The sequence below is a fragment of the Mchenga conophoros genome, linkage group LG13 (genome assembly GCF_057382185.1).
Source record: "Mchenga conophoros isolate Kocher_MC1m ecotype Shallow Benthic linkage group LG13, M_conophoros_male_GT1.1, whole genome shotgun sequence".
NCBI lineage: Eukaryota > Metazoa > Chordata > Actinopteri > Cichliformes > Cichlidae > Mchenga > Mchenga conophoros.
This window is the reverse complement of record NC_140538.1, coordinates 5840979-5985157: the sequence shown is the minus strand read 5'-3', so window position 1 is coordinate 5985157 and position 144179 is coordinate 5840979. Positions and strand designations below refer to the sequence as shown.

General features: G+C 40.3%; 1 protein-coding gene and 1 long non-coding RNA gene across 2 annotated transcripts; one reads left to right on the top strand and one right to left on the bottom strand.

The window, feature by feature from the left end:
- Window positions 1–54638: 54638 nt before the first annotated feature.
- On the bottom strand, window positions 54639–141186 carry LOC146560744 (uncharacterized). Its single transcript, XM_085296172.1, has 5 exons — window positions 140067–141186; window positions 81238–81342; window positions 73914–74050; window positions 66640–66764; window positions 54639–64147 (listed from the first exon to the last, which is right to left on the bottom strand). Exons 1-5 carry the CDS (start codon window positions 140175–140177, stop codon window positions 59856–59858), a joined length of 4770 nt encoding a protein of 1589 aa, XP_085152298.1. The 5' UTR covers window positions 140178–141186; the 3' UTR covers window positions 54639–59855.
- On the top strand, window positions 68838–69767 carry LOC146560745 (uncharacterized). The gene is made up of 2 exons (XR_014888017.1): window positions 68838–69525; window positions 69613–69767. It is a non-coding gene; the product is annotated as an uncharacterized LOC146560745 (long non-coding RNA).
- Window positions 141187–144179: the final 2993 nt, after the last annotated feature.

The following is a 144179-nucleotide window of genomic DNA, read 5'->3' as shown; positions in this document are numbered from 1 at the left end:
AAAGAAGAAAAAAGTCTTGATTAAGTGCAGATCAGATGATAACCTTGAATTCTGGATAAATCTCCAACAGTGTAAGAGCAAAGCCCTGCACAAACCACCACAGCTCCCCATATCCTTTTAAATTTACTTTAAAGTTAACAAAGGTGACAAAAGTACAGATACTAGCATTAAAAAAATACTCCAGTGAAAGTTGAATTACCAATTTAACATATTTTCTCAAGTAAAAGTGGAAAACGTATAATGTATGCATTAATAGATGGGAATGTAGCAATGTAACCTGTTTGTCTTGCACTAAACTCCAAGTATTTTCATACAATCTTACATAACATAGTCTAACTTAACTTGTCTTGCGGCATGTTTCACATTATGAAAAAATATTATGTCACATGTAAAAGGCTCAATATCTGATTCAAAAACATGAGCACTCATGTAAGCTTTAAATTTGCAGTTTATCAAATACCGCTGAGCAGTCCTTACCTTTAAATATAACCTCTCTTCTTCCTCTCCTCTCCTGTCTTTCTTATCTTTTTTCATCTCTGAGTAAAGTTACCTCTCTTTCTTTCTTCTGCCTGTATAACACAGCAGCTGGACGTTTAGCTAGTCACACACTGTGCGACAAACTGTAAACACAGACAGTTTGTGTGTTTGCTGAAGTTTGTTGAGTTGGTAGAAACATTGCATTTGAAACTGCCTGCCACTTAAAAAAATATTACTCCCTTTATGCTCGCTCTGCTTTTGTAGGGTTAGCTGGCTGCTGAAGTTCCGCAACTTATGGACATTTGCAGTCATTCCTGTGTTGTGTTAAAAAAAAACCCAAAACATAAACCCCTGATTGTGGCACACGGTTTTGCATCTTTAATTTATTTTCATGTGATTAATACACAAATAGGATTGGCTTTCATATTCAATGTTTTATGATTCATGCAAACTGGGAAGATTTGTTGGTCCATTAGGAGCTAGGATAGCAGGAAGTAATCTAAAGCATGAGCAACCATGTTTTTGACATTGTTCCCTGGTGAAAGTAAACATCTACACGATGGTCTTCAAGGTTGCACATAGGCTCTACACTGGTCCAAGTCACAGCCATGGCAATCTCTGGATTCAAACATTTTCCTCCAGCAGTTTATATTGAGATGCTGCTGCTACTTGAACTCTACAAAGCACTGATGTGGATTCTAATCTGAGGTGCTATTAATTGTTACCTCCTGAGGCAGGTCCCTCTAATGAGCTTATTTTTGGCAACAAAGAAAACTCTTGGTCTTCCTTTGGGATCCTCACAAAGGTCAGTTTCATCTCAACGTTATGTGGTTTTTTTACCTCTGCGTATGAAGAAATCTTTCAGTGTTTTTATTAAACTTAATTTCTTCAAGTAATGGCAGATTTTTTTCTATATATCTGAATGATGCTTTGCTATTTAATCCACAAAACCGATGGTCTCAAACACCATCAAATGGTTACCTTGAAGATGGGGAAACAGGTTTCAGAGTTGGATGTCTCGAGACCGGTCGAGGTCTCAAGACCACTTTTACGTGGTCTTGGTCTTGTAAATGGTAAATGGCCTGCATTTGTATAGCGCTTTTCTAGTCCATAGGACCCCAAAGCGCTTTACACTACATTCAGTCATTCACCCATTCACACACACATTCACACACTGGCGATAGCAAGCTACATTGTAGCCACAGCTGCCCTGGGGCGCGCTGACAGAGGCGAGGCTGCCGGACACAGGCGCCACCGGGCCCTCTGACCACCACCAGTAGGCAAACACGGGGTTAGTATCTTGCCCAAGGATATTTGGCATGCAGCCAGGATGCAGCCTGGGATCGAACCACCGACCTTCTGATTAGTGGCTGACCTGCTCTGCCACCTGAGCTACAGCCACCCAGTCTTGGTCTTGTCTTGGTCTCGGATCTCTTGGTCTTGTCTTGGTCTTGCTGTCTCGGTCTTGCCATCTCAGATCGACATAGTCGTCGGGAGATTTGGAGACAACAGTATCCATGACACACAACGTAGCGTTCGATAATGTGTCATGTGCAAAAGCATCAGCTCTAAGAGCTGTGCTTACAGAGTGCTTTGTAGTGAATCAGAAGAGTCGACTCCCATTGAGCGGGAGCCGGCTCCTCACTTAATTTCCTTTCGCTGCTCAGCTCTCTCACAGTGCTTCAGCTATGCTCCAATCCTTCCATATTGTGGCCAATCACATGCAAGGATATAGGATAATATCATTATGTGAAAAACAGAGAGGGTGAGAGACGCGACAGTCAAGTGGAGCGTGCATCTCTCCTCTCAGTAAGTGAGTGAGACAGTAGACAGCGGTGAGGAGGGCTGTGCGAGTGCATCGCAAAAACACATAAATATGCCTGACACCCGTAAACGAAGCAGCATCTGGCTGCAGTTTAAAGACTTTTTTTGTCTCGGTCTCGGTCTTGGTCTTGACTCGGTCTGTCTTGGTCTTGGTCTTGTCTTGGTCTCGATACCCTCTGGTCTTGGTATTGTCTTGGTCTTGGTTTAGGCAGTCTTGACGACAAGTCTAACAGGTCTGCAACCTTGCATGCATCACAGCAATTTTGGTTCATCAAGCAAAAAATGTCACAGTCCTGGGTCGGTGATTCAGTGTTTTGTGTTATTAAGAATCTTTGATTTCATCATGGTTTATCACTACTACTCTTTTTGGTTAATGGTTCTGTATGTCTAGCTCTCTAGCTCTTCTTTGTTTTGTGATTTCTAGTTCTCGGGTTTTGTTCCTGTGCACCTCATATTTAGTGTAGGTTGAGTTCTGTCTTCATGTTTATTTTCCTGTTCCCTTGTCAGTCGCGTCTCATGTCGCAGATTGTCACTCCTGTCCCTGTGCTCCGTGTTTGCTCTGTTCAGTGTCAAGTCTGTGCCTGTCATGTGTTTCCTGATAGTTTCCTGATAGCAGACACACTGTCCTGTGTGCAGTTTGCTTCCTTGTTTCGTTAGGTGTGATTTGTCCCAGCTGTGTTACCACCTGTTCCCCATCCTCTCATTGTCCTGCTTGTATATTTTAGTCCTGTGTTTCTCTCCGTTAGTTGCATTGTACCCTCACGGTGATGTGTTTCTTCCCTCCGTGTTCCGAGTTAATTCCTAATTCTCAGTTCCTGGTTTAGTTTCTTGTGTTTTCTTGTTTCTAGTTTTGTTTTTGTATTTGTAGTAAGTTATTTTCAGAAAAACAAAGCTCTTGTATCTATGTATAGAAAAAAAATCACATTAAAGAGAAATTAACAGAACCTAATAAATTTGAAAATGAAGTGGTAGTACAGCTATTTAACTGCAAAATTAGATATTACGTCCATTTGCGACTACATGAGTTTATTTATTTATTTTATTTTGAGTTGTGCTGCAGTCAGTCAGAGTTGTTCCGCAAGAGTTTGGAGACAGGTTGTCTCCCACCCGGCCAAGCATAATGTGCCTGAAACATGCTACCCAGATGTTAACACTAGGAAGGCCCAGAGCCCAGCCATTTGGCTTTTCTACCTTTAAAACCCGGAGAGCAGCCAAATGGCTGGTAGGCTTTTAGCTAAGCTTTAGCTTCAGGCAAGTGGAAGCTAAATTGGCTAGTCATTCATATGTAAATTGGGTTGTTACCTGGGAATTCTGGAGGGAGGGGAGTGGGGGTGTGTGGATGAGGGGGTGGGGGAGCTGCTAAAAGCGGTGAGCTTCCTTTTGTTTCATCTTGATGCATTCTCAATCATCCAGGGAAACAAATCTCCAAAAGTCACCAACTTGGAGTGTTTCAGTTTGCCATCTTAGGGAGAAATCAACACACATGGGTGTGGGAGTTGCAGTGTTGTTAGTCTTATTCTGGGCTTCTTCCCACCCCAAATAAACCTTGATATCAACACACATGGGTGTATGTCCTTTGTTGCTGAGATTTATTGATAAAAACAGTACAAAAAATCAACCATTTGTACACATTTTTACAAATAATTATAAAAAGTGAGTGAGTACATTTCGACATTTTCAGCAATCACTCACAATCCTGGCACTGCCATGGTATCTGTAGTCTGCATTTACCACATGTGTATCTGTTGCAGTGAACACATCGCACAGTGGCATGATTGTTCTTGCAATTGTGTTTGACCTGACACATGGCTCTTTTTCCAGGGCTAGGTGTGGAGGGTTGTGTCAAAGGCAACTGTTCTTTTCTTGCCTTCTTCGCAGCTACATGAGAGTGAGCTAACTCCCTTGCAAGCTCCACCAGGAAGTCCACCCGTCTTTCCTTCGTCCCGGAGCATGCTTGATACAGCACATGTGCATTCAGTGCTGCCATGTCAATCATGTTATAAAACACGGCAACTGGCCAGCGCCGTGTTCCTCTGCGGACAGTGTACTCCCGAACCATCTGGTCCATCACATCCACGCCACACTTTGTTTTGTTGTAAAGGGTGACAGTGTTTGGCTTCCTTTTGGTAGTGTTATCAGTCTGAACCACGCCGTGCATGCTGCTAAGAATATAGACTGTCTTCTTCCGTTTGGCCGCATACGCCGTCAGCGTGGCAGCAGATGTTGAAAACACCTAAGAAATAAGATAAATTGTTATTTCCATAGCACTTTTACACACAATGAAACACATAAACATAGAACCAGAAAAGACCTGCAACATACCTGAGTGGTGAATTCATTGCGATCTGTCTGTCTAGTGGATTGAGGAATTTCCCTGCGAATCTTGTTGACTGTGCCGAGGATGGTGGTTTTCCGTCTAAGAAGTTTTTGCGCAAGTGAAAGCGATGTGAAAAAATTGTCCGTGGTAACATTTCTGCCCTTGTCTAGGAATGGTTCCATCAGCCTCATTACTACATTTTCAGAAAGTCTCTCCCCAGTGGGACGACTGGGGTCCTTGCCAAGATATGGGAAGACATTGCAAATGTACTTGGATTTTAGGTCGCAAGCCACCCAAAACTTGATCCCAAACTTGTCCGGCTTACTTGCAATATACTGCAGGAAACTGCACCGAGTCTTTGATGGGAAAAGCTGTTCATCAACGGTGATATGTAGACCAGGGTTGTAGCACGTGATGCAGTTGGTGACAAATGATCCCCACAAACTGGAAATTGCAGCGAACTTATCAGTCTTTGCTCGATCACTGCGGGTGGACTTGTCATCAAAGCGTAGGTGTTGCATGATTTCTTTGAAGCGGTTTCGTGCCATAGTTCCAATTATCTGTGGGTTTCCCAGGTTTGCTGACCAGCAGTCATTTAGAGATGGAACCCTGGTAACCCCCCGCAAGATGACAATTGCAATAAATGCCATTAGTTCAGGGAGGTCCATGAACCAATGAACATGCTCCGTTTGCTGTGCATGTTGAACAGTCCATTCTTGAATGCTACGAAGCATGTCAAGAGTGACAAAACACAGGAAGCTCTGAAGGCGACTCGTGATATTTCTCCTGGCCTTAGCCGTTGGCTCTCCATCTGCAGCGTACGCTTCTATTGGGGTGAAAGGGAGACAGGTCCCCACCTGTTCTTCACGCCACACTGTGCCATCTTTCGCTGTCTCAGTCCCCAAACAAGCTCTCTTTTTAGGTGCAGAAGCAGTCTCCTCATCTGCAGTGTGAACAAATTCAAATTGTGAGCAATGGGAAGGTCCAGTATCTCCTCCTCTGTATCAGAATAATGTCTGAAATATCTTACTTACAAACTACATCCACTTACTTATTTGAAATGAAATAGGAAATAACATGAAATGCAACTAACCGGAAGACTGATCAGACAGCTCTGAGTCCGAATCCGGCTGAACTTGTAGGTCTTCTCCATCCGAGTCACAAGGGTCGACTTCCCTCAGGATCATTTCCAAGGCCTGCTGAGTGGTGAGTCTTCTCTGCATTTTCTTTCCTTGGAGAGGAGGTCCGTACACCACAGAATTCTTCAGGGCAATGAAGGATTAGGCTAAGTGTAGTGAGATTGTATCATATATATAGGGCTTGGCTTCCTGATCAATGCTCCACTACCAAAAGGAAGCCAAGCCCTGCCACCCTTTACAACAAAACAAGGTGTGATCACATTGATGCCACAATGGACGACTGATCAATGCTCCACTACCAAAAGGAAGCCAAGCCCTGCCACCCTTTACAACAAAACAAGGTGTGATCACATTGATGCCACAATGGACGACTGATCAATGCTCCACTACCAAAAGGAAGCCAAGCCCTGCCACCCTTTACAACAAAACAAGGTGTGATCACAGGGCTTGGCTTCCTTTTGGTAGTGGAGCATTGATCAGTCGTCCATTGTGGCATCAATGTGATCACACCTTGTTTTGTTGTAAATGCCACAATGGACGACTGATCAATGCTCCACTACCAAAAGGAAGCCAAGCCCTGTGATCACACCTTGTTTTGTTGTAAAGGGTGGCAGGGCTTGGCTTCCTTTTGGTAGTGGAGCATTGATCAGTCGTCCATTGTGGCATCAATGTGATCACACCTTGTTTTGTTGTAAATGCCACAATGGACGACTGATCAATGCTCCACTACCTTTTTTTTTTTTTTTTTACTTTGATTTTTATTAGGTTATTTTATCATTGTGGACATACAGTAAAGAAAATAACAAACAGACATACATATAAACAAACAGAGTCTGGAGTTTACATATCTTTCTCCATTTATCACATTGCAGAAAAAAAAAGAAAACCTATTATGTTATTTCATTTGTGTCACTTCTGAATGTTTTCCACTTCCTCCATAGTCTGTCGTATTTACCTCCCATCAGTCTAATGTTGAGTGTTATTTTTTCCATCTCTGAGATATCCTCTACAATACTGATCCAATCCCGCTGGGTGGGAGGATCTGGATGTAACCACTTCTTTGTAATTGCTTTTTTTGTTGCGGCCAGAATTATTTTGACTAAATACACGTCCTCTTTTTGTATGTATTCTTTTATGTTTCCTAGATACATCACTTGGCAAGTATTTGGGAATGTATAACTCAAAATATTATCCATATTCATTTTTAAGTCTTCCCAATACTTTTTAATTTTAATGCATTTCCAGAATACATGAGAATGATCCGCTTCCATTTCTCCACACAATCTCCAACAATTTTGTAAACTTGAGGTCAGTTTGCTTTTTATTTTGGGTGTAATGAAAAAACGTGTCAAATTTTTCCAACAAAATTCCCTCCACAACGGCGAATTAGTTGTACTGTGTTGCAATTCACACATATTGAGCCATTCTTTCTCTGTTATTTTTATGGTCAGTTCAACTTCCCATTTCTTTTTAATATAGAGTGTTGAATCTTGTCTATTTTCTTCTAATGACCTATAGAAGGTGGAAATAGTTTTAAATTGTTTATGTTCATAGCAATCTTTTACTTTTCCGACAACCCCCAGTGGTTTCCCAAGCCAGTCAGATTTTATTTGTTTTGCGTAGTAGTCCCTAACTTGCAAATATCTAAAGAAATCTCTATTTTCCAATTTGTATTTGTTTTTTAGTTGTTGGAAACTCATTAGTCCTCCGTTTTTCATAAGGGTACAAACTGCTGTAATCCCTTTTAGTTCCCACTGTTTGAATGTTTGGTCCAATTGTCCTGCCTTGAAATTTTTATCATGTCTAAACCATCTGAGTATAAATAATTGTTCTTTTAACTGACATTTTTCTATTACTGTGTGCCATATGTCTAATGTAAATTTCACAATTTGATTCATTCCACTTTTATTCTTTGTCATTAAATGTTTGTCAGAGATAAAAATCTGAATGTTGTTTCCCTCGATTTCTTTCTCAATTTCCTTCCATCTTGCCTCATATTCTGGTCTACACCAACCAGCAAGTGGTCTGAGTTGGGCTGCATAGAAGTATTCCCTTAGGTTCGGCAAGGCCATCCCTCCCTTGCGCTTCGGGAGTTGCAGTGTTGTTAGTCTTATTCTGGGCTTCTTCCCACCCCAAATAAACCTTGATATCAACACACATGGGTGTATGTCCTTTGTTGCTGAGATTTATTGATAAAAACAGTACAAAAAATCAACCATTTGTACACATTTTTACAAATAATTATAAAAAGTGAGTGAGTACATTTCAACATTTTCAGCAATCACTCACAATCCTGGCACTGCCATGGTATCTGTAGTCTGCATTTACCTTGGCTTGGCTTCCTGATCAATTGTCCACTACCAAAAGGAAGCCAAGCCCTGTGATCACACCTTGTTTTGTTGTAAAGGGTGGCAGGGCTTGGCTTCCTTTTGGTAGTGGAGCATTGATCAGTCGTCCATTGTGGCATTTACAACAAAACAAGGTGTGATCACATTGATGCCACAATGGACGACTGATCAATGCTCCACTACCAAAAGGAAGCCAAGCCCTGTGATCACACCTTGTTTTGTTGTAAAGGGTGGCAGGGCTTGGCTTCCTTTTGGTAGTGGAGCATTGATCAGTCGTCCATTGTGGCATTTACAACAAAACAAGGTGTGATCACATTGATGCCACAATGGACGACTGATCAATGCTCCACTACCAAAAGGAAGCCAAGCCCTGTGATCACACCTTGTTTTGTTGTAAAGGGTGGCAGGGCTTGGCTTCCTTTTGGTAGTGGAGCATTGATCAGTCGTCCATTGTGGCATTTACAACAAAACAAGGTGTGATCACATTGATGCCACAATGGACGACTGATCAATGCTCCACTACCAAAAGGAAGCCAAGCCCTGTGATCACACCTTGTTTTGTTGTAAAGGGTGGCAGGGCTTGGCTTCCTTTTGGTAGTGGAGCATTGATCAGTCGTCCATTGTGGCATTTACAACAAAACAAGGTGTGATCACATTGATGCCACAATGGACGACTGATCAATGCTCCACTACCAAAAGGAAGCCAAGCCCTGTGATCACACCTTGTTTTGTTGTAAAGGGTGGCAGGGCTTGGCTTCCTTTTGGTAGTGGAGCATTGATCAGTCGTCCATTGTGGCATCAATGTGATCACACCTTGTTTTGTTGTAAATGCCACAATGGACGACTGATCAATGCTCCACTACCAAAAGGAAGCCAAGCCCTGCCACCCTTTACAACAAAACAAGGTGTGATCACAGGGCTTGGCTTCCTTTTGGTAGTGGAGCATTGATCAGTCGTCCATTGTGGCATCAATGTGATCACACCTTGTTTTGTTGTAAATGCCACAATGGACGACTGATCAATGCTCCACTACCAAAAGGAAGCCAAGCCCTGCCACCCTTTACAACAAAACAAGGTGTGATCACAGGGCTTGGCTTCCTTTTGGTAGTGGACAATTGATCAGGAAGCCAAGCCAAGGTAAATGCAGACTACAGATACCATGGCAGTGCCAGGATTGTGAGTGATTGCTGAAAATGTTGAAATGTACTCACTCACTTTTTATAATTATTTGTAAAAATGTGTACAAATGGTTGATTTTTTGTACTGTTTTTATCAATAAATCTCAGCAACAAAGGACATACACCCATGTGTGTTGATATCAAGGTTTATTTGGGGTGGGAAGAAGCCCAGAATAAGACTAACAACACTGCAACTCCCGAAGCGCAAGGGAGGGATGGCCTTGCCGAACCTAAGGGAATACTTCTATGCAGCCCAACTCAGACCACTTGCTGGTTGGTGTAGACCAGAATATGAGGCAAGATGGAAGGAAATTGAGAAAGAAATCGAGGGAAACAACATTCAGATTTTTATCTCTGACAAACATTTAATGACAAAGAATAAAAGTGGAATGAATCAAATTGTGAAATTTACATTAGACATATGGCACACAGTAATAGAAAAATGTCAGTTAAAAGAACAATTATTTATACTCAGATGGTTTAGACATGATAAAAATTTCAAGGCAGGACAATTGGACCAAACATTCAAACAGTGGGAACTAAAAGGGATTACAGCAGTTTGTACCCTTATGAAAAACGGAGGACTAATGAGTTTCCAACAACTAAAAAACAAATACAAATTGGAAAATAGAGATTTCTTTAGATATTTGCAAGTTAGGGACTACTACGCAAAACAAATAAAATCTGACTGGCTTGGGAAACCACTGGGGGTTGTCGGAAAAGTAAAAGATTGCTATGAACATAAACAATTTAAAACTATTTCCACCTTCTATAGGTCATTAGAAGAAAATAGACAAGATTCAACACTCTATATTAAAAAGAAATGGGAAGTTGAACTGACCATAAAAATAACAGAGAAAGAATGGCTCAATATGTGTGAATTGCAACACAGTACAACTAATTCGCCGTTGTGGAGGGAATTTTGTTGGAAAAATTTGACACGTTTTTTCATTACACCCAAAATAAAAAGCAAACTGACCTCAAGTTTACAAAATTGTTGGAGATTGTGTGGAGAAATGGAAGCGGATCATTCTCATGTATTCTGGAAATGCATTAAAATTAAAAAGTATTGGGAAGACTTAAAAATGAATATGGATAATATTTTGAGTTATACATTCCCAAATACTTGCCAAGTGATGTATCTAGGAAACATAAAAGAATACATACAAAAAGAGGACGTGTATTTAGTCAAAATAATTCTGGCCGCAACAAAAAAAGCAATTACAAAGAAGTGGTTACATCCAGATCCTCCCACCCAGCGGGATTGGATCAGTATTGTAGAGGATATCTCAGAGATGGAAAAAATAACACTCAACATTAGACTGATGGGAGGTAAATACGACAGACTATGGAGGAAGTGGAAAACATTCAGAAGTGACACAAATGAAATAACATAATAGGTTTTCTTTTTTTTTCTGCAATGTGATAAATGGAGAAAGATATGTAAACTCCAGACTCTGTTTGTTTATATGTATGTCTGTTTGTTATTTTCTTTACTGTATGTCCACAATGATAAAATAACCTAATAAAAATCAAAGTAAAAAAAAAAAAAAAAAGGTAGTGGAGCATTGATCAGTCGTCCATTGTGGCATTTACAACAAAACAAGGTGTGATCACATTGATGCCACAATGGACGACTGATCAATGCTCCACTACCAAAAGGAAGCCAAGCCCTGCCACCCTTTACAACAAAACAAGGTGTGATCACAGGGCTTGGCTTCCTTTTGGTAGTGGAGCATTGATCAGTCGTCCATTGTGGCATTTACAACAAAACAAGGTGTGATCACATTGATGCCACAATGGACGACTGATCAATGCTCCACTACCAAAAGGAAGCCAAGCCCTGTGATCACACCTTGTTTTGTTGTAAAGGGTGGCAGGGCTTGGCTTCCTTTTGGTAGTGGAGCATTGATCAGTCGTCCATTGTGGCATCAATGTGATCACACCTTGTTTTGTTGTAAAGGGTGGCAGGGCTTGGCTTCCTTTTGGTAGTGGAGCATTGATCAGTCGTCCATTGTGGCATCAATGTGATCACACCTTGTTTTGTTGTAAAGGGTGGCAGGGCTTGGCTTCCTTTTGGTAGTGGAGCATTGATCAGGAAGCCAAGCCCTATATATATGATACAATCTCACTACACTTAGCCTAATCCTTCATTGCCCTGAAGAATTCTGTGGTGTACGGACCTCCTCTCCAAGGAAAGAAAATGCAGAGAAGACTCACCACTCAGCAGGCCTTGGAAATGATCCTGAGGGAAGTCGACCCTTGTGACTCGGATGGAGAAGACCTACAAGTTCAGCCGGATTCGGACTCAGAGCTGTCTGATCAGTCTTCCGGTTAGTTGCATTTCATGTTATTTCCTATTTCATTTCAAATAAGTAAGTGGATGTAGTTTGTAAGTAAGATATTTCAGACATTATTCTGATACAGAGGAGGAGATACTGGACCTTCCCATTGCTCACAATTTGAATTTGTTCACACTGCAGATGAGGAGACTGCTTCTGCACCTAAAAAGAGAGCTTGTTTGGGGACTGAGACAGCGAAAGATGGCACAGTGTGGCGTGAAGAACAGGTGGGGACCTGTCTCCCTTTCACCCCAATAGAAGCGTACGCTGCAGATGGAGAGCCAACGGCTAAGGCCAGGAGAAATATCACGAGTCGCCTTCAGAGCTTCCTGTGTTTTGTCACTCTTGACATGCTTCGTAGCATTCAAGAATGGACTGTTCAACATGCACAGCAAACGGAGCATGTTCATTGGTTCATGGACCTCCCTGAACTAATGGCATTTATTGCAATTGTCATCTTGCGGGGGGTTACCAGGGTTCCATCTCTAAATGACTGCTGGTCAGCAAACCTGGGAAACCCACAGATAATTGGAACTATGGCACGAAACCGCTTCAAAGAAATCATGCAACACCTACGCTTTGATGACAAGTCCACCCGCAGTGATCGAGCAAAGACTGATAAGTTCGCTGCAATTTCCAGTTTGTGGGGATCATTTGTCACCAACTGCATCACGTGCTACAACCCTGGTCTACATATCACCGTTGATGAACAGCTTTTCCCATCAAAGACTCGGTGCAGTTTCCTGCAGTATATTGCAAGTAAGCCGGACAAGTTTGGGATCAAGTTTTGGGTGGCTTGCGACCTAAAATCCAAGTACATTTGCAATGTCTTCCCATATCTTGGCAAGGACCCCAGTCGTCCCACTGGGGAGAGACTTTCTGAAAATGTAGTAATGAGGCTGATGGAACCATTCCTAGACAAGGGCAGAAATGTTACCACGGACAATTTTTTCACATCGCTTTCACTTGCGCAAAAACTTCTTAGACGGAAAACCACCATCCTCGGCACAGTCAACAAGATTCGCAGGGAAATTCCTCAATCCACTAGACAGACAGATCGCAATGAATTCACCACTCAGGTATGTTGCAGGTCTTTTCTGGTTCTATGTTTATGTGTTTCATTGTGTGTAAAAGTGCTATGGAAATAACAATTTATCTTATTTCTTAGGTGTTTTCAACATCTGCTGCCACGCTGACGGCGTATGCGGCCAAACGGAAGAAGACAGTCTATATTCTTAGCAGCATGCACGGCGTGGTTCAGACTGATAACACTACCAAAAGGAAGCCAAACACTGTCACCCTTTACAACAAAACAAAGTGTGGCGTGGATGTGATGGACCAGATGGTTCGGGAGTACACTGTCCGCAGAGGAACACGGCGCTGGCCAGTTGCCGTGTTTTATAACATGATTGACATGGCAGCACTGAATGCACATGTGCTGTATCAAGCATGCTCCGGGACGAAGGAAAGACGGGTGGACTTCCTGGTGGAGCTTGCAAGGGAGTTAGCTCACTCTCATGTAGCTGCGAAGAAGGCAAGAAAAGAACAGTTGCCTTTGACACAACCCTCCACACCTAGCCCTGGAAAAAGAGCCATGTGTCAGGTCAAACACAATTGCAAGAACAATCATGCCACTGTGCGATGTGTTCACTGCAACAGATACACATGTGGTAAATGCAGACTACAGATACCATGGCAGTGCCAGGATTGTGAGTGATTGCTGAAAATGTCGAAATGTACTCACTCACTTTTTATAATTATTTGTAAAAATGTGTACAAATGGTTGATTTTTTGTACTGTTTTTATCAATAAATCTCAGCAACAAAGGACATACACCCATGTGTGTTGATTTCTCCCTAAGATGGCAAACTGAAACACTCCAAGTTGGTGACTTTTGGAGATTTGTTTCCCTGGATGATTGAGAATGCATCAAGATGAAACAAAAGGAAGCTCACCGCTTTTAGCAGCTCCCCCACCCCCTCATCCACACACCCCCACTCCCCTCCCTCCAGAATTCCCAGGTAACAACCCAATTTACATATGAATGACTAGCCAATTTAGCTTCCACTTGCCTGAAGCTAAAGCTTAGCTAAAAGCCTACCAGCCATTTGGCTGCTCTCCGGGTTTTAAAGGTAGAAAGGTAGAAGCCTGGGCCTTCCTAGTGTTAAGGGTCCTGCGTGCTCAGCCTCTGACTGAATATTTGGATTCTACAGATATATTTGCAAAAATAAAATCAATCGAATCCCTAATTTTTTTTTCCTTAACATGACGTTGTTATGCTTTTTTTTTTTTTTTTTTTTTTTTTTTTTACCCTTATGAAACTTAGCCATAAGATATTCGTTACAGAATAAGATTGACGAACTGTGCGCTCTGAACAACCACAGACTATACCGTGAGTGCAGCTTGTTTATCTTCATGGAGACGTGGCTAACCGAGCTAACGCCGCAGGCTAACGTAGACCTATGCGGTTTCACATCCGTGAGAGCCGATAGGGACACGCAGGCCAGCGGAAAAAGCAGAGGTGGGGGACTCATTGTCTACGTCAACAACAGATACTGTAACCCTGGACACGTCTCCGTTAAAGTTTCGGTATGCAGCTGCTAGCTGTTAGCTTGCGGCCATATTATCTACCTCGGGAGTTCAGTCATGTGATCTGTGTGTGTGTTTACATCCCTCCGAGGGCCGACGCAACAGCTGCCTGTGAGAAAATACACACAGTCACAGCAAGACTTCAGACACAAAACCCCGAGGCTTTCATTATTATATCTGGAGACTTTAATCATGCCACACTGGATTCTACTCTGGCTGCTTTTCACCAGTTTGTGAATTGTCCCACAAGGAGCAACAGGACAATTGACCTACTGTATGCTAATGTGAGAGATGCATACAGAGCCACCCCCCTCCCCCCACTAGGGAAGTCAGACCACAACCTGGTTTACCTACAGCCACAATACACACCCCTCGTCCAAAGGCAGCCTGTCACAACGCGCTCCATCCGGAGATGGACCCCAGAAAAGGAGGATGCTCTGAGAGACTGCTATGACACCACAGACTGGGATGTGCTCCTGAGCCCACATGGTGAGGACATAGAGGGGGCGACACACTGTCTTACAGACTACCTCAACTTTTGTGTGGACACAGTCGCCCCTGCTAAGACGGTACGGTGTTATCCTAATAACAAACCGTGGGTAACACAGGAAGTCAAAGCTGTCCTCAACATGAAGAAGAAGGCTTTCAGGAGCAAAGTGAAGGAGGAGATGAAAGCAGCACAGCGGGAGGTGAAACGCTGCCTGAGGGAAGCAAAGGACACCTACAGGAGGAAGGTGGAGCAGAAGTTGGAGAGGAACAATATGAGGGAGGTCTGGAATGGTGTGAAAACCATCACAGGCCACAACACCAAGAAAAGCACAGTGGGGGGGACTGTGGAGAAGGCAAACGAACTCAACAACTTCTTCAACAGGTTTGACCAGCCCACAACCCCCCCACCCTCACCCTCACCTTCACTACAGAGTCCTCCCCCCACTCTCCTGCCTCCCTCGCTTCCCCCCCTTCCTGACACCATGACACCCCCCTCCTCCAATCCCTCTCTCAGCAGCAAGACATCTCCCCCCCTCCCCTCCTCCCAAACATCTCCCAGTGTCACAGTGGATCAGGTCAGGAGGCAACTGAGGAAGCTTCGCCCCAGAAAGGCAGCAGGCCCAGACAAGGTGTGTCCTAGGATGCTAAAGGCGTGTGCTGCTGAACTTGGGGAGCCGCTACAACGAGTCTTCAACCTCAGTCTGCGACTGGGGAGAGTGCCCGCCCTATGGAAGACATCCTGCATCGTCCCGGTCCCCAAAAAGAACCGGCCCAATGAGCTGAATGACTTCCGACCGGTGGCACTGACGTCACATCTTATGAAGACTCTAGAGCGGCTCTTCCTCAACCTCCTCCGACCACAGGTACAACATGCCCAGGACCCACTACAGTTTGCATACAAGGCGGGTGTCGGAGTGGAGGATGCCATCCTGTACCTCCTACACAGAGCCCACTCACACCTGGATGGGGGAAAAGGCACAGTCAGGATACTGTTTCTTGACTTTTCCAGTGCCTTTAATACCATCCGGCCCTGTATGCTTCAGGAAAAACTGAACAGGATGGAGGTGGACCCCTGCCTGGTGGCTTGGATCTCCGACTACCTCACCGACAGACCACAGTACGTCAGGCTGAAGGACATCACGTCTGACACTGTGGTCAGCAGCACAGGAGCACCACAGGGAACTGTGCTGTCCCCTCTTCTCTTCACCCTGTACACCTCTGACTTCTGCTACAACTCTGAATTATGCCATATTCAGAAGTTTGCAGATGACACGGCCATCATGGGGTGTATCTGGGATGATCAGGAAGAGGAGTACAGAAGTCTGGTGAGGAACTTTGTCGCATGGAGTCACACAAACCACCTGCAACTCAACACCTCAAAGACTAAGGAACTGGTTGTGGACTTCGGGAGGTCCAGAGAAGGTCCACTGCCGGTTCAGATAGAGGGGGAGGAGGTGGAGGTGGTCAACAAGTAAAAGTACCTCGGGCTGTGGGTGGACAATAAACTGGACTGGTCATGCAACACAGAGCACCTGTATAAAAAAGCCCAAAGCCGACTGTACTTCCTCAGGAGGCTGAGGTCTTTTAACATCTGCAGGAAGCTCCTGAGGATGTTTTACCAGTCGGTGGTTGCTGGAGTACTTTTCTATGCTGTGGTGTGCTGGGGGAGCAGCACAGCAAAGAAGGACTCATCCAGGCTGGAGAAACTGATCAGGAGGGCTAGCTCTGTGGTCGGCATGAAGCTGGACACTCTGGTGACAGTGGCAGAGAAAAGGACATTAAAGAAACTGATGGACATTATGAACAATGCTGGGCATCCTCTGCACACGGCCATAAACAATCAGAAGAGTCTGTTCAGTGACAGGTTGCTTCTCCCCAAGACAAGAACTAACAGACTTAAAAACTCCTTTGTCCCACACGCCATCAGACTGTTTAACTCCTCTCTGGAGGGGAGAGGGAGGGGAAACAGGAGGACAAAGGAGGGGGGAACAACTAAGCTGTAGTGCCTCTTCACCTCACTGTACAATACTTTTGTTAATAGTCAACGGTGCAATAGACTCAATACTTGAAATGTGCAATTCACTTGTATTTTTATTTTTTATTCCTATTTATTCTATTTATCCCCTTTGTATATTTTATTTATATTTGTCTCTGTATTTATATGTGTGTGTGTGTGTGTGTGTGTGTGTGTGTGTGTGTGTGTGTGTGTGTGTATATATATATATATATATATATATATATATATATATATATATATATATATATAAAACAATTCTGTAACTGTAACTTTGGTCGTTGCTGTGCTTTTTGGAAGTCGAATTTCCCAGAGGAACCCACCCGAGGGATTAATAAAGTTCTATCTTATCTTATCTTATCTTATATTGTCAGTAGTGAAAGTGGTAATCAAAGAGTGGGTACTCTGATGGAATCTTAAATATGCAATATTTTTTTTCTTTGTTTATTCTATTCTACATAATTTCATTTGTGTGATTTCTGTGAAATAGCTTGTTTTATTTTTCACAAGATCAGTGTGTTATCTGTTTAGTCTGTGGAAAGACCTTTTTTTTTTTCCACAGAAGATATCTGGAAAATGTTTAATTTACTTGTACTTGTGGAAAGATGTTTTCCCAAGAGACATCTAGAATGATGAGGTTTCATTTATCATTCTAGATGTCATCTCCTAGCATGTCATAGTGAGAGATGCCTAGAGTATCGTAATGAAATGACCTGACTAATAATACACACCATCGAAGTGGCCTGTGCTTCAGTTTTGATGTTGAAATTCTAATAATTTACTCACATCCACACTAATTAGTTAGTTGCATTGGAGTGCATCGCATCTGTAAAGTTATGGGTGCAGCTTGTGTTTGCTGATACCTTTCTTCACTCTCCTACCAAAAATAATCATTTTTGCTTCCAAAAACCCAACAAAGTGGCACAGAAAACACTTAAGGTTCAAATTTTTACTCGTTACCTGAAGGTGTTAATTCATTTGTTACCTGTAGGTTAACAATTTAACACCAAACAACTTTCACCAGACCGGTGAGCATTAACCAGGCATTAACAACCACATCTCCATATGGCTAATTAGCAGGAACAACTCAAGTGTTGTTCCTGCTAATTAGCATAACATTACATACACATATTACCAAAGCTATTTTCAATCTATATGTACACCTATGCTTTACAGCAACACAAAATGTACTCTTGAATTAAAGAAAAGGCTTACATCAATGATGAAATGATCCTTTCCTTTCTCCCCATGTGGCTGGGACATAATCCGCATCTTTTGCCTGTGTTTTCATGGCTGAAAACATTGTGCCCACCATGACTCAAGACTCATACCAAAAAAAATTTTTATTAGCAGGATTCTGTTTGCAACATAACAACTTTAAACTGTCTCACTTGCAAAAATGTATATGATTATTTACAGTGTTTTGGTACTAGTCAATCAAGCAAATGGTTAATGATTAAAAAAAAAAGATCTATTTTAGAAAGTAGTGGCAGTCTTAAAACCAGTCACTGGTTTTCTGGTATCACTGCAGTATTTTCATTCCTATTGCAAACCCAGTCCAAAGGAAACCAAAACAAAAGAACAATTTTCACATCTATTACATTAGACAGTGGAATGTCTAAACAGCAAATAAAGCTAAATTCAAGAAGGCAAGCACACTAAGCGAAAATGTGGAACAAAACAGAAGAAAGCTGAGGGAGCTTAAACGACTCTGACAAAGGAAGAAAAAGAAGACTAAATACACACTCCAGAGAGGGGTAATTGGCCACAGGTGAACTCAATCAAGGCAATAATGAGGGCAGGAAAAAAGGAAAAAATGACTCAAAAAGCCACATTAGGAACTAACCTTCAAAATATAACAGGAAATAAACTAAAAAAGGGGCAATAAATGAACTCATGCTGGCAAACAGAAAGACACATGACAGGGGGAGCAAAGCATGAGACAGAAAAAACAATAATCAGAAGGAAAAAAGAATTTGTTTTTCAACACAAACACAATTTCAACACAATAAATTCACTCATCCATTAAATTCATTACACCACTACTGTGTGTGTGTGTGTGTGTGTGTGCAATACTTCTCCTGTCAAAAGGTTCTTTTGATCAGTGCATGTCCAGACCACTGAGGAGAAGTTCGCCCAGTTGTTGAAAACAATACTCTGATGGAAATTCACAAAATAGCATGTCAAACTAACTGCATGGGATTCGTGATTTTAAAAAAAAATTCTTCTTTCCTTTTTTTAAACTAATCTCTTTTTTTAACATAAAAATTATTATATTAGGAGGAAAAGAACTAGAAGAAAAAAATACATGCATTTTATTAAGCTTCTAACTTTTAGTTAACGTGTGTGTGTGTGTGTGTGTGTGTGTGTGTGTGTGTGTGTGTGTGTGTGTGTGTCTACACTTTAATATCATGGAGCACAAAATCTGTCAGAACCTTTGGTAATTATCTTTTACATTACATATAAGCAGTTTGCATATTAACCAAACACATAAGGTCAAGTTGATTAAACCGTCTTACTAAATACTAAATAAGGAATAGATACTAAAGAAGGAATAAAAGAATTTCATAGCTCATTAGAGATTGATTTCTTCTGGCTTATACTCGAACCCTTTGTCATTTCTGAGCAGAAATACATTAGTATGGGTTAAAGACATGGAGGGCCTGCCACAGAGCCAGCCGATATGTGACAGCTTTAAAAATATATCTGCACAACAATTAGCAATACTTAAACTTCTCTGTACTGTCGTCATGACAACACTGTGACAATGTCGGTCAGGGTTCAAGCAGTTACAAAACAACAGAATGCGATTGCAGAGAAAATAGACTAGAAGAGGAGGAGTTACAGAATGAGAGAGGAGGCAAAACAGATGGGGCTGAGGAAGAGAAGTCATCAGATTTGTTAAGAGTTAATTTTTCGCCTTGAGTCTTAATTCACTGCACAATTACAGGAATTTGTGTTGCGGACATTTTAAGAGCTAAATAACATGAGAAACTGGAAACAATGAGGAACAAAAAGTGTAACTGATAGTAATATGAATAAATACTTCAGAGAAATTATATTTTTGCATAAAAGTTATTTTATCTTTTTTTCTTTTATCACTCTGTTCTGATTTAAATCTCACTGATGACAACATACAGATCGTACAGTTACATCGTTACCTTCGTTCTCTGAGTGAGAGACTCTCTTCACTCCGTTACATATTCCATATGTATGGGGTATAAACCCCCCCCCCCGCCCCGGTCGTGGTGTGTGGATACTTCTTTAAGACACTCTGACTAGCCTGGCCACCAGAGATGGGCAGTAATCTGATTACTTTTTTCAAGTAACGAGTAAAGTAAGGGATTACTATTGCAAAATCGGTAATTAGATTACCGTTACTTTCCCGTAGGAACGCTGCGTTACTGCGTTACTAAAACCGTGATTTTTTTGCCAGAATGTCTCATGACAGTGGCGTAAGCGAGTGCGCCGTTGGTGACAACAGCTGTGTGCAGATCAACAATGGATCATATATCGATTGTGGGAGAGAGTATGAGCGTGCAGCATTTAAAGCGTGGAAGTACTGACCTTATTTTGAGTTTGATTCCATAAAAAGTGACAAAAACATTAGCGTCCGTTGTGCGTGGGAAGAAAACTTTTTACAACGAAAAAAACCCCTAAACTTCCAAGCAAGCACCGAGTGCGCAACGACGTAATGAGAAATTCACAGAGAAACTCGCGGATTCTTCAACTGACCGCAGCACACCTGCACCAGGGTAAACCTCCGCCTACCCAGTCCTGCTTTACAGGTGAAAATAGAGCAACAGGACCGCTGAGTCTTTGACTTTATTTATTTTCTGCTGTGTTTTACTTGCATCTATTTGAAAGAGTGAGTGTAAACACAAAAAATATTTTATTTTATGTGCTGGAATGTGCAGAAAATAGGTTTAAATGTTAAACTAATTTATTCAAGTCAGAGAATGTTGCATATAATTAAATTTTTGCTTGATGCATAAAGTTAAGATTAAAACTGATAAAACAAGTTAAAAAAAAGAGACTTTTCCATTTGATTACATTTTGTATGATGGATTATGCAGAAAAAGTAGAATTGGGCTGAAAGATCTGTGCTTTATCACCTCTTCAGGTTTTAAATCGTGTTTTTAAAAAGTAACTAAGTAACTAAGTAATTAATTACTTTTGAAAATAAGTAATCAGTAAAGTAATGGGATTACTTTTTTGGGGAAGTAATCAGTAATTAGTTACTGATTACTTTCCTCAAGTAACTTGACCAACACTGGCCACGCCCCACAGCTTACGTATGAAACAGCTGTGCAGACGTGAAACCGGTTATAGTTTAATCCGAACAGTCTCTCATTCAGAAAACCAAGGTTACAATGTGACTGTATGTTCTGTATTATATTGAGACTATCCCTCACCTCCACTCCATTACATATTCCATATGTATGGGGTAACTCTTTAAGACACCCCGCGAGGAGACAGTACAACCGAAATCCCAAGTGTACCAATGAACTCTTTACAAATATACATATATATACATGCCACCCCGATCAAGGCCTCGCCAGATGCAAAGGCTGAGCCGAAGGGCAGAGACATCAGTCTGCCAGATGCAAGACTGGCCTGAGCGAGTCCCACAAGATGCAAGGACCGCAACTGAGCGGCCGCTGATGGTCAGTTCACAAGTCTTTAGGCTGACCACGAAACAATGCCTACCGCTGATGGGCACCCAACATCCGCTCCCCAAAAGAAGGGCTGACTGCCACGTTCAAGCAGTAAAACCACGTAAAGGTGGTAGCTGAGGACCATGAAACAACAGCTGGTCCATCATCCAAAACGGCTGGGTACGTGTGACGTACAGCGCTACCCTGGCCTGCAAGCTCTTAGACACTGGGAGCAACCCCTGGTCGAGCCTTTTAGCCCAGGCCCTACTTCTTCAAGCTAACACCACCCAGTTTTCGCTGGCCTCGGCAATCCCTCCTCCCAACCCAACGGCCCCAATTCCTTCTCCCGTGTCCGCTAACCTTCGCCAACAAATCATTGGCGGTAAATACATAGATTTAGCCGAGCTCATTCCTCCTCTCACGCAGCCTGCTCTTCCCAAGCTGATTGATAGCCATGACGGCGTCGTCATCATTCACGGTATGGCCCCTTCTAGGGTGAAAGAGCTCACTGCACTTGAGTTTGCTTTTGCTTTCTTGTTGGACAGAGATGTTCTCTTCTCCGCGTTTCCATCCCGAAGACAAGAGTTCAACTCCTACCTGTCGATCGTACTCTATCTCGCATTACGATTCGGCGGCACTGGCTTCTATCAGTACCACATCCAGTTTGCTTCTCAGGCAGCTTCTCGCAGTTTAATCAAGATGCCTTCTGGGGCAGTCTCGATCAGGAACTCTACTGTTGCGTCTTTGCCGCTCGTTCTTCTCTCTCCTGCAAGTCATGCGGTGCTCCATCGCATCCTGCTTCCGCCTGCATCATCCCAGCCCAAAACGACTCTCAGCTCTCACGCCATCTTTCCATTCTTACCCGCTCACCCCCGGCTCCAGTACCAGAAATTCCCGATCCCACGACTTCCACTCCCTCAATGCCTTTGCCACAAGGTTCGGACAAGTGGGACAGGCCCACCATGCACCTAGGAGGCTGCTCCATCTGCAATAACTTTAACAACTGTAGCTGTTCTATGTCTCATTGTCGCTATCTCCACTCTTGCTCCTTTTGCGGTGCCGGCCATTCCCGCCCCGCATCGCGGAACCCAGCAGCATCTCCAAGTAGCGATAATAAATAGTCTTGCAGCAAGCACATCGTCCACCTACTGGACCGCTGGGAACGCGTTCCGTTCGTTCCATAGTAACTTCAATCTTTCCTTCCCGTCATTCGACATCGGAATCGTTCCAGCATCAAACCTTACACCTTCCGGTTTCCATGTATCAAATTCCCACGATAAAGACATACCTCAGCGGCATCAACTTCTTCGCCAAACTGCTCACCGAATCCGGCCACCCTGCACACATTTCTCGCATTCGTCCCAATCTCTTCTCTGGCCATTCCTTCTGCATCAGTGCCACAACTCCTGCCTCCCGCAAGGAATCCCCGACGACATAACCAAGCTCCTCGGCCGATGGTCATCACAAGCCTACCAGTTATACATTCACATAACTGGGGGATGCCTTCTTTGGGGACCTGCCTGGCCCGGGAGCCGTTGCCAGTCCCCTTCAAGGCCTTCCCCAAACCGCAGCACCAACTCGTACTTCCTCATTCCTCCCTCTCGCTCATCGTTTCCGAGGATGTGGTCCCAGCTAGTGAAATGGCATGGTAATGCCACACTCCACACAATTTTGGGATGAAGAGGCCGCCATACTCCAGCTCAAAAAAAAGGGTCAACTGTTAGCCACTCGAGCATTGGAGCTTCTTATTGCCTTATAAGTGAGAGAGGAGCTAGGGGATAGGCAGCGCGGAGGCTGTGGAGACAGGCTCCCACAAGCGGACACCACTGCCATACACACACCGTCATGCAGTACCACACATAGGTACCAGACAGTCAATCACACACACATACTCAAGTGGAGATCAAATGATCACCAGTTTCACGTCTGCACAGCTGTTTTATAGATAAGCAGTGGGGCGTGGCCGGGCAAGCCAGAGTGTTTTAAAGAAGTAGAGTTACCCCGTATATGGAATATGTAACGGAGTGGAGAGATAGTCTCGATATGATAGAGAACCATAAACTTCTCTGGTAAGTTACAGAGCATTATACACACTTCCTGAGGCCTTAAAAGGGCACAGTGAGCATATGCTGGGGTAATATAAGGTTGTGCACACAATGTAAAGCAAAGTGATATTGTGCAATTACTACCTCAATAGCAAAGAACAGCAGGGGAGCACTGCTGCAGGGGGGTGGACACAATAACACGAATATCATTCAGTCTATAATGTGCGATACAACAAAACAACAGCTGTGCAGCAAATGCTAATCCTACAGGCCTAATGGGGAGGTTTGGATGAGATAGTGTGCAGAGGTGAGAGTGACTCACATATAGTTACTCATGGAGATGGGTATGCTGTTGAAATAATGGTTTTGTAACAGAGAAAAAGAGATGTTAAAATTAGTTTGGGAGAGTCTTCTATGATAGATATATGCGAGTTGTACTGAATATCATAAACTCTAGATTGTAAAGCCCCCTTGAGACATATTTCAAACTTGCGATAATAGGCCAAAGCTTGAAATGACTCAAATGACTTTGATAAGGAGTCTTTCATCAACAGCCTTCAAAATTTCTTTTTGACTTATTCTGATTATTTATGACTTTTAAGGTTCTAAGTTAGGTTTAGATTCCCAAACTTCTTAGGTTTAGGAAAAGATGAGAGGCTGGATTAAAACAATAAACCACACAGAAGCATCTTTTACATTTCAAGTGATGAAAACCTGTCCATTTAATATGTGTAATATGTTTGGCTAACTTAAAAGGAACTAACAGTAGTAAACACTCTTTACTGACAATGAAGTTTAGTTTGATGAAAAGGCACTTTTTAAAAGGCAAGGTATATTATAGGTGCACAGGTAATCTGAGATGAATTAAGATTTTATGTTTTTAATATTAATGTCATGTAATTTAGAAATACTTGTGTGTTCATTTGTTTTTAATTGAAACTCATTTTTACAAGCCAAAGCAAAAGTTGTTTAGACACTAAAAGCAATTTGCAATGACATGGCAACAAAAGAGCATACAGAGTGATGATCCAGAACCTCCAGCAGCTATGGGCTTTTTTTAAGTCTCAAGGATGTTGCTGTCATGTTTTTACTGTGATGTGACTCATTAGACTGCTGAATAGGTGGATGAACACACAAAAAGCTGTTCTAACATTCAGTATTTGAGTCAAAAACTCAAAAGGATTCCTTTAAAAAAGGAATACAAGAAAAATGTTTCCATTTGAATGTGTTGTTGTTTTTAAAGGTGTTCAGCACATTTATTTTGTATACAAATGTAATTACTCTGTATTGCCAGATTTATAGGTTGTATAAAAAAATCTAAATGTTAAGCTGTTTCAATAAGTCTTCTTGCAGTCCAAAAATTTTTACAACTTCTCAGGCAGAACAGCCACCTCACCTGAGTCATCACTGCATCCGTTTTATTCATTTTATTCATTGAGTTGTCGTACAGTGTGTTCATGCATGAGTGCCACTTCTTTACCTTGCAGCCCAGCAGAAGGTAATTTGTGGGAGTCTCTGCTTATGGCTGAAGGAATTCTTCCCAAGGCGGTCAAGGTGAGAGGAAAGCAGTGTTTGATAAAAAGTAGGTGCTGGATATAGAGAAATCACAGAAAACAGTTCTTTAACTATTTTTATGCATACATATACATATTCATGAATTTAAAAAAAAAATTCTCAATACTTGAAAAACTTCAAAGTACATTTCTTGAAAGATTTATCAACTCTTACCAAGTCTTCAGTCAGAAAAGCAGAAATTTAACATCTCTTGGGGCAAAAATTATTGGATTATTACGTGTTTTTGCTGAAAATAACAGAGTTGTATTATTTTGTACTTTGCATGGGTGGACTGGTAGGTGGGTAAAGGACCGACATCCTACTGACAATCAGATTAAAGAAAAAAAAATTAAATTCATGTCCTTCATTTTGCATAACACAGTTAACATTGAGCATGTGAGGCTGTGAGCCAGTTGTATGGGAGGTACGAGTCCAGATCCTGTGGAGGTGTGCCGAGCTCTGCAGAGGAAGCCGAGCGGTTTGAGAAGGGTGACAGAAAAGAACAGTACATTCCCAAAGCGCTCCTCACTATAGTTCCTACACTCAAAGCAACACAATGTTTCCTTCACTCTTCAATTGGCTCCCATTACCAACCTCCTGACAATGAAAACACTGGCTGTCTGCTACAATAAATCATCCTCTGTTTGTGTTATGGGATGCCTGTGCTTGTGAGAGCTAAATTCAGAAATATACTGCAGACACACTAACACATACACACAAACAGAGAGAATCAGCACAAGTTGGACTTCAGTAAAAATTCAATGAAAATACAACCACAGTGGAGTAACGGCAGATCCTTACTTGAGAATGTTAGGGTGAAAATTACTGAAAGTTGCATTAACATTAACTGATTTCAGAACTATACACTGAGGAACTCTTGTTTGTTTGTTTTTACAGTTCACAGCAGTCATTAAAGTCTTTAAGATTCTTGGAAAGCAGGCGATTACAGATCTTCTATACTGTACTTATGCGTGAGCTTCATTTGTGAAATTTCCTCGCTACTAAATACTCCACAGTCAACTGTTAGTGGTATTAAAACAAAGCGGAAACAACTGGGAATGACAGCAATTCAGCCAAGTAAAATCACAGAGGGGGGTCAGCAGATGCTGAGGCAATTGTACACAGAGGTCAAGTCACTCACTACCGACCTCCAAACTTCACAGGCCCTTCAGATTAGCTCAAAAACAGTGCATCGAGAGCTTCATTCAGTGAGTTTCTTGAACAGCTGCATCCAAGCATCAGTTTAATGCAGTGGTGTACAGCACACTGCCACTGGACTCTAGAGCAGTGGAGACGTGTTCTCTGAAGTGACAAATCACACTTCTCTGTCTGGTAATCTGATGGACAACGCTGGGTTTGGCGGTTGCCAGGAGAACTGTATTTGTCTGATCGTACTGTGTCAAGTGTAAAGTTTGGTTGAGGGATGATTATGGTGTGAGGTTATTTTATTTTTAGGAGTTGAGCTCGGCCCCTAAGTTACAATGAAAGGAACTTAATGCTTCATTATGCAGAGACACTTTGGACAATTTCATGCTTTCAACTTTATGGCAACAGTTTGGGGACGGCCTCCTCCTGTTCTAACATGTCTGCACACTAACGCACAAAGCAAGGTCAATAAACTTCTTGATGCATGCATTCAGTGGTGCTAGTTTCATTCATTATGGTAATGTACTGTTTATAAGATTGGGGAAACCTGTAGTCAGTTGAGACTGAAGAAGTCACTTGGATGAGTGACGAAATCTTTCTCCCACTGAAAACGCTACGTCCAGATGAACAGAATCAACTTTTGGGGACAAGGTCAATAAAAACATGTATGATTGGTAGTTGCTGTATCAATCATCCATGTTGGATCTGGGAGAACAACCTAACTGAGAATCAGAAAGTCAGTTTTACGATATTGGGTGCATTTGAGCGACGCAGGTAATCTTCTATACATTAACATTTCTAAATTGCACCACAGTAATACTGAAAGCTATAATGAAATCATAAAGTGTTTTTGTGAAAGTAGCTCCCCGGCATATCAAGCATGCTAATGGTGCTTTTATTTCCTAATTTTCTGAAGTAATAGTCCAACATCAAGTGAACTACATAAATGTAATTTATTAATTTAAGATTGATAGCTACCAAATAGCTTACGCCTCCAGCTGTTTCACAATGCTAGCCAATAAATATGTCATACCGATTCTTAGGTCTCAGCACTGTAGATGGTGTGTGTGATTCACAAAGGAAATACGCAAGCTTTAGGTAAAGATATAATAACTAAAAAAACAAGTTTGTAGCGTGCATGGACACAAACTGTAGGTTTTTTTTTGTTACAGTGTTTGTCAGTAGGAAGGATGCTGTACCATGTAAGTTCTCCTCAGAGTCTCATCATGCAGTCAAGAAAACAAACTTTTCAAAAGTGGCAGAGAAGTGAACCAAGAAGTTTTCAGCACCTAAACTAACCAAAGCACAAATGAAAATGTGTCTGAAGTGTGAAAGATTAACCAAAGAGAGTGTAAAAATGATTGGTTCTATCTGGGACTCATGCTACCTCTGACCCTCCCAGCCTCCAAATGCAGTATTTTCCACTTTCAAACCTGGAAAAAAAAATCCTTCTGTTTACATGGGTGTGTGTGATTTTGATGGAAAGAGGACAAAGGACAACATTTGTGTCCAGGACTATTAATGAGTTAATTATTACATGAAGTGACACAATGTGTCGAAATATCAGTTCTTCTGATCTAGATGTTTCTGTTTCGGGAATGGATTCCTACAGTTTAAGGACATTTCAAACTTGATGATTTATAATTTTATTAATAAAGGGGAACAGAGGGGAATATGAATACTGTAGAGCACCTGTTTGGTAGGAACTGCTTTTCTTTCCTCCTGCCATGTATGCAAACTCTCTGATAACTGCATGAACCACTGAAGCAGGTCTGAAGAGAAGAAGAAAGGCTCGTCAGCATGTGACAGACTTGTCACTGAGATCTTTCGGCAGTGGCATTCAATATCTAGGTACAGTGAGACTTCAGCTTGTGTGTGTGTGTGTGTGTGTGTGTGTGTGTTTGTTTTGGAGAAAAAACAGTAGTGTGCCTTTATTTAAATCAAATAAATATGCCACTGACATAAATACAGAGTCATGATGTAAATTGTTAAATAAACAAATGCAATAATAAATAGACATATAAACATTAACTTGGCATAAGATTTGCATCATCTTACATCGACTACCTTCTACTACATTCATCTATTTTTTAAAGATTATGTGGCTAAAATCATTTGTTTATACAATAATATGAGTGTACAAATCCATTTTATTTATACATTCTGAGCCAGTCTAATTTATTTTTTTTGGACTGGCAGCTGAGAATTTATTAACTTAGCTATATATTTACCATGGCATTTATTATCCCTGGATGGATAAACATTTTTAATTAAAATTCTATAAATATAAAAAATATCAAGCCAGTGTAACCCATAGATTCTTCTCTTCTTATCTTCATAATATAGCACAATCTACAATTAAGGAAAAAGAGCAGCAAGATGGCTGGTGTAATAAAATGTGTATGAAAAGATCAATGTTTTTGTATGCAAGAATGTCCATCGTTTTTATAGTACAAGCCTAAGTTTTACTGAAATAAGTGCTATGCTATGGCACATCATTGGTACTCTATGCGCTATTCATTAATAAAATGAAAGCTGGAGTTCTTCTTCAAATGCGATGGCTTCTCTAAGAGCGCAAAGTGTTCTAACTATATTATAATTAGATAGCTGGGTCATTATTATTGATGCATTAACATGTAAACAGTACTTTTAAAAAGTGATCTCTCTCTATAATTAAGTTGAATTACTGACAGAGATACAAGTCCTCTCAGGGCTTTCATAACGTCCAGAGCAACTGTGTTAAACATAAGGTACTAAGAGGTGCATTTCACTCGTAGCTTGTTGTACTTTTTAAATACAACACTTTTAGATTAAATGTATGTCCATAATTTAAATACCTGACCACTACAAAAATTTATGGAAGGACAATAAACAAGCTAACGTTTTAATATCTGGCTGAAGTCGAGTGGAGTTTTTACTGCAGTGTTTACTTTGGGTTATTTCAATCAATATAACACCATTACATGCACACGTTACAGATTTATAAAGTGTTCAACAAGGTAAGATATTTGCCTCTGAAATGACTATAAAAGAGCAAAATGAAGAAACGAGTCAACGTTCTGGGGTTATCAAATTGTTACTGGTCCCAGAGTAAATATTTAACCTGAAATAAAACATTAAGCAGCCTTTAGTTAACACAGTATACAGTATAAAAAGAGTGGTGACTCTTAACAGCTCATTAAAAGGTTTAGCTTGTTATTTAACCCCAAACATACTACAGCATTGTATGAGATTCAAATGCACTTTTCCCGTGTTTCTGTGTCATCTCAAAGCTCAGACCTCAGAGAACATAGTACTGGGGTCATGTTGTCATGGAGAAGAAAGAGCTGGCAATTCTTATTGAGGTGTCACAGTTTGAAGGCTGTGTGAACTTTAGACTTCAACGGGCCCCAAAGTGTGGAAATAAGAAGACAGAGTTTATTTGAACCATGAAAAAACCACATAAGCATTTAGTGCTGATGCCCAGTTTTCGAGTATAACAAAATCCAAAGTCCAATCCAAAGGAGACCAAAAATAGCAGGGGCAAAAGAATTCGACATAGTAGTACTGACAGACAATGCAGACTAAACAAACAATCTGATAGTAAAAATGCAGGGCTATTTATACACACAGACACACTGACTGGGCAAAGGAGACACAGCTAAGGAATGAGACTGGGAAGGATGTAATGCTCAAAGCACAGGGCACAGGAGACAGCAGCTTTCAAAACAGGAAATACAGTCAGAACCCAGCAAAATACACAGATGAGACAATTCACACGCATATTAAAATAAAGGTAAACTTTAGAGGCTGAAAATCAAAACAGGTATCAAAAAGTATGATAACACACAATCTGAGCCATAAAAACATAACTGTAGCTGAGGTATTTACAAGATAAAACTGAAATGCACAAAATCAAAAACTGAATAACTCAAACTAATACTCCACAAAAAGAATTGAGTGGAAAACCAGAGACCTGTACTACAGAAAGGATTTGGACTTATCCTGGTAACTTTGGGGTTAACTTTAGGTTTTCTGCACTACAAGGATGATTCACTTCTTACTGGGGTCCATTGCCGTGGTAACTTATTCTGTATACTTTACTTGCTCAGAAGCATATTAGAGATCAGCACTTATGAAAGCACTGCCTACTGTAAAATAACCACCATTCCTGTAAGATGCCTCGGCGTCTGTATGTAGAGAGTGGAAATGTCTACATTTTTCAGTAAAGTCTTTAATAAGATTCCTTGACACAACTTTATTCAGTTGGACAACAACATATTTATATTGTTCTATAAGTATGAAAATATGATGATAAAATAAGACATGATTTACACGGTTTATTTCTTCACAGTTTATGACTTATAAGATTGCTATTAAGCTGTGCAATTATTACTTTTTTATATACCAACTACACTCGACCTTGCAAAAATAGGCACATACTGCGACTGTCAGTTTTCCTCTCTTCTTTGTGCAGCCTACCTGCTTCATTCAGCGCTTATACCACTGTCACAGTCAGAATTTGATATTATGAGAAAAAGCAGGCGGCTCTCTGCTGCTCTTATTTACCGACTCAAACCGGCTTTCACATCTGCAGCTCAAAGTGTTTTGACTGTGTGAGAGGCTGTTCAGATGTGGTACTCTTTCTGTTTTACTGCACTGCAAAGGAAAACAAAGACTGGTAGTGTTTTGTCTGCAAATCATGTCTGCAAATCACCACCTACTGCTATCCATAAGCAGATAAAAGGAAATTAAAAAGAATAACATTAAGAATGGAAGTGAATGTGCTGTTGTTTGCTTTCTAAAATATACTTCACAGAGAACAGTAGAGCTTAAAGTCAATTAGTTGATTAACGGAAAGTTAATTAATTGCTTTGATGGGTGATTAATTAATCTTTCAAGTAATGTTTCAAACAAACATGCAAAACATTTTGTTTTGTGATTTGTGATTATTTGCTCCCTTTTTTAAGTGACAAACTGTGGCTGTGAACTCTTCTTTGGACAAAACAGGACACCTGTTGCTTTATATAAATGTAACTCTTCACAATTTTCTGACATTTTACAGTAATGTGGATGACCTCTAATAGTTGGCCACACACTAATCCCTGAGAAAAGTCTTAGGTGAAAAACTTTATTCACTTGTTTGGTCCGAGGGGAAAAAATAGATTCACAAGAAGGGCCAATGCTCAGTCACACAGTCTGTTATGAACAGTGGCTATCATTTACACAGCTGGTCCTTGCTTTTAATGGCTTGTAATTGCAACAGCAATCAGTAAGAAAAATCATAATGTATGTAAGAAAATCCAAAGTGTGTGATAATTCCTGGAGTCACCAAGAAGGTAACTTGCAAACTCTGCAGGCAATCATTCAGATTGCCTCATTTGAAACACATAAATAGCTTGGCTTTTGCTCGTGGTGACATTAGACAGTCCTCCCTGCTGGTAGGTGTGACATTCAAAATTAGTACAACTAATGTCATTAACATGCTGCTCGATCTGTGCGCGCACTTAAAAAACAATATTTTGAAGGCTTGTTATACAATTTGGTATTTCTCTATCATGATGTCCTGTGTCAAGGCTGTTTCTTAGAGAACAATGATCTTTCTTACCTGGCAAATAAAATTATTTTTACTCTAAAATATCTATTTAAGTAGTTAATTAGTCACCGCATGACTGTAATATATATATATTAACTAATTGCTTGAGTGATTACTAGTCTTCTGTCTCTCTTTTGTCTCTCTCTTCTCCTCTTCCTGGTCTTTATCTTTGTCTCGTGTGTGTGTGTGTGTGTGTGTGTGTGTGTGTGTGTGTGTGTGTGTGTGTGTGTGTGTGTGTGTGTGTGTTGTTGTTGTTCTATCAGTGATAAATGAAAAAAAATGCAGTAAAAAAGTAACCTGAAATGCACAGGAGGAATCAACAGTACTGAACAGATGAATCGCAATACTTGGGGGCTGCATGTCGGGTCTGCAGTTATGATGTAGCTATAGTGTATAGAAGCACAAATCCGCAGGAAGACTAGCTTCTACAGGGTTGGCCATTCTCCTACTCAGTGCAGAACAGTCGTTCTGGCCACTTTGAAATTAGTTGCCTTGATCTGGTTCTAAACTTTTACTTTCCTTACTTGTCTTCTTCCATCATAAAATGCCAGCATCCCCGCCTCTGGAAATTAATGCCCGTATTCTGGAAAGAAACACACCTGCCAGGCAAAGGTGAAAGCTGTGGTACAAATAGATCTGGAAAAGCCGTAGAGGCCTTGAAAACTGAACTTGAGTATCCTAAAGGAAAAAAATCTATTGATTAATTCTTTCTTGAATGCACAGTGCACAATCTTGACCTATAACACCTCCCTGAGTGCCTCATTAATACCTGTTGAGCTTTCAGCTTTTTGACTGTGAGTCCTTTCAGCCCACCCATAACACAACCTGTTGGCTGCTCCTCATGAGTCACGGTCAATTTTGGAGAGAGATCACTTTTTGAAAATTCTGACTTTTTAAAAAGCCAAATCATTCTCAGACTCTGGCCTGTGGTTACCTGATGCATTCTGAAAAATGTCATGACTGTTTCTTTCTATATAGACCATTTACCTGCATGCATCCAAAGCTTGCTCAAACATTATTGGTCACTGGAGCTGGGACTGAATGTGTACAACAAATGAAATCCCAAAAAGCTCCCAGCACTGAAATCTTGTCCCTTGCCTACAGACAGTTCAAATTCAGTATATCCATTTGCAGATATGTATTTGGAAAGATTAAAGTGAATAACTTTTAATAATCTTTAGTTGAGTTAATAATGGAAATGTTTCCACAGCAAAGAAAACTGTTCTATTTCAAGCTGAAGTAATCTTGTTTGAACCAGCTTGTTAACCGAAACGTTTTGGGATTTTCTTAATAATTTTTTGGGGCAAACAGAGTAACTTTAACTCCCTATTGGAGATTTTTTTTGCACACTTGGATGTAAGTTTGTTCTCTACAAACTCAGGATGAAAACATCTGACTCTATAGGTCCTATGTACTCATCTTCAGTGTGATCTTTACTGTGTCTGTTTGGTGATGCACAGGTAGTGAACAGTGGTTTATCGCAGTGTGTTTGTTGAAAAGGGCTGCTTGCTGCTGCTGCTGGTAAACGAGGTTTCTGAGAGCACTGAGGCTGAACCATACTGTGCCTTAAAATTTAAACTGAGCTGAAAGTGGCTGAAAACTTCTACAGAGCTGCAGTGGTTTGCTAAGAGAGTCTTCGTTTTTTTAAGAAAAAAAACCCCATGACCATCATTTAAGTTTGGTTAAAGATATACAGTATTTTAATATCCTTAGAGGTTGAATTTCCACAGACATCAGGTAGATACTGTACTTCCCATCATTTGACCTCCTGTCGCCCTTTTCTCAGTAAACTGACACTGTCCTTGTCACTGAAGGTGTGTGACAGAGTTTGTGTATGTACCTAAAGTGGCCGACAGCCTTTGTCCCTCAGCACTCAGACTTCCTGATTGCTGCTATTTGGTCAGCCATGGCACTCGCTCACTGCAATTTAAAAGATGCGAGAGGTTGGGTGTGTATGTGTGTGTGTGAGCGAGTGAGTGAGGAGAAGCGGGAGAGAGAAGAAGAGGAGGAGTGAATGGAAAGAGAAGAGTATGGCAATTTGGAGTAAGCACAAGTGTGTGTCTCCAAATGTGTTTGTGCGTTGTGTGTGCAGACAGTTCAAGCAGCAATTTGGAGTAAGCAAGTGTGTGTGCACATGGTATGTGTGTGTCTGTGTGTGACTGTGTGTGTCGACAGCTCCAGCAGCTTTTCTAGTGGCTACTTTGATGTCTGACCCACTTTGGCTGTTGCTGAGTATAAAGCTATTTATTTAGTTTCGAGTGTGTGTGTGTGTGTGTGTGTGTGTGTGTGTGTGTGTGTGTGTGTGTGTGTGTGTGTGTGTGTAAAGCTATTTATCTGGCAGTGGACTGGGAGAGTTTTGCTGTGTGTGCGTTTGGACCGTCAGCATCTGCTGGTGGAGACAGCAGAACATCTCAAACCCGTCTGCTTCGCCTCCCTCTTCTCCTTTTCTGTTTCCTTTCTCCATTTTCAGTATTTTCTTCTTTCTTCAGCTCCCCTGCCTGTGCTGCTGTTTTTCCTCCTACTCCTCCTTCTCCTCTTCACTTAGTGTAATGTGTTCTCCTCTTCATGCCTCGTAGTACCCTGTTCTTCCATCTTCCTCGTGCCATTAACTCTCTGTGATATAGTGGTTAGTTGCGGTTCTCAGTTTTGATTGGTCGAATCGCGTTAGAAGCTATTACAAAGCACCAGATAAATCTTTTTTTTTCTCCCCCTTCCAGACTTGAAAATGAACGCTGCTGTCTAGAGTTGTGTAAAAGTGCCGTCATTGGAAGGGAAAACCAGAGCTTACAGTACCTTAATAATAATACTATTAAAAATCTATGTAAATGCTATTAAAAATGACAAATCTCACCAGCTTTCTACTCTCTCTTTAATGAGCAATTTTATTTATTCGCCAATTTCTTAATAATAACCACAGCACAGTCTCTGTGATGAGGGTGTGAGGATATCAAGTACCCCCACAGATCTACTAACATCTTATTATTAAAATAGTTTGGATTTCATGTTACTATAATCCTGGCACACCTTGACCACAAAACCCAGCATTTTCTAATGAATGTGTACATTTTTATTAATAACTTATTGTTTTTATTAATATTTTTAGTTTAAAAAATATTTCAGTAAATCAGTCAAGAGGAAATGTTGGGGCCTGTTTTCCATGCAAATGAATCTACACTACAGGTCCAAGCTGCAGTATCATGCATAATTCAAGTGTGTGGATATAAATGAGATGTCATTGTTGTGAAATTGAAATGATACAGTCCTTTTGTAAGGTGTTATAAGTGCATAAATGTTATACAAATTGGTCCTTTTAGCTTGTTCGTAGGTAGTTGCTAGGCGACATGATGCCATCATAATTTGTGATATAAAAGACTATTCGGGGTCGTAAGATGTACCTGTGTGCCGAGTTTGAATGCTCATCTGTTCGAGGACAGTACAAATTTGTACATTTATGGAAGCGGGGTGATGGGACTGAATTAGAATAACCAGTATTACTAAATACATACTGCATATTAGTTAACTCAAAATTACTCCTTCCTCACAAAAAAGCGACTGCTTCCAGCTATAACTGCGCAGCTGTAATGCTACACTTACATCTGCTGCAGAGAGTGCTTGGATACCATTTCTACATTACACCCAAACAGCTTTTTTCTATACAAAAATATTGGAAAATATCAGCCAACAAACACATTTACAGTATACTGAGAGAAAGGCCAATATGGGCTTATAAATGTAATGATGAAAGAATTGGTGTCACAAAACTATATCAATGTAACATCTGTGGGTTGAATCATTTCATTTTAGGTTCTGATATCTTCATGGGATTTATAGACAATAAGAAAAGACTTTTTTTTCCGAAAGTTCATGTGAACTTGATTTTTGTCTGATAAAGACGATAAACGGTGAAGCAGATAAGCACACTGTTGTTTTTAAAATGCAATCATTAATTTAATATTTTAGGAAACCTGCTTGAATAAAATGAGTAAACCTTTTTGTGTATTTCATCTGTACTGAAAATCTGTTAATGAAGGTTTACAACAAATGGTGATAATACCACTAACTTGTTTTGACATGTGACAAAGTAATCTCACTAAAGTCTGATTCTGTTTTCCTTTTTTTGTTAATATCATACAACCCTCATTGGTAGATGGAGTTTGCACTGTTTTCAATGGCTCGCTTTGACATTATATGCTGACATTTACATTCCTCTCTTTTCGTTATGTGTATTTTCTGCAACAATGCTGCTCTGTGGCTATTTTTGTACTGCGGTTTTTAGAAATCATTTGTCAGCGCAGCCAGTGCTATGACGTCTTTTTTTTTCTTTCTGTGGATAATCTGTCGACCACAGGAGTGCCCTTTTTTCCCTTTGTATGTGGTATTTCAGGGCATGCTAACTCTTCGGTGCTTTTTAAGATATAAACTCGACCTCCAAATACAGCTTAGACATTTGGACATGCATCATGTAATACTATAGCAATGTGCCGTGCATATCGATTAATTGTTCTGGTTTTGTTTTGAATGACCTTTACAGTTTTCAAAAGCCCAAGAATGACTCTTTTGTTTGTTCTGTTCCAACATCCGTCATTATCACAAAGATAGTCAGATTACACTGCTTTTTAACTTTGAAAAGCAGCAAGTTGTCACAGAGTAGATATAATGTCTGAAAAATGATTTCCATTAAATGAATTATTAAAATATAGATTGATTTATTTGCATTGATCTCCTAATTATTGTTATTTTATTTAACACATTTAGGATCATAGGTTTTTTTTAGTTTAGCTTTTTGGGTAATGCGACAATTTTTGGAATTTTCCCCTGGTACACCACCACAGCAGACTCTAAATAAGAAAATCAAATATGTGACTGCATTTACTTCAAAAGGCTTTGGCATAAGTATTGGAAATTATGTTCAGAAATTACAAACATTTTTACACAATTTAAGCTAATAAAAGATCTTGAGTGTTGCATTTGATATTTTTACTTGAACTCTCTGGTCCAAAAAGATGCTAATGCAGTGGAAGGAAGCTATCATTAGACTGGAAACCAAAAAGAAACCTGTCAGAGCAATAGGAAAAACTTAAGTGGCCAAATAATCTTCTGCATTCTTTAAAATAATTAATACACTAGCCAGTTCACTAACACTGAATGGCCAGGAAGACCAAAAGTGGATGAAGTCTTTGTAGAATTATTTCCTTGCTTAAGAAAAATCCCATCATAATACTAGCTCAAGTAGAGAAGACTCTCAAGGGGGCAGGCATATCATGCCTCATGCCTTGAGGTAAACAGTGTTTACCTCAAGGCACTTTATACTTGATATTGTACTTTATATCAGCAAACACTTGGCGACAGTGGGAAGGAAAAACTCCCTTTTAATAGGAAGAAATCTCCAGCAGAACCAGTCTTGGGGAGGAATGACTGTCTGCAGTGACCAGTTGGGGGTGAAGGGCCACGTTTGACATTCGTAGTCCTTTCTGAAGTAACTTTGAGCACGTAAAACACCCTCAGATGAAGTTAGACTCCTAAATCCTTGGATGAGGAAGGGGAAGAGGAAGACTGACTGCATGGAGTCATATGAGTTTAACCTTTGATTTAAAATGAAAACTTCCCTGACAGTAGAAACCTTGGCATGCGATGGGATTTGAGTCAGGTCACTGGAGTTGAAGGTAAATACACACTTTGATCCACCAGCTCAGCCTCCACACTCTGACTTTGCACTTTGCAATTTCACTCTTAGACCTCTGACTGTATGTGCCGCTGCCTAACATATTTTTCCCATTTTTCATGCATTTAGTCATTTCTCACCATACCACATTTCTTCAGCTCTGTCTGTCACCCTTGTTTTATTAGACAACACATGAAATAGTATTATCTGTATGTATACACTGGCAAAATTTAGAAAGTAAAGACGCATTACGCCATAGGAACACTGCGCCCAATCAAATTTTAGATTCCAGCTTTGTCATATATAACACTGTAGCCTTTTTATTACACTGGTGATAAGACTATTTTATACAAGCAATAAAAGAGCAATAAACTGCTTGACAGCTTTCTTTACTCTGATGTTAAATCAGCTAACAGGATTTTTAAAAGGCAGAGACTTCTCTTCTGAAATCACTCTGGCCTCTCGTGGTTTATTCTTTAATTTTCTGCTCCTCCAGTCTCCTCTCAACTCGATCCCTTTCTTCTTCCTCCTACATCTCCCTCTTGCTCTCCTCCTCCTCAGCTCTGTGTTTTGATGTAATTGAGGAGGAGGTGGTGTGCAGTTCTCCCCCACAGCCAAGGGTCCAGTGAGCAGAAACGTCTAATCAGTGATGTCAACAGCCGACACTTTACAGCACTGCAATAGATGCTAGAAAAAAGACTGACTTTGTGGACTCGTAATGATTGTCTGAGCTCCTGACAACCAGATCACATTCATTTCAGCAAGGCTACAACAGACAGGAACTGTAAAGACACTTCTCTATACTAACCCCAATGCTAATGCAGGCATACTCTCGCTTTTCCCCTTTAATGTGACGAGGCTTGAAGTGATGAAAGCCCAAGATGCTGAGGTGGAGATGTGAAGCCTCACACCAAGCTGGCTGTTATTTCTTTAACAAAACAGGCTGTAACACAGAAATGCTCAATAAACGGACCTCGCTCCCTGTCCTCTTCTCCTTCCATCGAGCAGTTTAGCTCCCGTCAGGGTTTGAAGGCTGATCTTCTTTTGGCACATTAACATTTAAATTAACATTCATGCGGTCACAGGTGTTCGTTTATTGGGTATTTAAAAATGGCTTCAGCTCAGCCAATCAGAGCCTAGGACAAGAAGTATCCATTTTATAAGTCATCATTAACATCGGCGAGCGGCACAGATGTCATACTCGCTGATGTTTCTGGGGAGCACTATCTGCGTTCACAAGTCTATTTCTGACTTTCTGGGATCTCGTCTCAATTATTTTTTTACACTTAAAGGCGGGCAGGACTGAAATCACCTCCCTATCTTTTCTTTATTATTGAAGGGGGAAGAAAAAACCTGATGAATAAACAGCACTTAAATGAGAGACAGAGCCCTGCACTGTCATCTGTAGAGCTTCAGCTCAGATGTCACACTTCAGTCACTGTGGATTACGTCTTTAAAAGGAGCCTCTGTGTGCATTTCTGTGTGCACATTTTCAATATATACGCAAGGCTCTTACTGAATTGTACTTCAGCCTTTACTCTATTAAGTGATTTTCTGAAAAAATACATACACTTAAATGGCTGTATGGTTATTTTGTGTTCAGCTCTGAATGCACACATTAGTTGAGAAGCTATTTGTTAAGATTTGTTCACATGTTATGGGGTGTATACAGTGGGGCAAAAAAGTATTTAGTCAGCCACCGATTGTGCAAGTTCCCCCACCTAAAATGATGACAGAGGTCAGTAATTTGCACCAGAGGTACACTTCAACTGTGAGAGACAGAATGTGAAAAAAAAAAAAATCCATGAATCCACATGGTAGGATTTGTAAAGAATTTATTCGTAAATCAGGGTGGAAAATAAGTATTTGGTCAATAACAAAAATACAACTCAATACTTTGTAACATAACCTTTGTTGGCAATAACAGAGGTCAAACGTTTACTATAGGTCTTTACCAGGTTCGCACACACAGTAGCTGGTATTTTGGCCCATTCCTCCATGCAGATCTTCTCGAGAGCAGTGATGTTTTGGGGCTGTCGCCGAGCAACACGGACTTTCAACTCCCGCCACAGATTGTCTATGGGGTTGAGGTCTGGAGACTGGCTAGGCCACTCCAGGACTTTCAAATGCTTCTTACGGAGCCACTCCTTTGTTGCCCGGGCGGTGTGTTTTGGATCATTGTCATGTTGGAAGACCCAGCCTCGTTTCATCTTCAAAGTTCTCACTGATGGAAGGAGGTTTTGGCTCAAAATCTCACGATACATGGCCCCATTCATTCTGTCCTTAACACGGATCAGTCGTCCTGTCCCCTTGGCAGAAAAACAGCCCCATAGCATGATGTTTCCACCCCCATGCTTCACAGTAGGTATGGTGTTCTTGGGATGCAACTCAGTATTCTTCTTCCTCCAAACACGACGAGTTGAGTTTATACCAAAAAGTTCTACTTTGGTTTCATCTGACCACATGACATTCTCCCAATCCTCTGCTGTATCATCCATGTGCTCTCTGGCAAACTTCAGACGGGCCTGGACATGCACTGGCTTCAGCAGCGGAACACGTCTGGCACTGCGGGATTTGATTCCCTGCCGTTGTAGTGTGTTACTGATGGTGACCTTTGTTACTTTGGTCCCAGCTCTCTGCAGGTCATTCACCAGGTCCCCCCGTGTGGTTCTGGGATCTTTGCTCACCGTTCTCATGATCATTTTGACCCCACGGGATGAGATCTTGCGTGGAGCCCCAGATCGAGGGAGATTATCAGTGGTCTTGTATGTCTTCCATTTTCTGATGATTGCTCCCACAGTTGATTTTTTCACACCAAGCTGCTTGCCTATTGTAGATTCACTCTTCCCAGTCTGGTGCAGGTCTACAATACTTTTCCTGGTGTCCTTCGAAAGCTCTTTGGTCTTGGCCATGGCGGAGTTTGGAGTCTGACTGTTTGAGGCTGTGGACAGGTGTCTTTTATACAGATGGTGAGTTCAAACAGGTGCCATTCATACAGGTAACGAGTGGGGGACAGAAAAGCTTCTTACAGAAGACATTACAGGTCTGTGAGAGCCAGAGATTTTCCTTGTTTGAGGTGACCAAATACTTATTTTCCACCCTAATTTACGAATAAATTCTTTACAAATCCTACCATGTGGATTCATGGATTTTTTTTTCACATTCTGTCTCTCACAGTTGAAGTGTACCTCTGGTGCAAATTACTGACCTCTGTCATCATTTTAAGTGGGGGAACTTGCACAATCGGTGGCTGACTAAATACTTTTTTGCCCCACTGTATGCTGGTGAGAAGGTCAAGTGTAAAAGAGCATTTCAGAGTATGAAAGCTAAAATCTAACACCTGATAAGAGAAAAAAGAGACAGTATAAAAGTACATTGACATTTTGGGGGTCTTTCATGATGGCAAGATGTTAAGATGACGAGGGCTGCAACTATCAATTATCTGTTATTCTGTTTATTTTACTTAAAAAGAAAAAGAAAACCACAGATAAGAGCTGATATTATATTTAAAAAAGCAGCAAACTGTCACAGTGCGTGACCAGTTTTTGGAAGACCTATTATTCACATCTTCAGCTCTATGTTTTTATTCTTGGTCTATATTAGAGTAACTTTGTGAGATTCACAATTCAAATTAATTTTTATTTGTCTTATATCGGCCAAAGATGGAACCCCACAGTCAAAGGAGCTTGCAAAGAAAAGCGTCTGGATTCTTTAAGTTGCTTGAAGACGTTTCACCTCTCATCCGAGAATCTTCTTCAGTTCTATGGTCAAATGGTGGAGAGTCCCAGATATAAACCTAGTGGGAGTGACCCCCCACAGAGGGACAAAAGGACCCCCTGATGATCCTCTAATCGCCTGAGCCAAGGTGTGAAACTGGGTGTGGGTCCCAATCAGGCAGAGCTTCGGGTGTGTTCATTGTGAAACCTGGCCCCACCTTATCATGCGAATTCCTGAGGTCAGATGGCCCAGGATGTGAGTGGGCGTTAAGGCGTCTGGGAAGGGATCTCAAAACTGGATTGTAGATGGCAGAGAGTTGGTGTCGTAAACCCCCGCCTCTGTACGACACCAACTCTCTGCCATCTATAATCCAGTTTTGACACTATATAATCAGGGGGTCCTTTTGTCCCTCTATGGGGGGTTACTCCCACTAGGTTTATATCTGGGACTCTCCACTATTTGACCTTAGAACTGAAGAAGCTTCTCGGATGAGAGGTGAAACGTCTTCAAGCAACTTAAAGAAGTCCAGACGCTTTTCTTTGCAAGCTCCTTTGACTACGATGACCTGGATGACTGAGAACCTTCACAGACATGGAACCCCACAGTTCATCCACTGTCTGAAGCAAGCGGTTTTAGCTCCCCTCCCTTTAAGCAGTCTTACTTTAGATTGGCTGTCCCTTGTAAACAGAAGGTTTAAGCAACAAGTGGGTGGGGCTTCTTGCTTAATTTATTTATTTTTTTGTACTTTTCCTATGTCCCAGTTTTCCAATTTTGGAATGTTTTCTTGCTATTTTCACTCACTTGTTAGTTTTATTTAAACATATTACCCACTGGAATGTTTCCCAACCAACGTGCTGCAGCACACAGGTGTGCCGTGGAAGATTATCTGGTTCCACCTCTAAGCGATCGCCGTGAGTAACGGGCAGAACAATTACATTCTCTTCCAGTAGAGGGCAGTACAACTTGCTCCAATTAAATGGGTTTGCCAACTGCCAGTAAAACAGAACAAGATGAAGAAGAAATTACATAATAGTCATACTGTGAGACAACGCAGCAAGTAATAGCAATAGGTAAATAATGGAAAAGAGTCTGACCTGGGTCCTGATGAAAATTCCGACCTAGATGAAGGCCCTAGCATGAGTAGTGGTCAGAAGAAAGCAAAAAAGGTATACTGGGGCCAAACTGAGCCAATTCCACTATACCTGATGCACGGGGAAAAATTATCAATATGCTTTTTGTGATGTTTTTGTTTGGTGGTGTGCTGTGTTTTTTTTTCTAATGTGAAAATCTCCAAAAGGTTCGGAAACACGGACCTACTGTAACAGGGAACACCAGAAGCCCCCTGGTTACAGTAGGATGAAATGTCCCGTTGATAACAGTGATCGTGCATCTTGAAAAATTCAGTTTATTCAGGCCATTTAATTGTGGTATAAAGGAGTGTCCAAGCTCATCTATATGGCAATGAGTTGGGAGTTAAACTCATCTCACTATTATCATATTCCAGTCTATTATGTCATGGCAGATCTTGCTCCATTAACCACTATCTGTGCTTCTAACAGCCTGTACACTATGCCTTATGTACAGTTAATTTATACGAGGAATCTGTTCAACTATTGATTCAGTCAGGTAAATGTATGGCACTCAGTAAGCAAACCATATTTGTAGTTGTTGTTTTTTTAAGTACATTTATCTGTAGTTTTAACCTCAGCTACTTTGTTTTGTTTTCTATTTCACTGAGCAATTTTTTTCTTTGCTATTTGTTCTGTTTATTGTTTTAAGTGCTGTAACACAGAAGTGGTAGAAAAAAGTACATCTTAAACTGTTATCTTACATCTTACTCTATTTTATTTCTCAAGCTCCCACACAACAAATAAAAAAATAAAACTTAATGAAAAACTAAACCAAGGCCTAGGCTGTTACAAGCAAAGAAATCCCATAAAAGCATGTAGTTATAGTAAAAATGTGCAAGTTTTGCAGCTCCCTGGTAGATTCTACAAACTAAGTTTTATGACAGCAAAATCACTGCCAGCACTTAAGAGGAACAACTGAGAGACTTTGACTGCAAGATGAAAGGGGAGGTTTTAAAACATATCATAAAGTACTCAAGACAAATCCGACCTGTCCACCTACCTGTAATGTAATTTGAGAGACTGACAGTCAGCACATTAATGTCACACCAGCTGAAGGACTGAAGGTCTATGCTCAACCGCCAAAGAACCACAGTAAAGCTCTCACATGAGGCCCATTCATCCACTCTGCTGCTGAACCATAATCACTTCGCTGCTCCGCGGCTGGCCGGTGTGATCGCCACCTGTGCTGACAGCGCTGGCAACGGGAACAGCAACCGCAGCCAGGAAGTGCATCAGCATTTCACCACCACACCGCGATTAGAGCACACACTCTGTACTTCATTTCATGGCATAAGAGTCTGTGAGATTTCTGTTCCACAGCTGTGAGAAAGCAGTAAAAACAATAAACTGTGAGTTTTGCAGGTAAAATGTGAGAACTGACTGTTGTTGGCATTATGCTGCTCTAAATAATTTCCTGCTGATTTTTTTAAAACTGTTTTGACATTTACATTAATACGAAAGTCTAATTCTCCTTTTATTGAAAAAGTAAAGACCCCAAGTTATTCTTAAACTACACAATATTGCTTTAAATCATCAGACTGATCCTTCAGGAGATTTTGAACGTATAGCTTTTAAGGTCTGCTATAGAACTACCATACATTAATAAATACATAGGTAAACACGATGGATTCCCATCTTACATCACTTCATGTTGAGAATTATCACTGGTAGCATGATCGAGGCATGATCGAGACATTTGACTATGACCGAGAGACCAGGAAGCAGTCTTTGCGGAGGAAGATTTCAGAGTCCCCAAGCCAGAAGGACAATTTTCTTCAGCATTGTGCTCCATCTGTCCACAGGGTAAGAGTGTCAACACTATCATCTAACATAACTGTAACATCGTGATGCCTCTGAGGGAAAACACTGGTTGCAAAAATCTCAGATGTGACACGCCAGCAGTTGGGTGATCCATCACAACACTGCACAAGTTTTTTTGGAGCTACAAGTATCACTGCCCACTCGTCCTCTTCACCAGATTCACCCTCATGAATGAAATCCAGGTGTCTTTCACACAGCTTTCACACAAAGCTGTGTGAAATATAAATATATATATATATATATATATATATATATATATATATATATATATATATATTTTTTTTTTTTTTTTTTTTTTTTTTTTAAGAAACAGACGGGCTGTTTGTGTTCTGATAGTGAAGAATTTGGGAAAAGGAAATTGCTGCATCAACACACAGAGTCACTAAGTAAACATTTTGTTTTAGCTCATGGTTTAGCCAAATGCTGCCAATAGGTTCTCTTCTTTTGGAGTTCACTGCATCTTGTTCCTTATTTTCTGTCATATAAACATAACATAACATGAAATTCAGTTGTGGACATTTATATTAACTATTTTTTAGCATTTTGGCCAAAAAGCTCAGACTCAGAAAGCTCGAATTCTATGTGGTCATTTACTCCATGCACAGAATAACACAAAAAATGTTGTTCCGAGGCAAAAATCTGCCCAAACCCAAACAACCTTTTAAAATGAACATATGTTCAAAGAAAAAAATAGTCTATTGGCGTAGTATTACCAGCATACAACAAGCATACCCAAGCATATAAATTGCTGACTGGGCTGAGTTATTAATAAATGATGTAACTGGTTAAGTTTATTTGCCTTTTTAGCATGAAAATTGGTTACATTTCAGTCTGTTTCTGGAAGCCAAGTGAGGGGCAGCCAGTCAGAAGGAAGCAGGCACATATATGGGGAGACTGGCCTTAAAGGACAGGAGATAAAGTGGCTTGTTTCAGACAGAAGATGAATCGAAGGCCTGCATGAAACCCCAAGATGAAAGAAATATGGATTATTTTGAACACTGGTATGTGCAAAGCTTTAGACCAGAAAATAAACATAATAGGCCTTTTAATGTCAAATCAGGCAGTGATTCATAAGTTATTAACTTTGTGGGTTTTCTGAGAGGGTTTTATGGCGGGGGTAAAAACACTTCGCACTTGTTCATTCGGGAAGGTTCCCCTGCAAAAAAAGTCATCCTTGAAGCGTTTTTCTCTCTTAAAAGTGAAACATGAAATAGCATCAAAGGCAAACACAAATCCCATAGTTGCCTAGTTTCTCTGCCAGTCACATAATCAAACAGCTTCTACTGTCTGGTTCTTGCAGCCGACGAACATTTTGCAGCCCTTCAGACATTTTTCCTTTTGTCTTTTTTTTAAGCTCCTCGTTATGACACTCAGTGACAGCAGTAATTCTTGGTTGCTCGACAGATCATTTGGTCCCCAGTTTGTTTCGCTTCGCTAGTAAAAATATTGAGAGATGTTTCCGACGTTTTTTGATGGCATTGAGGAATTTATTTTCACTTTTTTTTTTCTCTAGCAGCAAAATGCATTACCTCCCCCAGTCAGAAACTACTGAACATTAACCTGATCTTCCCATTAACTTTAAGGGCTGGCTAAATCTAAACGACACACCATAAAGAGACTTGAAGAACATCGTGAGCCTAGCACCATTAAGGCTACTAATGACCCATAATGCAGTGTCACACTGGTGCTCTCTACATCCGAAAAAACTATATCTGAATAGATTAGTGTCTCGTCCTCACTTAGAATATGACCACAAATGCAATTTTCAAAAATAAATGTAGCTGCACGTTTGGGTCAGTACTAAATGAGAAATCCAAACTGCCCTTCAGTCTTTAATTTTATCCCCAAATGTTTTCATTAAAGGAAATAGATCGTTTAACTGAAAAAAAAACAAAAAAAAAACAAGTCAATCCAGCTTCTTTGGTCGATCATGGCAAAATCAAGATTCTGCTAATGATTTCTCTTTTTTTCGGAGAGCAGTTTAAATCCATTGCACTCTCAGACAGGCTGGATTTGACTCTGTGCCACACGTTGTGTAACTGGGTTTTAGGCTTCTTATGGAGAAGAAAACAGGTGTTTGATGAAGCTTTAAAACAGTTGGTTATTGAGCACAGGAGCTGCTCAAGGTTGTTCCGCCATCCTCCGTTGTAATTTCTGCACAATTGGTTGTGTTTATCAGGCTGAGTCTGTAAAGTTGTTTAAGCTCACAGACAATGCCGCTGTTGTTGGGCTGATTGCAGATAATGAATCACTTTGCATAGCTAGCACTGAAGCACAGTGGAGAGGTTTTCAATCCGAAATAACCTTTTGTTTCGCCTGAACAGGAGCAACACTGAGAAAGAAACTCCAGGCGAGAAATGAGATGCAATCAGTCATCCTAAATGAGCAGAAAAGTGGAAAGGCTAGAAAAACTTTTTAAGTTCCTCAGCGCTAAAATACTGTCAGCTTTGAAACTGGAGAGCAATGTTGACAGCGTGGTGAGAAAGACCCATCAGAGATTCCACTGACTCAGACGACTACAAGATGTTTGATGAGTTTCTGGCAGCCATGACCCATTTCTGCAGTAACAGGAGTGATCAAAAATGTTAGAACAAATGTTATTGCTTTCTGTTGCTTCCCTGTGGTTTGGGGCTTTCTGAGTCTTGACTTCCTGTGAGAGGAAACATTCACCCATCCTGCTTAGCCATTACCAACCATCCCAGTGTGTGTCGGTGCACCACACACAGGCAGAGTAATGCCTTGAGGATCCCACTGTTGTTCTGCTTCCTTGAAGTTAATGTAGTAATGCCACAATGGTATAAGCCTTCGTTACAAACAGAAGTCATTTAAGGACATATTTTCTTGGTAAACATTAGGAGTAAAATTAATTCAAATAGTCTCTGTCAGAATTGAAGAAATTAACACAGTGAAGCATAAAAATCGCCAAAGCTACAGATAAAATGTTTAAGACCCACCAGAGGAAGGATTACATGCTCCTTCACTGGCTGAGGTAAGTCTCTAAAACCCTTAAGATAATGTCTAAAAGTAATTTTCATCGAGGACATATTTTATAACCCCAGCAAATCAGAACCTGCAGAGCAGCTCGAAGAGATACTTCTCAGATAAATGTAGCCGTAAAAGACAAAGTAAAATAACTTCCCACTTTCTTTAAAAAAGGAGAAATTGTATTTACCACCCACAGCTCCAGCCGAGGATGCTAATAAGCTTAAAGTCCTAAACAGAACGGATGGGGAGTCTCATGTTCCTCGGAGTCATAGAGCCTTTCAGCCCAGCAAAGATAAATACATACATTAAAAAAAGCGCAAGCCACCTTTCAGTCTTGAGGTTTTTCTCTAAATTTATCCTCCGAGTGATATTTCACCATCATCAAGAGCGCCAAATCCATCTCTATAAAAATGAAAATTGCTCTTTATATGTCTGTGTTTAAATTTTTCACATGTATTAGATTATACAATGCAGCAGACAGAGAGCAGCATTCAGTGCTCATAACTAAATTCTGTGTATTATTATTCTGCCGAGTTTCTATAAGCTATGAGCTGGGGTATATTATGCTGTACCCTTGTTATGGTGCTCTATTGACAGAATTTGATATGTATTTATTATTTTCCAGTATAATAAAATCCCATCTGCTTCAATAGCTAATATAGCTAACAGTTTCTGTGAACAGCAGCACTCTGTTTGAAAATGTTATCAATCCACTAAATGGTTTTTATCAGTCCCATATTGTGAGTTGGAACCCTCCTCTGCCTACTAGAAGGTTCTTATCACATCTTATCACATTCTGTGGGGTCATTTTGCCTTTCTGAACAGATGAATGGTAGAAATGAATGGTGTGTTCTCAGTTTAAAATAAAAGAAGCCGTATCTGGATGCTGGAGGGCTGGAAGTTTTTCAGTCCGCTCAACTTCTTTTTCCTGCCGCTCCCTTTAGCGGTCATCAAAGCAGATTATCTGACTCCATCTCACCCTATTCCTATCATTCTCCTCTGTCACACCATCCCTGTGTTTGTCCTCCATCACTAAATCTATCCGATCTTCCTCTTTTCCTCCTGCCTAGCAGCTCCATATTCAACATCCTTTGTTTAATATCCACCATCCCTCCTCTGCACATCCAAACTGTCTCAGCTGTGCCTCTCTAACTTGGTCTCCAAACTGCTCAACCCGAGCTGTCTGATTTATTTGTTTCTAATCATGTCCATCCTAGCCACTTCCACTGAGAAATCTTAACATCTTCATCTACTGCCACCTCCAGTTCTGCGTCCTGTCTTTTGTAAGTGCCACTGTCTCCAAACTACATATCAAAGCAGGTCTCACTGCTATCTTCTAAGCCTTCCCTTTCACTCCTTGTGTCAACCTTGACACTCGTCTCCACCCACTCTACCCTACCGACACTTTCTTCTTCACCTCTCTTGTGCACTTATCATTACTTTAGATGGTTGACCCAGGGTATTTAAGCTCATCTTCTTTAAGTACCACTACTCCTTTCACAAGATATTTGATTAGGTGAGGCATCAAAAGTTAGTGGTAACTAACTTTGTTAGTTTTGGTAAAAAGATCATCTCTTCACTTAAAACACATAAATTTCTGAATTTCAAAGCACATTTTATAGAGGCACATTTGCCAGCTTATGGTAGTCATAGTCCAGTGGACACATCAGAGAGCAACATGAGGTTCAGTATCTTGTCCAAGGATACTTGGCCATACTTGGCTAGGCATTCATACTGGAGATTGGAGCAGCTAGAGATTGAATCACCAACCTTCCCATTAGGAGATGACCTGCTCTACCTCCTGAGTTAAAACCACCCTGGGTGGGGTACAGTAACACCATGGAAAAGTGGTTGGAGATGCAGTGCAAATAAAATTATTGTACCATGTTCAATGAGTCCTTGCCTTCAACATTTAAAGGCTGAACCATGAGATAATTGCTAAAATTTCTTTTCTGTTTTTTTTTGAAAATGGAGTGTTTACTGAACCTCCTGACAAATTTAAGAAAAAAAAGAATTAAATATTAATTTGTCTTATGTGTGCTACATTAGGCATCCTTTTTTTGCAATTTATTTCTTAAAAATGTAAAAATCTACATGATACACTTGGCGTGAAAGGATTAAAATGATTGATTCAAAGACAGGGATCCAGATTTGTGACCACTTGCAGTTGGTTGTGATGTTCAATGCCACTTTGGTGAATCAAGATGAGAGTAAACCAGCAGTAAAAGAGAGTCTGTCTGCTACCAGTCTAATTCGACTGCCACTGTTTTGATGCCTCCCACCAGGCAACCTGTGCATTCGCCTTGTAATCTAAAGTAGTCGCCCAGAGATTGAAGCTGTTGCACACAATTTAGTGACCACCGCGACTTCTAGCAACTGGTCTCCAACACCAAAATAATTCAGTGCAGCGACCAAACAATCACTCATTTTTCCCAGTTGCAAAGAGGTTGCTCTCCTATTTTTACTTTGACTGAGTCTGAACACATTTACTGCTCATATTTTACATGCACTTCTTAACATGATCTCTAGAAGTTTTTACATCGCCTGTGTGTCTCTCCGTTTGTGGCTGATTAAATTGCATAATAACAGCCTGCTACTAATAACAACTGATCAGTGCCATAATATCTGAATCAGATGCGAGCTTCAGGGTCGTAGCTATGTAAATTTTCATCTGACACATTCCATGTCACATGTGGATGATGTAGCCTCAAGCAGAGATGAATTTCAGACTACAGCCGTCTGCTAGGCTCACTTTTTCTGACGTCACACTTCCAGATTGTTTTCAAGCTCGTAGTCATTAGCATCAGCCAGCAATTTATGAGACTTGGCTCAGCTCCCTCTGGAGCATCAAAAGGCTTTATACGTCTTCTATGTGAAATATGTAGACCTCTGACCTGTCAACAGATTTTAAAGTGTTGTTCCCTTACACTCGTGTGCTGAGCTGTTAGTTGATATATATACAGACAAAACATGTGCGTAGGGGCCCGTGACTGCCAAAGGCCCTGTTGCGCAAACATATTTTTCCCTTCTGCAAATATAAATTGATACATTTGGTAATTATAGGCCTCAGTACTGTCGCAGTGCATAACAATCAACTCTCTGCCCTCCGAACATAAGATTCTTCTGTGTGCTTTTCCAGCACTGCCCAGTTGGCTCAGTTGGTTAGAGCTCATCTTTACCAACATCAGACAACGTTTTGCATCAGAAATGGAAACAGACCTGCTTATATGCGTAACTGTAGCAGCTTTTTGATGTAAAACACATTAGCAATCGTAAAGACATTTTACACAAAATGGACCAAACACATCCAATATATGTCATCCAGTCCTTTCTTTTTTAAATTTTTTTGAACCTTTGATCTGTTTTTTAATGTCTGGACTTGAGAAATTTTTGTTGAAATCAAGAGAAATCAAATGACAATTAAGACATGATGGCATTTCCAATTTTGTGAAAAAGGCTTTTTTCCTGTTTCAATATCACAATGCGTCTTGTGCCACATGTCAGGTAAAGAAAAGGTTTGGCCTTCTCAACCCTTTAACCCCATCCAAGAATTTTACAATGACCTGTATCGCCGCCTGTAAACCCGCTCTTATCGCCAAAATGCAATTGACCTTATAGATACTCTCGTTGCTGAACAGAGGCAAATCCCTGCAGCCAGGTTTCAAAATCTGGCAGGACTGAAAACAGAGAGTGGAGGCTGCAGCAAATAATAAATTGCTTTTTGTAGCTGTTAATGAGACTTGTGCAGTTCTCAGCTGGTGATTTGGCCCACTCCTTTTAAACAAAATCCTTCACCAGGCTTGATGGGTGCCCTTTTATTAGCTGTGAGTTTCAGCTTGTTTCATTCAGGATCTATCAGATTAATATCATGCGTCATAGCAAGGCAATTCATAACAATTAGTCTTTGTTTTTCATCCATGTATGCAGGGAACATGACCTACAACTGAGGCAGACTCTATAACGCTGGGCTGATAGTTTTCCGATTTCCTTGTGTCCTGAGCCAACTGCTCCAGAGACACCAGATAACACAGCTGAGCCTCCTCTGTGTTTCACAGTAGGGGTGCTGTTTTTCTTCTCTGACAGATTCTCTTTTTATCATTGCATGAACACAGGACTTATGAAACTTGAAGTGACAAAAAACACTAATTTTGTTTCATCTGTTCCAGTGACATCCTCCCAGAAGCCTTGTCAACATGCATTTTAGCAAACTCCAGTTGGGTTTTTTATGTTTTTCTTTTAAATGTGAGGATTTTTCTTCCACAGAGCCCACTTTCCCTCAGAAAGCCACATACTGTGCAACCTTGAAGACTTTTAATTCACCACTCAAACCCTGCTTTAATCAGTCTGGTGGGTCAGTGTCTTGTAGCCTTTACCACAAGCATGCTTGTCAATTGTTTTCCTTTCCTCAGTCAGCAACTGTCTTTAATTTATCTTGTTAGGATAAAGCAGTATGACAATGAATGTTTTTCCCTATTTAAAAAGCACTTTTTGCCATTGAAGATAAGTGCAATAATACTTAAGGACAATTGGAATTATTAAGATTTTTCTTCAAGATCTCACTTATAGTAAATAGCAGCCAGTTGCTGCTAATCAAATACATTTGATTCATCAATCATCAGCAAGTGTGGCCACCTCTGCAAAAGCAGAAGTTTGGTGAGTTTGCTGGTCTGGAGCATTCAGGTATGTGTTAACACATCTCATAATCTTCCCAGGAGTTGATGTGTCAGCAAATTCACCCCAAGGTCAGACTGTGGTTGGAGAAATAGCAAAAAACCCAAGAGCTACATGTCAGACTCTACAGGCCTCAGTTAGCATGTTAAATGTTAGAATTCATGACAGAATGAATAAGTATGGACAGTTTTGAAGGCTCTTCTCTACCAAAAAACAATATGGAAGAATGGGTCTGAACAAGCCACTTTTTCTGGAAGAATATTCTTTGAAAATATGAGACCAAAGTAGAAGTAGAATCATGATTCTGGCTGGTAATGGTTGAAAAACTGTAAATAATATTAATAATAATAATTTTTGTAGAGAACAAACAAATTCAGTTATGAAAATATTAATACATTACTGATTTGTGCATGAAATGTTTATATGCATGGTTTATGCATTAAGTTGTGCAGTGGTCCAATCAAAGCTCAGACCTCAACCTGACTAAAATGCAGTAGCAGGACTTTGAGATTGAGGTTTGCTGGCATTATTTAATTAAAAGTAATCTACTGAAACTAGCACTGTAAAGAAGGGTGGGCCAGAACTCTGTTCTCTGTCAACGTACGTACTAAAAAAATCTCAGCTATGGGCGTAAATATTGTAGTAGAAAGATGGCGAAGCCAAACACCTGCTAAGTGTCATTGGAAAGTGATTGCACATTAAAGTCACTCCGACACAATGTTTTAATTATTTATTTATTTATTTATTTTAGCAAAGACGGGAAGCACTATCTAACCACATGCTCTCAAAGTTTTTACAGCTCCGCGGGCTTTTCTCTTTTACTCAAGTAGGTTGAAGTTACATGAACATGATAAACTGATGGTTTGCCCAAACATCTGGCTTTTTTTTTTTAAAGTGATTCATTGGAGTGACTTTTGTGCACAAACTGACATTATTTCTTTTTTGAACATGCTGCGTCCTATGTTTTGGTGGTATTGTTGGTTGAAGTTAGCTCATGGCACATATGATATAAGTCCTCTGGAGTTCTTCCTATGAAGGTGCCAAGGAAGACCTAATAATATGCTAACTACCCAGTTAGGTACAATGAGTACTTGTTGATCTTATTAGATAAAGTTTGCTTATTTTGAACAATGACAGAACATTTAACCAAAGACATGAAGATGACTTTGCAAGTGCAAGTAAGTAGAATTAGCAGTTAACATCACTAGTTTTGAAGTATTCTCAAAGTAGGCTACTTGTAAATTAATTATTTTGCACACAAAGAGAGTGTCCTGCATAGTTCCAAAGGTATTGCATTTCAAAGTAGGCCTAAGCATGCTAAAAGATAATGGAAATCATTAAAAGTTTTTATCAAGTTAAAATTATTAGTTGCACCTCACCTTAACAAAAAGGCTCAAATATGTTTTAGTTTGAATTTGTTTCACTAGGAATTGCTTGAAACTGATGGTAAGGGTTGCTGACACCAGTGGTAGAAGGGTGGGTCATCCATACACCTGACAAACGTTTAACAAATATACTCTGTGTTAATGCCTTCTATGGATATATTATTATACAATGACGCAAGTGTTTGTGTTTTTTAGCAAGCACTGTCTTATAGTTCTTTTTTTGGTTTAGTTGTGATTAGCTTGTGTTAGACTACACAAAAGGAAATATCTGCAGCTTGTTTTTCATCATCAGTGTTCTTCACGCTTGATAGAACGATAGTTTGCCCAATAATCAGCAAGTTATGTTTTTGAAAGTGCCTGCCCTTTTTCAAACTGTTTCCAAGCAGGATTTCTGTGACCAGCCATCTGGTGTGTCAGACACAAAGAAGGAAGCATTTGGTTACATTTGTACATGTCCCAAAATTGCGTACACACAACATTATAAATGAATGAATCTGAATTTAACTGGGTAAAACTGGCAATTTACTGTGTTCCTGGTAAAAACATTTTTACATATAAATCTCTTACATATAAATATTTCTACAGGACGCGAGCGGCTTTCTAGCTTTGAGTGCTTCTGCTACAGAATTTATTTTTGTCAGAAAATATGCATTTTTCAACATATTTTGTTTCTAATTGAGCCTGAAGACAGTGAAAACAGCAGTTTCTGTTCAACCTACTCTCCATGCTCCCTGTGCACAATGAGCCACTGCTGAGGTTTTCTTAACACATTGTTGAGTAGTTTCTGTGGTTGGAGCAAAGGAAGTGGACCATAATGTAGTGCCGCTGATGCACCGCGAAGTCTATTAACTCATTCACCATAAAGTGCCTGCCTGACTCGAGACATCCATCAACCCTTTCTGCCAAGTGCGGGGAGAAAAGTCAAATCACGGAGGCTGTAAGAAGCTGACTTCAGGGCCGAAAGATCACACGCACTCTTTGTGAAACTAATTCCATATGGTTGAGTTTTAATGTCAGAAGTTTCTTTGTTGGTTTTTAAAGGTCACTGAAGCAAATTACTGAGAACCGTTGATTCAGTAATGAGGTGAACTTGAATCGTCACACTCGCTGCATTTGTTACTTCCATACCCTAAACACGCTCACACACAGATGGAAACACTGTATGCATGTACACACTAACATAGCCCAAGGTGTTGAACATGTTGAATTTTGCTGCTATTTTAGTCATTGAACATGATGGTCGCAGCTGTCGGTGGGCCCTCTGGACACATGCACACACAGCCACACATGCATAAGGTCTCAATCCCAAAGCAAGCACGGATCATCTGAGGGAAATCTATGAATTCCCAGGCATGCTTTTGCCCCTAGTTTGCGATCCAAGTTTGAAAAATTATTAAAATATTTTCGAAATGAGCGCTGTACTCTTTTTGTCTTCATTTTCTTTATTGTTTCACAGGCAGGGGGAATTACAGGGATGTGGTGGTAAAAGGTATCGATTCACAGTTTCATGGACTGGGCTTATGAAAGCAAGTCAAAGGAAGAGAAAAACAGTGACAACAAGACACTCTGATATCAAGTCCACTGATTTATTTCCATTTTCAGAGTAATTCGTTTTTCTCAATGGATTTACTAGATCTATTATATTAGCAGGGTAATATCATTGAATATGAGTTTGCAGAAATGAGATTACACAAACAAATCAGCTAAATATTAGTTTATCAGATCTCAAGACAAAACAGGATAAAATGCTTTCTGAAGAAACTGAAATAATGCCTTTCGAACCCATTAATTGATGACCGGACCTTTAAAAGAACATACAGTGTGCACAACAGCTCAACAAGAGGACATAGTAGGTGGGCGTGGGGGTTTGTTTACTAGCTAAAATAGCATCAGAGTACATGATACAAAAACTGTGCCTCATTCAACTGAGGGTTCTCTACAAAAATACATCTAATAACAGCTTTTTTTTCTTCTTTTCTAATGTACACAGTTTATCACAATAATACAGAAAACCTATGTTCATAGCGAACATATGGTTTCATACCCCGTGTGGTGCACGGCTACAAGGAGAGGACACCTTGCTGTGTCATCACACTAGCTATAATTCTCATGTTTTCTTGCACACACTGCTGCAAGAAGAGGAATAAGTTTTGAGGTTTGCTACTGTTCGTAAGCTGCATGTATGTCACCGCAGGCACCTATAGTGTCACTGCAGAGACATGTCTAACCTACCAAAGGTGAGGAGGCAGCATTTACTTAATGATGAGCTCTGGGAAAAACAGCAGAGCAGGCAAGGCAGGCAAAGACTGTTCCTATTAAGCTGTGTGTGTGCGCGCGCGTGTGTGTGTGTGTGTGTATGTGTGTGTCTGCGTGCGTTCAAGTTTCTGGGATCAATAAGACCAATATATTTTACAGAGCATGCCTTAAGATTTTAGTGAGAATAAGGATGCCAATCTGCCCACAAAAACTGATTCCTGTTGTTGAATTTTAATGCATATTTTTATTTGTTTTTATTTTGTCATAGACGCCTGCACCAGAATAATCCATATTCGCTGAGATGAATAGGTGCTGCCAGTGATGCCCCACAGCAATCGCAGCCAGATGTTCAGCTTCAGAGGAGCGAGAGAAAAACAATGTGTAAGTAGGTGTGGGCGTTTCTCCGCTCTTCCTTCCTCGTTACTCCTGCCATTCACGCCTCTGAAAGTCTGAGTGTCATGCAGTCGGGAGCGGCTCTCCGGATTTACGAAGAAGCGGCGCATTTTGTTATCTGAGACAAATTTCTCCTGCACTTCAGCCGAGATCATTTAAATGCGATAGATTTAAACAAAGAATAAGGGTAGAGCTACGCCTTTTCCGTATGTACTGTGTCGTATCCCTCTGCTTTAAAGGAAAAATCCACCCTGAGGCGTTGTTCAGATAGAAAAAGAAAGAACACTTTGAACATCCTGCGTTTGAGTGAAATGATGTGACTGCGCTTGGGTTATTTTGTCACACACCACAGAGTGGAAAATCACCTGTCAAAGTGCAACAAGCAACCAGTGAGTGACAACAGAGGGGTGAGAGTGTTAATTTAAAAAAATGGTTATTTTTTCATTACCTGTCAGTCAAATCCTCACATCTTTCTACGTTTCATCGCGGCTCTGTCTCATGGGGAAAACCCCTGTTGGAGTCAACTGTGTCCTGCGGCGTGCTAAATCACTCATTGTGTGCGTTTAGGCCTAAATGGGTGAGTCACTAAATGCAAAGTTAACCACCTCTTCGGGATGTTTGTAGTTCAGCTGCAGTGGAGTGAGACGGGAGAAAATCAACAGTCTAAAACGTCAAGCGTAAAGGTCAGACGCTGGAGCCAGTTCATCAGAAACAAAGAGCAAAGGCTTATTTCTGAACTTAACATTTTGTTCTGACGTTCAGCCGTCACAGCCTAAAGACACACTGCAGTACAGACTCACAATTTATGTTATACCATAGACGATAGTATATAAAAGATGGACGTGGTTTCGTGGTCTAAAAGGGGAAACGTTGGATTTTCTTAAAGCAGGTAGTATATGGTAAAACAACCCTAATCCTCACCTGATTTATGACCTCTGATTATTTTATTATCTCAATAGCTAGTTTCAAGCCTTACTGAATACAACATGTCGTTCGTTTAGTAACTTATGGTTGCATTTAGAGTCAAACAGTTCATAAACCAGGGTATGTTTTAAGGCCAGAGGTGGGCAATTTAACTTTCCAAGGGGCCACAAGAGACGTTGGGTCTGCTGGAGGGGTGCACCAATAGGCTTGTAAAGACTTAAATGAATATTGAAAAGAATTGAGTTCAACTTATTGGTGCAGCTTTCCACTGTGTCTCGTGTGGTCCCATGGGAAAATGCATAGCCCACTCCTGATTTAGCCAGTGCCAGAATATAAATAATAAAGTGTGACAAGGGGTATTTTACAACCATGCATGCATAGGACACAGAGAAATGGAGCTATAGTTGCAAAGTGCAGAAATATCTGTCTTTGATGGCGTGTTGTGGAAAACAGGAAAGTAATTTTTCCTACGTGCAGAAGTGGATTAATGAACTCGCTGCACAGAATTACAGTCGGGGTCACAGAGAGAGCGCAGAATGTGCTCAACACATTTCCATTTGTTTTGCGATTTTTGAGTGAGATCATGCTTTCAGTTACAAAATTGTAGGATTTAATGTAGCTGAGGGAGCGCACAGTTGCTACCTTATAATAGATATACAAAGTGCTGCCATGTGAGCATGTATTTCTTAGTATGAAGTCTTGGCAATGGCCAAAAACGCTTCAGTCAAGGTTTTAAGATTTTACAAAGCATTATGTGAAATCATTGTGGGTTTGTTCATCTATTATTTACAATCAATGGCTTTTGCTGTAATGGCAGCATTAGCAGTCCTATATTGATTCAGAAAATAGAAAATAATCATTAACATTTTACATTTTACTGTAAGTTGTGTTCGTGTTATCCACTGATTTTCCAGCTATTCACACCTCCCCCTTTTTTAAAATTTAGTACTGTAAGTTATAGGGTAATACAACGTAAAACAAAGACTATATTTTTGATACATTTATAAATTTACTTATAAACAAATAAATAAATTTAATCACTTTATTGCTATGTAGGATTTAGGACATGGCTTTTCTGTAATTTCAGATGTCAATGTAAACTCTAGACAAATTCATCTGCAAGGTTGCTCTTAAGTGTTTCTTGTGTTTCTTTCCCACACGACTGGGTCAAACTTGTCTGATGCTTGGTTCCGAGATACCTGTTGTTAAGCTTTGATTGGTGTACATACAGACTGCTCTGCGACCTGCAGTTATCCCTAACACTCATCTCTAAATACAGGGAAACCAACATCTTTCTCTGCTGCTTTAAAATCTCATTGAGCCAAGGTTTTCAAAGGGCGACCCACAGGCCAGTGGCAGTCCTTGGTGACATTAGGTAACAACAAGTCAATTCTAGGTAATAACAAATCAGCTTAGAATTACCATCAGGAAATCTGCTCATCCTTGAGCAAACGCAGATGTGTTTGCTGCATCATGTGCTGGCTCCCTAAATTGGCACTTTTAAAACCTCTCTCAAAGAAGGTTTTTTTTTCTCTTTGCACTTCCTGAAAATCATTATTCATCTGTTTTATTGCTGTACTGGACAGTAAAATGAAAACATAATTTTGAAAGATAGGAGAAAGAAAGACAATTTTGTTACACAGAGTCTCTTAAGAGACCTTTTTTTTGGCTCATGCTGCATTCACATCGTGTTGGACCCTGAAAATTTCCTGTTATTCTGACTAGATAGTGTTCACATTATCTCGGCCTACTTATGCTTTCACGCCCTGAACATATTATCTGTCTATTACTATGCCAGTCTTGTAGTATTCTACCATTTTAGCATATATTAACTCTGCTGGACCCACAATGGGCAAATTTACTGTTAAAGCAGACTAAAGAGATATCATCTTTTTTAATTCCATACATTTTCTTCCTTGTCTTACTCTGATTCCTACATTACCCACAGTGCCGAGTGACTGCAGATGGTGCACTTCAAGGTTTGGGTATGTTATGCTAGCATTGGATCCTTTAGCTCCAAGCCTACAGCTTTAGGCAGCGATGAGGAATGGGCTACATGTGCCTGCTGCTAAGCTCAGTTCTTTCCAAACTCCACACCCCCAGATTTTATTCAGTTTCAAACTTTAGTCCCAGCCAGTTGACTCAAGGGCAACTCCACAAGACCTGTAAACAGTCTTTGATGTGTAGAATTTGTGGAGTTCTCCTTTAATTTTGCGCTTTATTTAGCTCCAAGTTAAAGAGGATTTGCTGCCATTAGTTCTATACAAATATCTGAGATTCTGTCTAGAATATCTACGATTTTTCAAGTTTGTTTCATTATGGTGTGGATGTGTTTTTCCTGTCTGTTAAATGGTGGATGCTTATACAGTACTAAACAGGGTCCTTTGAACAGTGAATCACACAGAGCTACTCCAGTATAGTTTAAGAATAAAAACATGTAGGTTTAAACTAAGTGAATGTGGCAACAGACTCATATTTTGTTAGTGAAATCTAACCAGAAAATACCCTTTCGTATTTGTTAAACGATGAAGCTTTCTAGTTATGCAAAACAGCAAAGTAGCAAAAAATTGCGTGTTTAATGTTTTTAGAACTTTGGGTTTCTTTTGAACCCATTCTGGGAAAAACAACTTCCTGTTGTCCTGTGCAAATCTTGAATGCCATCAGCTCTTGATGGCCAGCAACCCGGAACATACAAATTAATTTAAAGAAAAATTCCCGCACATCTACGATGACAGACTGAAGAAATCTGAGCATGCGAGGGTGAATTCATCCTTTAAAGTCACAACATTTTCTAACGTGCCTCATGAGCAAATCGCCAGCTTAAAATGCAAAACAGCAGCTCTGACTGATTTCTGCTGAGGGAAACGAGCCCAGCTGTGTATCCCTACCACGATCCCGCTGGCTGCACACCTGAGGCTCATTTCAAGTGGGATTGCAGTTGATGAAGATAATTAGCCATCTTTATTGTTTTTCAGATGTGTGAATCAGTGCTTGAGTGTTTGGACGCGGTGATGAAGTTTTCCAGAGGATTTGACTTTAAGAAGGATCAGTTTTGTGTTTTTACTCAAGAGTTCCTGAAATTCCTCACATTTCAGCTACAGTAAAAGTATGCAAGCGATGACACCCAAAGCTGTTTGCACCCACCTGACAAGTAATTTTTTGTATCACAAATGTGAACATGTACCACTCTCAATTCTTTCTTTTTGTTCCTCTTTTTCAGAACAATAACTGCAAGGGCAAAACTGCTGGATGTGGAGTGGGGTACAGAGATGGGTGGTGGCTCTGCACAGGGTGAAATGCTGCTGCTAAGGGATATGGACCAGGGGCATCCAGGAGAGGGATGGGAGAAGATGCATAGAAAGTGGGAGTAAGAGCGGGAGGAGGAGGTAGTGGTGGTGGAGGTGGTGGTGGAGGGATGGGAGATAAATGTGGGGAGAAAGAGGGAATAAGATGAGGGTAGGAAGGAACGGGGAGGTGTGGTGCGGGTGGGAGGAGGGAAAGGTGATGTTGGATGATGGTGTGATGGAAGGAGATAGAGGAAGAGGAGGATGATGAAAAGGATGGCTGGAGCAGGAGAGGAGGATGGAGGTGGATGCACGATGGAGGGAGGCGATGAGGAAAGCGGGGCATCTTCTCTGGGAAGAGAGGTTCAAAATCTATCTCCCTCTCCTTACTTCTTTCCTCCCTTTCCTTCTCCTTCCTCCTCACCCATTCCTTCTCCCACTCTTCGTGCCTCTCCTTCAACTTTTTCCTCTCCATCTGTTTCTCCTCCTCCTTCTTTCTCTCCTTCTCCACACCGCTTTCATCCTCCATCTGCTCCCTCACGGGTGCAACTTCTTCATTCACAGCATTAGCACAGTGATTACAATCAGTGACATGATTACCGTTAAAATCGTCACACTGACCACCGTCAATATCATCGGCTCCACCTCCAACACTTTGCTGAATCCCTACGCCGCTTTTGTAATCAATCACTGAATCAGAGAGGCTGTTTTTGTGTCGAATGTGGCACTGAGATTTGGCTTTCTCCTCCTCGCTGTGGTCACTTTTGTTATTTTTCTGGCTGTAATCGCAGTTATGACTAAATGCGTCATTGGCTTTGGAGTCATTAGACTCTATTTCATTCACTGTGTTTTTACATTGACAGTGGTCAGTGTGTCTGTTATTAGTGCTACAGGCAAAATAATCTTCAGAAAAGCCATCCACAGGTGTGTCTGCAGTTTTCTCACTGGCTTTTTTAGCCACGTGACCATGACAAAGACTTTTGTCTTTCTCAAAAGTAGCACTAGAGATGGCAGAACTGTCACGCTTATTTTGCATGGTGCCCTTTCCATCATCCTGACTGTGGTCATTGGGTTTGTTATTGGTATGACAGTCACTAAAAGGTTTCTCCGGTGAACACTTCACCTTTTCCTCGCCTCCAGAGGGACCGACGTTAAACTGGCTGTAGTCATTAGCGTCTGCATTGCTGAATTTGCTGTCATCAGAGCTGCAGTAGTTATCGAGTTTGTCAGCGGTGTTACCCTCCCTGGTATTTGAACACAGAGAGTGTTTTGTCCTGCAGAGCAAATGGCAGTCAACAGTTTTGTCCTCTGAAGTGTTGCAGGTGTCCTTGCTATTGAGTTCAAGCGCCTCGTTACCATCCTGAATGCAACAGGCCTCGCCCTCGTTTAAATCCGAAGTCATATCAGTGCAAGCTCCGTCTTGCCTTAAAACACTAGCGACTCTCCTCGCCTGTCTCCTTCCCCTTTTCCGTTTCTTCCTCGGCGTTGCCCCAGCCTCCGGCGATCCGCTCTTCCTCTTGCTGGCTGTTGCTGCTCTCTTCGACATCCCTTCCTCTGAAAGCGCATCGGCAGGGAGGGTCATGTCTACACAGGCCGGCCTCAGTCTGGGCTCTGTTTCTGTCTGTTGGGCAGAGCAGCATGTGGTCGGGCTTGACACAAGATTGCTGTGTCCTGCAGGTATTGTTTGTCTTTGACTGCACGCTGTTTCTCTAAAAGGAGCAGGGACAAGGCTAATCGTTGGTTTGCATGCTGTTTCTCTGTGAGGTTTAGGAACAAGACAAATTTCTGCCTGGCTTGCAGTGTCACAACAGGAAAAAGGAAGACAGCTAATCGCTGGGTTACATGCGTTTTCTTCAGCTTTCGGAGCAGCGCTTATCTCTCCCTTACTCAGATTCCTTTGCTCCTCATCTCCCTGTCTGTCCTCCTTCCCTGCTTGTGTATTTTTGTGTATCACCCCCATCTCTCTGTCATTCTGAGCAGGGTCGGGTGTAATTGCAGGACAGCATGGCATCTCTATAACAGACCCTGGGACGAGGCTAATCACTGAGTTACATGCTGCATCCCTGCAGAGGAGCTTTCTGAGCCCCTGGCCCCACCCGGAGGCTGATTGCTGAGATTGATGCTGGCTGGCCTCCCTTTTCACCTGCAGACACAGCTGGTTACACCGATTACACCGATTCACAGGAAGATTACTTAATAGCTCCCCTCTCTTCTCGTCATTTCTACCTGCCCTCTCTTGCTCTGTCTGATCTCGTCTTATCCTTCTCTCTTCTCCCCTCATCCTCTTTTTTATCCCTCCCACCAGCCGATGTGCTGCAAGATTACTTAATAGCTCTTTTTCTCTCTTCTCCTCTTTTACGGTGCCCTCTCTTTGCAGCCTGTCTTCTCCTTTTCCTTCAAACATCTGATTCACACAAAGACTGCTTATTATCCTTTTTCCCCTTTCTGACTCTTTTCTGTCTGTTTCCTCTCCTCTTTTCTTTCTCCCCCTTTTTCTCATTCCTCTCCTTACCCCACCCCTCCTCTTCCTCCTCCTCCTCCTCCCTGATTTTTGAAGGCCTAGCGTCGGAGCATGGTGGCCTTCTGCAGAAATGGGAACAAATTTTAAAGCGCTTTCATCATGGCAGCTGGAGCGATCCGGAACTGCGTCGCTACCGCTACAATGGGCTACAAGTTCCATAGGATTTCCTGCCTGTCCTCCTTCATCCTCTTCTTCCCTTTCATCTATCTTCACCTCCTTTCCTCCCTTCATATCCTTCTGCCTCTGTTGGCAGTCAGGTTGTTTGATCACAGATGGCTTTATTCTCTCACCCCCTTCCTCCAGCCCTCCTTTCTTTTTTTCACCCCCTTCCTTGGCCCTGTTATGCGCTCTGAAGTCATAAAGTAGAGGATTGACACTGTAGGAAATGGAGGGCGAAGTTTTGGTGTAGCTGACCATCTCCGTTGGCCACAGAAGAACCCTGCTACCATCTCGGCTCAGGACACGACAAAACGGCTCTTTGGGACGACTTGGAGGCAAAGAAGCCGACTCTTTTGATGGAGCGGAGTTTGACTGGGGAGATTGGGGATTGGGGAGAGGAGTTTGCTTGGGCTGTGCTTGAGCTGACGTGGTTTCAACACATGAAATTGATTTTTTAGGCTCATTTGTTGTAGGACAAGCCAGATCTTTTACTTCTTGGGGTTGGGTTAAATCTGTCTGATTTTCCACAGCATCATGGATTTCAACTTTGCTGCTTCCGCATTCTGAATCTGTGCTTACACTTTCAGAAATATGTCCTGAAATGCCACTGTTTAAATAAAAATGAGCTCTAGTCCCACTTTCACTGCTGACTTGGGCTCCAGTCCCATCGTCCTTACATAAGGAGAGCTGGGCTCCATTCCCATTGATAATTGAGTCCTCTACTCTGATCACATTGCGATTACATAAAGAAACCTGGGCTCCAGTCCCAGAGAGTCCCACAGTTCTTTTCTCAGTAGACATAATGGCTCCAGCCTCAACGGGTCGAGTTTCAGTTTTACTCTCCTCACTGCACTGGTTTCCAGTATTCCAGTGATTTACACCAACAGCAACCATGTCTGCGGATGATTTGAGCTGCTGATCGGTGACTTTCTCCCCCAGATTTGTTTTCCTGTCATGCACTGCCGCACCTTCTTGCTTCCCTGACAAGCCAGAGCCCTGCCCTGCTTGGATAAATACGGCAGCTGATTGGTGTAAGAGGACACAGCTCCTTTTGGGGAGCGAGAAAGAGACAGGGCGGACTCTGCTCAGGATAGACTGGACGTCAGAGGCTCTGCATACTTCCCTGCTGCTGTTGATGCTGATATTGGTGGTATTAGTAATGGAGGGGGTGGTGGAGTTCTTGCTGATGCTGGTCACTGTGGTTTTGTTGAAAATGGAGCCATTATGGGTGGCGCCAGAGGCTGTTGTTGGGATGTTATTGGGAGTAATGGGATGGCTTAAATAATCATGAGCCCAAGGGATCTTGTTAAAGTGGCTGTTTTCTGTAGAGCTGTTGGTATCACTGTTTGTCAGGGTGGTGCTGATGCTGGGTGTAATGGTTGGCAGTTGACTGTAATCCAGATGGGTCTTGTCAAGCACGCAGGAGTCAGAAGCAGCAGTAGTTGTGGTGCTGTTGGCGTCTGTTTGCTCATAGGTCCACTGTGTTTTGCTCAGGAGTGCGGTTTCCAGAGGAAGGAAGGGCTGTATCCGGGGGATCTGAGACTCTAGATGGAGAGGGGAACAGAAAGGATTATAGCAGCTGACACTGGTTACATTTACATGTAGAACATAACAGGATTATGTGTCAAACCTAACTATAAAGAAAAGAGTAGGAAGGGATACAAAATACCCTTCCTACAAAGAATACCATTCATTTTTAAGGCTTCCTATACAGTAATCTCCTTAGGCTTTTTTGAGCATTTTGGTACCGCACCATTACTCTTTTGTTGCTTTCAGCACGTCTAAATATGATTTATGGATGTAGGATGGACTTAGGAAAAAATAAGCGCAGATTTGAATGTGTCTCACTTAGAAATGGCAAAAAATAAGACTTGTGTAATATGTGTAATATCCATCTTTTTACAGCCATTATGGGGCTCACCGTGCTGTCAGACATTCGTCTGTCTATACGTCAGTTTGGTGAGAGATTTAGAGAAATTGTTTGTTGAGTGAAGGTTTTAAGATGAATCATAACTTTAAAAGTGATCTATAATATGCTACATCAGAAACCTTGTTTGTAAACTGCTTGAATTTTAGAAGGGGAATTATGAGTCTTCCTACTCTAAAAGTGAAATGCATTTAGGACTTCAACTCCACTTAAATTCAACCCTTCTTGAACTTTTGCACTGATTTCAAATTTAAAATGAGAAGAGGAAACATATTGAACGCGTTGCTGTTGCTTACTTTTGATCTTATTGAGTTATTCTCACAGCATTTCTATTGAGACATTCACATACACTGTGAATGTGTTGGACAAAATACTGTAATCTCAAGTACAGTATAATAAAATAATAATAACTTATCTCAAGTGCAGTTTTCTCCCTCTTAACTAAAGGAGAAGTAAAGTAAAAAGTAGTAAAAACTCTATAATAGTAAGCAACTTGACCCAGAAGCATCCTTTAGTTATGCTGCTATAGGGAGGTTGCTGGGGATTTCCCATGATGCACTGACTACTTCTTCTCCAGGCCCTGCTACCACAGCATGTCATTAACTCTTGTATTTTTCTTTCCCAGAGTTTGACTGATGTTTTTGTTGTTCATGGACTCTCTATGAGGAGCTACAATCTTTTCTGTCTTCTATATTCTCATGGCTGCACCTCCTCTCTCTCTACTTCTTCCTGTTACAAAGAAATTCCTTCACTGGGACTCTCCACCATTTGACCTTAGAACTGAAGAAGCTTCTCGGATGAGAGGTGAAACGTCTTCAAGTAACTTAAAGAAGTCCAGACGCTTTTCTTTGCAAGCTCCTTTGACTCCTTCTCCCCACCTTCACCAAATGCTTGTTCATATCATCTGGGATCATCTGATCATTTATAATTTGAGTTTTTACCTTACAAAACAAGCCGCCTTGAGACAAGTATTCTTGGTGCTATATCAGTAAAACCGGTGCTATACATGAAACTAAATTCAGTTGGAAAAATATTTTTGAACAAGATACGAAATCTTAAGTTGCGATAGTTATATACCTTCCACCTGTGTTGCTTCCCGTTTCTTTCATTATTCTGTTCTGCTACAGTGTTTCCTCTATCTCAGGTCCACCAGGTAGACTAATTAAGGATTACCCTGCCCCTGCTTATAGGAGGCTGGGAGAAGGGTCTCACTGTCTCCCAGACCAAGTAGCTCTCCAGCATCCCTGCTTCTTTGCTTATTTTCTGGTTCAGGACTCATTGTTTGGCTTGCCCGGACTCTTTATATACTTTTTGTTTCTTTTTTTGCCAAACTTCTAGACATTTACTTCCCATTTTTTCCTGGTAAACTGAAGTTCAGGTGTTGTTCTACTGGGAACAGCAACTTTGTAATATGTTAAGGTGAGCATTTTTGTTTTTCATCGTAACTATGATAGTCAAGCCACTTCCTTGCAGAGGACAGTAAAAGCAGAGATATAAGCGCTAAGTAAATGCCACCATTTATGCTCAAGCTCCTTAACGCACAACTAAAATACCCCAGTGTCCGCCAGAGCAAAATATAAACTGTAAAATGCTCATATGATATGATTTATTCTGGAGTCTTAAGCCATTCCATTCGCACAAAGGTCAGCACTGCTGAGATGGGTTGGAGTTGGTCAACAGCAAGAAATTGTGTGTCAAGGTTCATCAATGTTGAACACAGGGCAAAATGTCTGTGTTGATTTATTACAGCAACTCCAGTGATAGCTTAATTTTCCCTAATATTCACTGCAACTACAGAGACCCTAAAGCATCATTTTATTCAGTGTCTAACCAACCAGATTAGGTGCTTGTTATGTTGTACTCCACTCCTCCTCAAACCACACCCTCTCATATGTGTGCATTTCAGGTCTTATACATTGGAAAAGAAGTGAAAGCTCTGACATCAGAGTCTGCTGTCAACAGAGATATTTCAGCGATTCTGCAGCAGACCACACGCTATTGAATCCCTCAATATCAAGAGTGATATCCTCATCACCCAAACCAAACACATACTCATAAAGTATTTAAGAAGCCTAGTACATGCCTTTTTAAGTGGATAAAAGCTCTTACTTGTTCCCAGTGTGGTGTTGCTTGGATGGATATTGCTGCCGTTCTGCACAATCTCTGGTCTGGACTGATCGGCTGAGTCGACAGCCACGGTGGTGGACCGGAACATGGGACCAGAACCGGGAGCACTAAGGAGAGGAGGATACAAAGACCAAAGCGTTAAAAGACCGCGAGAACAGGACGCAGCAATAGATCAGAGAATGAAATAAACAGAATAAATTAAAAGAAGAGAAGAGAGAAGAGTACAAAGGAAAAAAGGGAGAAGGGAAAGAAAATGGGAAACGTAGACAAAAAGATGAAGGTAATGAGAGAAAAATGACAAAAGAAAAGATAAGGAAATCAGAAAGAGGGAGATAAAAAGAGATGGAGAGGAAAAGGTTAGAAGAAAGAAAATGCAAGGAAAAGAAAATGAGGAGACAAGAAGAATCAAATGATGAATAAGAAGAGATGTGAGGAGAAAATGAAGTGGAAACAAAGAGGAGAGGAAGCAAGGAGATAGGAGGGAAAGATTTAAAAAATAAAGGCAAAGAGGACAATAGAAATATAGATGGGAAACTGAAAGGAAAAAAATGAAGAGTGGAGGAAACAAGAAGATGAGCATTGAGGAGGGCAAGAGGAGAGTAGAGCTGAAATCCAGCTGAAAATCAATTTGGCCACGCTTCTCTTCTCTCTCCTTTTGTGCCAGGAGCCAAACTGCATTGTTGCAAATCTGAAAATGGCTATGACAGCCGATACTGATACATGTACCCACTCTCCTACCTCCCTCGCTTCCCCCCCTTCCTGACACCATGACACCCCCCTCCTCCAATCCCTCTCTCAGCAGCAAGACATCTCCCCCCCTCCCCTCTGCCCAAACATCTCCCAGTGTCACAGTGGATCAGGTCAGGAGACAACTGAGGAAGCTTCGCCCCAGAAAGGCAGCAGGCCCAGACAAGGTGTGTCCTAGGATGCTAAAGGCGTGTGCTGCTGAACTTGGGGAGCCGCTACAACGAGTCTTCAACCTCAGTCTGCGACTGGAGAGAGTGCCCGCCCTATGGAAGACATCCTGCATCGTCCCGGTCCCCAAAAAGAACCGGCCCAATGAGCTGAATGACTTCCGACCGGTGGCACTGACGTCACATCTTATGAAGACTCTAGAGCGGCTCTTCCTCAACCTCCTCCGACCACAGGTACAACATGCCCAGGACCCACTACAGTTTGCATACAAGGCGGGTGTCGGAGTGGAGGATGCCATCCTGTACCTCCTACACAGAGCCCACTCACACCTGGATGGGGGAAAAGGCACGGTCAGGATCCTGTTTCTTGACTTTTCCAGTGCCTTTAATACCATCCGGCCCTGTATGCTTCAAGAAAAACTGAACAGGATGGAGGTGGACCCCTGCCTGGTGGCTTGGATCTCCGACTACCTCACCGACAGACCACAGTACGTCAGGCTGAAGGACATCATGTCTGACACAGTGGTCAGCAGCACAGGAGCACCACAGGGAACTGTGCTGTCCCCTCTTCTCTTCACCCTGTACACCTCTGACTTCTGCTACAACTCTGAATTATGCCACATTCAGAAGTTTGCAGACGACACAGCCATCATGGGGTGTATCTGGGATGATCAGGAAGAGGAGTACAGAAGTCTGGTGAGGAACTTTGTCGCATGGAGTCACACAAACCACCTGCAACTCAACACCTCAAAGACTAAGGAACTGGTTGTGGACTTCGGGAGGTCTAGAGCAGGTCCACTGCCGGTTCAGATAGAGGGGGAGGAGGTGGAGGTGGTCAACAAGTACAAGTACCTCGGGCTGTGGGTGGACAATAAACTGGACTGGTCATGCAACACAGAGCACCTGTATAAAAAAGCCCAAAGCCGACTGTACTTCCTCAGGAGGCTGAGGTCTTTTAACATCTGCAGGAAGCTCCTGAGGATGTTTTACCAGTCGGTGGTTGCTGGAGTACTTTTCTATGCTGTGGTGTGCTGGGGGAGCAGCACAGCAAAGAAGGACTCATCCAGGCTGGAGAAACTGATCAGGAGGGCTAGCTCTGTGGTCGGCATGAAGCTGGACACTCTGGTGACAGTGGCAGAGAAAAGGACATTAAAGAAACTGATGGACATTATGGACAATGCCAGGCATCCTCTGCACACGGCCATTAACAACCAGAAGAGTCTGTTCAGTGACAGGTTGCTTCTCCCAAAGACAAGAACTAACAGACTTAAAAACTCCTTTGTCCCACACGCCATCAGACTGTTTAACTCCTCTCTGGAGGGGAGAGGGAGGGGAAACAGGAGGACAAAGGAGGGGGGAACAACTAAGCTGTAGTGCCTCTTCACCTCACTGTGCAATACTTTTGTTAATAGTCAACGGTGCAATAGACTCAATACTTGAAATGTGCAATTCACCTGTATTTTTATTTTTATTCCTATTTATTATATTTATCCCCTTCGTATATTTTATTTATATTGTCTCTGTATTTATATATATGTGTGTGTGTATAACTCTGTAACTTCTGTCGGTGCTGTGCTTTTTTGGAAATCGAATTTCCCAGAGGAACCCACCCGAGGGATTAATAAAGTTCTATCTAATCTTGTCAGGGTCCTGGGACTGGGCGACCCAGGATCCCTGAGCAGTTATGTATTATATTATTATTATTATTATTATATGTATTTTGGTATTGCTGCTGCTCTCCTCCATGATTGTAGATGTGAGTGTGTGTGTTTATGTCTGCGGGGATGCTTGGAGGATGGAGCTCAGCCACCTGCAGGCCTGAGGAGTGTGGCCCTGCGGAAGGACTGGCCACACCCGAAGCCACACACCTGCCGCTGATCAGGGCTCGTCGGGGGAGCTACTTAGGAGAGTCTTGGAGCTCCCACCGACGCGGGATCATTGCTTGGGACTCCACGTTAGTTACCCAGTTTAGGTTTTGGTCGTGTAGTGTATGCCTGCCATTGTTCAGTGTCCTGACTGCTGCCGCTATTGTTTCCCGCAGGAGGAGCGTGGAGGGCTTAAGGAGCAGCGAGCACCGGGAGTGCAGACACGGGAGCAGAGAGCACTTGGAGGACACGACACGGGAGTCTAGGGAGAAACACGGGGATTTATTGTTGTTTGATATCACCCTCTGTAAATAAACACTGTCTATACGTAGAGCACCGCGCCTGGGTCCTCCTTCCCCACTCCTTCCACGGTGTGCCATGCCGCACCGTGACTAATCTAATCTAATGTACAGTGAGTGGGTTCAGCCGTGCAGCGTGATTGGTCAGAAACACTTCATAGCCACTCTGAAAATACCTGTTAAGCACAACAAAATGCATTTTATTGCATTGTGACCAACGAGATTCTCAGTGATCTCTCTTTTCTTCTTTACTTGCAAGGCTGAGAGACAAACATAGGTCAGTCCAGGAACACATGAAGAAAACTTTCATGCATGGAGTCAAAAGTTGGATGTTAGATCATGTCTTCAGAGAGTATTTTAAGGCAGAGATCAATGTTCGCTTTACGTGGGCGTGCTCGGGTTGGGACTTGCAGCTTTGAGCTCAAATTGTGGATTCGTGTGCAATCGTATACATTTTGAGAAATCAATTTTTTGTGCTTGGTAGCTCGCCAGATGAACCTTTCTCATCACACGCTTTGAGCAAGAAGCAGCCAAATCTGCATCATCTGTTTTTGGACCTCTCTGTTTGTTTATCATTATTCTTACAGGATTTTTTTAAAGACAAACAGCACGTGAGCACAACAACTGTTTGGCAGCCCACTTGAGAGTCCCAGATGTCGGAGCCTCCCACTGGCACATGAACAAACAGACTGATATGTAGATTTTTCAGCAACATTAACACGCAGCTGTAAATCATCTCTGACAGACATAAACATGGCGGGGTGTTCCCCGTAATGGATAAGCCAGCTCACGCAAGTTCATCATTTCTACCGTCTGATGATCGTAACTCACTGCAGCTACATGAAAAGGACAGGGCTGATTTAGTAAAAGTCATTCCTGTTCAGTCGGGCGTGAGAAAGTACCCACCTCCAATATTTTGAGCTTCTGTTGTGATAATTGTGGTAATTTTGAGGCATATTTTCCACTCATTTTGCATCCTATCTGATGTTTTCAACCCCTTTCTAGTAACTGTAGATATTTGTGTTAATTTTGTGCAGTCGGAAATTATATTTCAAATTAAAGCCTTAATTTGTTGGTCAACTATTTTTTCAATATTTTGATTACAGGCTTGTGTGGGGCAAACATTAGGTTATTTTTAACCACTCTGACAACTATACTGTAAACATATTGGAACAAACATAGTAACTGAACATGCATAATATTTTACGTAACACCCATAATTTGCTTCTGCAAACCCAGAACTTATCCAACACACCCACTCTGGATGTTACAATAGTACTGGACAAATGCAGCTACAAAGACACTATAGAAATAAGTACAGTGAAATTTTCCTAAATGGGTACTGCACATCTGTAAAATACTTCAAGTTAATTTAAATATAATCAGTTACACCAACTTAAAAAGGTCGAAAATTTCTGAGACATTAAAATGATTGAACTAGGATTTTCTAAAGTATAAGTTTTGATACAGTTTTATTCAATTATGTTAGTATTTGTCACCATGCTCTTCACTCTGAAGCCACCCATGGGTATAACTACTACAACTACTGTTCAGGTCCTTAAGTTTTGTGGCGTACTGTATTTGGGTCTCACGTGGTTACTTAAACACATAATTTTAATCAGATGAGGGTATACATACTAACAAGCGCAGCTATATAAAGTACTCTACAAGTTCTTGAAATATCAAAAGTTTGAATGTGTTCTCACGAGGGTCACCACATGGGCTACACAGGAAACAGGGAATGTCTTTGGACGTGAACACATGAGCAGCAGCGAGGCCAGTACGAGCGCTTTGGTGTTTGTGGATTTTAAATTGTTTTCTTGAATGAAAAAGATGTGCTCGGAGGTTAGACAAGTTTCAAAATGCAGCAGGTCAGGTTGCTGTTTGATTAGTGACATTATTATCCTGTAATAATTCACACTTTGCATATTGTTTACACAGAGTACTAAAGTAAACCAGTGGAGCTATCAAACTGAGACACAGTGTGAGGCTCTAAAATACAAGGCCATCATTAATTCACATTTGAACTTTGAATGTGTCAAGTTCACTCTGCTACCACATGACTGTACCGCACAGTGCAGCTCAAATCACATCATCAAGTTTGCAGATGACACAACAGCGGTGGGTCTCATCACTAACAATGATGAGTCTGAATACAGAGAGGAGGTACAACACCTGGTGGACTGGTGCCAGAGCAACAACCTGTCTGTTCAGGAGACTAAAGAGATGGTTGTTAACTTCAGGAAGACACCCCACTGCACATCAATGGATCTGCTGTTGAGTTGGTCAACAACGGGAAGTTCCTGGGTGTGCACATATCAGATGACCTCTCCTGGAACCTGAACACCACCACCATCACTGAAGAAAGCCCAACAACATCTTCACTTTCTCAGAGGCTGAACAAGGCCAGTCTCCCTCCTCACGTCCTCACATCTTTTTACCGGGGAACCATTAAGAGCGTTCTCATTCCTCACTATCCAGTACGGGAACTGCACTTTCGCTGAAAAGAAGTCTCTGATAGTGAGAACAGCAGAGAGGATCATTGGAGGCCCTCTCCCAATCATTTCCTAGCTCATCATCAAACACATCATCCGATGTGCAATCAGCATAGTGAATGACACTTTCCACCCCTCACATGCACTGTCCTCCCTTCTTCCATCTGGCAGACGGTTTCACAGCATCAAAACCATAACGGCCAGACACTGCAAGCGCTTCTTCCCCCAAGCAGTCAACTACCACCAAAGGGCCGATAAACATAAACACTTTTACAAACAAACACTTTGACAAACATAAAGATCTCTACAAACATTTTTACAGTACTCACCAGAAGACTCAATAATAACAACACAAACTTTCACATCTACATTATGCTACACTTGCACATTTTACATCTTTCACATGTCTTCGTCTTGTCTTGTCCACAATATCCTGACCATAACTTGAACATAGTATTCAATACCAACATCTCACTTTACTGTAATTACACATGATCACTTTGTATTGTCTTTTGTCCGTGTTTATTATACATAGATATAGTTAGTATTAGTACCTTTTCATCTTTTTCATTTTACTTAAATATAGTGAGTTATTAATTTTTTGTCATTTCTAGTTTTATATCCCCTGTAGATATATTTTGATACCCTTATAAATGCACCATGGGGGGCTTGGGGTGAAATGGCATTTCAATAGATACACTCTATACTATATATATTGTTGTATTGACAATAAAGATCTTGAATCTTGAATCTTTTCCCGCCATCTATTCTGGAATGAGCATTGTCACAGTTTTAAGTCCTGTGTGATGATGAAGCAGAAGACAAACTAAGTGTGGACAGATTATTAATAATATTAGTCTGATAATGTGATTTATTTCGCTTAAAAGATAGAATAAGTTTGAGATTAACCTCATGCAGGACAAATGTACTTATTTATGAGCAATTTTCCAAACTTCTTATAAACATAATGGAAAAAAAATTGTATTTGATAACATTTAATATTACAATAATGGATTACACAGAACTGGGCAATAAATGTCATTACACTAGATGTCTTTCTGAAAGTGCTGTAACTACGTTTAAGGAAGTACGTCCTTCACTGTTATCTTCTTTAGTGCCATGTAGCAGGACAAAGCAAAGCAGCTACCTTAACTCTACTCCCACAGAATGCAATACAATGCAAAACACCTTGAGGTGACTGTTGTTGTGAATTAAATTCAGTAACAACTGAATTTCATTTTTAGCTTATTCAGTAGTCCATCTAGTTTTTTTCCTCTAAATCTGCTGCTTGGTGCTGGTGGAAATGGTACTCCTGAGAGCTGGAAAGTGAACCAAAACTATCAATCTTCTTGGTCATAAAACAAAAAAAACAAAATAGATTTTTTTTATTCATGCTCTGTGGGGCTGAAGAGAAAGGCAAGAGAAAGGCAGATGTGGACATTGTACTCTTTTCATCCCATTGAAAAACTACAGCTTGAAGTCCTAAAAAAGACTTTAAAAGATAAAGAAAAACACAATGTTTAACAGTTTCACTGATTTTTGGAAAACATATTTTTTTACCAAATCGATTTTGAAACATATTCCATAAAATATAAATGGAGCAACTGATACAATTGAGCTTTTTACACATAAAATATAATAAATGGGTTGAAAGGAAAGAAAGAACTTATGGATGCTACTAACCACTCTCCCGTCCTCCTGTCTTCATGCTGATTGAGTCTCCTCAGCACTCTCTCCTCTCTCTTCTCCTCCCTGCGCCTCCTCTGCCTCCTGCAGGCCAGTGCTCTGTAAAACTCCCTCTGTTTCAGCTCCTTCAGTCGCTGCAGGACAAGCAGAGTGATTAACAGAAGCAGATGCGGTCGTATCAGGGCTGCATTAAAAAGGAGATGTAAGAGGTCAAATGGATAATGCATTAAAAAGATGAATTTAAATGTTTAATTTGTGAGGTAAGTGGGTGGAGTTATCAGTCTTGTGTATTTGCTCTGTCTGTAAGCGTGTGTGTGTGCATTGTTTGTGCATGTGTGTCTATATGCACCGTCTAAGTCAGCCAGTGTCAGCTTTAGTAGAGTCCAGACCAGCTTAATTCACTTATTGAGCTCTGTCTGCAAGCTGTCTGCTGACCGGAGATACTGATACAGTGTGCGAGTGTCATTTGTGCCCGTGTGTGTGTGTGCCTATGTGTGTGTCACAAATAATAATAATGATAATAATATACCTGTGGGTTCACATCTCAAATAGACAGATGACAAGAGACAGACAGCGAGGCGGGCGGAGACACCAGCAAATAGATAAGCAGACATAAATAGACAGACAGATAAAACATGGAGGCAGGCAGGGAGACAGACGGACAAACAGAGGCACAAAGAGACAGGCTGGAAGACAGACACTGTGGGGTTTGTTAAAGTTTGTTATGTAGCCTGTGATTTTTCATGGAAGGTGTACATACAGTGTGAAGGGTGGACAGAATGACAGGAAGCCTCACGGTAGACCATAACAACGCGACAAATTAGGACTGAATCAACACCGTTAGCACACCGTCAACCGTTAAACTGTGAAACATGTAGACTGGTTTACAGCATATCAATATAAATACGAACATTTAAAAAAAAACAACCCAACACGTGATAGTTTCCTGCAATACCGATGATGTTGCCTATTAACCTGAGGTGGAATGAAGGCTATGTCTCTTTTGTGCAAACTGAGCCCAAATGCTCTTTTTTTTGCTAACATTTGAGTGATTATAGCATCATATTTTTTAGCACTGATTTAGGCCACATTCATTCATAACACACACATTTACTGCTTACTTTTGAACCTATTTTTAACAACCTTTCACACACTTACAGGGAAATTCAGGGGATTCAAGGGAAATTTGGGGTTATGTATCGTGCCCAAGGACACTTTGACACTTTGTGGAATAGAGCCAGTGTCCTTCCAGATGGTCAAGCTGCACAAACTCCTAAGATACATTCATTCAGGTGAGCCCTACATACCAAATCATATCATAGAATGGAGACTACAATAATAGAGCCCTTGAAAAAGTATTTGCCCTCTTTCTGATTTTTTTCTTGCATATTTGTCACACATGTTTCAGATCATCAAAACATTCAATATCATATACAGATAATTCACATGATTAACTGATTATCCACATTTTCTAAGAAACTAACTTACATTTCATCAGCCACACCATGCTCAGATTAATGTTAGACCTTTTGAATAAATAACTCACTTAAATATAACCTGTCTGACAAAATGAAGTATACTATCAGATCAAAAAGCAACACATCATGCTGTGATGTAAAGAAACAGATGAGAAACAAAGCCATCCATCGGTCTGGAAAAACATTATAGAGCATTTTATAAGGCTTTGGGACTCCAGTGAACCACGATGACAGCCATTATCCACAAATGGAGTAAACAGTGGGACAGTGGAACAGTGGTGAACCGAGTTGCTGGCCGACCAAAATTACTCTAAGAGCGCATCAACAACTCACCCAGGAGGTCACAAAGGAATCTAAAGAAAACATCCAAAGAGCTGCAGGCCTCAGTTGTCTCAGTCATGAGTTCATGAGTCAACAATAAGAAAGAGAGTGGGCAAGAATGGCATCCATGAGTTCCAAGGCAAAAAACTCTTTTGGGAAAATATTTAGTGGACTGAAAAGACAAAAGTCGAATCTTTTGGAAGGTTTGAGACCCGTTACATCTGGTGTAAAACTAACACAGCGTTTTAGGTCATACAAACAGTCAAACATGGCGGAGGTAGTGTAATGGTCTGGGGCTGCTTTGCTTCTTCGGGACCTGGCGACTTGCTGTAATTGATGCAATCACAAATTCTGATGTCTAACCATCAGTTTCAGAGTCATTACCAGTTGCTGCAAACATTTGATTACAGTTCTTGCAGGCAAGGGTGGCACAACAATTTATTAAGTTTAGAGGGCAGTTACTTTTTCACACAGGCACTTTTAGATACCGGTTTTTTTTCTCTGAATAAATGAACTGATCATTTAAAAACTGCGTTATGTATTTACTTGTGTTTAATATCAAAATGTGTTAGACTAACATGTTCAGATCATCAAAGAAAGATACAAAAATAAGAGATTAAGAATCACAGCATTATACATGCTCTACAACTATCTAGGAACATGAAAGTCGTGCATTGCGAACAGTAGAACCTCTTGGAGTCTTAGGATGATGCATGATGACATTTTTCATCCAAATTTCATGTTGTCACATTTAGCTGAATACAGTTTGAGTGATAAACAAAAATAAGCTATTTCCAAAAACAGAAACATGATATTAACAGATTTTCTGGTATTTCCCCTGTTTGTTTTCAGTAATTAATTTGCCCTGTGGTACACAGCAAGATAATGAAATCAGAGGAATTTCCATGTACTTTACATTGTGTCAGCTGGGATACTGAAGCGTCATTACTCAGATGTGAAGCTATCAACCAATGCATAGTGTTTATAAAACAAACACCTCCCTCCACTCCTAGCATCATGTAGCAAATTCCTTTTTAAAAATATATATTAGTCTTACTGCTGTATTAGCAGCATTTTTAAATTAGACATCTCCTTTGTGTGAATCTTTTTTGTGAATATTTCTAAAGGGAGCCCTGGTTCAAGGGATCCTTATGCTTAGTATTCATCTACAATCCAAGGTTGCATTTATTTCCTCCCATGCTGATATTGTTATGTAGTGGAAATGATGCTGACCAGGTGAACTGTAGATAAATCACTGCTGGCAATAGCAAACAGGGAATAACAACTTACCCCAAACATAATGTAATCAATTGGAGTGTTTCACTACACTACACCATATAGAACATGAACAATAGATTTGAAATTAAAGATCCACATCGAACAGTACAGTTTGTATACAAAGGGCTACTGTATCTAGAAAGTTCATCAGCTGTAAAGCATTGGCCGAAAGTCGGTAGTTTCACCTCGAGGATTATTGTTTCCTTTAAGATTCACAGTGCTGGAGTGCAGAGCACACACAAAAAATGATGTGTCACCTTTCTGCTACTGACAGGTCTCACTGTTTAATTTATATATTTTATAAGATAAAAAAAAATATGTCTCTGTAAGCAGCATATATAGGATAAACTGTGGATGGTTGTTTTTCTCAGTCTGGCTCGTTTCATCTGTCACAGCAGCACATCAAGCGCTGGTGACGTAGCCCCTCTGCAAACCACTTCATTTCTAAAAGAAAATGGGACCGTGACTGACCGTGAACCAAAAGATGGGCAGCTTAGCCGAGTGTGTGCAGGCTAGAGAATATTAGTGCTGGAAAATCCATTTCCTGCAAGTTTTGCAGTCTCGAACAATATGCCCTAAATGCTCCGCATCCTCAAGTAAACCTAATAACTCTGACACACAGCTAACTGTGAAAAATATTATGCCTCTTTCATCACTTGCAAGTGAACAAATGGTAATTGCAGCAAATACATTCCTCCAAGCACCTATAATTTTGTAAACACCCAAACAGCTGCAAGTTCTCAGAGTTGCCTTCCTCCACATCTCTCTTTTTTACATCCAACTGAAGAGAGAAAAATAATGAGAGAAGAATGTTGCAGCAATGCGACAATTTCACATATTTAGTTCAGGTAATCAGGCTGCATTATTGATAATCTTTGTGTTTTTATTTAATTAGGAGAATTTGTACTGTTGATTTTTAACCTAAAATGACCCTGTTTGCCTATTATTGGCTTTATAGATTTCATTTAATCTTTATGTCTTACTCTATAGAGGTATAGACTTCGGAATATCTTCATGAGGAATGTCTATGCATGCTGGTTAGTCAACCACAAGATTAAAACCACTGACTAGAGGATAATAACATCGATCACCTCATTACAATGCAATGTCCTGCTGGGAAATCTTGGGAAATAATAGGACTGAAAGCTATATTCTCTTGGGTGAAAGTCCAGCATCTGACTTACGCCATTGCACCTTCCTCCTCTGGACTTTGCTTCTTATCACAATTTACTAACTTGAAACCTGACACTTCAATGTGTAGATTTATGAGTAACCAACACACGTGGAGCTCTTTGGCATTGATTCTCCAAGCCTTTGAACTCTGCTACAGTAACGAACACCATTTTTCCAAATGAAATTTCCTCATTTGGTGTTTTGTTGATGATGGAAAACACATTAGTCTAATGTCTTCCTTAAGTCTTCAATGCAATTCTAGTGACTGTTTCTAGGATACGATTCACATCATTTTCAAACTTATCAAATATGTGACCTCGTACCCTATCGATATGATTACTGTCATCCTAGAAGACACTAGAAGAAATGTATCATCATATGATGAACGTGATCACTCAGAACATCTTTGTATTGATTTGTGTTGACCTTTTCCTCTAAGAAGACCCAAACCATATCGCCCCACCATCAACTATCTGTACATATAAAGTAAAACTGATGACTGCTTTTGCCCAATAAAATAACTTGTATATATTAAACATTGATTATTTCAGTGTTTACTCTTACTTTTTTATATTATTTTCTTTCTCTCTTTCTCAAGTGCAAATGGCCCGTGGATGATATGTATAAAATCCAATATAACATTATACAATTTTGGAGGGGCATAATACTGATATACAGTGGGCTGTGTCATCAGATAAAACCGCCATGCATTATGTGAAAAAAATCAATCGTTAATGGATTTTAAAAAAAGAGGAGAAGAATATTTGTTTTTGGCGAATCTTGTAAGTTGAATATCTGACTGGTTGTGATACTTAATCACATTGATACGAAAAAAAATCTAATGCTGCCATAAAACAGTTGTACTTATTGATTTGTAACATCAGCCACAATAGTCTAACACACACGAGCTGTGTAACTGTTAAAGGGGCAACAGTTTTAAACAAACTATCTAAATTTCTGCTTCAGATCTCTTGGTATATATATATAAAGTATATAAATTCAAGAACTGTAACAAGGACCTAATATAAACTCATTTTAAACTTTATTAGGTACACCTGTTCAACTTCTTGATAATGAAAATATCTAATGAGCCAATCACATGGCAGCAACTGAGCAATTCAGGACAGGGGATGAAATGTGATTTAAGTGACATTAAGTGTAGGCGGTCGGAGTATTTCAACAATGGCTGATCCACTGGATTTTCACACACAACCAGCTTTAGGGATTACAGAAAACAGACCAGATAGAGAAACTCTACAGTGAGCGGCAGTTGTCTCGGTGGAAACACCTTGCTGATGTCAGAAGTCAGAGGAAAATAGCCAGACAGCATTTACCTGAGAGAGGCAACAGCAACTCGAATAACCAGTTACAAGCAAGATATGCAGAAGAGCATCTCTGAATACACGACAACCTTGATACTGATGGCTTTCAGCAAGAGAAGACCACAACAGGTGCCACTGATGTGGGCTAAACAAAGGTAACTGAGGCTACAGTTCACACAGGCTCACCAAAATTGGTCAGTAGAAGACTGGGAAATGCTGCTTCATAGGAGGAGTCTGGATTTATGTTGCAACATCTGGATGGTAGGGTAAAAACTTGGCATAACCAGCATGAAAACCTAAAGCCATCCTGCCTTTTATCAGTAGTCCATGCTGGTGATGGTGTAATGGTTTGTGGGATACTTGCTGCACGTACCTCCCTTTGAGCCTCTTAGCACCAACTGAGCATCGTTTGAACTCTACAGCCTGCCTGAATGTTGTTGCTGACACTGTCCGTTCCTTCAAGATCATAGTGTGCCCATCTTTTCCAACAAGATGTAATGCACCATGTCACAAAGCTTAAGTAATCTCACACTGGTTTCTTGAACAGCACAATGAGTTCACTGTATTTCAGTGGCCTCCAGAGTAATGGGACCTCAGTCCAATAGTGCACCTTTGGGATGTGGTGGAACGGGAGATTCTCATTATTATCATACAGTCACAAATCTGCAGCAACTGTATTACGCAATAATGAAAACGTGGACTAAAATATCTCAGCGATGTTTCCAGCACCTTTGTGAATCTATGTCATTAAACTTTAAAGTAGTTCTGAAAGCTAGAAGTGTGTGCCTAATAAAGTGTCTGTTGTGTGTAATGTTGTTGAATACGAATATATTTAAAAAGTAGATCAAAACGTATATTTCAACACACATAAAGTTGTTCAAACTTCTGGTTTCTTCTCTTGAGTGTGTGCTTTCCCTCTCGCTCTCTACCACAGAGAGCTAATTACTGTAAACTCAGCTTTTTTATTTTTGTTTTTGCTTTTTTTTTTTAGCACCACTTGGTCAAAAGATGCTTCGATACATTTTCTCTGCTCATCACAGAGGAAAGAAAAACCCGGGCTTTATGGTTTGATGTTCTGCTTGCTTGTCTTGTTTGCCTATATGTTCTACTGCTGTGCGGTGTGTGGGCCAGACCATCAGGTCAGCTGCAGACGCTTTGGCCCAGTGTTTCACCCATAAAACTAAACCTTTGGGGGCCCTTGTTCCATATGCATCTTTGCTTCGTGCCACTCAACATTCCCACCAGCGTACTGTTCACTAATCCACTCACACATTCTCGGTACTGATGAAACTGACTTCCAGAGCTCACGGTCGTCTTTGTGTTGGTATTTTTATGTTAATTTCATGTTTTTTGTTAAAATAAATTAGTATTTACTGGCCTTCACCCTGTGTCTCTGTCTCTTGTCATGGCTTCTGAGCTGAGGTCTTGTGCTACTCTGTCACCATGTCCACTCCGAGTAAAAAAAAAAAAAAGAAGCTAATCCTGTCATAATGTAACTGTCAATTCTTCCATGAAATGAATCAGAAGTGCTGCAATTTTTAGTCATAGTGGTCATGAGGATGGATACGGTTCTGTGTTAGTGGGATTTTGTAGACCACAGCGAGTGTGCCGTGTGTCTGAAATCAGACTCGAGTGCTTGTTGTGGCACTGGGATGTAATAAATCCATGACCTTGGTCTGGAAGGTTTAAGGTGTTCTGTGGCAGGATAAACCAGACCTCTTGGTGCCTTGTTAAGGTGGCATGACTCACCTGCCTGTGGTGATGGTCGTAGGAGTTGATGTGGTTGTCAAACTGTTGGTGTCTCAGATACTGCTTATCGCAGAGCTCACAGTAAAACCTCGAGTCCCCCTCCTCCTACCGAGAGACAAAGGTGAGAAGGAAATCAGACAAGGAGAAAGGAGTGAAGTCTTAATATGAAAATATCATTTCTTATATTGTGTCTGTGTGGTGACCTTGGGAGTTATTGCTCTCAGTTTATGATGATTTTTTATTAGAAAAATATTCATTTTTTAAATGGTACTTTTTGAAGCATGAAGCATATTATTTTCTTTATTTCATGTGCAAAAGGATTCTGGTTAGTGCAAAGGGAGTACAGTGTGAAAAAAAGGAGGAAAAACAAAGATGAAGCTGTATCACACAAAGTTTCTTTCCAGATTAATTTTCAGCAAACTATCACAGTTTTATCTCTTTAAAAGTTTGGCTATAGCTTCCTCCTATACACACTTTTCCCTTTGGACTTTTGAAAATTAAGAACAGACTTAAATCATTCTTTTTAATAAAGCTTGTAATTAGGGCCAAATCAAACTCAGACTTTCTGTGATACACAGACCATTTCTTTCCCACCCTCCTCTATTATAGGCGTTTGGACACCATCTCTGCATGTCATAAAACTGTGTCTTCTCTGTCCCAGGCCAGTGTGTGTTCTGTTTCCCTGTGCCTTTTTTTTTTCTTCTCACCCCCGAGCTGGTCAGGACAGATGTTTGCCCTGCTTGTTCTGCAGAGGTTTTGTTCTGTTAAAAGGGAGTTTTCCTCTCCCTCTGTGTAGTACTTGGTCACTGGGAGCCATCTAATTGAAAACCTACTGGGTTTCCATACTGGTTGTCTGTTTTTCTGTGCTGGCCCTGTAACAGGCTGGTGACCTGTGCAGGGTGTACCCTGTCTCTCGCCCTATCATAGCTGGGATACACTCCAGCAGCCCATGACCCTGAATTGGATAATCAGAATAGAATGGATGGATGAAGTGAAATGAACTAACTGAATGCATTGACTGGATATTGAAACCTTGACTCTTCAGTATGTCCTTTGACATCATGGTATCTTGAACCCTGGCAGGAAGGTGAGGGTGAAAGACGAAGGACCCCCCAGGTTTATACAGTAGCAGCCTGTCACTGACAAGAGTAGAAACCCTACCTACCCTATCATACCTTGCTTTATCATCTATTTTAGACGGGACCATAAGTTTCTAAATGAATATCATGGTATAATGCACAAGACTTGCAACCAGTGACTGAGACTGTAAACTCTTCTTAAACTGTTACTCAAGTCATAGTCTGAGTGAAAAGTGAAGTCATATTCTCAAGGTCTTCTTTACAATTGGACTTCTTTTGTGCAACAAGAGAAGTCACCCGAGTGCTGGTCATTAGAGATAATGCAGATCAGAGATCTTTTCGATTTGTCTATGTGTGCTGACCGTAATGAATTTTAGGTAATGGTTTTTCTGTGTAAACACTCTGCTTATTACAGAATAAGAAAAAAGATTTGTAAACCCTCTAATATATATTTTCTACATATCTCCAACAAACATGAACTAAACTTCACCAGATCTGCACACAAGTCCTCAAAGGCGATAAAGAGAACCCAATTAAACAAATGAAATGAAAATATCATTACTGGTGATTGTATTTTTCTGGGCTAGATGACATTTTAAAATACGTAACACTATTCGGATCACAAGGCATGCAGCTTTTAAAAAATGTAGAGTTTGTTAAATTAGATTGAAAATAGTCATTCTCACAATATCCCAACAGAAATTACAAACAATACTTATACTAAAGCACTGTAAAGTATTAACTAGCTAATATGTTTTTTGTATTCAAATCATCTGATCAAGATGTTAAATACAATGCATAAATGTATGTGAAGGCCCTGAAGGTGTTTTGAGAGAAATAGCTGATTACAAAGACGTAGATTGTTATGCAAAACCAAACAAACTAACAAAGCCTCAGAGTTACACAGAATGTTTTTATTTTCATCTTATTGCACAGGATAAAAAATAAATATATAAACTTTAAGGACCTTCGGGCTACATGATTTAACTGTGGAAAAGCCCAGTTTGCATGATGAACACTTTTAGTGTTGATACCCTTAAGGAATTTGACTTCTGCCAAGTGGAATTTAAAATACAGATGTTTTTCATATTGCCATTTTCACATAAAGAGGACCAGTGATGCTCATTTTCATATCCTTTATGTAATCTTCAGGTCTGCTACAGTAGCTTTGATTCTCATTGTTCAAAATCAAGGAGTATTTTGATGTTATTATCTGCACTGATGCAGCCACTTTTAGTTTATGCCCTGTCTGTAGCAAGGTATTTTAGCATCCTTTCCTCTTCCTTTAAGCCAGCCTTGCCCCTTATTAGCACAAGGATTGAATGTGCCTACAGCCAGGGCTGTGTGCTTCAGAGGAGCATATAAGGGATATCCCATCTGTCTGATGTCTTACAGGTCCAAGCTTACAAAAAATGAGCATTTAGCGCAGTCTGAAACCTTTTCGCTCACAGGGATCAAATGCACATACAGTGACTTCAAAATGTGGCAATGTTTAATATGAGCATTCCCAATTCTAACAGTAAATAGTTAACAGAAAATAATAAAATAATAATAAAAGCACTTTAGCTGTGCATTTTGTAAAGTGTAAATGTCTCTTATGACCATGTCTAAAGCAGATTTACCTCATATACTCTTTCCTTATCGAAGAAAAAAGAAGAGAAGACAGAAACAAAACTGCATTAAGCCGCCTGCTGATTAAATTATTAGTCATAGACTCGAAAAATCAGTTCACAGCCATTTAGATTATGTAAAGAAAAATAAAATCTGACTTATCAGATAAAGATGGAAAAGTACATTTCAAAGTGTGTTTGCATATTTATAAATCATGATTTTGAAAGTTGGCCATAGGAAGCAAGATGAAAACAAAATGTGTTTGTGGAAAATCCCTCTGTGTTGGCTGGAGTGGTAAATTACAGTCATAACCAGTATCGGTTGTAAAATGCGTTTATGGGGATGTGTATTCATCATACTCAAGCTTTTAATTTGTTACCTGTCATATTGTGTGTGCGTGAGTGTTTGTGTGTGTGTGTCTGTGTGTGTTCATTGTTGAGTTTGTCATTTGGAGTGATGCTGTCTCTATTGCTTCCGATGGCTAATGGGCCCTTCAATCACAATTATTGATCAGCAATCTGAGTGTCTGAGTGAACACACACACACACGAGCTGATACACACCCAAATATACACGCACAAAAAAAACACACAGTTTTGCAAATCCATATGTGATAATTTCTCTTTATACAGAACATACAGAAGTGTGTCTAAAGCCCACGTGCTTTCACAAATGCAATGCAAGATTTTAACACGCACGCACACACGCAGACACACACATTCTCCATTAGTGGAAGATTGATTTATCTTTTAAAGCAGGGAAAACTCAATCTGTGACACGACCTTCAGTGGAGGTCTGGGTACTCGGCTGTGTGTGTGTGCGTCACAGATTGCATAAGTTGGAAAATTCCAACTTTTTGTCTCTAAAAATCGAGAAGCTTCCTGAGCACTGTGAGCATTGTGAAGAGGTCTGTGGGAGAGGAGGGGCCAGAGACAGAAAGACAAAGACAGAAAATGTGACAGAGGACAGACAGAGACAAACAGAAAGCCTGTGACAAAAGCAGAGGGGAAACGCAGACAACCTCCCTTAATCCCTCAACGTCCCAGAACGGCTGCCATCCTCTGCCATTACCGCAGGGATCTCCTCCTTTACTCAGCATTAGCTCATCAGAGAAGTGATTACCGTAGCTACCATAATTCCATTAACTAACGAATTTATGTTGCATTATTCTATTACACAACGAAACATTACATTTGCATTATTTAATCAAAGACGGCATAGGTTTGCATTATGTCATTAAAGATGTCGTTGGGTTGCATTAAGCCCGCTGAGGATGGGTTTCCATGTCCATTACACATGACTTGCTGGATAGTTTGGAAATTGCTGCTCAGTAAACTCAAATTAAAACACATTACAGTTTAGAAGCTTTTGGTGCACTGCTGTGCAACAAAATAAAGATGTTTTCTTGCTGTTCTTTGAAAATCGCATTCCTTTTTTAAAATTTTATTTTATTTTGTTTTTTTACTTCAGTTGTGGGAGAGCTTTGTGGAAGAGTTTGGGAAATTGTCTGACCTGTAGAGTGAATGAATTTTTTAAAACCCTTTGGACAAACTCAGATGCACAGTTGTGAGGAGAAAAAGTAACCTCCCAAATCCACACTACATCTTACAAGCACAGTTTTCAGTGTGAAAAACAATTTCTGAATAGCTGCTTAGTCAGACCACATGTATTTAAAAAAAAAAAAAAAACTCAGCTAACTGAAGTAGAGGTGAGTCACGACATATCAGTCAATCTCCAAAAGCTGGTAAACAACTGCATTTAAAAATACAGATGTGATGCTGGCTGCTGCATTCCCTGCTTTAATTTCCAGTTTATTTCAGTGCTCAGGTGTTTGGTTCATGAGAGAATGAGCATAACATCTCACTGTTCTGCTTTGTGACCTAAGTGGGTGATTGGTAATTCATCCAACTGTGTCTGTTCAAGCATTACTCAAACATTATTCAGTTGCAGATGAGTTTGAAGAGACTTAAGTAAAAGTAGCTGCAGTAACATTGTCTTGGCTGTTTGACTCTCTATGTCTTTACACACCACTGTGCATTTAAATATTACTTATTATTAATCTCTGGCTCTCTTCCATAACATGTTTTTTGTCCTGTCTTTCTCCCATTATCCCCAAACCGTGGCGAACGATGATGTCCCTCCATGAGGCTAGTGCCTTGCTGTTAAAAGGGAGTTTTTCTTTCCGACTGTCACCAAGTGCTTGCTCATAAAGGGTCATCTGATTGTTGGGGTTGACTGCATTATTGTAGGGTCTTTACCTTACAAAATAAAGCGCCTTGAGTCAACTGTTGTTGTGATTTGATGCCATATGAATACAACTGAGCTGAAACTGAATTGAATAAATCTGTTTTCCCTTCATGAGACACCAGGAAAAAAAGAAAAGAAAAAACAGGGAATTCACTTTCAATCACTTTCACCAAATTTACTAAATCATATAACTAAATAGCATATTTCCATACTTCTGTGTGGAGCTTACATGCTCTCCCTGTGCTTGCAGGGGTTCTCTCTAGTTGCTCTCACATTTTAATACATGCATATTTGGTTAATTGGTGATTAGTTCACTCGGAATTGGTCACAGGTGTGAATGTGAGCATGAATGGTTGTCTGTCTCCCGTGCTGGCTCTACGATAGACTGGCAACCTGTCTTGTGTACTGGACCCTATCCTAGTGTAGAAGCCTGAATTGGATATGCAGTTAAAAAGATGGATGGAAACGCAAAAGCAACTCTGATGGACCTTCATCTTATCAACATGCCAATATGAACCTATTGGCTAGTCTGTTGACTTGATTTTCTGGGTACAACTCCCAGTTTTTATGGATTCTGGTCTAGCCACAATAATACAGAACATGCATTATATCTATACCCAATGATGAATGTCCAATTCTTTCATTTCTAATTCTTTAAAATGGAAATTGATGCTTTCAAGATTATATTTTGGTACTTGCGTGCAGCCAAAGCATGTTCAAACATGCATGTTCACGAGAAATAACAAAAAAAACTAGAAGACTTCTGGTACTGAAGATCTTGTCCCTTGGTTACAAATTCTACATATTTATATGATGATATCTGATTATATAGACATTAACAAGAAGTCAATAGGTAAATTATAAATAAGATACAACCGTTAGATACAGAGCAACATGAGCATCCTCTTGATTTCATGATTCTGGACACTTGACTAATGTTGAAAGGTTGGAATGAAGCTATTAGAAGAAAAGATAACTTTCTCCATAGACCTACAGACAGCTGGTATACATTTGTCTGAATTTGAGTTTCCTTTTTCATATTATGAAACCAAAACAGGGCTCATATCTGCTTGCAGATGCAGAATTGTCTGTTATGTCTTGTTACTGTAATTGTCAACATCTGATTAGACCTGAGTGTTTCATCTTGACTCCTCTGCTTTTTTTTACATTTCAAGTTGAAGAAAATATATGAAAGAAATAGAATATAAAGCATCAAATAGTCCACATTTTGCCCCGCTCAACTCAATATCTTGAAATGTTTTACTTTTGGTGAAACAAAGCTGTCGGCTGTAACTAATTTGATTTTCGATGTCTTGTAACTGGCTTGATAAGTCTGATGTGTGAAGTGAAGCCCCTCTGCAGCTTTTTTCCTGCCTCGCATGCTCACTGAGCTGCTCCTGTAAATGACTTTCTTACTGACAGATTTCTCTTCCTCTGTCTCCCTCAGGGTTATGTTCTTTCTCCAAGCTTGTACTTTCTTAACACTAATGACAAACCACAGTCAGGATGTAGATAGACTCTTTTATCAGGTTTAAGGGAATAAAAAGGAGAATATTGATCATTTTATGCTGCCCATGGTGTGGCTTAATCATCACTTTAATGCACTAAAAATTAGGGACAAGGTCAAAACATTTTTCAAAAAAAAAAAAAAAAGGAGAAAGAAATGAAAGAAAGATGAATTATTGAATATTTTCTGTCAGTGTATGAAGAAAAAGACGAGATCTGTAGGAAATGCTGCGGCATTTGTTCACCTTTATACTGACTGAGCTCTTTAAATGTTCTTTCACTGCTTATAATGAATACCGGCTGATGTGACAACTAGGTGATAAGTAGCCTGGAAGGTTAGCAGCATTCAATAAGAAAAACTGAGTCAACCTTTTAAAGAGCATGCAGCAAGGAAAGATGAAGTCACTGCTCACTACTAGTAAGGCCTCTGTGTAATATCTCAGAGTGCCAAAAGTCAATAAAATATGTAATATAAGTAAATATGAGGTTACTTTATTACCACCGACCAAAGAATGCCACATTTTTTATTGATCATCTTTTCAAAGGGCCACATGGAGCTATTGACTCGTGCGCTGTTATTTTGTGTCTTTATATTAAACGCAGTTATAATTTTCTTTGCATTTGATCCGTTTTATTCATGTGTGGTTTTGGCAGGTTTTTTTCATCATTACATCCCTTCTGGAAAAATAAAGGCTTGCAATAAAAAAGGAAAATCAAATTCAGTTAAATGGTACTGTTCTCGTGTGTGTGTCAAGTGTGTGTAGTCGGAATAAGTATGTTCTAATTGCAAGAAGAAGGAAACATGGTTCACCATTTTATCAAATGTACCAGTCTCCAAGAAGGACCTATTATATTATATTATATTATATTATATTATATTATATTATATTATATTATATTATCTGTAGGTTCTGGTCTTCTAGAGGGGAAATAAGCATTTATTAATTTGTTGTGAGAACATCCAGGCCTTCACATTATGGCAGACCAGCTCTATTACATTTTAGAAACTAACAGACTCAGTTTTAGAGCTACAGAAATGTATTTTGCCTTCAGTGGATAAATATAAAAACCCTTCCAATTTAAGGCTAAATATGAGAGTTTCAGTCCCTTTATTTCCTCCATGAGTCTTCAATTGATGAGTGCTTTGTAAGGTTTGGTAGTCCAGCGAATATTGTCCCTTGTTCATTTACTGGAGATTGGAAATGGTTCAAGAACAGAATGACCCGTCCTGCCAGAAGATGTACAGACAAGCTCATGTACATATAACTGAAAACTGAATTGGTTGCTCTTTGAAAATAACAGTGTTTGTTTAAGGGAGGTAAGCTGATTTAGAAAGAAAGAAAGTAAACATAGTATTTGCAGTAAAGGTCTTTTTATAGCCTTGATGCTATTCTATATGAATTAAAGGCAACCTATTTGGATCAGGTCCAGGTATGTATTTCTTTTGTTGGACAGAGCAGCTTTGCATGCCCTCCAAGTCATCCAAGTCTTTTTAGCTCCACCCTCCCTCAAAGCCAACTTCCTTCCAAACAGCTCTGCTCTGTATGATATCATGCAAAACCAAGAATAAAATTCTATATATAAATAAAATGCATATGCTCATCTCATTATTTGAAACTATGGCCACCTTTAACATAAACGTCCACCATTATAAGTATGTAATATATAAGAAAAGTAAAAAAAAAAACCAAACAAACAGTTGTTTAAAAGAAAGCTCTCCTGATATTGGGACTGATAAAAATGCCAGTGTTGTGTTTGAATCTTTGTTTACCCCAATAATCAAACCAGCAAAACGACTTTCAGATTCATTCTTTCAAGTATGTGATTCATTAGAGATTCAACAGTTATTTCTCTACTAATAACAGAAATGTGTACAGATTCTTGTCATACATAGTTTTAATCGCAGATGTCAGTAATGCCTTTGAAAAAAAATGAATATTAAAAATCAAACTTAGATTTGCAAGCATGGAAAAAGACATTCAAGGAAAGGAGGCAATGCAAAGAACACTTGTCTGCATATAGCACTTTGCAAGAGTCTTGAGTCTTCTTTATGGTTTACTAGGAAAATGGGAAAATGCTGCAGCATTATACTGAAACATAGGAATACAGCATATACTATCACCACAGCCTGAACCCTTTTAGGCAACTTCATTGTAATTTTTTAAGCAGACCTCGGGAATACTTCTCCAGGCTTCTTGAAGGACATTCTTCTTTGGATGTAGAAGGACTGGACTGAAAGTAAAACATTGAAAAACCTTCAGAAAGTCCAGAGAACTATTCATAAGTCTCAAGAAATCTTTAAAAAGTCTGCATCTTAAGAGGCAAAATACAAAGAAATGAGGGATGTAGCTCAAGACTTTTGCACTATTATTATCATGACTATTATTATTATTAATCATGGTAATAATTTTATATTACTATAGGTAACTTGTTTTACTTTCAGTATCCACTGATGTGAATTTATGTCAGAAGAGCTGCACAGAAATGTTTGGCTGTATTTCAAGCTTTGCTCTGGGGAGCACACTCCTGCTCACTCAGCTGTTGGAGCTGCTGCATTTCAGTTAGCCAAAACAACTTCTTGTTTTGTACATGCAGGGGACCTGCGGGATTACTACACATTTTATAACATGTTGTCAGAGTCAAAGTATGCTGGTAGAGTCAGAGTTTCTGCACTGAGGGACTGCAACAAAGAGAGGCTGCTGCCTAAAAGCACCACCAGTAGCTGGGACTATAAAGGCCGAGCTGTCCCCAGCCGACTGGATGCGTCTGTGCTTAACCTCATCGCGCTGCAGTAAGGTCTTCTCTGGACTCTGTCTTTTTATGCCATTGCTGACAACAGCACTGAAAGAATGTGTGTGGAGTATAAAGAGGCTCAAAATTTTCCTGGGTGCCAAACTGAAGGAAACTATCACTGCTGGACAGCAAGAACTATTACTTGGATTTAAAAAATGACTTCTTGAGTATTTCTGCAGTGATTTAAACAAGGTGTGCATCAGTCATGGTTTTTCAGTTTTGATCATGCTTAGCCTCGGGCGATTCTCTGTGATCCCTTTTCATTGCTGTCAGTTTAACTTCCTCCCTTTGTTGGTTTTCTCCCCAATTTCCTCCACCACCTGTTCTTGATCAGTTAATCGCTCTCCCCAGCGTACACACTCCCCTGTTTCCCTCGCCAGATTGTCTTGTCACTGTCCAGTCAAGCTTCCAAGTGGATATTCCTTGAGCTAGATTTGACTCCTTGTGTTTTTCTTTCCCAGTATTTATCCCATGTGGGGTTTTTTTCCCCTATTTTAAATTTTTCTTGCATGTTTTTCATAGTGTGACTCTGCTCACGTGTGACCTTTCACCAGAATCATCTGCCTTACTGACTGGGAACCCATGTATGACCATTGGTAACTTTGAAAATAAGCTTTTGATTTGATATTTTGCATTGTTTCGTGTTTTTGGTTTGTTTGTTTGCTTCCCTCATTGAATTGATACATCATCAGATGGTCATCATCATCTTTGGTGTCATTACATCACACAGTAAGTTCAACTACAGTCAGTCAAAGAAGACACTGATACACTGAGATAAAATAATAAAGTAACCACCTGATCATTGCAACACCCACAACTTGATGTCTATTTTTTACGATTGCAAACTTTTAGAAGCAGTGAAACTGGATCCAAGTTATTCTATAGGTTGCATGAATAAATTATTATAAATTATTATTATTATTATTATTATTATGTTTGTTTGTTGCATTATCAGAAATGCATTATATTATTTGGTGTTTATGGCTAAGACAGGCTAGTATAAGGATATCTTACTCGGTTTACTTGGTTATTACAAATGTGGTTATTATTGTGTTGGTGGGACAGGACGCTTTCTGCAGTTAGACATTAAAGGTTGCAGCCAAGTAAATGTACTTTGGTTTGAGTGTTTGCTTCATTCATACTGGCAGCCAAGTAGAAAAACATTTGTCAGCTTCGTGGTTGAAATAACAACTAGTAGATTTAGAGAATATCAGATGGCTACAAGTTCTCCTGCGTGAAGATGTGCCAAAAAATAAGTGCCAAAATGGCTCCAAAGCCACCATTGCTGGCAGTTTACTAGAAGTAAAATCCAAGAGTACAACTAATTACAAGAGGCATACACAGTATGACCTGGTCTGTTTATTTATACATGCTTTAAATTAGAAGCCCATTATCTTTAGGCTTCTGTATATTTGGAATGATTATGGGTCTAGAAATAGGTATAAGCCACATGAGAATAATGTGTGAATGCTTGTCCTTGAGTATATTTTTGTCATTGTGTGTCAAAATAATGTGAACATTGTGAAATATGGTACAGTACACGCAGGATCTCTGAAGTGGAGAGTTCCAGTTTGTAGAGAATGCTGAAGTGGTAATTAAGGACTCATGCAACCAGCACAGACTGACATTCATCTAATTAGAACAAAGACACTGTGACACTGGAAGGTATTTTTGTAAAACATGCACACCTGGTGGCCCGAAGTGATACTGAAATGTTTTGATCCAACCTAATGTCTCTCACAGAAAAGTGACAAATTGTTCTTACCTCCAAGTTATCACATATTGATATTTGGGCTACGTCCACACGTACACGGGTATTTTTGAATACGGAGATTTTCCGTTTTCATTTAAAAAAATAATCCCGTCCACACGTAAACGCAGAAATGAAGGAAAACGCTGCTAGGAACATGCCAAAGCAACAGGTGGCGATATATTCCTAACCGTGTAGAAATGTTGGCCAATCAGAAGTCTAGAAGCCTCGGTGGGAAATAGTAAACAAAGCTGGGGCATAGAAGCAGAACCGAGTCGTATGTGTGGAGGGACAGTAACTGTGTGTGTATATGTAAGAAAGAGAGAGTAAAATTAACAGTAACAGTATTGTAGAAATTAATTTCACCGAAACAATAACGTGGCGCACAGTGTGACGTCAAAAAAGGCGCACACCTCTGACGCTGCGTTTTCTCCGTTTTTTCTCGTCCACATGCAAATGCAAAAACGGAGTTTACGAAAATATCCACCCTGGCCGGCGTTTTTAGAAATCTCCGTTTTCAGTGACCGAAAACGCCGTTTTCGTGTGGACGAAAGGTGCAAACCCATAGAAAAATCTGCGTTTTCAAAAATACCCGGGTACGTGTGGACGTAGCCTTGGTCAGAACTCATTTCCACTTAGAGGTTAGCCACTTACCATCAACTTTTTTCATCTTCTTGTGTTGTAAACTAGACTTCAATATGCTTGCTGGTGTTTTCACAGAACCATTTAACAAAGGAGGAGAAACCTCTTTGCAAATGGAAGAAATTTGCTCTTTATCATGTGGTTCAAGTTGTTGAAGAGTGTGTGTGTGTGTGTGTGTGTGTATATATATATATATATATATATATATATATATATATATATATATATATATATATTAGGGGTGCAACGATACACAAAATTCACGGTTCGGTTCGGTTCGATACTTTGGTGTGCCGGTTCGATATTTTTTCGATACAAAAAAATTGTTCATGCCTTTTTAATTTTTCATTTATTAAAATTATAAATTTATATTTTAACTCAAAAGTACAGTTTTTAAATTTAACCCTAACCCTTGTGCGTGTTTTTTATTTTGACAGCGAATGCGCACCTGCGGACCACTTATGTGCAGCCCTGGTTATATAGTTCGTCATATTGCAGCCACAGAAATTATTTTGTCCATGAAACCATAAAGCTGCACTTTCTTTTTGCCTTATAGTCTGATTTGTCATAACTTCTCCGTTTTGTGGTAAGCTTTTCTTTGGCTGTCACTTCTTCACCCTGAGTTCTGCTCAGCAGAACTAAAATATATATATCCTGCTGCTTTTACACACGCACTCACATAAGCTCAGCGATTCTCTGCGCAATCAACCTCTCACATGTTTAAGCTTGCTGTGGGAGATTTCACTTGTCATGTTTGCATAGTAAGCTAACGATTAATAAGACGATGTCAGAGGAATTGGTGCGCAAATTATCATCACTCACAGATCAGTGCTGTCGCTCTCTATACACAGTTCGCACGATTGCAAAGTGAAAGCAAAAAAACAAGCGCAAATTCAAACGCGATTTCAATATGTCATATATTGACAGTGGCTCACAGATGCCAATGACATAATTACCTAGCTACATTTCTGAAAGAATGCAAAAGCATTGACATATATTTTTCCTTCCTACAATAGCCCGACGGGCAGGGCAGAGATAGATTTTGGTAGCCCGACTGAAAAAAAATCGCTAGCTCCAGGACGTCGGGCTAGCGATATTGCAAGCCCTGTATCTGATTGAGGAATCACTCATCTTTGGAAAAGAGAGTTTATTACAGAGAAATGTCTCTTTCCAAAATAAAAGCTATACTATCCGCTTCTTCTGGGCTATATTCTCAGCAGCATAAGGAGAATCATGTGCTAACAGCTGTCTAAATGACTCGGCTAAAGTTAGTAGCATGCTTGTTGTTTTGGTCTTTGCACTAGGATGATGTCGGTGTAAATGTGCAGTCATATTCGTTGTGTTCCCACTAGTGCTTTCAGGTTAATCTCGTTGAAATGACCTTAACGCCACAACACGGCAAATCTCCGTTAACGAGCTACCGCCGATCGCCCCGTGTGTGGGGCTAGACAGCCAACACGTTAACGAGCTAACTGCGCTAACACACTAGCTCCCACCCATGTAATTGAGCATTGCATGGCACATCCAACATACTGTTTTACTTTAGTCCATGACTCGCTTACCTTCAGGGTCATACGTCACATGAAAACCAAAATAATTCCAAACGCCAGATCTGAATGAGGGTGGGGGAGGTCCATGTGTCTTGCTAGCTTGCCCTGCGCTCTTCCTTCTGACTATGCTGTCTGTGTTGAGCGCTCAGTGGATCTGCGCTCGACAGTGCAGCCTAGGCGGAGTAGTCGAACGATGCAACACAGACAGCATCGTCGGAAGGAAAGTTGATAAAATAAATTACAAATGTTGTATAGTTCGATACATATGCGTACCGAACCGAAAGCACTGTATCGAACGGTTCAATATCGATACGAATATCGTTGCACCCCTAATATATATATATATATATATTTAAACACCCAGCACGCCCCTGCGGGCGGTTTATCCTTCAAGCTCGGGTCCTCTACCAGAGGCCTGGGAGCTTGAGGGTCCTGCGCAGTATCTTAGCTGTTCCCAGGACTGCGCTCTTCTGGACAGAGATCTCCGATGTTGTTCCCGGGATCTGCTGGAGCCACTCGCCTAGCTTGGGAGTCACCGCACCTAGTGCTCCGATTACCACGGGAACCACCGTTACCTTCACCCTCCACATCCTCTCGAGCTCTTCTCTGAGCCCTTGGTATTTCTCCAGCTTCTCGTGTTCCTTCTTCCTGACATTGCTGTCATTCGGAACCGCTACATCGATCACTACGGCCGTCTTCTTCTGTTTGTCTACCACCACTATGTCCGGTTGGTTAGCCACCACCATTTTGTCCGTCTGTATCTGGAAGTCCCACAGGATCTTAGCTCGGTCATTCTCCACCACCCTTGGGGGCATCTCCCATTTTGACCTCGGGACTTCCAGGTTATACTCGGCACAGATGTTCCTGTACACTATGCCGGCCACTTGGTTATGGCGTTCCATGTATGCCTTGCCTGCTAGCATCTTGCACCCTGCTGTTATGTGCTGGATTGTCTCTGGGGCATCTTTACACAGCCTGCACCTGGGGTCTTGCCTGGTGTGATAGACCCCAGCCTCTATGGATCTTGTGCTCAGAGCTTGTTCTTGTGCTGCCATGATTAGTGCCTCTGTGCTGTCTTTCAGTCCAGCTTTGTCCAGCCACTGGTAGGATTTCTGGATATCAGCCACCTCCTCTATCTGCCGGTGGTACATACCGTGCAGGGGCCTGTCCTTCCATGATGGTTCCTCGTTTCCCTCCTCTTTCTTGGGTTTCTGCTGCCTGAGGTATTCACTGAGCACTCGGTCAGTTGGGGCCATCTTCCCAATGTATTCTTGGATGTTCCTTGTCTCATCCTGGACTGTGGTGCTGACACTCACCAGTCCCCGGCCCCCTTCCTTCCGCTTAGCGTACAGCCTCAGGGTGCTGGACTTGGGGTGAAACCCTCCATGCATGGTAAGGAGCTTTCTTGTCTTTATGTCAGTGGCTTCTATCTCCTCCTTTGGCCAGCCTATTACCCCAGCAGGGTACCTGATCACGGGCAGCGCGTACGTGTTGATGGCCCGGATCTTGTTCTTACCATTCAGCTGACTCCTCAGGACTTGCCTGACCCTCTGCAGGTACTTGGTGGTTGCAGCCTTTCTAGCGGCCTCTTCATGGTTCCCATTTGCCTGCGGGATCCCCAGGTACTTGTAACTGTCCCCTATGTCTGCAATGTTGCCTTCTGGTAGTTTAATCCCCTCAGTTCTGACTACCTTCCCTCTCTTTGATACCATCCGACTACACTTCTCCAGTCCGAACGACATTCCAATGTCATTGCTGTATAGCCTGGTAGTGTGGATCAGTGAATCGATGTCTCGTTCACTCTTGGCATACAGCTTGATGTCATCCATGTACAGGAGGTGGCTGACAACTGCTCCGTTCCGTAGTCGGTATCCGTAGCCAGTCTTGTTAATGATCTCACTGAGGGGGTTCAGGTCTATGCAGAACAGCAGTGGGGACAGAGCATCTCCTTGGTAGATCCCGCACTTGATGGTGACTTGTGCTATGGGCTTGGAGTCGGCCTCTAGTGTTGTACGCCACATCCCCATTGAGTTCCTGATGAAGGCTCTTAGGGTCCCATTGATCTTGTACAATTCTAGGCATTCCAGTATCCAGCTGTGGGGCACTGAGTCATAGGCCTTCTTGTAATCAATCCAGGCAGTGCACAGGTTGGTCAGTCTGGTCTTGCAGTCTCGGCTGATTGTTCTGTCTACCAGTAGCTGGTGTTTTGCGCCTCTGGTATTCTTGCCAATTCCTTTCTGTGTCCCGCTCATGTATTGACCCATGTGCCTGAGGCAGGTTATTGGTCGGTAGTTGGAGGGGACCGGTCCCTTCTTGGGGTCCTTGGGGATCAGGACCGTCCGGCCTTCAGTTAGCCATTCCGGGTGTCTCTCGTTAACTAGCAGCTGGTTCATTTGTGCTGCCAGACGCTCGTGGAGTGCAGTCAGCTTCTTCAGCCAGTAGGCGTGAACCATGTCGGGCCCTGGTGCTGTCCAACTCTTCATACTGGAGACCTTTTCTTGGATATCTGCCACTGTGATGGTTACTGGACCCTGTTCAGGGAGGTCGCTGTGGTCTGCCCTCAGATCCTCTAGCCACTGAGCATTGCCGTTATGGGTTGCATCCTTCTCCCATATGCTCTTCCAGTATTGCTCCATCTCCAGCCTTGGTGGTGCTATTCTCTTATTGTTCCCTTGCCACTGAGAGTACACCTTTGCTGGTTCTGTGGAGAACAGCTGGTTTATTCTCCTGCCTTCTATCTCTCTGGTGTACCTCCTCAAGCGGCTGGCCAAGGCTGTGAGTCTTTGCTTGGCAGTTTCCAAGGCCTCAGGTATGGACAGCTTGCTGTATTTCTTAGGCACCTTATTTGTCGCACCTTTCTGCAACTCCGTTAGTTGGCTAACCTCCCTCCGTGCTACTTTGATCTTGCCCTCTAGCCTCCTTCTCCATGGAGGGTACTGCCCCTTGTCGCTGTTCAACTTGTGGCCAAGCATCTCACTGATCACTGCTGCCGTATTGTAGATCAGCTTGTTAGTGTCGGTAATCGTGGTTGTAGGTATTGCCCGTAGTGCTGCATTAACATCATCTAGCAGACCTTCTGAGGGTATTTCACGTAATCTTGGTAACCGGCTACGGGGGATCCAGGTATATATATATATATATATATATATATATATATAGATATATATATATATCCAAATCCCTTTCGCTAAACGTAACCAAGTAGACAAAGTGCCTAAACACAACCAAACCAAATCTATGATTCTGTCCCCACTTAGTGTCATGTCATCTATGAGTACAAACTGTGTCCATAGGTGGGAATAAGATTGCAGATGCAAGTGGGGCAATTAGCTTCCTGGGCTCCCCTCAGTGATTTGCATGAACCACTGCTTTCCTGCATTGTAGTGTGGCATCTAACTAGGATGCCTCCTGGACGTTTTCCATGGGAGGTGTTTTAGAGAATAACCAATTGGGAGAGGACCCCGGGGCAGGCCCAGGACATGCTGGAAAGATTATGTCTCTCAGGTGACTTGGGAAGGCTTCATTATCCTCCCGTATGAGCCGAAGGAGGTTTCTGGCGAGAGGGTGCTCTGGGCATCTCTGTTTAGTCTGCTGCCCCTGCAACCCAGACCCTGATAAATGGGAGAAAATGAATGAATATATGGATGGATGGATCAAAGTAAAATAAGTGGGAAAATAGTGGTCCCAAAAAGGATATGAATCCCCTTCTTCTCAAATCGAGAGATTATGCCAACGACATCATTATGCAAATTTGACTCATCTGGCAAAATGGTATTCAGGAGCCTTACCGTGTATGTTACCTGGTGAGAAAGCTTCTCTCCAAGTATTAGCATGTGAAAAGTTGGGACTTAAAACACGTTTTGGGTCTTTTCCATCAAATGGGGGGAAAAAAACAAACACAGAAATACACAAACAAGCAGTATTAAGAGCCAGGGTGCTTCACGACTTTATAGAGCCTTAAACTGACAACAACTTCTTTAGACCCACAGCACATAAGGAGTTTTAACCTCAGAAGCGATATCGTGCTAAAGATGTCAAACATATGGACGTGCCTCTGGCTTCATGTCCACAACAGATTTTATGCACTTTTTATAAGTTGTGTTGCATAAACAGGGTGAGGATGTGTAACATTTGGAATGGGGATGTGCTGCAAACACATTTAAATTGATGTTTCTGGCTACTTTAGACAATAGCACCCCCAAAGAGCAGCTTATATACTGTGGATGATAAATACTGCATCCTACTCTGTGCTCGAACATCCCAGCAGGGGATTAAAACCTGAACAGGCTATCCTTACAATGGTTTTGCAAATCAGCTGTTTTTTCAACTTTGCAGACTTTGAAATGTTTTTGTACATTTATTGAACTGTTGTCCCCTGGTTGACTCACACTGTTTTGTCCCTGCAGTACCTTGTTAATTGCAACAAATTAACCCAATTATCTTAATGGGACATTACCTCATTATAGAACTATGATTGACCTCAGTTGGAACCAGGTAATTGCGGAAACATCAACAGGTCTCTGGGATAATGTGTGGCAGCCATTAATGCACGACAGAAATATTCCACAAAGATTTAATTTGATATTTTAGAGGTTTTAATATTTCTGGATGATACAGAGACAGAGATATCTGATATATGGTCTCTGTAAAAGACTGAATTTGATTTATTTTTGTTATTTTTTTATTTCATCACAGATTTAAAAACAAAACCCAGCCTGAAGACACTATTACTTCTATAAAGTCAAATTTCGTATACATTATTTTCCCATATGGAAAAGAAATAGAAAAAACGTATAAAAGACTTGCATAAGATTTGGCTTACTTCATATAGTGAATCATGTAAGGCTTATATGATTTACTCATGAAAGTGGCCACTTTCTCATTACTTTCATATATTGTTTTAGTAAGTATCCAAAACATACAAGTTTCATTTATATAATTTTTCAAGGGATCTTATATCTGTTTTCACTCTTGTATGCTTTTCATATAAGTTTCGCACAAGACAGATACAAACTTTATAAGATTTATATATATCTTTTCCATATGGGTTGTGAGACCTAAATGTCAATGACAGTATCAATACTTTTATGAAAGACTACATCTACATTATGGTGCAAGTAGCATTTTTATGTTACTCATATTTCACCTTTTTAACAGTAAAATTCAGTTTGTCTTATAAAATAAATAATTCTATAGATCTGTATTATATTTCTTTAATAATATTTCAATGAAACTTAAAATACATCATTTAGATTATTATATTATTATAAAACAAATCTACAAGGTTCAGAATAAATGGTAGCTAACTTATAAGCGTTAACATGAATAAACATCTGTTTCATTCTGTTATTGTCAGTGGTCCAAAATATTTTTGAATTCTTAACAGACATTTCATTAAATAAATAATATTTTACTTATCACAATAAGGATACTGTAAAACAAAAAGTGATTCATACTCAGCTTCTCTTAAGTGACATAACTTACATACCTGCTGCCCTCCTTTATATTTGTAAATCTGCCAAATTTAAGAGAAAAAAGCAGGCGTCCTGTTTGCTGCTGGTGCAACTAAAGCTCTTTGACCATTTGATAAATTTGCAGAACTTTTTGGGCCATAGTTATGCTTGATCTAAATATAGATTGGCAATTTTCTTCGTGCCCATCTTAGATGATAAATTATATATTTATACAGATATATATTAGTTCCTTAACAACTGCACTGGAGCTCCAGAGGCCACAAAAATTGTTTGATTTACTAATTTAATATGGAGTAATTTAATATGAAAACACAAAACAAGAGTGTAATCATTCATCATTTGATATTTTCAATCTATTGATCCAGAAATCTATCCCATAACTCTATCACAGCTCAGGCAGCAATTATTAATAATTTAGCCACCTACATGTTTACCACAAGGAAACAAGAGGTTCACTTGATTGCATCTCTAAACCTTTTCTTTCATAGAAATTACACACTTAAAGAAAATCCTTTGTGCCTGAAAATGGCTTCAATGTATCTCTACACCCCCTTAAATATGTGCAGATCTATGCATCTATGAATATGCAAATTGTTCTTTGCTTCGGTCTCCACCGTCCCTCCACCAAGAGCATACCTGCTCACCTCCGACTCTGCAGAAACCATTTGAAAGTATGCAGTGGGAAGTTATATAATTGGAGCACTTTAATAGTTCGTGCTCAAACTGAAAAACAATACTGAACAATAACAAGAAGAGTTGTTGTGGGTTGTCTTCATGGGAATTTTATGTATCAGTCTTTATGGTAGAAGTGGAGTGATAATTACTAAAATGAGCCTTAACAAACAGATCAAAATGTTCTGCCAGTGTTATATTAGCTGAACCTTGACTCCTGAAGCCTGCTTTGAATAGACAGCCATACCCTGGAGTTGTTTGAAATTATTCCATAGGTTTGTTATTTATAAACAGATGTCTGAATCTTTGTTTTTGAGGCTGCAATTCGTCCACTGCACTCGCTTTGTAGTAAAGGAGTGGTCAGTGGCCCCAAGTCTGCCTACCCAGCACAACCTATAAGTGCTTGGTCATAGAGCTGAAGATACCACCAGTATTATTTATCTGGTAGACCTTTCTTGGAGATCCTGCTTGAGTCTACTGTTTTTAATTGTAAATATTTGACCAACAGAACACAACTACCCATTACCTTTTTGGTATTTTAGCTTTCAAAACAGTTGAAAAAATGTTCTTTTATAAATTGTATCAGATTTATTTTCTCATTAATTGAAGGTTATCATGGTACCTCATGGTACACTTTAATGTGGGAATCAGTCTAAACTATAAAGAAATCATATAGCTGAATTATCAAAAAAAAAAACTTGACTATTTGCCACACAGACACAGAGTGAGACATCAGTTTCTGTTCTTTAGATGCCTAACAAATGGTATGTTAATTCCTCAGCAAGCTTTGTCCACCTTTTTAGTTAGCAGTTCTTTTTTGTTATAAAATATTTGTTAAAAATGTCCTAAATTGCAAGTTTGTTCACTATATGTCTTTCAGAGGTGCTTAATTAATATTTGTTCTTCAATGCTGTAACACGTAGAGGCTGTGCTGCACATGCAAAAATTACTCTGCACAGCAGCCTGCAGCTTAACATGTAGTTGAGGAAAATGTTTCTAAGATAAATTTGGTATTGGATGAGTGTTTACCCTTTATTAAAAATAACGATATTTTGTTTTCTTTAGGGACCTACAGAGAAAATTACGTGTTTTTGATGATTCAGCAAAACCTGATATTGTGGTCAGGGATAATTCCTGCAAGAATATCTTTACATAGCAACTAGTCAGGTTTAGGGGATGATTGTGTTTTATTAAACAATAAAACACAATCTTCTGTGCTAATTTAGTAAATTTGCTTGTGAGATTTCTGGCTAGGATCTCCGTGAAACATCCTCTCTCCTTGGCTGGTCAGCTGTGCAGCCATGACTAGATTCACAATTTTTAGCAGCCAATTTGATTTCCTGCCTGCCAAATTACTTTTTGGATCACAGAAGTCGGATCAAACGCAGGTGGGCTACCTTCCAGAGTGGCTAGTAGACCTGACAGACTTAAAGCCAAAGTCATAATGCACACAAACACCCACTCTCATGTGCACAACCTGCCACCCACACACACAGAGATACACACACTCAGAAACTCTCTCTGTGTCTTGATGGCGAATATTTCATGGCTCATTTGTCTGAACAACAGAAAGCAAGAGAGACAGAGAGATAAAAACTAATGATAGAGACATGAAGAGAGAGGATGAATAATAGAAAGAATAGATGAGAGGGAGTGCGAATAGAGAAGATGAGACAGTAGAGGGAGAATGGGTGTTGAAGTAATGATGCAGGAATAACATCCTCCTTATTGTCTCAGTGTATCTATGTGTCTCCTATTTTAGTCTTATTCTGTCTCTTCCCCTTGCCTCTCCATATCTCCGTCTTTCTTTGGCGGTCTCTCATCTTTCAAGTCATTTCATCATCAGCCATGCGGCAGAGACAAGGCCGAGTCAAAAATCACTCAGAGACATTTTTTTTTCTTCAGATTTTCACTTGAACCAAGACCGCAAAGGACCTCTTTGTGGTTTACATCAATGGATAACTTACTAAACATGCCTACTGAAGATGATCCATGACACAAACACATAACAACCAAACAGAGATTAAACAATCAGAAGCAGCCAGAAAATGACCACAAAGAGATACAAAATCACTACAAAAAGATAGGAAATATCGGCACATAGAGAAAGGAAATTACCATAAGAAGAAAAAAAATGATAATATAACACGGTAAAATGGCAATGCAGACACTTAAAAAAAACCAAATACATAAAATAACAACCAAATCACTCAAGAAGTGAAATATGAGCACAAAGAGATTCTAAATGACTACAAAGACAACCAAAATTGACAAAAAATTGTCTTAAAAAAGAAGCAGAATTGCCATAATTGTCCATGAAATGGTGCAAAATGACCAAGGAAGGCATGCATTTACAACAGAGCAACACAAAATGACAAAAGAAAATGGTCAAATGAACAGCAACACTATATAAAATTACATCAAATAAACACAATGTGTTGCAAAGCATGACCAAAAAACAAAATGCCAATCAATAGACAAAAAGTAACTAAAAGGATGTGCTACTGACAAAATGGAAATGGAATGGCCACAAAGAAATGATCATCATTACAAACAGAAAAATGGGTGTGCATTATCCATAATTAGACACAAATTACCCTAATGAGATGCTAAATTGCAATACACTTAAATCCTAGCAAAGTAGCAAAAAAATGGACACAAAGAAACTGAAAATGATTATGCAGACAGTCCTAATCTCCAAAAACAGACACAAAATGACTGCAAAGAGATGTAAAGTGATAAACTAGATGCAAGCTGCAAAATTTCTACAAAGAAACCTCAAATGTCTACAGACTATAATGACTGAAAGGAGAAGCAAAAGTGCTTTAAAGGGATTCAAAATTACCACAAAGAATGCAAAAGCATGACAAATGGCCTACCACGAAACCTTAAAGTGACAGTAAATTGCAGCAAATTTGACAAAAAAAAGACATATAAAGCAGCCATAAAGTTACATCACAAAAAGATAAGATTAAAAAAAAAAACAAAAAAAAAAAACAATTGCAAAGATACAATGCAGCAACTGAAAGAAATGCAAGTGAATCCAAAATATGCCAAGGGAGATACAAAATGTCAATAAAGTGCCTTCAGAGAAAGCCAAAATACCAAAGAAATACAAAACAACTATTTAACTATTGTGGCAACAAAAAGAAGAAAATTTATGTTGAAGTATTTTTTTTTTATGTCTGCAAATAGAAACCAAAAGAAGGCAGTGAGGTGGCTATATAGCCTTAAAATGACTCAAACATGAAACAACCACAGGAATAGTTCATTGGCCAAAAGCAGTCCAGAACCAAAAAGAGAAACAAAATGAATGCATAACCATAAAATGAAATGAGAAACAACTACAGAAATAAGTCACAAAAAGAGAACTGAGACTCAAAATGACCACAATCAGAATTTAAAAAACAGACACAGAATGGACCCAATGAAAAAAGCCACAAATAAATATTAAATAGCTACAAAGAGAAAGACAATGACAATAAACTATAAAAAAAAATAGAAACATAATTCAAAAGTACGGAGCAATGTAAAAGAGTGTCCCTTTTTTTCAGGGTATTTATCGGGGGGGGGGTATGGTTTTTATCGTTAACCCTGTTTCCCTGGGTCTGTTCCCGTGTATTATGAATAAATCTTCCTTTTTTTGATACCGGTACTGGTTTTATTTTGTTGGAGATTATGTACCAGAATTTCAGGAGCAGGACCACGCCTCCAAACACGCTCCTTCCGGTTGTCGTCTATATAGGTTCCCCCAGTTCTGCAAGCTCTTCATTCTCGTTTACGTTCCCCACCCTCCCTCTGCCAGGACCTGCCGGGCCCGGGCGCCGTTGCCAGTCCTCTTCGAGGCCTTCCCCAAACTGCAGCTCAATTCATGTCCAAGCATTCACCTTTACCTACTAAAACACTGTCAAACCTAAAATGAGGATGTGGGCCCAGCTAGTGAATTGTATTTATCTGCAACACCTTAAAGGCCGGTCCGTGAAAATATTGTCGGACATAAACCGGTCCGTGGCGCAAAAAAGGTTGGGGACTGCTGTTTTAGTTGACCTATCCGCTTGTCTTGTGTTCACATTTGATCTTCACAACTGTTTCAAGAAATCAATTCCACTCTCAAATATAACACAGCAAAATGCACATAGGTTTCCCCCTTGCAGGCACCTTTCTCTCACAGCTAATTTAAAATGAGTGGATTCATATGTTGCAGACATTGGCTCTACATCTCCAGGGAGGTTCTTAGGCTACACGTTACTTTACTCTAACTTTAATGCTAGTCTTAATTAACACCCCGCAGGCATCACCGGCTTCTCTTTTCTTACATGGACTGAAGCGATCAAAATATGTGTGTCTTTGTCCTGTTACGCCTGTTTTGAATTGCTTAATTCCAAAACACAGAGCTACAGTGAGGCTCAGAGGAACAGGAAATCAGTTGCTTGTCTGAGGAGCTAGTTCCTTTAATAGGAGTTTGACATCCTCGAATCATGACTTCTTTCTTCTCAGCTTCTCCCTCTGACCCACCCCTTTCCTCCTCATCCTCCACCTCCTTGTTCTCCTCCTCCTCCTCCTTTTCTTCCTCCCCTCCACCGCCTCATTACGTGCTGCTTTAATTAGCCTGTCTGATATTGCAACCGGACTTCAGAGAAGCGGCAAGAGATGAAGATAGAGAGATAGAGACAGGGACGGAGGAAGGAATAAGTAAAGAGGGTTTTTGAAGTCGACAGTGTACTTTGTGGGTTAATTACACAGCTTTTCCCTCCCACTTCTCTTTCACTTTTTACTGTTGTCAAATGATAAGTGCATGTAGGGATGTTGGACTAAAACTGACAACAAGCATACGTTTGACACACTCCCAAACCATCTGCTGAAGTCCTCAGAATTAAACATAATTCAGTTGTTAATAGTTTAAACAAATTTAGACATTTGGAATTTGTTTCTCTTTTATATTACCTCATTAAAACTAGTGGACTGACTAGAGGCTGTAGTTAAAAAAATGCACTAAAATGCAAGTAACACAAGCATAAAAGCAGTATAAAAGTAGATCAACAGAAACATTGCACTTCTTACACCCTTGTCCCAAACTGTAAGCCACGCCCATTAAAAATGTTCCTGTCCAAGGACAGCTGGGAAACATAAAACCACAGAGGGTATGTAAGAGATGGACATTGCTACTGAGGAGTTAGATTTTGAAGTCTTATTGCTGGGTTTTCAGAGCCCGATGTGACCATATTTGGTCAAGACGGTGGAGCGCTAAGTTATCAGCTAATGCTTGCAGGCTTAGCAAGATGCATGGGTAAGCTACAGGGCTAAATGCACAGACATGCATGCACTCATTACCTTTTTAAGTTTCACAGCTGTGTCTTTCTGTGGGCAGAACTAGTCACTTTTAATTGTGTTCCCTTATTGTTTTGTAATTTATTGCTAGGTGTCAAACACTTGGGGGTCTGGCTAGAAAAGCACAAACTTCTGGGACAGTCAGCACCACACTGCAAGAGATATTATTTCGCAGGTAAATCCATTAAAATGCTAACAACTTCACAAACATAACAAGAGGCCCTTTTTGGACTGACTTAGAATTATGAGCTAAATGATTAATTGGTTAATGGAGAAATGAACCAGCAGGTTAGACAATAACTTAAGTTGCTGCAGGTCTGATAAAAAACAAACCTGTTTTTAAAATAGCTTATATCTGCGACTGGTGACTTTGGTTTGAGAGTTATTTGTTTCAGCCTTTAGAAACCATATGGGTTCAACTCCTTTGTGTATGTGTTGTTGTTGTTCCTCAGCGTGCTCCCACGCAGGACAGATATTGGCCAGATTACCAAGCTGTGCTTCATGCCAGCTACTTTTTAATGGCGATTTTGCTCTCAGTGTGAACTCCTATTCGGGAAAGCAACTTTGTTCCATAAAAGTAATAGTTCCTTTAATGCTCAGCTGCCTGAATCGGATAAGGTATGTTTTTTTATGATATGTCTGCAAAAGTTTCGCTTTCTTTTCGTCCTGCAGTCCTTCATGCTTGTATGAGAAGTAAGAGATGAAACAGATTTACTGCCAACTCTGTTTCAACACAATCGCAAAGATAGATTTGGATTTCTTGGCTGCTTAGCCATTCTTTTATTTTCTCTTTCTCTATTATCTAATAACCATTATCATACTAACATGCCTGCAGTTTAGTATTTATTAAAGTTTTCTTTCTTTACTAACTAGTTTTGTCCACTACCTCTGTGCAGATCAGCTAAAAGGACATTATATCAAGTACAGATTCTAGTACTTTTAGGATTTTATTTCTTTAAACGAATGCCTAGTTGATCACCTTTTCAACAAGTTTTTCTTGTTTTTCAGCTTTTCTACAAGCTGTAAAGAGTTCTTTAAAGGAAGAAAAAACCAAGACTAAGAGTCCTGATTCCCAGCTTTAAAATTGAGGTAACAGATTTTTTTTCATTAAATATTAAACATTCACACTGAAAAAATTTACAATTTAAAGAAAAAAAATTCTTATAGTGTTTTTATAAATTATTATAAAAAATTATTTAGTGTTTGACGGTAGCAACAGATCTCAAAAAGACCATGTTTACCACTAAAAGTCTTGGAACTGAGGAGAACGGTTGGTGGACTTTTGGGAAAGAAAACATTCCCATCCTTGTCTGATAGAAGATTCTTCCTGCTCATCAGTCCTGGGTCTGTGTTGTTTTTTGCATTGTTTGTCTCATGGTGCTCCAAATGTTTTCAGTTGGTGAAATGTCTGGTCTGTATGACAGGCCACTCTAATACTACGACGTCATGCTGTACTATGAATAGCTACAGTATATGGTTTAGCATTGTCATGCTGAAATCTGCAAGGCTTTCCCTCAAAACATATGACTCGGAGCATATGTTGGTCTAAAACCTGGGTACACATTTAAATGTTCAGGCTGCCAATTCCATAGGCACTAACGCACCCCCATACCATCAGAGATGCAGGCTTTTGATGAGTGCTGATAATAAGCCAGATGGTCGCTGTCTTCTTTACTCCGAGGGATGCAATGTACATGTTTTCCCCAAAAAATGTCAAATTTCAATTCGTCTCACCACTGAACAGTTTTTCACTTTGTCTCAGTCCATTTTAAATGAGCTTTGGCTCAGAGAGGACATCAGTGTTCTGGATCATGGTTACATGTTGCTTCGTCTTTGCATCATAGAGCTTTAACCTGTATTTATGGATGGCACAGTGAACTGCGTTCACACACAGTGACTTCTGGAAGTGTTCCTGACCCCATGCAGTGATTTCCATGACAGAATTGTGTCTGTTTTTAATGCAGTGCTGCTTGAGAGCATGAAGATCACTGGCATCCGAGATTGAGTCTCGGCCTTCTCCATTGCACACAGATTTCTCCACATTTTTGGAATTTGTTGATTGTTACCACAATTTTTTTTTCTTCAAAAATGTTGAACCTGTGCTCATATTTACTTCAGAGAAACACTGCCTCTCTAAGCTACCCTTTTTATATCCAGTCATGTTACTGACCTCCTCTAACTGTATCCAGCCTTTAGTTTTCAGCCAAATTCAGAATACGCTGATATATTTCATGAAATATCTTCTCAGTTTAAATAACTGATCTGTTTTCTGTGTTCTGTTGTAAATATAAAATATGGGTTTTTATGAGATTTCTAAATCTTATTTACATTTTATTCAACATGTCAGTTTAAAAACATAGTTATATTTAAATTGTATGTAAAAGAAAACATAAAAAATATTTTATCTTGTATTAGTTGGGCTACAAAGCCGCAAAACCAATGAAATGCATCCGCTGTTGAAATTATTTGTCAATATTTCGTGTTGTTATCTGACAAAGTTGGGTGTTTTCACTTGAGAGTCTGATTTTAAAACGAATGGTCAAAATTGAAGCCTGAAAAGTCAAGATGTCCTGACTTTTATTCCCCAGAATGAAAGATCAGGTTGACTTGGCAGCTTGAACCTGATAGCATCTTTTGTTGAATCCTTCCTGCTGAGGGATACAAAACTCTTTCATATTGCCCTCCACTATTTATAACACAGACTTTGTGTTTAAAAAAAAAGTTTTAAGGTAAGGTTATTTGGACAGAGCACTTCATATAAAATGGCAAACAAAGTGCTTTCTTAATGCATTGAGGATCTTCAAAGATAAGCAGCATAAATACATCACTGTACTAATTAGAAGAGTTGAAAATGAAAATAAAAGAAAAGCATGCAAAACAGATAACACAAGTTTAAATCAGAGTTAATAGAATATGTAAAAGTGGCATCTTAAATAAGTAAAAACACTGGGTCTATATCTTAGTTTTAAAAATGACAAAAGTTGGGGAAAATCTAAGCTTCAAGGGGAGCTGATGTTTGGGTTGAACTCAGAATGCCATTATCTAACCAACCCCCGAGGAGCCGAAAGAACAACTAGACTTGTGCTCAGCAGAAATAAATCTGATGTATTTTTGGCCTGGACCACTGAGAGCCTTATAGATAATAAGTAAGGCTTTAAATTCAGTTATATATTCACGCTAACAAGAGGCCAGTGCAAGTGTCTAAAAACTGAAGTAATAGTGTTTCCCCTCTTGGTGTTTATTGAGACTATCCTTCCCCCGAAAATGACCTCATAGGTGATCGTACAAGCTGTTGTTCCTGCAGTTATGTTTTAAAGTTAACCAGCTTCCAGCAGCCTTATGAAAAAACACAAGTAAAACATATATTTGTTTTGTCACCTTTAGTGGAACTCACTACCCTGGTAACCTCTGAAAAATTACGCTTTGTAGCATTTGCTTCACATAAAAAGGGTAAATCGTGTTTGTGTAGGAACAGTAGGAACCAGCAGCCACTATAACTGTTAGTTGCAGGGCTGAAGTAGTTTTGTAGAAGCGGCGTGTTTAATGAGATGTCCACTTTTCCTACTCGGGAAGCCAAAGAAGAGTGTGTTACTGTTGTCCATCCTGCAAGAGCTCAAAGTACAAATGAGGTTTTCTAAATCTTCCTTAGACACCATGTTTCTCCTTTTAGCTAATTTAAGATGCCAGGATAAAGCCTGAGTCATAACTTGGAAGTGGACAGTGAAATTTAGATCTTCATCAATGATTACACCGAGATTCTCGCCTTGGGTTTTAGTTTTTAGTGCTCTTTACGCTGTGTGAGTGTAAGTCTTCCTTCTTTATTGCCAAAAGAATTACTGCACTCTTATCTTTATCTGGTTGAGGAAAGTTTTGTTACAAATCCAAGCTGAGATAAAACTTGGCATTACAAAGGGGTTTTTTTCAGGCTGAAACCGCAGAAGAGGTTTTTAAAACAGCTTTCCCAGGTTGACTAACATTACCTGTGACTTGCTGCCTGTCTGATGCTCTGTTGCATGTAACACCAATGCAATATCTCAGTTTTGTTGTGTTAAAGTCTGATTTCAGTGAAAAGTAACGGAACGTTTCCTTCACTCTGAAGTTTTAGTATTAAGAGTAAATTAAAGGGTTACACTGTTTGTTGAGTGTAGACCCTCCAAATCTGTGACACTGGGATGAAAAATGAGACGGGCATATTGACATTAATATTACATCACTTTCAAGAGTGTTTGCCATGTTGTTTCATGAACATGACAACCCACATTCTCGCCAAACAGCCTAATCCTATGAATAAACATTGTTCAAATTAGACACGACATGCACTCCCTCCCTCACCGATGCCATATATTGTCCTCATCACTAGGGCTTCAACGCAGGGCTCATCTCTCACAATTATGGCAGTTATTTCATATTAGACTGAGACTCTATTACTCACGGTGGATTAAAGAAAGAGCCAATTGTGTTTTGTTTTTAATCGAGAGGCCGAGCATCACCTTTCCATCCCCTAAATAAATGAGAAGCGAGTCCGCTCCGAAATGAGCCGGTGGGCCTGCTGCACACCCACCATCTCCACTTTACAGTCAATATTAAAGGCTTTCATCCAAGAGACTGTAGAAATATCTTGAAATGGAGAACAAAATTTGATTTATGATGTAGATTAAAATGTATTTGAGTGGCAGCTTCAACAGGGAGCATTGTCTTTTAAAGCGCAGGAAAACCAGTGCGTGTACTGTTCACTTGTGAGTAAATGTAATTGTGTGCATGCCTGTGTGTGTGAGATTGTGAGAGTGTGCGATGTAGCAGGGAGGTATTTGCAGCCAGAGGGCCAGATGGAGACAAATGGATGATCTTTCAAGACAACAGCTCTCCAATTAACACAGAGGCACACTCACAAATCACACTCACACAAGCCACATCCACACACTCATACAAAGAAAACAGGCACACAAAGCTGCATCAGCTATACTAGACACTTTCACTCACACACACACACACACACACACACACACACACACACACACACACACACACACACACACACACATATATATATATATACATGCTTATTTAACACTTAAGAGACTTTAAGATGTATAGAGTCACAAGGGGTCTCATCGGGTCACATGCTACCTGAATAGTTATAGCACCTTTCCTAAGTTTGGAGGCGTGTGCAGAGCACTAGATCATCCTGCAGTAAGTCATGCACACATGCATATGTAAGTGCAGCAGCTAAATTAAGTGAAAGTGGAGGAAGTGTATCAAGATATGTATTAATCATCCAAGTTCAGTGCAACTTTAGTTCATGTCAGATTATAATAATGTTGTCATTGACTTTTACATAACTCATAACTGAGATCGGAGTCTTATTAGGCAGTGGGTGAAGGATCAGTCAGCGAAAACTTTTGGCAAGTGCCAAATTGGTCAGATAACTGCATTTCCAAAATAACAAGGCTTGTGGGGAGCTCTGCATTAGTTCAGCATGTAGAGTTCGTAGAGAAGCAGTCTGAGGAGAGGCAAAATAACAGACTGCTGAATGGGCAGGTACTTTTACTGCGCTTGTTTAGTTGAGTGTGGGCAAAAGTGCACCTGTTTTAGGTTTAGGTGAGAGGCTTGAAATGATTCATTATAACAGACACAGTTAAGGTTATTGACTCAAAGTACATAGTTTGAAATGGAGAAACAAACATCAGTCTCCCATATTAAAGGCAAGTGTTTTATAGACCCATCCATCCAGCCGACCGCCTGTCTATTCAGACTTTGCAGCTCTGTAACTGCATCACAGCACTGCCTTCTGTGCTCTTGTCACAAATATTTGCAAGGTACTAAAGCACCTTTAGAGGTCTTGTAGAATCTATGCTTTGGCAGCAAAAGGTCAACAGCATATTAGTCAAGTAGTCATAATGTGTTGGATCATCTGAATAGAACCACATGCCTTAGCTGTCATTATTCATCATCTATTATTGTGCTTCAGCCTCAACACGATCTGACCTTAATTATTTGTAGACTAAACGACCAGCCTAAATGCAACTAAGTACTTGAGCACAGTTTAAAGGACAAACTTAAACACTGTTGATTCAAATGCGGTCTGTCTATTTAAGAGCTATTTGAAATAATCATTCACATTCTTTAGTAACCAAATCATATTTTAAATGCAGCTTAAATGTTTGACATTTTGCTCAACAGTGTACAAGTCAAGTGGCTTTATTGTCATTCCAACCATGTGCAGTGGTATAGTACACAGTTCCTCCAAGGCCATGGTGCTACATATGACATATAACAGACAATCAACACAGGACGACATAAAGTGCAATGTGCAGACACATAAACAGATTTTCCATCTTGTTAGAATGGACCTAATAGTTAAATTTCAGACATTATTGCACACAGAAAGTTAAGTACATTTTGAAAATATTCATATCATGAACTTGATTTCTAAAACTGATAAAATAACAGCCTGAGATGTATTTTTTATGCCTCAGTGTTTCTACATTTGGCCCGCCTACATTTATGACATAGACATGTTAGTCTAATAAATCAGCAAGACTGGAGAGTTACAGTCTAACAAATAAATCTGTAAGCTTAAGAAACTATATTGTATGTAATTGTTCCAGTTCAAAAACTTTACATTTTGTGTTAATTCAAAGAAAATGTCCTATTTTTTTTTTAGACCCACACTGAAAAATAGGAAATTTTCTGTTTCTAATTTTCTGTTTTTGATGCTGTGTCTATTATTCTGGCATTATATGGCAGGGCAAGGTTTTTATTAAATGGCTGCAAGCATTACTGTGACTGAAACCTCTGGACTTTCAGTTTTGACTTTTATGATATAGTTAAAATTTTACATTTATGTCTTATTTAATTTAAATTTTCACATTTTGCAGAGCCATGCAGTTGGCAAAATTAGAAACTTTGATGGGCTGGTTGTAGCCCCCAGGCAGTATATTTAACACCCCTGATCTTGTTGACCTACCCTGCACATTTATTTTTAAAAATTTGTTTCAAAGCACCCAGTAGATTGATCCAAATGTTCTGCTTTTTATTTTGCAGGCGAAATATACTTAAATAGACATTTTCAGAAGCTGCAAAGTTGTATTGTTTAGATGTGTGACAACCCTCCTATGTCTCCAAGTCTGTGGGAAGTCCCCACATGCTAGTGACAAATAGATACCTATTGATCTTCTGTCTGATCTTTCTAAAGGGAATATAATTCATTCAAAATTCACACAGAGCATATTTTGATAAAACAAAATCACTGCATATACGCTATAAAGACTGTGATTCATAAGAGATGGAGTTGACGTAAAGACAGACCTGCACACACTCCACATTTAGTCATTCAAACACCTTAATGTTCCACCATATGGCGCCCAAACATCTGTGCCGTGCTGCAGTATATCTCTGACTTGCAGCACTGTAATCTGAGCAATAAAGCGTTGATGAACTGCCCAACATGCCAGGATTCTGCCGCGGTGTTATGGATTTCCTGGAACCTGCAGTGTGACCAGGAATAATGATTTTGGATCCCGGCTTCATGCGTGGGATCTGGACAGGTTAGTGCTGCTTGTACTTACACGGCCCTGTCTTTAACCCCCAGCAACCCTTCCCCCTGCAACCCCAGCTCGCCGCTTCCTCCCGTGCGTCTGTTTTCCGCCTCTCTGGGCCAGCAGAGCAGACGTCCGCTTGAGCCGGCTGAGCAAAGATAGCGTGACCAGGAGGAGGCTTAGTTTCACTTACTACCCCTGCCCTTTCCCCGCACATTTAATAAAGTGACTTTTTGTTGAACCTGAACTTTCCCTCATTGCATTCTGGGAGCTGCGTTTACCTCCAGTGAGGCAAATACACACTTATGTAGACATGTGCGTATGGACACACACACACACACACACACACATTCTCAGGGCAGATACAGCAATCAGCCTACGACTCTGTATCAGACTCAGACACACATCCCAAAGGCTTAGTTAGGATTAGACCACACACACAAACACACACACACACACACACTGCAGATATTCACTCACATCCACACACACACAAACAGATGCTCGATTTAGACACACATCCTCTGTCATACTGTCTCTCTCTTTCACACACACACAAACACACAAACACACGCTGTTTCTCATTATCATGCATAGTGGTAGTGGCTACATTGATTTCCACTCTGTCTTAAACTTAGCCCACACAAAAACGTGTGTGTGTGTGTGTGTGTGTGTGTGTGTGTGTGTGTGTGTGTGTGTGTGTGTGTGTGTGTGTGTGTGGTCAGCTTGGCAGAGCTTCTCCAGGCTGAGTGAAGATTATGGCTCAGAGATTTTTCACTTCTCCTCCTTTTTCATCCCTCCCTCCCTTCTCTTTCCCTCTATTATACCCCCCACATACACACTCTTACTCCCTCTCCCTGTCTCTTTATTGCTGTTCACTCCATCAATCTCTGTCTTTCCTTGAAAAAAAGAAAAAAACGAAAAGTGCCGTTAAGGAATTTCTAAGAGGCAACTAGAGGGAATGGAAGGAAGAGAGAGAAATAAAAAGACAGAAGGAGATGAATTGATAAGAGAGGCGAGGGAGGAGCACAAAGAGAGAACAGATAGGAGGAGGGATGGAGGGAGACAGGGGGAGGATAGAGGGAAAATGCAAGTGGGTAAATGACAAAGAAAGATGCCTAGGAAGATGAGAAAAGGTAGGGTTTCAGCCAAATTCTGAAGTTATTTTGCAAATAGGGAAGCTGTGACAAAATCCACTGAAAGGGATTGATGGATGAAGCAGAGGGAAAAACACTCTATCGTCTCATCTCGCTGTGGTGCTTCTAATATCTGACGTCCAGCTTCTCAGACGTCAGATAATGCGGCTGGAAGCTTGAGTCGCTCCCTTCCAGTCAGAGGGGCTGTTCACATGAGATCTCTCAGGCATTATAGCTATATTATGGGATGTCTTAACCACTGGCGTTGCTCCACTCTAATTAACTACCTCACAGCGTATATCTGGCTCCTCACACATTTAGTTAATGGTTTGCAGCAAAGCATGAGCGATCCAATACCACAATTAGAAAGGTTTACTAACTATCTAGCATGAGATACCTGCAACATAATTACTTAAAGCTTAAATCCACAATAGCGAGACCCCTGTTTTTTTTTTTTTTTTTTTTTTCATCACAGATTTAGGTAATGAATTTCAGAGTGGAATAAATGCAGTTAATCCAATAAATCACTGTCAGCTGAGCCTCAGGCTGTATAATTCAAGCATTTGAGCAGTGAATAATAAATGCTAGATTGGGCTGAGTCAACAAGAAAGAGCCCCTCATTTAATTTTTGTGCATTTGACCCCTATAGATGAATATCACTCAGCTCTACAGCTTTGCTACAGTTTTTCAGCCTCTTTTATCCAGTTGTTTTGGTGCGATGGCACTTTTCACTTTGTCGGTCAATCTTGTTACGCTCTTTAATCTGGGTTCAGAAGCACCAAAAGACAAAATCAGACAAAATTAGTGACTGAAAGGTCAACATATAGTAATTAAAAGGTCAAATTATTCTCACAAGAGAAGAAAAAAGAGGCTACATGTAGGAAATGTATCAGTTAAATATATATAAATATATATAATAAACTTCCAGCGTGACCGCTTGTCTAAGTAAACCCTTCTTTGATGTATATTTTGCTCTTATTCCTACCGTAACTCACATTATGAACAATATAATCAGTAAGACCTGAAACTAACTCACCATAAAAAGTTGAAAGAATGCAGGTTAAAGGCACTTCTTTTCAAACGTGACAAATGTGTCCATCTTTTTTATACAGTCTGTGGTGTAAACTGGTAATCAATTCCTAACATTGTCAACTACTTTCAAAGCCAGAAATTTTGCACCAATTAAGTGAGTCAGTTCAACATAAAACTCTTCCAAATTAAATGTGATTAGAACTGAATTTGCTTGTTGTTGTCTTCTTCTGTTTTATGTATTAATTTCTGTCTTCCCTTGTTCTCACTTCTTGTTTTGCTTTGGTAATGCCTTTCCTTCCGTGTCTGCAGTGTTTTTGCTTCATTAGCTTCCTCTCCTTTGTGACCACCTACCTGTTCCTCATTAGTTTCACCTGTCTTCAGTTGTTTTCACCTGTGTCCAATCAGCCCTTTGTGTACTCGCTTGACAGTTTGTTTTTTTGCTCTAGGTTCACCTGGCTTTTTTTTCACCTATACCCCATTTTTGTTCTGTTTTTCTCTGCGTGTGTTTTTTTAATCAGTAAAGTCTACTTTGTTTTTATCCAACCCTCTCTCTAGGAGATCCAAAAACATAAGAAAATGTTAAATTTAGGTATTTAAATATGATGATCACCAGTTTGATCGTGCTATATCTAAAACACGGTTTTCATGCTTCTGAAAAGGAAAAAAGTGAACATAGCCGTGGGCTTGTGAAGTGTTTTTGTTAGCTACAGAAAAGCTGACATTTTGGAGGAATGGAAGTGGAGATGGAAGTGTTTTTTGGGGGCGGGGGGTTGTCCATTGCATACAGCAGTCTATAACAGACTGATTTCATAATGAGGATTTAAAGGATTTTGTTTACAGTTTTTGGATAAAAGGTTGAAAAGATGTGTCCATGTTTAATAGGAACATTTTCATGTTGATTTTTTTCACAATTCATATTCTCTGGGGTGTAAATGAAAATATCTATATTTTCTTAAACTGCAACTTGTGTGCAGGTATTTCCCTACAAACAGTTTTAATGCTCATTAATTAAAATGCTGTTTGTCTGACACAAACATACATTTTGAAAAAGACATTTCGTAGTTGTGTATTAGGGGGAGTTAATGCTCTAATTCTGTCTTGGCTAACGACAGCCAGTTGCTTTCAGAGTCACAGTAATAGCTGGAGATGGAGAGATGCATTGGACAGATGGAAATGTTTGCTGTTGGTTAGTTACAGTTTGTAATTTGACTAAAATCACAAACTGTTCATGAAATGTGTTAATTAGTAAGCTTGAGGTGTGTTCTTTAGGTTATTGTTGGTTATGAGTTCGAATAAAGGATTCTAACTGAACCTGTTATAAATTCTGGGAATGAGAAATAGGATGACAAAGGGAAAGGGCAGATGATTATTCAGGTTTTCACACAGAGTTGGTGAGAAACAGATCAACTAAAAGGACTGATGTAAACCCAGCAAAGTGCCGTTGGACCGTTTCATCACTTTCCTGACTGGATTTTTTTCATCATGTAAAACGTAGGCATTCACTGGAGAAGTGGAGGAAAAAAGAAAACATGTATTTGTTCATTTCTACTCAGGAATTGTGAACAGAAAACAAAGTACCAAAGGAAAAAAGGTTATCAGCTCTCTAAGTCCAAAGCAAAGGACCTTGGCAGAGGTGAAACGAAATAATCTAACTACAAAGAAACAGAAAAACGGTGCATCACTTCACACAAGGAAGCCAGAGTGTTACCCACTGCAGAAGCTATTTACAACAACCACATTTAACAATAATAATGATTGTTAATAAACTTTAAAATATATTTATACGGATAATAAGTACCCAAGCAGGAAAGCAAACAGGAACAATTATCAGCGATGTCTGGCATATGAAATGACCTGTTTTGTTCGACTTGACGCTCTAAAAACAAATGTATGTATGGTTTTAAGTATGTGTTACATCAGCACATTTTCACTGCACATTCTTCCTTTATAGAAACCTTTGTGATGATACAAAGCTACTCAAATATAGGACCCTTAAATCTAACTTTAAGGTGTGAATGGTAACAATGTAGGATCAAGTGAATGAGGCTCCAGTTTCACAGGCTTAGAGACTGACCTGCAACCCACTAGCAACCACCGGCTGCGAGTTGTAAGTATTGATTGATGGTTGATGGCAGTTGCTGGGAAAGTCACTAATAAAGAAAGTGAATACGCCTCTCCTCCAGCAACCATCTGTTGCTAGGGAAAAAGATGTATTCTCCTGCTGTGTGGTAATAACCTACTCGTGATCGCTTTGGGCACCAGCATAGTGCCGTGTTCATAGTTTTAAAAATTGTCAGGCTTGTCAACAAATGCTGTCAAAAGTTGCAGCTTGTGAAAAACAATTGTTATTTTAAGGGCAAACTTCTCCATATAGAGCAATCTTTCAAGTTTTAATAGTACTCAACTAGTAGTCAACGAGTATTCTCAGTCAAATAAGAAAAACTACAGGCAACCGTGGCAATCAGCTTACAACCAAAGCAATCACTAGTAGGTTTATGGTACAAGCAATTTTACCTAGCAACGGCAAGCAACTTCCAGCAAACACCACCAACCAATCAGAAAAGGTACATTTTTGGTGTTTTTATTACATCCAATCTGGCAAACAACTCTTGAGTAATGAGTAATGTGTACGAGATGCTGTTTTCATTATAGTTGCCATCTACAATCTTGATAGGATTACCTTAACTTATAGTATAGCCACAGTAGCTTTATCTGCTCTAAGCTTCAGTTTTCAGGGAGTTTTATTACATACCAAACAGCCTCTAACATGTATTTGTGAGAGGCGCTTATTTGTTTATGCATCAGCTCTCCCATGCTGCTTACTTGTTCTTTCATATGTTCTGCTCTGTATGTCTTTACCCCCTAAATGTGGAAATTATATGTTGTCAGTATAGCGGCGTTGAACTGACAAATGCAAAGTACAACCTTGCTGCGTCCTGCCTCAATCCCTCTTGTCTCTTGTCTGCACCAGCCATAACTAATTTTTTCCCTTCTCAGCTAATCCCTGTGCATCTTTTTTTTTAACTTGTTCACCTTCTATCACTCATTTCCCTGCCTCTATATCTTCCTCCATCGTCTCACTTTTGCCCTCATCCCTCCGTTTCTCTCTCTTTCTTCTGTCTTCTCATCCGTCTCCCGCCTCACCACTTCCCTCCTCTACTCCCATTTCTCTGCCGTCTTCATATCTATCTCGCTCTCTGTCAGGGGTAGAGGAGGCAGAGTATCATTTAGAGAAGATAGCTTTGGCAGACATGCTGATGCGCTCGTGCACAAATACACACACTCACACACATACGCAAGTTAGCTCGGCTATCCATTGTCGTGTTTTGGTGTGCAGCTGCTAAACTAGATGTTATAAAGTGCAACTGGTGCTCTGTTTGGGGAGAGCTTGAGAGTTAGAAAGAATTGAGAAAGGATGAGGAGAAAGAGGGAAGGAAGTAGGAGAGGACGGGGGAACGGTGGATAGAAAGAGAGAGATGAGGCGGGGGAGATGGAAACAAGAATGAAACACAGGAAAAAGCGAGGCGGGGGAAAAGCAATCCTGTTGGCGCTGATAGATTTCTGGGAGAACAATGTTATCTCTGTCTCCCTCTCCACACACACACACACACACACACACACACACACACACACACACACACACACACACACACACACACACACACTCAAATGTGCACATCTTGTAATAGAGAGAGCTAACAAATCTTTGTGGAGAAGTACATGTATCCGCAGCCTTTATTTTACAACCAAGAAACACTCCAAAGGCGGCGCGACAGACTTACAAAGAACTCGAACCGGCCCGAAATAGAAACACAGTGGAACTCGTTGCCGCATACAAATCTGTGTTGCGTGCACGTGTGTGTGTGTGTGTGTGTGTGTGTGTGTGTGTGTGTATGTGTGTGTGTCTGTCTGTGTGTTTCTGCATGAGTGAGTGTGCATGCTGGCTATGGATTCGCAATGTTGGTTTATTTACATTCCACGCTGCATGGGGGCGCGTGGTGAGGAAAGAGGTAAACCGAGGGAAGCCGGAAATAGCGGCGTTAGAAAATCTGAGACAGGTGAGATTCAAGCTGCGGCGAAAGAGTGGCAAAGAGGAAATGTTTGAGAGATATCTGATTCATTGAGATGATCATCTTGTGGTTGGAGTCACCTTTAACCGCAGTGACTTGGAGGTTAAAAGGAATTGGAAATCTATCTTTTGAACAGCAAATGCTAATCCTCTGTGGGTTTGAGTGTCTGGAGCTGACAGAGCAGCTTTGATTCACAGCAGTTACGGAACAGAAACTTCTCAGACTATTTCTGCAATATAACTGACTTCTTCACAGTTCATCTGCAAGTTTTAGAAGTGAAAGATTTTCAGTTCATTAGAACTTTTAATTACGCTGTCCTCTTGCTGAGACCTAAAATTTGGCTTGGGTATTTGGAAAAGCACGGGTTTGAGGATTGGAGGGTTGTGCTGGGCCACATACAGGAGCTGATCTCCAGTGGAAACCCGTGAAGCTCCAAGCACACTGTCTGTTTTTGTTCTGATGTTTTTGTGCTGATGTTCATGCCACATGTTGTGACCGTGTGTAACTTTACATTGTCTGCAGGGCAGAAGGGAACACATTTTGGAAATTGACTTGTTGCAGTGGTGGCGTCCTGTTACAGTACCACACTGGAGTTCAGTGAGCTCTATGGAATTAACTATTTTTTCATGAGATGATTAATTTTATACACCTGTGGCAACAAGACCTAAAACACCTGAACTCAAAGACAAAGAGGTGTGGTTTAACACTTTTGTCCATATAGTCGCAGGTTTGTCAGAGATACTTAGTGACTCTTTTTTTTTGTGATATTTATTTTTCCTCTTGCTGATTTAATAAAATTCTCATTCCCTTTTATTTACCTTTATTTTAGGCAACAAAATATACTGTTAAAGTTTGCATTTTGGGTTACAGTATGAGCCTTTGCAACACTAACCTGGCACGTTGACGAATGTCTACTCTGGAGTGACCAACCTGTCTCACTGATGTCATAACCTGATACATCAGACTCACTAAAGGACATGTTGTGCATAAACGAGTCACGCCATCAGCTGTGACAAAACATTCTTAATTGATGGCTCGAATGAGAACAGCCTGGCTGAACACACAGACTGTTTACCTGTCTGCAATCTAAGTCAGTCCCAGTGTGACTGAACTATGCAGGTCAGATAGAAACTAAACTGTACATGTTCATGTGCAGATATCTGTTCATAGAGATTAGTGATTATATGCCACTATTTAAAGTGTTATAAGCTTGTTCTGATAAGTGTTGTCAGGTAAACAATAACTGCCATCATCGTCCAGTAACGACTGATTACTAATCCTTTTTTATGATCATTTTCATAATACATATGTGTTCTTTTTTGTGGATTTTTTTTAACAAAAAGGTATTATAGAGTTTCATTTATGCATTATAAAATCTAACTGTAAATCAATTCTTAATTATGACAGTATCTGACCATTTTGGCATTTCATCTGGCACAGTTGTAGACAGACACAACACAGACCATGTGTAATCTATTTACACTCTGTGCTGAGGCGTGCTATGTCCTATAGCATTGCATTTTGTGCAACATAACTTGACTTCAGCTCTCGCCAAAACCTAGAGCACCCGAGGAGTCATATGCAGGTCGAGTGAAGAGGAAGCTCTAAATTGTTCATTAAATGTGTTTGTTCATGCACTGAGACAGCAATGAGAAAGGTGAACTAAAAAGTCAAACTGGCCTGAGAAACAAACACAGTCGCACTCAATTCCTAGTTGCATACAAATGTGCAGAAGCTTTCAGCACCTGTTTATCTGAACTCCCCTCTACAAGGAGATTAATGGGTAACTGTAACCTCCAAGCAATTATTAGCTTGGGGATTTTGTCAGTTAAAATTCAGGTTAGAGTTAAGCAAAAGTGGCCATTGTCATATACCTTTAGATTACCTGTTAACTGTAATTTCAGGGGTATTTATTCCATATTTCTGAAAGATTCATGTCCACCTGTGCCAGAAAAACCACTGTCCCACACACAAAAAACATAAGTAGAAATGCTCTTGAAGCAATATAGCGAAGGAGCAACAAAGCCAGCTGAGAATTCGAGGGTTCAGCTTTCATTGCTACGGTCGACCACGAGGCAGTGAACCAGAAGGCAGGAAATGGAGACGCTTTTCCACAGTGCAGCACCACCAATCATGTGGCATTTTACACTTGTCACAGACGGTCACAAAGTGGCGGCTGGTGTGTGAAACATTTGCCGAGTTCAGCTTGCGAGTGTGTACACAGCGTGTGGAAGTGCAAAGCGAATGTGCTGCGTCGTGATTTTTTTTTTTAATAAATGTGCCCTTTTGTCTGTGCGAAACTGTCAGAATTAGATTAGTTTTCCACAGCAAGCATGGCCTTTACACATATACAAACACACTCGAAGATACACATAGACAACTGGGCGCTCATTCACACACACCAAGAAGACAAAGAAGGACACACACAGACACACACGGACATTCAGGGATAGACTCTGTGTGTGAGGCCAATTCATTTTGCCACAAGTGGTCCCAGATTGGATCTGGTCAGAGTCCCATTACGCCTCACCTTGTCTGACCTTAAGCTGCCCGACCCCACCCCCCCAACACACACACACACACACTTACAACACACACACACGTATACGCACAGGCAAATGCACCCTCACGCACGCAGGTAGCATCACAAAGACACAGGTCAGGTCATCAGTGCAGACACACACAGACAGACATACCGAGAGTGTTATTGATTGTAACATTATCTAGATGGGATCATTCCTATTGATTTAGAAAGACGGGTCATTCTGATCAATGCTATCTGCTCATCTGCAGTGTCATTAGAGCAGACCCTGAGTGCCAAAATATCTGGCTATCTTCTTTTCCTCTTAGAAAAGAAGAAGAAATTACTTGTTTGATCTCAGGTATCAACAGCTGCCGATGCTGCTGACGTGCCCCAGAGCAAGGGCATCTATATGTCATCTGGGTTTATCTGTGTTTACACCCTCTGCTCTGCTACAAAGGAGCTGTACTGGACATTAGCTAACAGCTAGTAAACAGAGATAACAAGAGGAGTGGTTCATAGCACAGCTTCTGTTCTTAATGGACACTTAGAAACCTTCAACGAGTATTTTTGAAATACTCTCGTTTATGCTCGGGACTGAAAACGAAATGGAAAGGAGTAGTAGTAGTGTCCTCGCTCAAGGACGGTAGACAGGAAAAATATTATTTATACCTGGTAAATATCCTTTCTGTGCTTAGTGAAGAAAATCAGTCAATATCAGTCCTTATGCCTTCACTGAAATATGTTTTCATATATTAAAAAATATATCCTAAATACCATGTTCCATTTATTCAGACTGAGAATAATATCAAAATAATCCTTAATTATTTCAATCAGGCACCGGATGCAGCCCTTCAGTTCCTCCTCAATATAAAAGTTTACATTATCTGCAGGGCAGAAGGGGGAAATTATTATGTAGCTCCTCCCACTGTACACCAGCTTTCTTGTCATTGGCTGATCTTCACAAACAGAAGGACAGAACAACTGGTAGAAGGACCTCTGTGCTCAAAGCCAGTGCTGAGTGCAAGAGATATCTCCCCTCTATGACATCATCCAAAAAGACAAAAACAAAAAAACTGCAGAAAACAGTGTTTCATCCACATTATTACATTTGCAGCTTTAATATCATGATCAGTGGAAGTCCACTCGGTCCTTTTGTTGCTCATATTTCTGAGCTATCTTTAAGCATCATAAAGACCAGAAGGATTAGCACTGGCGGTAGATGTGGGCAGCAGAATGGCAGATGTCCCTAATGGCAACCTCCATGGTTCAAGCCCCACATCCTAATGCTGGCAGCACTAATGTTTGCAGACTGTCAGCAGAATTTTAAGTACTTAGGTTAGTATGCTTTCTGTTTCCAAAAGCCTTAAAAATGTTAAGCTGTGTTGGTTTTCTCATGTCTGAGCTACTTGTTTAGTTGCTTGTGAATAACACAAAAGAAGCCAGAAGTGATGATTAACAGCCAGAAATGCGGCCCATATAGTGACCTATATTCAGTGGTGATAACACCAATTATTGGCCATGGAAAGCATCTCAAGCACATCAACATGGCCCACTAAAAGGACATCTTCCATTTCATTATCTTGTAGTGTTTCACTGGAATACAAATAAATATACATTTTCGTGAGATTAGCAAAATCAGGGGAATCACGTGTTTTAAACTCAGATGCTTTGAATGATCTTTTGGAAGGCCAGCAGCACTTAACAGACAATATCGGGATGTCTTAATTGGATGAAAGCAAAAGTAATTATGCAAAAAGCAGATGATGACCAGATAGGAAAAAATAATCAGAGGCCACACAGTATCATTGCTTTCTTCAGTCTTTGTTTGCTTCAGTGCTTCCTACTTATTATCTTAAATGTGTTTATACCAAACGTAAAAACAGTTTCAAAAAGTTGTTAAATACAGATCATCAAATAGAGAATCTTATTACACGAAAGAAACCGCTTATCCCAAAGCACACTCCAAATAGTCTCACCATTATTAGTTTCCACAACATAAAACCACACAGCTCGTACAGTGTTTGCCTGGAAAATGGTGGAGAATTAAAATGTAATCTGATTACATGTGTTCACAAAATTTTGTTGTCCACTACTACATGTAGGGAGAGTTTAAAAGAGCTGTGTTTCTGTGTGTGTTAGTCGACTCTCTGACAGACATATTTTTGTGGAGAGATGTTTTTGACAGGAGACTTCTGGAGAGGACATGATTGATATTGAGTCTCTGGCTGGGTCACGGTGACATGTGCTGTTGGTGCTGCTTTACCACATGTTTGTCAGAAAACTGGGATGATGGCTGAGGAAAAGTGTTTTTCCTCATCTATAGAAAACTCGAAGCAAATTTCCTGGAAATGGTGAAGTCTGCAAACCCTATTTGGTTTGTTTTTAAAACTTTGGATCAAAAAGAACATTTTCCATCACAGCTTGCATTCAGGGCTAAAGTTTAAATTTAGATTTTGACATATCTCAGCTGGAGTCTTCCACTGTGGCTTCCCTGGGGCAGTTATGACCAGATGTGCCCCTTTTGCCATATTTTTGCACCGCTGCTTCGCAAACTGGGCCCCAGCAGTTTCACTGAGGAGGTCAGTCCTTACATTAACCCACCTCTCCAGTGACAAATCATCCACTTAAATTTGAAACTGCATTTACATTTTTAATCCCAAAGCTTATCAGGTCTTATTACATTCACTTAAAAAATACTGTAAAAGTCAAACTTATACTATCAACGAATAACTTTGATGTTTTTGTACACTCCATAGTCTCTTCCCATCTAACCTGTTATAGCTCCCAATTTTTCCTATTCTCTATGTTTTGCTATGTTCTCTATATATAAATGTACACTTAAGAGCCACTTTATTAGGTACACATTGCTTGAGTAAAGCAAATTTAAACAGTTTGAGATGATCTAAACGTTGTGACACTGAGTATTCTCCTGCTTGAAGCAGCCATCAGAAGGTGGTCAGCAAAAATACTGAGGTAGGCTGGGAATTGAAATGATTCTCAGTTGGTGTTAAGGGGCAAAATGTGCCGAGAAAATATCCCTCACACCATTACACCACCAGCAGCAGCTTGAACTGTTGATACGAGGCTGGATGGGTCCATGCTTTCATGCTGTTTATGCCAAATCCTGAAAAACCAAAACTCATTAGACCAGGCAACATTCTTCCACTCTTATCTTGTCCACTTTTGGAGAGCCCGTGTGAACTGTAGCCTCTTCTGCATACTTCAGCTCAAATGAGTGGTTATTTGAGTTTCTGTTGCTTTCCTATCAGCTTGAAGCAATGTGGTTATTCTTCTCTCACCTCTGATATCAACAAGGCATTTTCACCCAGAGGACTGCTTTTCACTGGATATTTTCTCTTTTTCCCACCATTCTCTGTAAACCCTAGAGATAGTTGTTTGGAAAATTCCCATCAGATCAGCAGTTTCTGAAATACGCAGACTGTCCCGTCTGGCACTAACAACTGTGCCACACTCAGAGTTGCTTAAATCACCTTTCTTCCCCATTCCAATGCTTAATTTGAATTTCTGTAGGTCATCGTGACAAAAAGGCCATTGAGTGCATGTTTTAGTTTTGTGGCATGACTTCAGGGTATGGTTCACAATGATGCTTGCAATCAAATCTGCATGTTTGTACACATGTATTAATAAATGCATGTATGTTTGAATGTGCATTTTTTATGTGAAGAAGATTTAAGAAGGAAGGAAATTCAAAGGAAATCTGAATATTTGATCATAAATAAATGTAGAAATCATTAGATACAAATTTGACGACCATGAAAGGTAATAAGCTTCACACCAGTTTAAACTCCAAAGCAAAATCCTACCTAAATAATCCTACTTAAGTAATTGTCTAAAAGCTTAAACATCCAAATATGCTTAAGACAGCAAAGCACAAGTATTCCTTATGCAGATTCCTATTCACTACATGATTAAATCATAGTATTGATTCATGAATGTGCACATCTCTTTGATGTTATAGCTGGAGATCATTTTACTTTGGTGGGTGTTATATATACTAAAAAAAAAAGCATAATTTATTAGGACATTTATATTTTAAAATGGTAAATATGTGAACTGGGGTTGATGCCACCAAATAACCCCCACCCCCTGGGCGCATTTAGTGACACATTAACACACACATGCGCTTCTGTAACGATAAATACTTAAAGTCAGTAATTAAATGTTAAAAGATCTTCTAAAATGCTTTAAATGTTTCATTCACTCATGTATTTGCAGTTTCAGTGGTACAACCAGACATCACTGCAGTGATTTCCACTTGATTATCAGTTTTTACTAACTTAGCCCGGCATCACTCCCTGACCTCCAGGTGTCTTTAGTCTGAAACGTTCCCTTGAGTATCGACAAAAATGTTTCAGGATTTATCTCATCTTCCTGCGGCTGCGAGGACACGAGGTTCACACAATGACAGGAGTGAATACCCTCTCTGTTCACGCACACAGTCTCGCTCTATCTCTCTCCCCATCTCATACACACACATTGTAGAGTCGCCTCCAGTCAAGCGTGTCTTATTGGCCTTCTGTTTGACTTCCTACTCGGCTCGGTGTGTGCGTGAGTCTGTGTGGCGGTGTGAGCGATCCAGATGGAGATGGGTTTATAATCACGGGACAGTTGTTGTTTTTATTATTATTTTATCGTTGTTTTTACTGCTCACTAAACTAAGGGAGAAGAGCGCAGAGGAGAGGAGAGGAGGCGGAGAACTGAATGCAGGAAAGGATGAATAGAAAGCAGGATTTTAAAAAAAGCAAAGGAAATAAAATGAGAGAAAAGGAGAATAAACAGGAAAAGATGATGAGAGGAGGAAGGGATATGGAGGAGAGATTGCAGGAGAAGTGATGGAAGAAGGAGAATCTGAAGGAGAAGAGGGTAGGGAAATAAAGGATGGCAGAGAAGAAAGGAAAACAAGGAGTGTAAAGGTAACAATGGGAGAGGCAGAGAGGAAGCAGGTGAAAGAGAGAAAAGGCAGATAAGAGAAGCGGCATATTATGATGAAAGGTGAGCAGAGAGGAGAAACAGATCAGTTGAAAGCAAGGTTGGAAATGCTTCATCGGAGAGGAGAGGAACAGGTAGAACAAGCTTAAACATGGGTAAATATAAGGAGTAAAAAGATGAGCAGAAGGCAAATTTGCAAAGATTGGGTTTAAACAAGAGATCAAAAAGTGCTGAGGAGTGAGAAAAGAAAAAGGAGTAAAAGAAGAACAAAATGAGGGAGAAGTGGGTGGAGATTGATGTAGTGGAGAAATGAAAAGCAGAGTTGAGGAGGAAATGAGAAAAAAGGGTGTAAGATTAGTACATAAGTATAAATGACGGAGGGAGGACACAGATAAGAGGGTGACAAAACCCAAAAAGCCCTGTTAAAACCAAGAGAAAAGTAAAGCGAAAGAGAAGAGAGCAAGCAAAGTGCAGAGACATGCAGGAAAAACAAGAGAGAGCAGAGAAGCATCAAAGGTGAGGGCAGAAGCAGCTGAGGAAAAACCAGCCGCCAGGTTACAAACAAGGGAGGGAAAAAAGAGAGAATGTGGAAGAGCAAAGGATGAGTCCAAGTTAAGAAGAGGAGGAAGAAATGGTAGCATAAATAGTACATTCCTATCCCATTCAACTAAAGTGGTGCTTGAATCTAAAGGTGTACTCACACTAGGGTTGGTTGCCTCGTACCCAAACACGACTATCGCCACTCCCTCACTGGCCCTCACAGACACTGTAATTAATGTTCCAGGCTCGAATTTGCTTCAGTGGTCACTCCCTATATTTTACTTTATCCCTTTTCTCCCAGTTTCCATATCTTCATTACTCTCTATCTCACATAAAGGGATGCTTGTTGTTAAGGTTCATGATTTTATGGATTTTGTGCCTTAATTGGGGCCATTTTTGGACCTGTGTGTGATTTATAGATCTACTATTTAATCAACACACCAATTTTCAGCTGAGCTTCATGAATGCAGCTGAGGGAGTCGCCCAGGTCCACCCTAACTATGCCCCCGCTTCTCTTATTTATTCTGATTGGTTGCTGAACACTGGTTGTGTGAATATAATCCTGGAGAAGGTGGAGAATGGTGGAGAGCAACTTGCCTCCTCCCTAATTTTCTTCAAAAACATCTTTATCCTTTGGTTGTTTTTACAGCTTTGTTTATTAAGTATACGTTGAGTTGGGAGTTACCAGCACGTCCCGAGACAAGCCAAAGCCATAGCATGGCTGGTTTGTTGTTTCCTTCCTCGTTGCTTAGTTTAACCCAGGGTTCCCATCTCTTTCTATTTCCATTTGTTCTTTGTAAGTATTATACATCATTAAAAGCTTGTTGAAGAACAGCAGCATTGTTGTATCTGGTACGTTTTGTTTCTTTCAGCCATGAATTTCGGAGCTGTAACACAAACTAACTGGACTTTGGGGTTCAAACGTGCTTGGACACAATACAGATCACCAAGCATGAGTACATCTTTATCTTTGTCTTCATACGACATACCGTCACTGGAATGTTTTGGGGGGCAACCCAAAGAAGAAACTCTTTCTGGAGTAGCACCAATAGCTGAGTTTATTAGCGGAATTTCCAATTTACCAGTAAGTCCTATGAATTTGTTTACTTCCACGCCTCTGCCTGCCTTCAAATAAACAACTTGTCCTTGGAGAGTCCACACCTCTGGGACTTGGTCACTTTTTTACTGAAGTTTCTGTAAAAATTTTAATTTGTGCACATGATATGCGGGCAAAATGTTAAAAATCAACAAGGAGTCCTACAGCAATGAGTACTGTTAAGGTGGCTACTTGCAGTTTTAGGGCATGTGCATATTTTGAAGAATGACTGAAGGATTTATGCATGAGTTCAGAGGAAAAGTGTTTTTGAAACAAGGGGAGAAAATGAGAGGAAACATGAAGAAAGGGAGAGAAAAAACAACACGAGTGAAGACAAAAAAATATGAGTGTGCAAATGTTTTTTTCAGACTAGGGGAACGGACTGAAAGATGAGAAGAGACAAGCGAAAGAAGTGAAAAGCAGGACGTGCAAACTTCTCATAGCAACCAAACATTACCTCATTTCAGCGTTTCTTTCTTACTTTTCTCCATCTGCTTTCATTTCCTCTGTCACTTTATCTCTCTCTCTCCGTCCCTCCCACGACATTTGCAGGGTTCATCCAAGTCGCGTTGACGCCCACTCACCTCCAACATGCTACCTCAGTTTCCATGGTAATCGAGTAACGGCCATGCTACATAAATATATACTTTAACATTCAGCACTCCAGAACTCATTAAGAACATCTTCGGATGAAAAATTAATCTCTCAGGGTGTTTTTCTTCTTAAAGGGCCACATCGGCTAAATTAAAAGCACTGACACTACAAAAACCTGTAAGGTCAATGGAAAGGAATGTGACCGGGTCAAGTCATGCAGAATGAACTCGCCGTCTTCCGCAGAAGCATTTAATGAAGGCGGAGAATAAAGTTCAGCAATACAGGTTGACACGTGAAGCAATCCTCTTCTCTGAAATTCACCCTGATAACAGTTATGTGAAAATAAGCCTTTCACGTGTAATTAATATATCACAAACATCGCAGACGGCAGATCAAGCTCTACAGGCCCCCCGCTGATTATTCCTACACATGATGTTCCTCATGCTACATGAGCTTTGCCAGGCACCTCTTTTGAGGAAGCCACTCTAATGCCGACATTTCACGTAAATCGTGAAGTGTTGGCAAATTATTATTTCCACTTTTGTGTTTTACAAACCTAGCCTTGAGTGTCCAAACCACAAACAAGCAAGTGCATGCTCTTCAAGAAAACCAGAAAGCCCTTTGAGGTACATTCAATTTTAACCCAAGTACCACAAAACAAGTAACTCCAACCTCTTAGGCTGGCAACACAGAGAAATGAAACAGTGCATGCTGCTCCTTCTAAATCACAGCTACCACTAATGACAAATTGGCAGCCTTTCTGAGCCAGCTGCTGCAGTAAGCTGGAGTGTGGTTGGGGCACAGGAAAAGGGCACCGGTCAAATCAGGGATGGTGGAAGGCAGAAGTGTGAAGCACTTAAGAATTGGAGGGTGGGATAAGGTTCAAAAGTAGACACCAATCAGGTGCGTGGGTCTACACATGGTAATCGGTATACAACAAAGTTAAACCAAAACCAAGGGGAAGGAGTGCAGCAACCCTGGGCTACAAAACACATCTATACTACTTCTCTTCTCTTCAAACTGAAACTTGAAACTGAACCGATCCTTTTCATCTATGACCTGTTTCAAGTCATCTGAATTTTGCTTTGAGCCGGAGTGACCATACCCTAGCACACATTTTGATTTTAAAAAACTGTCGATTGAGCTTCTTTTCTCTACACCTAGTGCTAATAAAAAAACAAAAAGTAAAATGCAAATTAGAAGTTGTGTTGTGAAAAACTCTGAAGTGTCATCTTACTGGACTTTCTAGCAAGATTGTATACAAGAATTGCTTTATACTATCCCTTTGCTGACGAGAACTAAATAAAAGCAATTATTCTTGGCTGAGAACAATAAGAGACATGAAAATTAATCCATGATGGGGGAGGCTCAAACTAGTGACATTAGGGGGTGTAGGTGATGGCTGTGACAGTACAGGCAACAATAAGAGCAGCAGTGTGTTTAAATTAAACGGGTAACAGCTGGTAATAGTCATCTGGGTAGATGGGAGGACTTTGGGTGGCAACCACTTTGTAGTCCAGTATAATGGTACAAATGCACGCAAGGATAAATGTATAGTAGTGTTTGCAGAATCTGAGATCTATAATAATCAATAAATAGAAATATGATCCACAACTAGCAGCTATCAGAGAGACCCCCTCTCCAGACCCACATCTCTTCCACTACCTCTAAAATCTTAGTGGATTTCTCCAGATGTTTCCCTTTGTCTTTCTACAAAGCATGCTCCTGCAGATTGTGCTCTTCATTCATTCATAGTTCAGTGGGAACCTACTTTAATTACAGTGTGCGGATGGAACAACACCATATATGCATGAATCTCTGCAGTTGGCTACATGTAGAGAGGCTCCAGCTTTATTTGAAGGGAAGGATTTAATGGGGATGAGATTAGATTCACCAACATTTCATAGAACATTTCAAAGTTTGTTGACTTTGCAAATCATGTCTTTCCAAAGTTGATCTGTCACAGAGTGTCTTGGATTGTAAGCTAAAACATATTAAAACCAAAAGATGGAAAACTAACAACAAAATGTTTTAAGAAAATAGAAGAAAATAGAAACTTCTTTCACTTTTTTGTGTTTTTTCTATGTGCACTACCATCAAAGTTGGATCATCTTTATACAATAAGGATGCTGCAATCACAGGTGTTGCTGCTTCTTAAGAGATGCACATTTACGCACCCCAAGCATGGATTTCCACTTTGTGTGAAACGCTGCATTTTATTTTTAGCAGGAGGAAGACAACTTGCTCTGCAACAGTGCACTTGTTGTGCTTTAGTACATTGTGTAATCAGAATCAGAATCAGAATACTTTATTGATCCCTGGGGGAAATTATTTTTTTGTTACAGTGCTCCATTATAAACCAACATTAACAAGACAGACAATACGCTAACTAAGAATAACTACCCTTTAGTGGTTTTTCATTGCAAAACACTCACCTGTTTTTACTTAATCAAAAAATTTACAGCATGTAATTCTTGGCAAAACTGTAAACTCAAAATTTCGCTCCTACTTTACACACACCTGATCAATAAAAACCACTATATTAAATAATTGCTTATTTCTCTCTTGAGAAACTAGTGGTTCAAAGCTGCATTTTTATCAATTTTTCATTTTTTCCAACTTGTGTCTTTTTAATAAGACAAATTCCTTTAGTTAATTCAATGTCGTAATCAGAAGATGTAATTCAAAATTGAGAAATGCAAGGTCTGCGTCTTTTTTTTAGCACCTGTGAAGCCTGCATTGACTGAGTCTGCTTTTGCTTCTGAAATACCAGCCACGTGTCTGAGAAATTATATTCATACAGACTGCAATCTCACAATGTGAAATGTTCTGTTAAATGGTGAAATTTGCTTATTTAAATTTCTGCACAGCCTATCGCTCATACACCGTTCAGATCAAATGAGTGTGTGCATGTAAACACGAAGGTGTATGAAAACCATATCACATGTCAGCACTTGGGAAATCTTCAGTTGGAACGATTTCAATCAAAATGAAAAAAACTGCGCACATGGAAACCGCTGGCAGCGATGCAGTTCATACATGTGATGCATCATTCATTCATTCAAAAAGAATCTAATTGTTGCCTCTGAACATAATCCAGCCCAAATGTGAAAAGAATTTAGTTACACGGGAATGCAATTTCAAGACGACAGACTGCATCTAAGGCAAAACAAAAAAGCTGGCATGTAAATTTTAACAGAAGCAGACAGAAACAAAGTTTCATCCTGAGGAGGAGTTGAAATAATTATTAGATACTTTAGCTGAGCGGGAATCAGCTTGGAAACTTCTTGATGTCCCACATGCACAAAAAAGCAGCAACTTGTTGGTTCAGGCAAGTAGTCAGTAGTGCACACACATACTCGTACATACACTGCACTGTCACATAAACCCACTCATGCATGTAGAGCAAAAATACGTTCTCTCTCTCACACACACACACACACACACACACACACACACACACACACACACACACACACACACACACTTGCACTCTATCTCTCCCTTTGGAGCAGATGGCTCCACAGTCATAGCTGATGTTTCACACATCAATGAAGCACACCATGTACTCACAACTACCGAATACACAAACTCACTCCATCACACACACTCATGCCATGCAAGTCACAACAGCTGAACGCACTCACACAGATCATGCTTGCACACGCAGACACATGTAACCCTTTGAAACCCAGATGAACTTGGAACGGTTAAACACACACATGCACGGACGCAGTCACACACACACACTCACACACGCACAAATCATGCACGCAGCGTCCTCCTCTGTGATAATTTATGGAGCGTGGAGCCACGTTGTTGGAGAATTAGCTCAAATCTTATAGCGCGCACACACAAAACACACAGGTTTAAAGCGTTAACAGCTGAGAGGCAGTGGGTTATGGCGTAGTATTGTCCTGGGTGTTGTTAGGCCTGATGTGAAATAGCCGATAGCACCAAATGAGTATACTGCTCAATAACCCAGCGGCTCAAGGACATTATTGCTTTTATAAGATAGTCTGCAGCACCTGTGGTTTTAACTGAAAACACTCGGCACTAAATGCAGACTTCTGATGAAGAAAATAAAACAGTCCAGAGTTAAGGAGCTATGCTGCTGGAGCTCCGGGGCAAAACGCTGTCACATCCTCAGCGGCAACTTCGGACAAAACAAATAAACAAAGACTCAAAAGGAAGTTCATGTCAACCTTTTTGCCAAGTGGGGTGCAGAAAAGAAGCGTTACTTAACTTCCGGGAATCAATGTTTCTATAGCAACATAACGCCGGCCTCACTGATATTGGGAAAGGTGTGAAAAATTCCCCGACAGCTGGGCAATCATAAATTAATGTCACCGTGGTGTCGTTGTCATGCCAGCAAAAGCACACATTTAAAACACAAGCAGACACACGCGTGATGAAGGACAGAAAATCGATATACATGTACACCTGTTGAATGATTTCAAATGTTGCTTTAGGACCTTCATGGACAGCATGAATAGTAACACAGAGCGAAACACAGGCGGCAGGCCCAAATATCTTTGGCACCTTAAAGCAATTAAGGTACAGAAAAACATTTGATTCAAGGTGTTAGAGTGATTTGTTTTCCTTTGAAGAGGAGCGAAGTGGGTGATATCAGCATGCAGTGTGAGATGTGTTTTCTCTCTGCAGCAGGGAAACGCTCACCTGTCGGACACAAAGGTGTCAAACATCTGAGGAAATAAGACTAAAATGCTGTTTATTATAAGCATTACACAAGGTCTGAATTTTGCATAATAGTTTCAGGTGTTTCTTACATGATAGATGCCTGTAATCAAGGTACTTTTATGCAATAAAGTTAGATGCCTGATATGCCTATGATCATTTTTTAGGGCTTTGGAACATTTTACCACAGTTTCAAAATATTTTTAAATACTCGTTTGACTTGAGAAAATAATCTCACCAAAAGGTCAAATGTGATTAAAAGCTCCAGATGGACCTCATAGTGAGATTGTTTTCATAGCGGCTGTTTCCATGCGCAGCATTGAACTTTGAACCTCAATTTTGAGCCAGCATGGGCACGATGTCCTGAAAGAGGTTGGAAAAAATTAAATTAAAGTCTTGCATTTTCATGACATCTGAGAAAGTCCATCTGCTGGCGATAATGATTGAAAAAACAGGAAGAGAGGGATGCTGCTATAGCTCACCTTGTTCAGCAGGCGACCCATGTTCCACCTTGCCGTATGGTGTCCTGAATTTGAGTGCTCTTTAAACCATTTCAGACATGTTGATCCTTTGGAGTCTTTCTCTCTCTACTGTCCTCATGAATAAAAGATTAACATGCCCAAAAAATAATAAACCATTTCAAAAAGAAGTTGCTGATCGGGGTGGATAAAATGCATGCTGGTAATGTAGCATGGATAAAATAAAAACATGGTATAGTCAGCCTGGAGGTACAGAGCTAGGCTAGCTGTTTCGCTCCTAAGCTATGCTAACATGCTAATATATGCTAATATTTACTGGACAGATCCTCTCATCTCAACCTTTATCCAAAATGTTACTCGCTAGCCAGTTCTCAAGAAAGAGGTGTGGCAAGGCAAAAGAAGGAAGCCATTGTAGGGCTGGATTCAAACTTTTTTTAAACAATGGGAGATAAGTCTTGATCTGTACTCTCATTCAAGATGTATGCTCCTACATCTCTGTAGCTCTCTGGCAACGCAAGGAGATACACTATGTAAATTAAACCTATACAGAAGCTACGGAAACACACTCGCATGTTGCCATGGTGTCTTTGTAGTTGCCCAGTGGCAATAACACTAGCATGCTGCTTAGTTGAAAAGTTGGCTTGAACAGAAATAAAAACGACCACAGAGTTTAACATTAAGAGGAAGAAGCACAAAAAAACATCAAAGATCAAAAAACCCTCTGAGAAGCACTCACATCTCTACAAAACATTCTTTATGGCCTCCATCTTCTCTTTAAGCTGACGGATCAACAACTGCACAAACATAAAGTAGACAACATCGCTGCTTGTTTGATATATTTCTGACACTTCTCTCTGGTGACAGTACACAGCTACAACATCTATATGTGGGTTTACAAAGGTCTGTGTTGCACCTAAAGACTACCAATGCACTACCACGCCATGCCCATTTTTCCCCACCAGACGTGAGGACACCTACTCTACTGGGCATTTTAGCAGATGCTAATATGTGTCTGTCTGCCTGTGGACAGATGTCTTCACCACAGTAGCAACTCAGCCATGCAAAATGCACTCTTAAAACTTTACAGGTGTGTAGCTGTCATCAGATTGTGTCCAAAGATGGGTGATAACTGGATAACTGTACTGTAATGTAATGTAATTGATGTGACCAACACTGAGAAAAGGTTATGTTGAGTAATTCAAACTGTTTAAGGTAACTTTTTGATCATGCTTTACAAAAAAAAATGCTAAAAATATTGTTTGCTAAACGAGGAGTCAAGTTGAGTCATTTGAGTTGAAGGAAAGTCATCCATCCTACTGATCCCAACACTATTTTGGCGTCAGACTCTGCTGCCTATTTCTGCCCATGTCTCTCTCATGCAATTCTTTTGTGCTGGCGCAAACATATCGCTCTCATTTTCTGTGCACAGGCCATGTTATTTGAATTTTTAAAACCTCATCATTTCATGCAATTTCATCAGACCTGGCTGTGCTAAAGAACTTGAGGATAAAATTAGCTTGGGTATATGAGGATCCAAGGTGACCGGTGATAGTCATGTGTGGTTGTTTGCCAATTAAAACTCTTGATATAGCTTTCTATTCCTGGATTACGTGACGAACAGAGTTGAATACGTGCCTCTGAAATGCCACCGTTTGCTTGTGTGGGTAATTAAAGAACATTTTATTTATGGTACTCTGTTAGCAGTGGAAAGTTTACCTTATGTTTTCTTAGTTGGATATCATTTAACAAGTCTGAAAGCTCTAACTTGTTGAAGGTGCTATAACAGCTTCATTAGTTTGTCATCTATTTAATGAAGCACAATAATTAATGTGTTAGAAGTAAGTGATCATCTTTTTTTTTTTTGCTTTTTATGACAGTCTTTAATGAGAAATGTGGCTTCAGTGATGAAGTTAGTTAGAAAAGAGTTGGAAATAGGCCCTGTCAAGAAGATAACTTAACAATATATATATAAGAATATATATATATAAATAAATATATGAACTTCATTTCAACATGATTAAACATTAAAACCGCTGACAGCTGAAGTGAATAAAATTGATCATCTCATTACAACACAATCTTCTCCTGGGAAACCCTTAGTCCTGACATTCATGTGGCACATACCACCCAGCTAAGCATTTTTTCAGACCAGGCATGCCCCCCCATCTCCCCACTGTGAACAGATATTACAGTGTATGTTCAACTGTAGTACATTTCATCCTTTGTCCTGTTCTATCCAAATATTCAACACATTTCACCAAAAATGCACAGCTCAAACAGAACTCCTGCATTACTGATTAAGAGATAGTATGACAACTGAAGTGAAAGTTAGTTTCTTTAATAGTTAGTGGACTGAAAGAAGTACACCAATATAGAACCAAAAGTTAGGAAAATAACATTCAAAGGAAACAGAATATATTTCTCCATCACATGACTTATGCCACTTCGATAACCTGCACAGTATCTGTTTATTTTTAAGATAGATATATCCAGATTTCAAACTGCTTCTCAGTACAGTGTAGTAATATTTTTTAAATAAACATCCTATTTCTATAAACTGTGCTGCCAGACTATGGGTTTAGAGCCCAGAGTTTTTGTCTGCATGGAGGATCCAAATGAAAAAAACAGCAGACAAACTTTGATGTCAATCTGTTTGAGACTTAATTTGAAGTTCCTAAAAATTGGTCTATTTAGCATGAGCCAGAAATAAAACCCAAACCTAACCCTAACCTTAGATGGATCACCAGAGACCCCCTGGACGTAAAGAGGTTAATAGGGAAGGTTCTGGGTCTGTGAAGGTTCTCAGTCATCCAGGTTAATAGGGACTAAAGTCACAGCAGCTATTTTTTAATGAGTAGTAAGAGGTTAAGCAAAGGTTAGTTGCTTAATTCGTTTAATGTATTATTTGTCTTTTACTCTACTATATATTGTAAGATAAAGACACTACAATATTAGAAGAGAAACCATAAAACTATGACGAGCCCTTATGGGCAACAACTTAGAAATAGTGAGGAGGAAGAACTCACTTTCAAACAGGAAGAGCCCAGGCGCAGGGAGGAGCGGCTGCAATAGTGCAAATGATTGGATTATGAGGGGAAACTGGAGATAAAGACAGCACGGAGAGACCACAAACAACAAACTAAACGTCATGTTTGCTGGATGATCTTTTTGTTGGATTTCACCGAACATCAACAGTGAGTCAAGGTTCAGACGATACTTAATTAACAACAACACATACGCAGCATTTAACAGAGATAACATTTCTCTCTTCCTTTGTTCTGTTCCTCTGTTTCCTGGCCAATTTCCTGGATGAGCCTATCCAGTGAACCCACAGAGATCCAGCAAGCCAATGAACAAGTATTCTTAAGAGTAATACTATATTGCAGTCATTGATTTTCCACTTTCACTCACTATTCAGATCTAAAAAACAACATTAGTATCTCCTAACCATGACCATAATTATCCTTGAAGTCAGTCAAGTGTTTATTATCGTCACCGTATCATCAAAAATCCCCTTACTTTGAAAACCTGTGATCTTTTTCTAGCCTAACCAAACCTCAGTCACAGCAGGGTGAAATCACAAGACACAGTCGCAGTTTTTTTAGGACACTAAGAAATAACTTGTCGAGTTCTTAAGAAACACTGACAGATTCAGCAAGCAGAAATCCCCAAAAGATAAACACGCAGGCTTTGTTTTTCCTGTTGTTTTTTCCTCACTCTGTTTTTAGGAAATTTGGAAGATATAGCATTGCTGATAAAAGTGTTTGATAAGAAATCACTTCTTTATATCACTCTAGTTAATATAGAGCGTAAACACACAAAAAAAAGGGTGGTTGGGGGGGTGTTTGGAGGCAATGGTACAAAAATTTAATTAAGGGCTTTAATATTAATGCTTCATTACATGCTGGTGCACTGTGCATGGACTTAAATCCACTTTAATTTTAACAACTTAGGCTGTGCATTGTTGCTTTTTTATTAAAAACACAATAACACAATCCACAGTGCTTTGGCTGCACAGTGCTCCACCGCTGCTGTGGGCTCTGTTGTGCTCTCTAGTTAATTGCACGCTAAGTCAAATGCATTGTTGATTTTCTGTTGTCCAGCCGGGCTCTCCTGAAGACTTATAACCCTATCATTTCACCATGACAAGCCATCGTCATTTATGATCAATGGCTGTTATTAAAAGTATTGACACAGGTGAAATATGATCTAACAGTCCTATCACATGATAGAGATGGAGTAGAGATTTAAAATGACTTCTTTATCAGCAGAACGCTGGCTTTTAATTGATTTGTAATGGCCAATGCACAGCTCCCATCAGCGCTTTTGCTGATAGAACATAAAATCAGCCATGTTTTGCCATGCCAGGGTTACGCGTGAAACTTTTGATTGATTTAAAATGACAGACTAATTTTATTTCTTCTAAACCTTGCAGCAAGTGTTTTATGCCTAATGAGCTTACTGTAGTTCTGCCCTTACACAACCTCTTGACGTCTCATGTGATGTGTCTCTTTGAAGCCTGTTGGAATCTTTGGTGCATCTCTACAAGGACTCTCAGTAATTATGTTTGCCTGCAACAGTCAGTACGAATGAAGTACAAGGTTTAGTCTGAGTTAAGAGAACCAAAAAAAAAGTCAAGACGCGTGTGACTCATCTGGTCGGGTCGAAGCATCCCACACAGTTTCATGACACCACAGTCGTTCTGAATAACTAATTTTCATTCAGGTTTTAATAAAATGCAGCGAGGGGTTTTTAATTTGTCTCTAAATGTTATCTGACTTTATTTTTAGATACTCCCCACTTCATTAACATAAGGAGGCTTGTGATAAGAAGATAAAGGTGAAATTTACACTACAAGATGTGCAGAAAACTGCGTGAAAATGATCCAAGTGCATGTGTTTGAAACAGAGTGCTGTTGTAAAAGCGCTGAAGTGGCGTGTCAAACTAAGGATAAATGCAAATGTAAAGAGAGAAGACCTACCTGACTTTTTAACTGAACTCAATCAGTAAACACTTGAAAGGTTAAAAGGGAAAAAAAATCTAATCCTGGGCATGTTTAAGCACGGACTCTGAGCCAGAGAAGCTCTTAGTGCAACAGACGGGGACCCGCACCAGCCTCCCCACCCCCATCTGGATCTTTCTGCCTCCAATACCGAGTCAATTAACCTAATGGAAGTGGCAATTAATTAACTCTACAAACACTATGATTAAGGAGCTGACAATCAAGTGAGTGGGAGTGGTTTAACTAATGATAATTTAGAGGTAATGATTTCCTGGACGTGTTTGTTGCAGGAAAGTTAAAACACTAATAGCTACACATCTGAACTCTGGATTAAACTGGATTTATGCCAATTAAATGTAGACAGAATCTAACTAACCTCCCGCCACCAAAAAGCCTCGAGTTCAAATACCAGAAAGACTCCAATAGTCTGGACGTCAAACACAGTTACACTTATGTGACCTTTTTCCCTTCTTTTCTGCAAACTCTGCATCTATAAAAGAAGTAACTGTTTGGTCTTACCGTGTTTCTTTGGCCATTGGTTCCTATTGGTCCTCTGAACACCCCCTTGATGCTCCTCAGCTGTCCGTCACGCAGGTGGGTGGAACTGATCACAATGTAGTAGCACGCCATTGGATATACTTCTCTTTCATGCAGTTAAATATCTATCTATAACTCTCTTGATCTATCTGGACTTTGCCAAAAAACCCTTGAAAACTCCTTCTTCTCCTTCTTCTGATGTTGTACTACTCAACTCTCTCCTCACTTCATCTCCCCTCCTAGGTTTTATCAAGAAGAGGAGGGACAGAGGAAATAAAAAAAAGAAAGGATGAGCGCAGTTTCCCTTCCCTCTGCTGCTCTGATTTATTCTCTCTCTTCTCTAAGTTTTTGCCAGTGACTCTTTAACTCTGCGTTCTCCTGCTCATTTCCCCTCAGCTTCTGTCTCTTCTTAAATATTTCACCCTCTGCTCCCCTTTCTTTCCACTCTTATCCTCCTGTCCTTCTCTAAATGTTTTTTTAATTCTTCTCCCTTTCTTTTCTAAATTTGCCTTCCGCTAGATGCCCCTGTCTCCTCTTAAATATTTCTCTTTAAGTCTCCTTCTCTCCAGATGTTTTGCTCAGATCTTTCATTAATCAATCTTTCCCTGTCATTGACTCCCTCTCTCGCTCGCTCTCTCTCTCTCTTTTTCTCGCTGAGTCTAAATTTCTTCCCGAAATCTCAGCCGCTTATTGATCAGTCTTGCAGTTCCTTTAACTATCTCCCGTCCGTTCTCCTCACTCCACAATCTCTCTAGCCCCTTTTGTTTTCCCTCCCTCTTTGTCTCTGTATCTCTGTAAGTGGCTGGGAGGGATACTTTTTCCCCCTCCTGTTACTATCTCAGCATCTCCTCTGTCTCTGTCTTTGCCCCTCTTTTTGCTCTCTGCCTCCTTGTTAGTGTGGAGAAGAAGTACTCAGTCTTCTCCTCCCTCTCTTTCTCTTTCTGTCAGAGCAAGCGTGCAGCTTCCTCTCAGATGCTCCTCTCCTCTGCTGCGCTGCATGTGTTCACTCTCCTCCCTCCCTCTATCTCCCTCTCTCCGCTGATCTCTTGCTCTGTGGCCAGCAGAGTGGTTTGCTCCTCAGTTACCCGCGGTTACCATCTGCCCTTTTAACACATGGAGTGCTGACGCTTGCTCTCTACTCCCTCCCTCCCCATTTCTCTCCCTCCCTCCCTCCCTCCCTCCTCTCTCTCTCTCTCTCTCTCTCTCTCTCTCTCTCTCTCTCTCTCTCTCTCTCTCTCTCTCTGCCTCTCCTTTTGCTGTCTTTCTTCTCTCTTTAATCATCTCCTTCTCTCCCTCCTTCTCACGCTCTCTCAAGCCAAAGGAGACAAGCTCCACCTACTGGTAAGCAGGAAATGCACAGACAGGAAAGACGGAGAAATAGAGCTTAAAGGAAAGTGAAACAAATGAATGTGTTATTTCTTTAAACCATAATGCCTTTGAATTAACTGGATGGATTAAAACTTGATAGTAAAACTGAACCATGTAGTGATTTAGTGTCTTTCTTAACATGCATGTCAGAGCAAAATCATCTTCCCATGGCGAATTTTAATCATTATGAAAAAAAGAAAACCTACACAATTAAGTTCCCAAATGATGTGCAGAAATTCAAGTATAAAGAATCTGTAGATGTCACAGGTGTCGCCACGTTTATGTTGGAGGCTGGGGTGGATGGCTGGGTTTAGAAAACACAGCCAGAACTAATAACTGCTTCACAAACCACAATCTTTCTCTGCAGCCCCTAGGACACCTCTATATAGGAAGCTCAACAGATATGGATTATTTGATTTGTCACTTTATTTGTGTGTGCACACACTTGCTGTTTTTTTTTTTCAAGTTATAGTCGGATCACAGGACCAAGCCCCTGCCTAAACGGTTATAGAGCCACAATTTTAACTTAGGTGGATGAGACATAAAACATAAAACAAGTTTGATTAAAGCTTTTTGACAATGACCCAAAAAAGATGTAAAATTATTCCTTATCCCCAGATTATATTCCACTATAAGGAAAGTTGGACACACAGTTTAATTAAGAGTTTAGTTCAAACATGACTTAACTCTCTACATCATTCAACCAAAGCGCTTGAACAACCACCTCGCTATTTGACATTATGAATACAGTTAGCCAAGAAAAAGTACATTTACCAAAGTCTTTTATACAGTAATGAGCAGATATGTCGTTTGTCCATGTAACAGTATATTTGGTTTGTATTTTCCCAGATTGATCGCCATTTTTCGCCCTAAACAGTTAGTTAAATAATTTGTTAAACAGTTAATTCCCATTAATACAGATATTTATAGCAGAAAGCTAATTTTTCCATTAATGACAACTTAAGAGGGGTTAATTAAGGCTTAAATTTATTTTAAAAAATGAAAGGTACATCGTGTTGAGTGGGCATTCACAAGAGACAAGGAGTGATGTGTCTGCCAGAGACATTGGTATGTCAGTTACATCTGATGACATGTAGCAATGCCAAAAGTGAAATAACCATAAAATCAGCAGATAACAAATTATCATGTCAGCTTTGAGGCTGACAATTTAAGCAACTCCCATCTTGGATACAACTTTTGTTTTTTCAATAGGAAGAGGGCCATGTGACACATCAAACTTATTGGTAATGTCACAAGAAAAACAATGATGTGCTTGCTTTCAATGTAACTTTATTCTTTCATGAGTTATTTACAAGTTTCTGACCACTTATAAAATGTGTTCAATGTGCTGCCCATTGTGTTGGATTGTCAATGCAACCCTCTTCTCCCACTCTTCACACACTGATAGCAACACCGCAGGAGAAATGCCAGCACAGCCATCCAGTATCCGTAGTTTCAGGTGCTGCACATCTCGTATCTTCACACCATATACTAATGTGCCACAAACAGGACTTTAATATCACCAACCATTCCCATTTTATTACGGTGTATCCATATAAATGGCCCACCCTGTATATATGTGTGTATGTTTATATATATATGGTATAAACCAGGATAAATTTTAAAATCTTACTTCTTACATACAAGTGTATCCATAAATCTGCTCCTTCATATTTGTGTGACCTGCTCCATATCACCACTGTTTCCCTCCCTCTCAGATCATCATCTGCTATTCGTCTTACCGTTCTGTCCTCATGCCTTATTACTATGGGGAACAGAGCTTTCAGTCACTCTGCTCCCCGGCTCTGAAACTCTCTTCCTCCAACCATAAGAAATATTGACTCCCTTTCCGTATTTAAGTCACAGCTCAAAACACATCTGTTTAAACTGGTTTATTCACTTTAGTGCTGATTTTATCTGTTGTCAAGCTCTGTTTTGTAATTTTAACTTATTTTTTGTATTTTATGACTACTGTTCCTTTTATTAATTTTGTTCTTTCTAAGGTGACCATGGGTTTCTGAAAGGCGCCCTCAAATAAAATGCATTATTATTATTATTATTATTATTATACTTCAGCTCCTCCCCTTTGTGAGTGTGGACGCTTCATCTCTTTGCTCTTGAATGCTTTGCTTCTTATATTGATTTTTATTGATTTTTATGCTGATTTTTTCCCTTTTTTCCGTGTGAGCTTACCTGCGATAACTTCTGGACACTTGTAGATCATTAGGACTAGAGTGTTCTTAACAGAAACAGCAACATTTTATGGTTACCTTGTCCTCAGCGCTTCGTGTGTCTGTGGCCTAGACACAGCTGAAGCCTGATTACAGCGTCTGGGCACCGAGCAGCCTCAATAGCCTGGAAAGGTGCTAACCGCTAGGCTAACTAGCAACAAGATGCCTTCCCTCTCCACAGATGACTACCACAGCCTCCTGCAGAAGATTGCAGTACTGGAGACAAAAATTCATCGCTTAGAAGTAAACGTGGAGGTAAATGGACTGTGTGGAAATGAAACAACCTTGCCTTTGATTCAAAACAATGGCGATGAGCAAGCTAGTACACAGCTAAGGAGCACAGATAACATGACCAAGAAAGTAGACTCTGTGCATTATTATAAATCCTCAAGTGATAATCCCCCCTTAGACTGTCTTGGTGCAAAACCAAGACATAAATCATGTCTCCTGGAAGGGGGAGGACGTATCACAGGCAGGGCACAGCGAGCTGAAATCT

Excerpts from the sequence above, each read along its gene's own strand:
- LOC146560744 (XM_085296172.1), bottom strand. The coding sequence starts at position 140,177 with ATGGCGTGCTACTACATTGTGATCAGTTCCACCCACCTGCGTGACGGA. Across the intron at positions 81,343-140,066 it reads CCAATGGCCAAAGAAACACG|GAGGAGGGGGACTCGAGGTT; the intron begins GTAAGACCAAAC and ends GTCTCTCGGTAG. Across the intron at positions 74,051-81,237 it reads ACGACCATCACCACAGGCAG|CGACTGAAGGAGCTGAAACA; the intron begins GTGAGTCATGCC and ends CTTGTCCTGCAG.